The sequence below is a fragment of the Cupressus sempervirens genome, chromosome 1 (genome assembly GCF_028749045.1).
Source record: "Cupressus sempervirens isolate cs-2001-9-10 chromosome 1, ASM2874904v1, whole genome shotgun sequence".
NCBI lineage: Eukaryota > Viridiplantae > Streptophyta > Pinopsida > Cupressales > Cupressaceae > Cupressus > Cupressus sempervirens.
In genome coordinates this window covers 498,141,749-498,285,927 of record NC_143118.1, presented here as the reverse complement: position 1 = coordinate 498,285,927, position 144,179 = coordinate 498,141,749, and the positions used below count along the sequence as shown (strand labels likewise).

At 35.3% G+C, this 144,179-nt stretch overlaps 2 protein-coding genes across 2 annotated transcripts; one reads left to right on the top strand and one right to left on the bottom strand.

The window, feature by feature from the left end:
- The first annotated feature begins 23,028 nt into the window (after positions 1 to 23,028).
- On the top strand, positions 23,029 to 143,107 carry LOC149578418 (Calcium-binding EF hand family protein). The gene is made up of 13 exons (XM_089829019.1): positions 23,029 to 23,404; positions 24,475 to 25,588; positions 26,032 to 26,253; positions 26,526 to 26,752; positions 49,045 to 49,119; positions 64,081 to 64,152; positions 70,407 to 70,505; positions 70,686 to 70,757; positions 70,846 to 70,960; positions 80,549 to 80,617; positions 102,330 to 102,669; positions 142,049 to 142,184; positions 142,311 to 143,107. Exons 1-13 carry the CDS (start codon positions 23,273 to 23,275, stop codon positions 142,818 to 142,820), a joined length of 3,183 nt encoding a protein of 1,060 aa, XP_089685145.1. The 5' UTR covers positions 23,029 to 23,272; the 3' UTR covers positions 142,821 to 143,107.
- Positions 110,996 to 112,523, bottom strand: LOC149578419 (uncharacterized). The gene is made up of 3 exons (XM_089829029.1): positions 112,154 to 112,523; positions 111,633 to 112,031; positions 110,996 to 111,506 (listed from the first exon to the last, which is right to left on the bottom strand). Exons 1-3 carry the CDS (start codon positions 112,373 to 112,375, stop codon positions 111,120 to 111,122), a joined length of 1,008 nt encoding a protein of 335 aa, XP_089685155.1. The 5' UTR covers positions 112,376 to 112,523; the 3' UTR covers positions 110,996 to 111,119.
- Positions 143,108 to 144,179: the final 1,072 nt, after the last annotated feature.

The window sequence follows — 144,179 nt, the reverse complement described above, 5'->3', positions numbered from 1 at the left end:
CATAATGATCATCCTTTTTCATATTGAAATTACATTAATTCATTATTGTGAGAAACCATATAGATTCATTCTGACAACTTTGTATACAATTTTTGCAGTTGCGAATCCACAAGATTTACCTCACATTACCAAAATTCAAGTACAATAATCACTATTTAAAACAAACATTATAAGTACAAGCTTCCAAATTGGTGAATATGTGTTGGAAAAATAGATGGACTAACTGAGAGGGGGGAATGGGTGAATCAATTAACACAAAAACAAATCCACAGATCCCTTAGATGTCTTATAAACTAGTTACTGTTGTCACTCGGTAGATATACAAAAAAATGTTGTAACTCGATAGATGTACTATATGTTAACTTATTACTGATCTTTAAGCATTCATAGAGATTTAACATGCATGCATAAAAGAAATAACATGAACACAAGAGACACCAAATTTAATGTGGAAACCCAATATGGGAAAAAATCACTAAGTAACTAGTTACTGATTTTCACTCTTCTGAAGTGAGCCCTATTAGGAGCCAACCTTGTTAAAGGTTACAAAACACAGTGTTAGGTGTGACCTTGTTAAAGGATTTAATCACCCTGTTAGGAGTGCCCTTGCTAGAGGACTTCAGAACAATTTAATAGAACTGTCACCTTGTTAGAGGATTTACAAAATGGTTGTTAGACCAACTCTGTTAGGAGATTTAGAAATCACTATTACAATGGTGAGAAAGTAACAATGAAGTGACTTGAATGAGATGCAATTGAATTGCTAATGCAGACCTCTGTTCTGCTTCACTAGATCCTTCTTGATCAAATACAATTTTGTTGCTCCTGAAAGATATCTAATCCTTCTTCAAAATTCGCTCACACTTTCCTCTTCACACAATCAATCCACTTGCATGCTCACTCATTGCACTTTAGAATTCACAACTTCACTTTTTATTTATACCTTACAAATTCTCAAGTTGGCTCATTTACAAGTTAAAATTACCAATAATCATTACCTCAATTGGCTACAATCATTAGATAAAACAATTAAGCTTTATTTCCCAAAACAATGAAATCCTTCATTGGCCGACCCTACTTGGTAGACACTACTCCAGAAATGATTTCCAGTGTTAACTAACTGAAGCTCGGTGAACACTGCAAACTTTGTAAAATCCTTTTGAGAGTGATTGAACTTGGTAAACATTAACTTTCCTTCATTAACCTTGTGAGCTCAATTACCACTAACTTCTGCCACAAAATCCTTCAACGCCCGAGTGAGCTCGGTAAAAACTATTTCTACAGAGTAATTTCTAGGAATGCTTAGTAGACTCTAGAATTTACTTTGCTGACCAACTAAGCTTGGTAGACTATGTCTATTGACTGATATGACATTTGTTTAACATCAAAGACAACACATAATTGAACAATTGTATCCAACAATCTCCCTCTTTGGCATTGATGGCAACACAACATGTCATAGCACAATGAAATTTGAGAACAAGTCTTTTTCTAACAGAACATTTCTCCCTCTTAGATTTTATGTCACAAACTTCTCTAATGCAGTATTCTCCCTCTGTGAAGGAATTACATAGCTTCTTTTCAAACAACAAACTCTTCCTTAGACAAATTCAAATTTTAGAAGGATATGATAGTAAACTCTCCCTCTTTGAAAACACATCCCAAAGACAACACATACCAAATGAGTAACAATGTACCGTAAGTACTGATTCATATGCAATGTTTCCATGACTATGCTACATCAACTGATAGATCTTCAACTTGGTTCCTGTTGATGCATCACTAAAACTTTATTTTAGTGAGCTTCAAATAGGGGAATGACCCCTAACTTACCTCTTAGATACAAGAATGCATCTTTAGGTAATGGTTTGGTGAATATGTCAGCAATTTGCTCTTTTGTATGGACATATTCCAATCTAATCTTCTTATCCTACACCAATTCTTTGGCAAAGTGATACTTTATTGCAATGTGCTTGGTTTTGGAATGCATCACTGGATTTTTAGATATGTTGATTACACTTGTATTGTCACAAAACATAACAACTGGTTCTTTGATTTCAACTTTCATGCCTTCCAATAATTGTTTGAACCAAACAATATTAGAATAGTTTACTACTGCTGCAACATACTCTGCTTCTACTGTAGATTGGGATGTACAATTTTGCTTTTTACGTGTCCAAGAAACCAACCTCTTTCCAAGAAAGAATGCTCCACCAATTGTACTCTTTCTATCATCAATATTTCCTACCCAATCAGCATCAGTAAGCACTTTCAAGTCCAGATTTTCTCCAAATTTGTACCACAATCCATAATCTTTAGTGCCTTTCAAGTATCTCAAGATTCTCTTGATTGCTATCATGTGATTTTCTATGGGTTTTGCTAAAAATCTTGCTACTATATCAACTGCAAGAGCAATATTAGGCCTTGTATGAACTACATACTACAATTTTCCAATCATTGATCTATATAAGGTCTGATCTACCCCTTTTGATTCATCATCCTTGGTAAGCTTTAGTCTAGTACACATGGGAGCTCCAACTAGTTTTGAATCTTCCATACTGAACTTCTTGAGTATCTCCTTGATGTATTTAGACTGAGTAATGTAGATACCATTCTTACTCTGATAAATTTGAAGACCAACAAAGAATTTAATCTCACCAAACATTGACATCTCAAATTCCTTGTTCATTTGCTCTGAAAATTCTTTGCATAGGTCATCATTCCCTGTAAACAAAGTATCATCCATAAACATTTTTGTCAAAACAATCTTGTTATCTGGTCCTTCCTTGATATACAAGATATCATTATCATTAGTTCTCTAAAAACCAATCTGAATAAGATAGTTATGCAATCTTTCATACCATGCTCTGGGGGCTTGTTTCAGACCATATAATGCTTTGTGTAATTTCCAGACCATGCCCTTCTTGTCTAGATCAACAAAACCTTTAGATTGCTCAATGTAGACTTCTTCATCTAGAATACCATTGAGAAATGCAGATTTTACATCCATCTAATAAATCTTAAATCCTTTGTGTGCAACATATGCAAGTAAGGTCCTGACAGCTTCCAATCTTGCAACAGGAGCAAAGGTCTCTCCATAATTAATTCCTTCTTCTTGAGAGTAGCCTTTATATACCAATCTAGCTTTGTTTCTTGATACCTTACCATCTTCATTCAACTTATTTCTGAATACCCACTTAGTTCCAATCACATTTTTATCTTTAGGCCTAGGTACAAGAGTCCATGTTTTATTCTTTTCTATTTTCTCTATCTCTTCGTTCATATCCTTAATCCGGCTTTCATTTTCCAATGCATTTTTAACATTTCTAAGTTCAAAATCAGCAAGTAAACAAGTGCCTTTTAGCTTACTTCTTGTCATAGTACCTTCAGATTTGTCTCCAATAATCTAATACGGTGTATGATGTCTCCTAACATACTTGGCCAATACAAGTTCCTTGCCTTTTGACTGAGTTCCACTATCTTCATTTTGAATTTCAATTTCTAGCTCTGGTTGATCTATCTGTTGCTCGGGTCCTGTAAACTCGGTAGACATTGGCTCAGTAGCTTCAGACTATGACTCGGGTCCTTGTGACTTAGTTGGAACTTCTTGCAACTCGGTGACTGAGGAAGACTCGGGAGTAGAAGTCACTTGATTGACAAATGTATCTAGCACTATATTAGGTTCAATGAAAACAAATCTCCTGTAGTCTTCTAGTTCTTTTTTACTTTCTTCTTTAGTCTTTTCTACAAACTTGTCAACTTTTACATGTGCACTTTCTATGACTTTGTGAGTAGACAAATTCAAACATCTATATGCCTTACTCTTGCAAGAATATCCTAAAAATATGCCTTCATCACCCTTCACATCAAATTTTCCTTTTCTAGATTCTTTCAAAATGTAACATTTGTTTCCAAATACTTTTAGGTATCTTACATTGGGTTTATAGCCATACCATAACTCATAGGGGGTTTTGAATGAGTCCTTCAACTGTACTCAGTTCAAGGTATGAACTACAATGTTGATAGCTTCCTTCTAGTATTTGATAGCCATGTTCTTTTCAATCATTAGAGTTCTTGCACAATCCATGACAGATCTATTCCTCCTTTCGGCTATTCCATTCTACTCGAGAGTTCCAAGAGCTGATACCTATATTTTGATTTCTCTTTCAATGCAAAAGTTATTGAATTCATGGGAGATGAATTTACCACCTCTGTCTGACCTCAAGCATTTTAGTCTTTTCCCTGTTTCTTTTTCTACTCTGGCCAAATACCATTTGAACTTCTCAAATGCTTTTGATTTCTCTCTCAGATACATGACAGTCATCATTCTAGAGTAGTCATCAACAAAAAGAATGTAGAACTTTTCTCCAATATAACTCTTAATTCCAATAGGTCTACACAAATCAGTATGCACAATTTCCAGAACTTCTTCAAATTGATAGTTTTTACTTTTAAAGCTAGTCTTTCCCATCTTACCAATTTGACAATTCTTGCATAGACCAACCTCTGGTTTCTTTATACTAGGAATGCCTCTTACTTTCCTAAATTTTCTTATTTTCACCAGGTTATCAAATTCACATGACATAACCTTCTGTGCCATAACCAACTTTCTTCAATTTGAGCAATAAAACATGAACATTCACCAAGTTTAAGATAGAACAAGTTACCTTTTGTCTATATGCTTGATCCAATCAGCTTTGCTTTGTCATCCAACAATCTTTCTTTTCCATGCATGAATTCCACCTTGAATCCAATATTTATTAGTTGTGCCACACTCAATGAATTGTGTTTTAGTCCTTCAACCCAATGGGCATTATCACATACAAGCTCTTTGGTTAGTGAGATTCTTCCTCTTCCTTTTATGCAACAAGGTTCATTATTACCAAACCTCACACTTCCACCATCATAATCTTCAAATTGTTCAAACTTTGTTTTGTCACTAGTCATATGATGTAAAAAACCATTATCTATGATCCATGTATCATTTTTTCTCACATGAGAGATAAGTGCCATCTTATCTTCCTATCATTATCAGATTCATCTTTCACAGCAATGTAAACAATTTCATCTTCACTATTGTCAAAATCTTTAGAATCTTTAGCCATGAAACATGTTTTCTTACCTTTTTCCTTGAATGATTTGAAGTCTTTCTTGACATTGCACTTGTGACCTTTCTTCTCATCCTTGTTTTGCTTGTTTGGGCACTAGCAGCAATATGACCAATTTCCTCACATGAAAAATAGATTAGAGGAATCTTAACTTTGTATTTTCCTTTGCCTCTAGAATATTTCCTTGCAAGTAGAGCTTTAACCACCTCAAGATCACTACCAGAACTCTCTTCTGATTCTTCTTCACTTTCTGACTAAGAATCCTTTATCTTCTTGCTCTTTTCTTTGAGAAAAAACTTGTCTTCAAATGCTGATTCAATGCTTTTGGAAGCTAGAACATAGTTGTCATAGTTATCTAGCTCAAATGTAGTCAATCTTCCTACTATGGCCTCTAAATTTATCTTATGATTTGCTTCACATCTTCTTTCTTGAATTGCAGGAATTCTAATTGCATAAATGGGAAGCAATGTTCTAAGAATTTTACTTACAACTGTTTCCTCTTTGATATCTCCTCCAGAAGCCCTGATTGCACTGACGCTTGCTTTGACTCTTTCAACATATTTGACAATGTTTTCATCCTCTCTCATCCTCATCTGATCAATTTGTCCTCTTAGACTTTCTTCTTTGGCTCTTCTCACATTATCATCACCTCCATAGATATCTTTCAGCTTGTTCCACATAGCAAAGGCAGTTTTGTAGTCCTTGATATCATCAGATTCTTCATAGCTTAAGACAAACTTCTTAGCAATGTCATTAACAGATAATGTACTAGCAGGTGTTGTATATTCTTCGTCAAGATATTTCAATCCTGTATCTCCAATGGAAGCCAAATGGAGTCTCATGAGACCTTGCCATGCTGAAAAGTTATCCCTGTTAAGCCTTGGAATTTCCCTCTTGTAAGACATCCTGATCCTTAGCTTAGATCTTTGAAATCCTTCATACAAGAACCAAAAGCTCTGATACCACAAAACCAAATCCACAGATCCCTTAGATGTCTTATAAACTAGTTATTGCTGTCACTCGGTAGCTATATAGAAAAATGTTGTAACTCAATAGATGTATTGTATGTTAACTTATTACTAATCTTTAAGCATTCATAAAGATTTAACGTGCATGCATAAAAGAAATAACATGAACATAAGAGACACCAAATTTAACGTGGAAACCCAATATGGGAAAAACCCACCAAGTAACTAGTTACTAATTTTCACTCTTCTAAAGTGAGCCCTATTAGGAGCCAACCCTGTTAAAGGTTACAAAACACACTGTTAGGTGTGACCTTGCTAAAGGATTTAATCACCCTATTAGGAGTGGCCTTGCTAGAGGACTTTAGAACAATTCAATAGAACTGTCACCTTGTTAGAGGATTTACAAAATGGTTGTTAGACCAACTCTGTTAGGAGATTTAGAAATCACTGCTATAATGGTGAGAAAGTAACAATGAAGTGACCTGAATGAGATGCAACTAAATTGCTAATACAGATCTTTGTTCTGCTTCACTAGATCCTTCCTGGTCAAATACAATTTTGCTACTCCTCAAAGATAACTGACCCTTCTTCAAAATTCGCTCACACTTTCCTCTTCACACAATCAACACACTTGCATGCTCGCTCATTACACTTTAGAATTCACAACTTGACCTTTTATTTATACCTTACAAATTGTCAAGTTGACTCATTCACAAGTTACAATTACCAATAATCATTACCTCAGTCGGCTACAATCATTACATAAAACAATTAAGCTTTATTTCCCAAAATAACGAAATCCTTCATTGGTCGACCCTGCTTGGTAGACATAGCTCTAGAAATGATTTCCAGTGTTAACCAACTGAAGTTCGATGAACACTGCAAACTTTGTAAAATCCTTTGGAGACCGCATAAACTATATCATGATGAAAACCCTCTCCTACCATTTTTAACCCTTAAATTTATAAAAACCATTTTTAGTGGCCCCTACAAACATTGACATAGCAAGGTTGGAAAACATATTTTACTCCATATATTTTGGATATGAGACTATTTTTAAAATTTGATTAAATGGAAAATAATGAAAGGATGAAGAAATACTCTTTCATACTAGGTAATATTTGAATTAAGAAGCGCAATGTATATTTGTGGAATAAAATAGAATTATTAATGAATAATACAATCATAGTTAATATATCTTGTTAATATTTGTTGGCATCAAAAGGACTAAGAGATTAGAGAGGATAGAGAACAAATGAGAATATAGTCAAACAAAACACCGAAGAACAATTACATAGTGATAATAATGGACAAAAGTGAAATAATCTAAAAAAAAGTTATTTGAAAATATTTTCCAAACTAATATAATCAAATTATATTTGAAAAATTAAATGTAAATTTTTTGAATATTATTTAATACGATAAAGAAATGACAAAAAAAAAATAATGAAAAGTTTGAATTATTTTAAAAAAATCTATATTCTTACCATTTCTTCATAGTCAAGACCCTACCACTTCTTTCTGTTTGTCTCATTTGATTGCACAAAAAAGATTCCAAGTGAGCAAATGTCTTAACAAAACTTAGGAATCTTTTTAAAAAATCAACCCTTGAATGGGACTTAAAGAGTCAGTGAACATAAAACATGATAAAATATTTCCATTCACAAACACTCTCCCTCCCACATGGCAATTATTTTTGGTAAATTAGCTGTATTCTATAATTTAGTTTACAAGGAGAAGCTGTGGCATTTTGTCAAAAATGCATGTGTGAGGAGTCTGCTTTGACATCTTGCACTCTCCTCTTAACATAGCATGTAACATTTCATACAAGTGTTGAAGGTGATATTATTCATAACCTTTGGATTCAAAGTAGGTCCATGGAAAGTGATAGCATTTGGTTTCTACCTACTACAAGTCATGGCGTACAAGAAGTATTTTCAGTTTGTAATGCAAGCTATAATTGCTTCCTTTTTCTCTTCCTCAAATGATATGGCACTTCTACCTTACTCATGATCTTGTGTTGCATTAGCCTGCTATGATGTGAGTCTATCTCATGATGCCAGTCTTTGTATGCTTGCATAAAATTAGTTTTTCAAGGAAGCTCTTAGAAAAGTTAATTATTTATGCAATGTAAAACATGGCTTAACCTTGTCTACTTTAACCATTGAGGAGTAGTGGGATCTTCTGTGTAAGACATGTTTATTGAAATTAGCTTCTTTCCTTGGTTGGTTCCATCCTTTGGGCAAGTTCTGTAGGAAACTCAACATTTCCCATCAATTGATGGACATGTTTTTGTCCATTGCTTCCATTTTTAGTCTATCTTTTCATTTTATCATTTATGCTCTTAAACATATAAGTCACCCCATCATGAATAGAATAAAATACTTCTATATATCCTACATTGTACAATATTCTTGTTCAATGCTTTCATTATCATCAAGTTCCCTATGTTCCCAATTGCCTCTGCCATTGGCTTGTGATCATACATAAAACTTCATTGTGCATGTAGGGAACTTTTAGTCAATCCACACAAAGATTTTTTATTTATTTTTAGTTTCTAAAATTCCCCACCACTAAGTGTATTGTCATATCCAGTGATAGTTAGGCCTGTATATTAGAGGTTTTATGCATCAATAAGGATGTTCCTATTGACATTTCAGTCATGTTTGTTATTAGTGACACACACTTATTCAAATTGTAAGTATCCACCGAGTGTATTGTACAGTTAACAGAGTTAACCAAACATTTTAGTCTCTACCAAGCTCTATAGTTGCTACCGAGTTCAATGAACAGTATTCAATTTGCACTGAGCAGTTTCTACCATGATGGTGATCAACAGTGTAAACTGAGATTCATAAGGTTTCCTGAGTTCCTCAATGCAAACTAAGTTGTTCAGTGCTTACCGAGTTCCTTAGTACAAATTGAGTTGTACAGTGCTTACCATGTTTGCAGTTACATAATGTGAATCAAGTGTTAACCAAGCCACTCAGTGATAACCAAATGATTTAGTTTATATCGAGCTTGTAGTGATAGAATTTAATGAGCTATGCAATATGAATCAAGTGATTCAATTTATATACCGAGTTTTGAAATATTCATCGAGTCACCAGTGCAAATCGAGTTCATACTTGGAAGTGATCAGTATAGACCGAGCTTCTACATCTATTGAATGCATGACAATGTCGAGCATTAACTGTGGATGTCGAGTATCAGAACCTCACCAAGCTAGTCTTCAAAACCTGAGTTCCTGTAGTTTGGGTCGACTTTGTGTATTTTTTGTAAACTTTAATTATAGCTGACTTTTTTAATTTGTAAATTGGATTGGTATATATGTAATGTATTGTATCACATCTAATAAGAAGTAAGAATGTAATATAGCTAGTAGAGAAGAACAAAAAAGCAAATTACAAAGGCTACAATAGTATAAGAAGCATCAAAGATTTATCTATCACAGCAAGGTGATCATTAAACTCAAAGGAATCTCACTCAGCAAACCAAGTTGCAAATCAGAGATCAATTGTTGTTTCATCCTGATAAGTGGATTAGTTAAATCCTTTCACAAGGTAGACTCAACAATCTTTTGTAAATCTCTTTGCCGAGTGCATACTTCATTATATGTTTGTAAATCCTTTTGCAAGGTGGACCTAGCAGTCCTTATTGCTCCTAATAGAGCAAAACATTAGAAGTGATCATTGTAAGCCTTAATAGGCCAACTTTATATTGCAATACTAAATATGTCATTTCATACTTTACAAACATATAATCAACTTTAGAAGTTGATTATATATTAAGTTACCTAGTTATTTCATGTATGCATGATTGTTCGATGATGATATATATGTTCATGTAGTGACTTTCAATTTTTTGATGATGTTAGTTAGATGAATGATTTTTATGTGGTTTCTATAGATACTTACCCCATACATAATGTGTATGGTGTGTGTGTATGTTTTCTTTATATTTGACATTTTTTATGTGGTTGAGGAAGGGAGTCGTAGTCACCTGCTAGTCGGGATCTACATGATGAACCACTTCCTATCATTGTTTGTTTAGTTTAAAATATTATGTTTGTACATGCATGGATTTTATGCAAATTGCAGGTACCAAGTATCAACTTCCTTGAATTGCCAGGATAAGCTTACCCTATCGTAGTATTTGAATGGTGTAAGTGGGGAGATAACTCTCGAGTCCAAATCCTAAACCCTAAGCCTATCTTAGAAAGTAGGACAAGTATCTGAGTTAGTTTACTCGTCTAAATTCATCAAGTGACGTGAATTCATGATTTTAACCCTGGAATTTGATCTTGTCCTGTGTCTTCAGTTGAGTTATCGTATTTGGTTTTGTGGGTCTATTGTGACTTTCTATTATAATTGAATCAAATTAAAAGATAATTTAATGATTTAATTTAATGAAAATTTTATAAAGAACTTTTATATTTAATTATATTTAATTAATTGAAAAATTAATTAAACAAAATAATAAAATATAAAGATAAAATTATAGTTCTAATTTTGGCATATTTATAATTATTTAATTTAATAATAATTTATTTAGGAGTTTTATTAATAAAATCTATAATAATATTATTAATTAAATTAATAAATATGATATTAAAAACGTCTCATGATTAGTTAAAGTGAGAAAGAAAATTAATTTAATAAAGATATTTTAATTTAAATTCCATAAAGTTGTTGCATGAAAATTATAAATAAAAAATACAATATTCAATTATATTTAATTAATTGAAAAATTAATAAAATAAAATAATTAAATTTAAAAGATTAAATTAAAGTTCTAATTTTAGCATATTTATATTTATTTAATTTAATAATTATTATTTAAGAGTTTTATTTTAATAATAAAATATAAATAATATTATTAGTTGAGTAATAAATATTATTTGATTAAAAAGAAAATATTAAAATATGTGAATATTTTATTAATTAAAAACTAATTAAATTTATGCTTTAAATAAAAAGTTTAAATTTAGAAGTCTAATTAGAGGTCTCAATTTTAAAAATTGGTTAAAGAAAGATTAGAATATGGTGTTATTTAATTAATTAGAAATTAATTAAATATGTAATTCGTTTAAAATATTTATTCTAAAAGTCTAATTTAAGAAGTTGGATAAAAATAGAATTAAAAAATTAAAAAATAAAGATTTAATATTTTTTATTATGATTATTTAATTAATAATCATTAAATTAGAGTTGCATTTAAATAATGATCTTTAATTATTCTTATTAATTTAAATAATAAACTATGCTTTAAATAGTGGTTACTCTAATTAATAAATGGAAGAAAAGAGAATATAAAAGAATATTTTAATTAAAAAGTTCTTTAAATGTGCATGAAAGAATTAAATTTAAAAGATTTGATTAAAGTTCTAATTTAGGTGTATTTATATTTATTTAATTTAATAATAATTGATTTAGGAGTTTTATTTTTAATAAGCTCTAAGTAATATTATTAGTTAAATTAATAAATATTTATTAAAAATGTCACATGATTTAATAAGGGAGAGAAAGCTTTAATTTAATAAAGTTTATTTTAATTAAATTGCATAAAGTGTGTGTATGAAAATTGAAATATAGTAATTAAAGACAAAGGGTTTTCACATGATTGCATGATCAAAGCCTTGACTTGGGGGAAAAACTCTTTATTAAAGAAATTAGAGCTCATTTCTATATACACAGGTTTGGAGGAGCCAATTTTTGAAAAGAGGGTTTTCAAAGGAAAAGCAAGATTCTTGTGTGTTTGTGCATTCATTATTTTAGCATTAGATCCAGGCAGGATCTTGTGGGTTTGTGGAGTAGTTGATTGTTCTTTGAATTCCTATCTTCTTCGTGTTTGTTGTGTTTTAGTTTTCAAAAGTTCTCTGGGTTGAAACACCTATTTGAGAAAATTTATATCCATTATAGAATTGTCTATGATTTAATCTAAAAACTTTAGTAAATATTGAACTTTAGGGTTTTCAAAACCTAATGAATTATGAAATTCACTTTTGTATGCACTTTATGTGACGTGTGACTTATTGGTGTTGGGATTTTTGAGTTTGTCTTAGCTTTGGCCAGTCAGCATGTTTACTAGAGGTTCGAGAGTTATGTTTTGTGATGTCATGATGATGTTTTGATCTTGATCTTTTATACTCAACCATGATAATGTGTCTAGTATGCTCTATGAGATGTTTTGATGCATTGATTGTTATTACTTTCTAGTGTTCTTGTGTGAAACTGAGGTGAATGGTGTGACCTATCTGATATAATCTTTGAGTCTTCGATCAGTTGTATTTGGATTGATTTTTAGTCACTTGTATAGGATTAAGGTGTTTGTATGATTTATTTTTGGTGATGTCATGTTGTGACATGGAATTGGTTTATGTTCACTTGATTTTGGGATCAGTCCTGTTAGGATGATCGTATTGGTGGAATCCATGATTATGATCAGTGTTTTTCAATACTTGGCAGTTGCTTGTTTCAGAATTGATGTATGGGATGTGGTCTTTCATGATCTTTTGATTTTGCTGAGCTTAGGGTAGGTTATCTATATCTTAAGTTGGGAAGTGGCTTGCAATGGAGGTTGGGGCCCAAAGTGGCTACCAGGGTAACCCATTGTAGGTTATTTAACAAGTGATAACATTTCATTGAATGGGTTTAAAATGAATGAATAAAATATTGGTACCATAGAAAGTCACTAAGGGGCCAGAGGATTAAAAGATTAGTCAGGTAACCTTAGAGTTGACTCGTTAGTATGCCTTGTCAGTACAAAAGGATACTAGTGCCACATAGAGTCACTAGGGGGCCAGAGGATTAAAAGACTAGCTGGATAACCCTAGAGTTGGTTCGTACGATGACACTTTCCACTTGCATAGTAGATTTCTTACGTGTCATTGTTGTCTGTGGGTTTAGTTGATACTTGTGTCTTGGCACCCTTTGAGATAGTTTGCTTTTAGGTGATTCCTTGAGCCTAGATGTTGGTTTGACTTTTGAGTTTGATATCTTGTTTGGAACTTGAGTTTATCTCATCAACACGGTGGGAGTGGACCTTTTTGGGTTCCACAAAGTCGGGTGGCAATGCTTTTTTTATATCGTTGAGATCCGACCGTTGGATGCTGTTGCTAGATGTGTTTGTGCAAATGTTCCTTTCTAATTGATCTTGTATTTCTATGATGGATGGTTATACTTAGTGTATTGTAGTTGATTTCATAGATCTTAAGAGATGATGTATTTTATTTCATGATGTATATTATTTCAGCGTTTCATACCATGTGACCTATATAGTGGATGATTGTGCATTCTGATTATTACCAAGTGGCATTCGAGATAATTGTATATTGTTAAAATGAAATTTGTACTTATAGTTATTCTTTAAAATAGATGTATTATATATTGGTGTTAGTATTAATTAAACTTAAATGTGATTCAACGTCATGGGACCCTTAAGAGTTGTAACTTGTTTATGTGTTGTTGATATATGAGTGTATGTTAATTGCTTCCGCTATATTATTCTATTGTTGTTAAGTTATTGTCTTTAACACACACACACACACATTTTACAAACTTAGTAAAACTTTAGGTTAACTTCTTTTGGGTCACATGGCGGGGCATTACACTGAGAAGAGAGCAAGAAATTCAGTCAATAAGATTATGCGAAGTCATGGAAAAGAAAAACAAGATAAAAGAAGAGATAGAAGGAAATAACAATGAAGTTCAACATCTATCCCTTTAGCAAGTAGACTTCATTGATCAACTCACCAATGCAAATGAAGAAATCATGAATATAATATCAGAGAATGAAATATTGTTGAATGATCTAAACACTAAAAAGAAAACCAATGAAAGGATGATGAAATCTCAAGTAGACATGATTCAATTAAGTGAGCAAAGTCATTACAGACAAAAGGGAAAGGTAGGAATTGGATATACAGAAGAAGGTGAATCATCTAAGCAAGGAGCTCAAAGGAATCAAAGACCTACTTGCAATCACTATGGTAAGATAGGTCATACTTCAAACAAATGTTGGAGCAATGGGAAAGCTAAATTCAATGAAAATGCTACAATTGTAATTAGCATGGTCATAAAGTTAACGAATACAAAAAGAAACCAAAGTTTAAAGGCAAATGTCACAAATGTAAGAAGCATGGGCAAAAATCCTCAGAATGCAAAACTAAGAAATTAAACCCAACAGAACAAATTGTAAAAGCTATATTTGGTTGGGACTATAACACTTGATGCAGATGTCATTATTGAGGAAAATCTAGACACATTGGAAGGAATTGTGTAAAACATCACATAAGGAAAAAAGACACCACTAGAAGATGTTATATCTATACCAAACTTGGTCATCTTGCCAAGAACTGTATGAATATTGGAAGAATTGAAGATGAAAAAAAGGCAAAAGCTGATAACATCAGAAAGCAGATGAGACAACAATGGATTCCAAAATCTTTTGAGAATGCAAGTCTAATCAATAATGAACATGTCACTCAAGAATTGGGTGACTCCAACATTTCCACTTGATTTCTCAAAGGAAAACTAGAACTAGGATTTTAGAGAAGACATCTCACATCAGTTCCAATCAATAGAATGAAAGATCCATATCAACATTCAAGATACAAAGGGATCATTGAGTATTCAAGATGGCAGTCATCACTGAATGAGGTTAGGTTGCAGACCTTACCGAGTAAGGTCGGGTTGTAAGACCTTGTCAAGCAAGGTTAGGAGCTACTATATTTGTTGTGTGGTTACCGAGTCATGGATGACTCTGCAGAGCATTCAATACAAGCAAAGTGGATGATAGTCTGTCATTTAAGTGAATAATTGTACTAAGCATTTATGGTGATTGAAAGGCGAAATTCGATAACAAGGGCGAAATCAAAGTCATTTCTCACCATGAATTTTTGAGAGCTATCTATGCAAAGCAATTTCTAAGCATCCGAACAATCTAAGAAAATCACTATTGGAGATTTTTGTGTCTTTATAAACCCTACCGAGCAAAATAGCATCCACTAGTAGCATATCAAAGAAAGGATCAGATATGTTAGTTTGAGGCGCAAAATGGAATGCACCAGACTTTAAGCTAAGTCTAGCCATCACAGAAACCTTAGATCTAAGCAGAACTCAATCAAAAATTCCATAAAAGGTATTGTTAATCAATGATATTTGTTCACATTTTTAGTGTGTTATTCAAGATATTGGAACTTTGGAAATGGATGAAACCTTGGAGAAGCTATGTGTGAATGGCATGTTAAAACTAGAGCATCAATACCTTGAAGTGAAGGGTTTGACTCGCATTCCACATATGCCACGAGATTTTCAGATCAAATGGATAAGATTTATCCTCAGCCATGTGTTAATGGTCAGTTGTGGTTGGAACAACCTATTTTGATAACCAAGAAGATGATCCATAGGATCACTAGTCTTCCTATGTTGGCAAAAGCAAAAATGTCGGAAGCCTTAAGTCGGGTCGAGCTTGAAAAGAAAACCCTTGCTGAGTGGGGTGGAAGGGGAATGAAGATTAGTTGTGTCATAGATATGGAACTAAAGTTTGGGATACATGTCATCACACACAAGATATATAGCTCAAGCAGACTCAACAATGTGTCATGCAAAGTAGTGGATCTCGCATACAAAGTGGTAAAAAATAACATATTACTTGACCTTGCTGAGTTGATGTTGAACCAGTTCAACAAGAATATGGAGAGTATACGAATTTCAAAGAACAATCCTTCTAAGTTTAGTTCACTCTTAACTTGTATATTTTTCTATGTACAAAAGTTCTTCCCATCCAAAGGTACAGTCGTATGGAGGAAGGATGTACCTGTTCTTTATCATATTAATGAATATATAACTGAAATGGGAGAAAACTATGTGAATATTATGGATAATTACTTTGATGCATTTAAGGACAAGATGAATAACAAATTCAGGATACCTAAGAAACTCATTGATGATTACAAATATGATGTTTGTTTCATGGTTGATAGTGATAAAGTATATATTCAGACAGTTAGACTAAGAATTGTATGGGTCTCTAGGTTATGAGGTTAACATTAATGAAACCAAGGACATTATTGAAGCGTTGATTCATGAGCTTGTTGACCTTAAAGCTACATACTTTGGCACATATGATGAAGTAAAGGCTAGAATAGAACTTGAAATAAAACTCCCTCAAGCAGTCAACAAAGGGAAGAGAATTGCAAAATTAAAAACCAGCTCCACTCTTCTATTGACTGAAGGCAAAGGAGATGACAGTGAGGATGATGAAGTAGAAGGTGAAAAGAAATCAAAGGAAGAAGAACTAGTAAAGAAGAAAGGTAAGGTTATAATAACCAAGCCTACCAAATCATTTATTGTTGTGTTCACAAGGAGGTCATCTAGGAAGAAACTTGACAAAGAAGGAGGAAATCTAATCTTTAAAAGGCCTCCACCCACCTTTGAAGAAAGGTTGAAGGAAATAGATTCAGGAGCCAATGTAACAAACTTTAGATCACTAAAGCATAAGACTATGACTGTAGAGGAGCAAAAGCAAATAGAAGACATGATAATGTCTAAAATGGGTAAGTGGAAATATTCCCTAGACCAGCTCAACAGATTCAGAGTGATCTAATGGAGAAGATCAAGCCAAGATAGGAGAATGCCATGAAAACTGCTAAAGACATATATGAGTAGACCTTGAGGCAACTCATGTTGAGCTTGAGTGATAAGGAAGTAAAAGAATTCTTGAAGAAGAATGAAGAAAAACTTACCTGAAGATTCAACACTTGTCTTATATTGATGGATGACATTGAACATGTGGTAAGGAATGCCACCAACACATGGAAGAACATTTGTGTTCTTTGCAAGCAAAGTGATTTTGTTGTTAATGTCAGTGACAAGGATGAAGATGATGATGAACATGAAAAAGATGAGGAAATTGATAATGAAAAAGTTACAGATTATGATAACATAGATGATGAGGAAGAGGAACAGGGACAGGAAGCTACCGAGGAAGATTTACTTGATGTATAGAACACAGAGGAGACCAACCCAGAGAAAATTGTTGCAGCAGTCATAGCCTCACTTCCTTATTCTCTGAGCAAAACATTGAAAACATCAAGCCCATAGAAAGCTACTATAGAATTGATTGTGACAAACATAGTAAGTACAAGAATTCAATCAATTTTTGCACCTATATAGCTCAATACTACATTAATAGAAGTGACAAGCACTTCATCTACCGAGCATACAACACTTCCTCCTACATCAATTTTGGTTACACTAGGTATTCTATCAATAAGTGCAATATCTACTTTTTCAGCTAGTCCTACTATTTCTACCATTGTTTCCACTCCTAGCATGAAAATAATAAGTGCAAGGACAGTTGAGACCAAGCCTCAACCAAATACAAAGTTTTCGAGTAAAGGCAAAGAGAAAGAAGAAGAAATTGGTCTTGATAAAGAGGTTGTGATTCCAAAATGGGACATCTCCAATCTAAATACTAATCAAATGCATTTATTTAGAGAACTTCTTTAGAAGAAAGCTAAGCAACAAAGGCTTAGAGAAGAAAGAGATAAAGAATTTCAAGTAATTAAAGATGCAAAGAATATCCTAGCAGAGGCGCTAAACATAGAGGTTGACACTTCCCAACCAATTTTGATTTAGTTAGCAGAGGTAGTCCAAAAATTCAACAAAGATTTGAATGGACACAACAAAATATTGTAGAGAGCTAAGAAGTAATTTGAGAATAAAGTTTTGGAACTAGTAGCTCAGCAGATTATTATTCATCAAGTAAATCTATCTACTATTCTAGGCTCATTGGAGACCTCTTGCAATAATGTGTCTACATTATTCAGTAAACTCTATGATATTTCAATTTTCACCAAAGAAATTAAAGAAAAACTTTCTAAAATTGATGAAGATCTCAAGGCAAGTGCACAATACTTGCAACTTGATCCGAGTTATAGCTCTGCCCACTACACAAAGATCAGATTCTTAATGAATATGTAGGCATAATTGCTAAGAGAAGAAGCCAGAATAAGAGCCACATTGATAAATATATAGGACATGATTCTCCTACACATGGATGCATTGCAGAAACATATTACACATGCTAAAATGCTCATACATGACAACAACTTCTCAATTGCAGATCATATGATAGAACTTTCAACAGAAGTTCAAGTTGCATTGCACACATGCAAGGTGTTGCAAGAAAATTGGGACAAGACAATGGCACTAACCTAAAGGTACATTCAGATTTCTTGTCACATTTTGGCATTACTACATAAATATATAGCATACATCTTTGGCATTTGTTGGACTAACCACCAACCTTCCTCTTCGGGATTCATGACATGGCTTGATTGCCTTTTGTGTTCTATAAGTCTAGTGGTTGTATTAGGCATTAAAAGGTCGATCTTTTGGTGTAATGGAAACTCTAGCTTGTAACAAGTGGTATCAGAGCTTGGTCACAAGTTCGAATCCCCTCAGGTAATGTTGAGGGGGGAATTGTTGGACTAACTACCAGCCTTCCCCTTCAGGATTCGTGACATGGTTTAACCACCTCCTATGTTCTATAAGTCTAGTGGTTGTATCAGGCATTAAGAGGTCAATCTTTTGGTGCAATGACAACTCTAGCTTGTAACAACAATAATGTCAAAAAGGGGAAGAAGATGTATATTGTAAAGGGAAAATATACATAAGGGGGGAGAAAATGTGTATATCAAATGTGAAAGGATGTAAAGTGTGTTGTATATATATATATATATATATATATATATATATATATATATATATATATATATATATGTATATGTATATGTATATGTATATGTATATGTATATGTATATGTATATGTATATGTACATATATATGTACATATGCATATGTATATGCATATGCATATGTATATGCATATGCATATGCATATGCATATGTATATGCATATGCATATGCATATGCATATGTATATGCATATGTACATATATGTACATATATATGTACATATGCATATACATATGCATATGCATATACATATGTATATGTATATATGTATGTATATATATGTATATATATACATATATATATATACATACATATATACATATATATGTGTGTGTGTGTGTGTGTGTGTGTGTGTACATATATATATGTATATACATATACATATACATATGTATATACATATGTATATGTATATACATATACATATGTATATGTATATACATACATATGTATATGTATATACATATACATATGTATATACATATGTATATGTATATGTATATACATATGTATATGTATATACATATATATATGTACACACACACACACACACACACACACACATATATGCATATACATATATATACACATATAGATGTATACACACACACACACACACACACACACACACACACGGGGGAGCATTACCATACTATATATATACAGATACTTAGAGAAACATCTTTTACAAAAGCAATTTTGAAAAATCTCAAAAACAAAATACTCTACTGAGTTGGAGACACTAGATGATGGATAAATGATGTTCTTGAACTCTTTTAATTCAGTTTTGACTGATAAGTGTTTTGTTTTTATCACTAATGCCAAAGGGGGAGATTGTTGATATTTCAGTCATGTTTGTTATTAGTGACACACACTTATTCAAATTGTACGTATCCACTAAGCGTATTGTATAGTTAATAGAGTTAACCAAGCATTTCAGTCTCTACTGAGCTCTATAGTTGCTACTAAGTTCAATGAATAGTATTCAGTTTGCACCGAGCAATTTCTACCATGAAGGTGATCAGCAATGTAAACTAAGCTTCATAAGGTTTAATGAGTTCCTCAGTGCAAATTGAGTTGTGTAGTGCTTATTGAGTTCCTTAGTACAAATCGAGTTGTGCAGTACTTAACAAGTTCATAGTTACAATGATGTGAATCAAGTGTTAAGCAAGCCACTTAGTGATAACCAAGTGATTCAATTTATACCAAGCTCGTAGTGATAACATTTATCGAGCTATGTAGTATGAATCAAGTGATTCAATTTATATGTTGAGTTTCGCAATATTCACCGAGTCACCAGTGTAGACTGAGTTCAAAATACTTGGAAGTGATCAGTATGGACTGAGCTTCTACATCTACTGAATGCATGACGATGCCGAGCATTGACTATGGATACTGAGTATGAGAACCTCATCGAGCTAGTCTTCAAAACCTGAGTTCTTGCAGTTTGGGCTGACTTTGTGTAAACTTGTATTGTAGTCGACTTTATTAATTTATAAATTGGATTGGTATATATGTAATGTATAGTATCACATCCAATAAGAAGTAAGAATGTAATATAGCTAGCAGAGAAGAACAAAAGAGTGAATTACAAAGGTTACAGTAGTATAAGGTGCGACAAAGATTTATCTATCACATCAAGGTGATCATTACACTCAAAGGAATCTCACTCAGCAAACCAAGTTGCAGATCAGAGATCAGTTACTGTTTCATCCTGACAGGTGGATTAGTTAAATCCTTTCACAAGGTAGACTTAACAATCTTTTGTAAATCTCTTTACCGAGTGCATACTTCATTGTATGTTTGCAAATCCTTTTGCAAGGTGGACCTAGTAGTCCTTATTGCTCCTAACAGGGGAGATCATCAAAAGTGATCATTGTAAGCCTTAACAAGCCAACTTTATACTGTAGTACTAAAGCTTGTGGGTATTATCCCCACCCTAGTTTTACTTTCTATTTGGAAGGTTTTTGGGTCATCATATTGGGTGTCAAAAGTGTTATGAATGCTTTAATGATTTCAATTTTTCATGCATACAATTAGATTAGAATACACATGAAGGATTAATTGCTTATAAAGGATTAATAGTTTTATTGTTTACTGATTCACCCTTCCCCTCTTAGTAACTTAGCCCATCACTTATATTTCCAACAATTCCAACTATTGAAGTATGGTTTAATCATATTATATTTTCCTCTATTTTATGAATAACAACTGCATTTTTGTAATCTACGATATCTATTTAACCTTGTACTCTAGCATTCATAGGCTAGTGCAATTAAGCTTTTACGTTTTTACCTTCAAAAGAGGAGATATTCATTAGTCCATATAGCTTCAAAGTTTATTTAAATTTATAACACTATGTCTTTTGTACTATCAAGATGAAATCCTCTTATAGTTATATGTGGGACTACTACTAAGTTTCTCTATAATGTGCTCAAGAAATTGTCATTTTCTCATTACTATTTGATGCAATCATTCTAAAGAAAATATATCTTTTTAGCATGTAATGTCTAGGCTGTTATTTTATATAAATATGAAATAATTGAGTTTATGAAACTGATTTTTTAAAAATTAATTTTGGATTGGCATCATTTTACTAGCAAGAGATCTATGTGATGTAGCAAGATTCTTGAGCAACCTTTCTTATAATTAATTTTTGTTTCAGATGCTTAAATTAGTACTATGACATAAAATACAAGGTCTAACAACATTATTTGGCATACTCGTAAAATAATATTCATATTAGAGTGTCAGCAGACTAAATTGTGCTTGTGATTGTTCAACAAATTTTCAGGGCTATATAGGAAATAAGAGCTTAAGTTTTATAAAACAAAACAAAGCCAAATGGTTGTAGTGTAAAATAATTGCTCTTATTTTAGGTACTCAAGCACACTTGTGAAGTAATAACATATTGCCAAATTTATGGGAATCCCATTTAAAATACTATAAACTATGAAACAAACAATCAAGTTCTATCAAATCCACAAACCCAAATTTGTCCACATAGCCTGCACTCTATAAGTTATCAAAGTCCCCAAACCTTAATTTAAAACAATCCATGCTTTTAAGGACCTAAGATAAGAAGGGCTAAATTAGGATAACGTGCAAATCAACCCTAGCATTTCATTTTCTTTTCTACAGTCTTTTGTGACAGATAAGGATATAATTTGGTGGGTGTGAGCATTAGAATTATGTAGGGTGGGGTTCTTCTGATCCTTATTCATCTTGTTTGGATTAAGAGTTTAGTGTGGGCTTCCATATATGGACAATCTACATTGCCCCATTATAATGTCCAATGCACAATTTCCCCTATCTTAACAGTTAGGATCTGGTTTGCAAATGTCCTATTTGGAGGCTCAGAAAGTAGCTAGGGCAGTGGAGGTCGTCAACAATGGAAGAAAAAACCTCTTGAAAAGCCACTAGCAGTAACAAGTAGGTTAGGGAAATTTGGGCTTTACTAGTAAATGAGAATTTATTCTATATCAAGTCGGATGCCTTTTCATAGACTGAAATTTAGATATGGTGAATGCTTACAAATAGACACAAGCCATTACTTTATATGATAACGTGGAAGGTCTCGAACAACTTATGCTCTTCTAGCGCAATGCAAGCAGAGGACCCCACTGGTTATGAAACATTATCTTTACAAATTTGTGCTTGTCTACAAAGAGAATTTTCTAGAAAGACAAGAGAATAGTTTTTCTTATTTTTATTAAGGATAAATTATTTTTTTGCTTGCTCTAACAAATGAAAATTGAGAAAAATCATAATTTAAAATTGTTGAAAATAATTATTAATACTCAACTATTATCTTTTAATCTATTGAAATTTAATCTTTTGTTTTCATTGGTTGTTTGACTTGGTCAAATAACTAAATTGACAGTCAAGATGCCATGCCATAAGTATCCAAAGAAAGAACTAATAAACCAATTCTCATCAATTGAATTTCTATATTTATTAGAAGTACCCATTCCACACTAAGTTCCACTTAGTAATAAAAATAGTTTTGGAGGTTGTTTTTCCTCATAATCAAATAAATACATTAAAAATATTTTCAGGGGCATACTTCGAAGAGGAACTACATAACCACGCCACCCACTCTCAGTAGTGACGTCACAACGCAGGAACATGGCTGTAATTCTGCCCTTCCTAATTAAACCCACGATTAAGTATAGTATTTTAATTTTACATGAGAGCTGTGTTGAGAGAGAGAGTCTTTAAGCATAGGCAAGGTAGTTTTTAACAGTGTCTTTCCATGCATTTTCTACATTCGGTATTTAACAAACATCAGCATTGTACTCGGGCAAAGAATCGATTTCATTGGACGATCAAGATCGGCTTGTTTGCGAGGAATTTAGAATTTGGAGATGGACCTTTGGGAAGCCTAGATCGACTTGTAGAAATCGGAGATTGTTAAATCGGGGGATCTAGATGAGTGCAGGCATGGATTTGTTCGATGCGTATTTTCGGACGGCAGATTTGGACCACGATGGCAGGATCAGCGGAGCCGAAGCGGTGGCTTTCTTTCAAGGGGCCAAATTACCCAAGCAAGTGCTTGCACAGGTAACTATTTTCTTTTCTTTTTATTGCCACGAGTTGTTTCTTAATTGGCCTGCATCCACGAGTTGGGAATTATTTATTTAGGGCTCTTTAATCCAGAAACCCTGGACACAAATATTATTGATCATGTTTATTACTTTGGGAGAAACTTGTGTAGCGATTTCGGATCGCACTCAATGATCCTCCGTCACTACAACCTAGGTAAATAGTGAAAGGTTGCAAAAGGTGCATCACATGCTCAAAATTACAAGTGCAAACAAGGTTGGGCTATCCAGGGAAATTATCCGCGTAGTGGAGTTTTGAGTGAACTAGTATCTATCTAGTTGCAGCCTATGTGTCCCATGGTGTCTGCTCCGTGATCTCGTATTGAGCGGCTCTGCTGAGACTTTTAGATGCAATACTAAATGCTAAGCTTAGAATAATTGTTGAAAGCCTGCACTAATTCAATCTGTATGCAATTTATTTATGACAGGCAGAAGAATCTTTCCACCTACTGTCAATTATATTTGCCTTAAACGCCATTAGAATTGGATGATTGATATTATGATACATTACTTTCTCTGGTCGCTGGGATGGGATTCCAGCAAATTACTGCTATAAAAAACATAAGTTAATCAGCTTGTCGTCTCGACAAAAGAACATTTGCCTAAATCTTGTGGAGTTTTTCGATACCGTACTTCTTAAGGCATGATTTTATAACATACGCAGTTTAATTTATCTTTGGACGTTCTCAACTTTTGAGGTTTCACAAATGAGCAAATCGTGCTTTTCCAGTTCTATTCTTTACTTCATATAAAAGTGATCCGCATTGGTTAAATTTTATATTTTTCATCGTATAAGTATTTACACTTTTGGACATTGATATCAGCACACTACAAAATATCATATTGCTAATTGTTAGAATTTTTATTTGCTTTGAGCATAAAATATGGCGAAACCACACCAGCACATGACATGATCCAACACCAGACATTGCGCAACAGTAAGATTTTGAGAAAAATAAAATGATTGGGAAATATATAGAATTGAATTTCTTTTTTTTTCTGATAATAAGTTTTCTTTTTCTTTTTCAGATTTGGATGCATGCTGATCATAATCACACAGGCTTTTTAGGAAGAGCAGAATTTTATAATGCTTTAAAGCTAGTCACTGTGGCACAAAGTGGTCGTGATTTAACACCAGATATTGTGAGGGCAGCTTTGTTTGGTCCTGCAGCATCTAAAATTCCTGCGCCTCAAATTACATCCGTGCCAACTGCACAAGCTGCACCTCCTCCAGTGGTTCCATCTGCAAGTTTTAGAGGGCCACAGATACATTCAAGTCTGGGAGCTACACAACAGAATGCCCATCGAGCAAGTAGTCAGTTTGTACGGCCTGTGTCCACGCAAGCTGTTCCAACACCAACCCCCATATCAACAACTTCTGGGAGTCTTCCTGGAGTTGGTGTAATTGTTCAGCAACCACAAATTTCTGGTAGTTCAACCGAGTGGCCTGGTGCAAGGATTGCTGGATCAACATCTGTTGGAGCTATCAGCAATGCTAATCCAACACCAAATGTTCAGATCAGAGGCACTGCACCCACAACATTTAAACAAGACAATTTTGGAAAAGTTGCTTCAACTCTTCAAGGAGGGCCAACTTTGTCTGTACCAACTCAACCTTCCCAAGACAATGTGAGGCCTGGCTTCCCATCAGGGCTAAGTGAGAGCAAAACCACATCGGTTGGCGGCAATGGTTTTTCAACAGATATGATGTTTGGTGGTGATGTTTTTTCTGCTGCCTCTTCTCAGCATAAGCAAAATGTAGCTTCTCAGCCTTCATATTCTTTCAACAATTTTTCATCTTCAATGGCTCTTGTCTCAACATCTAGTGCACCTTCCCAGGCTTTGTATCCAGTGAACAATTTTTCATCCTCTATGGCGCTTGTCTCAACCTCCACTGCACCCAGTCCAGCTCCTGCTAAGCAGAGCCAGCCAGATAAGCTGCAGAGCACATCCATCGTTCCTTTAACTACAGGAGTTGGTACTTCAGATTTGGGAGGAAACAATCAATTGCAGTGGCCAAGAATGACAGAATCTGATGTTAAAAAGTATACAAAGGTTTTTAGTGAGGTGGATACTGATAGGGATGGAAAAATCACTGGAGAACAAGCTCGTGATCTTTTCCTCAGCTGGCGACTTCCAAGAGGTATTTTTAAAGAGAATATATGAAAGTACACAGTTGAGGGCTTTCTCATTGTGCTTTTAACTCTCAAGTATATTTAGGCAATCATTTCACTTTTCAAGGATGACTAGTTGAAAGTTGTTTTTGATTTAAAATTTCAGACGTGTTAATTGTGTATTACTTATAAACATTCATTACAAGTTTCTCTAAGACCCATTCTTTAAAAACAAAGGGCTAGGCTTTTTTGAATGCCTCAGTGGGCAACTTATTCCTCTTCTTTATAGGAACATGCTCTAACCATAGCTGGCTGTAAGATCTATATGAGGTAGTTTTTAAAGATAACTCCTATTTTCTGTACAATCCTTACTTTGAAATCTGTCTTCTTTAATAACTTGAACATAAATATTACTTTCTGGCATGTAATCTGGGTTCTAAATCACGCTACTCTTTTGGGTCTGCTGTGGCAGAGGTTTTGAAACAAGTTTGGGACTTGTCCGACCAGGATGGGGATAGTATGCTGTCTTTAAGGGAGTTTTGTATTGCACTCTATCTGATGGAACGATATAGAGAAGGACGACCTCTTCCCCCTGTGCTCCCTAGTGGTATTCAGGTTGATGATGCAATGCAGTCTGTACCTGAAATACAACGATCTCTTGGATTCAATGGGATGCCTTGGCAACAAAATCCTGGTACTATTGAATATTATTTTAATTTATACACATGCTTATTGGTGTAGGATACTTTCAGATTTTACATAATGGCCAACGCTTAATAGCATAATCCATCTTTCCTTTACTTCAATGAAAAGTGGACAAATTAATTTCTTGCCCATCTGTCAGCTGCCAGTGTATATATTGTGTAGCTCTGATTGGGAAAAATCTAAAGTGTTTCATGACCATGCTTTGGCCTGATTTTTTTTCACTAAAGTGAACTTGCATGTGCCTGTTTTAATGGTACACAGGCTTGCAACAGCGTGCGGTCATGGCATCGTCATCGGCTTTCCATGGTACAGTTCCTGTGAACATGCCAAAGCAGGCGCCAGTTCCACAAGGTGATGGTGTTGCTACAGGGCTTCAGCAGAGATCCAGAGTGCCAGTTTTGGAAATGCATAGGGTGAATCAGTTAAGCCGGGAAGAACAAAATACTCTGAAGTCCAAGCAGAAGGATGCAGAAGAAGCAGAGAAAAAGGTGCATTCCGAAATAGTTTTGTTTTCTACGTTTTTTCTTCTAGTGTATATTTTTTTGGTTTTAGCAGGTGATGGTTGTAAGTTGATTTCTTTTTGAACCGTTTATCATCTTCCCATGTTGTAGTTCATAGTAGCTGGGTACAGAAACAAAGGGAAGTAATAAAATCATTATATTTTAAATGATACCAAGAAAAATCATGAAAAATAAAATGAAATAATATTATTGTGATCTTTACTAAATTTGTTAGGCTAAATTAACAGGTAAAATCTATACGGAAGAGATTGCAGGTTTTTGCAAATAGAATTTCATGTGAATATTTGTGTAGTCTAATTTGTATAGTTGTCACTAGCTCAATGTGCCAAGTGAACTATATTCTGTTTTGAGGCGTAAGTTAAAAGGGAAAGTGACATGTCTGGGTTATTCTTCACAGCCAAAATTAGGAGGTATAACAGGATACTGCTCTATAAGCAAGTAATTAATGACGTCTGAAATACAGAAGAGCAGAGCCATAGTTGGAAAGGAAATAGGTTTTTGCTTTATATACATGTTTCTGATATTATTGACATCCAAGTGTGTTAGACACCCTGCAGCTTTTATTCTATAGAAATTTGAATATAAGATCAACTAGTAAATTTTTATCCTATAGCTAGAAATAGTTGAGTTAATATTCTTGCCATCAGCTGACAGCATCTGCAACAATCATGAGCAGGATGTGTCTTTGCCCTGATTCTTCCTCATGTTTTGTAATATTTGAGTTCTTCAGCTGCACATGTTCTTATCTAGCAGTTTCAGGTTTAGGCATTGCCCAGCTTACTCTAGCTCATATAGCAACTCTGATAGATCCTCTCATCTTTCTCCTGTCTTTAATTCCGTTTTATGAATTTTCACAACGTGCAGAGACTGTATCAATTTTCATTTCTGCAGCATCATCTGTCCTAACATGCCCTTCATTAGGTGTAAAATCTTACTTCAGCATCATCATAGTGCCTTATCTACAATGTTTTTATTAGCCAACAGAAGTGTTCATGACATTTATATGCTCAATTAGTGGCTCTAGATCCTCCATGGCCCTTGTCAAATTACCAATGGGGTTGCTCACTCTGATCTGAAAGGTACTTCTCTCTAAACAGTTTGGTGGCTGCCCATTTCAACAGCTTTAGAATTTTTACTGGTGCCATCTTCTGAGCTATAAAATCCAAATCTGCAATACCTGTATTTTTCCCTCACCAACGAAATTTTATCATCAGCTTTTGTAGTTTAATGTCATCTGCAAGCCCAAAAAAAACCTGAAGTATATTGTCCATACCCACATATTCCTACCTCCATCTTCTGTGGTGTTGTCCTTTATAGGTGTCACTTTTTCTTATATCTGAGGGTATATCCTTTTCAAAGTGATTTAGTGATAATGTACGTTGTCCCACATAATTATTGATTATGTATTGTTTCTTACACACTTATATTCACCTCCAAGGACATTTATATTCATCTCCAAGGACCAAAATGACTCAATGAACTAATCCTGAGAATTTTGTATGCCCTTATTACTTAGATTCTTCAAATTTGAGCATATGCCTGGCAGTTGGCACAAAGATTGGAGTATTACAAAAACTTTTCATAAACACACGTTTTTTGCTAACTCAATTGGCAAAAGGTGCAATGATTCAAAGAAATCGATCTCTCAAAAAGAAAATCAATTCATTTCTTACAAAGAAAATCAGGATAAATTCAAAAAGATGGATTTGTATGTACACCAATCTAATCCTCCAATCTCAAAGGTAGTAAGAGATAATGCAAGAGTTGTTAGAATGGGAGGTTGATGCTATTCAAATGTTGTTCTCATTAGTGATTGTCATTGATGTCAACATACTCTTCTCTCAACCTCTGGTTCTATTGGTTGATGTGTAACTGGCTTGTTGGTGTATTGGTTGTCATGTACTGATAATCTGTGTATCGGTTGGTGCATTCACCGACTGGCTTTGGCGTGTAATCTACATCGTGGTAGATTACATGTTTTGGTTCGATCCTATCTGGAGGTGTCTATGGTTTTAGTTTCAGCTATGCAATTGTAGCGTGCTAAATACATCCGTTGAAACTGGGTGCTTTGGAGGAAGTGTTGTGTGTTGGCCCAAAGCGTGGTGTGTAGTATTGGTCGAGGTGTTGCTCATTTCATTCCTTACCACCGTGGGAATGTTTTGGTGTGATTTATTTCAAATGTTTTGGCCGACTTGGTGGATCTCATCATGCAGTAGAAGTAGGGTAAGCAGTTCAGCTGTTCGTATTCGTCTATGTGTGAAAAAGAAAAGTGTATTGCACATGTGGCTTGTGTGAAATATATGCGAAGTGACTGCGAATCTATGTGAGGGAGATCTGTGTTCTTGCAAAGCTGTCTGTTGGTCTTAGAGGTGGATACTATCTCTTTTCATATCTTTCAGCAGCAAGCCCTTGTGTATTGGAAGTGAACCTTATTGTACCAACGGTGAGTTGTCTGGCAGTGAGCATTCTTGCAGTGATCCTCTTTGTACAAATCACCTTTTTGGTGTCACCTTAACAAGTGTTTTAACTTTTAACATTTCATGAGAATTAGCTTGTCCGTGTTTTTTTCCAGTTTGGATTTTTCATGAAAAAATTTAACATATGGTGTTCTCTGTTTTGGTGTATTTCATGCTTATCTTTACTGTGGATGTTTGATATGCTAAACCAATGATTATTAAGTTATCATTGCAATTGTTGAGTTTTAACTGACAGAGGAAAGTTTTGTAAAGTTGTGTGGGAATAACTTATTCACCCCCTCTCAGTTATTTGGCCCGTTCAACAAGAATCCCATTAATAATGCCTTTAATCTTTTGGAAAGGAGTAAAAACTTAGAAGACTGAAATTCCAAGCTTAAAATTCAGGCAGAAAGGCAAAGGAGGAGAATATTATTGCCTTGAGCTTTTTCTCATTTGAATAATGCTTGAAGTCATGTGCATGTCGCAAGAGGAGATGAAAACAATGTCTGGTGATTGGAGTATTTCACAGCACATTATATCATCAATTCTCTTTGTTTGCTGAGGTGTTATCCTTTGCTTTTGCTTGACTTTGCCACGTTGAACTTAATTGTCCTAAATCTTATAAGCAACTTGACGATGGTAAGGAATATTCTTTACATTTTTTAATTGGTTTGCTATAAGCTAATCTTGCTCACCAATTCAAAAAATATAGAGTACTCCATTTTTGAAATGGTTTGAATCTTAGATACCATTTGAGTTGGGTTTGTTTATACAAAAAATGTTGAAAAAATGAACAAAATTGAACATAATAGTAAAGTTATAGGCATAACATAAACAAAAAAGGAAACACTTCTGATAGTTCATATTTCAGAGTAGTAAATGAGTCCCAATATAATTATTCAACAACTGCTTGATCAAATTGTCATTTGGATTTTTATCAAGAGCATCCAAAATTAGTTATTGGTTCATTACAAGTTGGTTTTATTTAGTGGGACTTGCAGCAGTTTTTTTTTTTAAAATGCAATGCAAGTTCTAAATCTTTCTTTTTGTTGTTTGATCATGATTAGTACACATAGATCTGCAGTTTTCTATAATTATGTTTTATTATGGCAGTTGAGTACCAACAATTATAGAATAACCTGAGATGTATCCAAGAGGCACTCGGATCAGAATCGGTACTGGAGTTATACTGTTATGGATGGGGACCTCTAGGGAAATAGCTTGTAATTTGGTAGATAATTGGTTGGCTTATTAGCACTGAACCTGATATGCCCAATTTTAATCTTGGTGATCCCTTTGAGAACTATCATGTGTAGTATTATTCCATTTGTTGGCGATTCTAGCTGCAGGATATATTTTCCTCACCCGCGTTAGTTGCATCAGCATTGTGGTTGTGATATTTGCTGTCTGTTTTCTGCTGCCATCAAATTTAATCTTTCCTTATTATTGGGTATTCTAAGGCTTTGAAGAGTTTTCAATAATGAATGGTTATCTATATGAAGATTCATGCCTCTTGGTGTCGTTCACCAAAGGCTGCAGATTTTTCAAAGTCATCAGAGGAAAGATCACTTCTAACTGCTGACAGCTCATGTGCCACAGCAGTCAGGAGACAAAAAAACTCTCTCCTTGTTCTGTAAAGGTGGGGTTTTGTATTGTATTTTGGCTTGACACAATGCTTATCATGAAGTGTGTTATCATACGTTTGGGATCTTGCATTATCATTGCAAGGTGATATTTGTGGACGATCCTTGTATGAGTTGTTGTATTATTATCAGGCGTATATGGTTCAGATTATTGTTGTTGTACTGGAGGAGGATATTATTATTGTTTGTAGTGCCCATTGTTTTACAGGTGTATTTGGCGTCCTTTGCATATAGAGGTGCATCGAGTGTAAAGGTCCTCTGCTGTTTATCAGCAATAATTTTGGAGAGAGAACATTGTGTATCGTTCCTCAAGTGTGCATAGTCTTAGAAGTCAGAGAGTATTGTGTTCAAATAATCATCATTATATAATAAAAACATTGTTTTTGGTGTGGCTGGGTTTTTCCCTGAAGTTGGAGGGTTTTCCCAGAGTAATCTTGGTGTCTTTGTTTTTATATATATGCTTTAACATGGTATCATAGCCAGGTTGGATAGCAACAAATAAGGATTATTTAAGCATGTTCAGATGCTATTTTGATTTAATAAATCTGTCTGGTGTGTTTGCATTAGCCAATTATTTGAGGGATCAAGGTCAACCATTTAATGACAATCTGAGCAGATCTTATAATGGGCAAGCAATAGCCAGGAATGTCGTATCATCCAAAATTTCAGTTATGAAAATGAAAGATGTGTCATATATATCAACTGCCAGGTTATTATTGGAAATTGTGGACATGGGTTTAGTTGTGGCAGTGATTAGGAATATGTAATTCTATGACAAAATACTCCATGAATATACAATCTCATTTGGAAATGCAAGTGCATACAGAAGAGTTTGTTTAAATTGAATAAGCTGCTTGAGGAAGCAAGCTAAAGAAGAAAGATAATTTGGGAATGGCCTCCACTAATGAACAAAAGGTAGAATACAAAAAGCATATTGATGCTATAGCTGATTCGGCAATGTTCATCAAAGAAAAGCATAAAGAGCTATCCTGGATCGGTGCACCTTAATGTGGTGTTTTAATCACCATTGAGCTTTCTTTGCCAAAGCTGAAGAGATAAAAAGGGGAAAAGAATTCTGGGCTTTGTGGAGCAAGATCGTGAATATTGTGGATCACTATAAAATGGTAGCAGTTACCAACGCTTTACAGGTCACAAGCATCAACAGGTCACTCAGCAGGCACCAGCGTCAAGAGGAGAAGCTCGAAAGACTCCATAAAATACTTTTTCGTTTAAAAATACTTGTTTATTTCTGATATAGATTATTCTAAAATTTAAAAGAATCAGTTACCATGTAACAGTAGAAACAATTTTTTTAGGGATAAAATAATCTTTAATAGGAAAAGGGTAAACATAAGCAGGGATCAGCAATTTATGAAATCCCCCTTGTGCTTTGACATATGAGTGTGAATTGATTTTGATATTGCGAATCTTGTGTGAAATGAATGAAGATGCCAATTGCTGATTTCTGAAGATATCTTTGTGGATCTGGTTTATACCTTAATTGTTTTCGAACTTTGATTTCAATTGAACATAGTAGTACTCTTTATGGGGCAAATGTTTATATGGATGTCTACTGTCCTTAGTGATTGGAATTGCTGTTACCATTTGAGCCATATCTGAGACAGGTATTTTATCTTGGAGCAAAAACTTCTGACAGAAGAAATTGGTTGTGAGTTGCAACTGATCTTTGAACTGGTGCATGAATTTTAATAAAAGGTTGGCTCTCCACAGTTATTTTATGGTGCTGAGTAAGTGTTGGCCCTTTATTGCTTTCTAGCTATGTTGCATGGTTACTCAGTGGAGAGTACCATAGCTAAGGGGACCTTAGGATTTCTTATTTTGTTTTGGTTTTTTGTTTGTGTATCAGTTTGTTGTTTACCGAGCATAATTCAATATGTAATCAGTTTGAAAGTTTGATATAATACTGATTAACAGTAAACTTTCACTGTTTAAGTTAGAAGTTTATCATTTGCATTATTTCATTGTCATATGATTTATGATCTTGTTCATGGTTAAAGACTGCCTTCTTGGTTATGCATTGAACCATTTAGCATATATTATTATTACAAACATATTGCAAATCTGAAACTGAAAACAATACATTACATCTGCAAACTTTATCAGATTTTCAGACTTTCTATAAATTTTAAATTATATTAATTTTTTTTTGACGTACCTGTGTACTCCTGTATCCTATTTTGGAAAATATCCCTACCCGTACCCTAAGTACCGAAGTAGCCCCGCTCCTGTGCAACCTTGCTTTCTAGTAAAAGCATTCCCTTATATTCATATAATTTAAAAATTCAAAATTTATCTAAAGGAGGGAGCTGTACCTTAACAACCAAATTCAGATAGTAATCAATATAGATTCACTCAACTGATGATTGATATATTCAGTTTTGTGTGGGCAATAGAGTCCTATTTCATTAAAGTTTAGGAAGGCCAATCTGTTAGCCAACACAAGGCAACGCCTCTTAAAACCTAAGTTCCTTCACATAGCTCTCAACACAGTGGCCTAGATTCTTTTGTTTTTTTTCACTTCCTATAGGAATTATATCATTTTTGTTTGACAATTCCAAATTTCTGATTTTTTGACCTCTTAAATGAATTAAGCTTTTGAAAGACTTTTGAGTTACAAAATTCACTAATATGTGGAAGGATGCTGGCAGGAATGGGTCAAAACACAGAGACAACTTGCTCTTTATTTTATTTGTTTCACAGCCTGTTGGGTGGTCTCCACCTTATGAGCTAACTTGCCCTTCATTGTTGAGTTTGTTTTGTGTAGACTTGCATCCCTTAGCTGCAAAACTCATTTCCCTTTTGTGACATCTGATTTACAGTCTAAGCTGACTTTTTCAAACTCTAGTTATTTTTCATAGGCCACTTTGAAGTTTGTACACATGAAAAATCTTTGTCGTCTTTAGGATTTTGGCAATTAATTCTTCTTCTAGCCTTCTGTTGTTCCATACATATTTTACAGCTTTGGGCTCTACATCCCCTGGCTTGTGTGTTGATATACAATTATTAAACTTTGCTAAGTACCTTGTAGCTTAATGTGTCCTTAAACTTTTTGGAGGCCCATATAACATATCTTTGCCAAGATTCTAGAAGGCTTAACAGTTTATTGAGTTTCCCTTAAGTTATTCCAATGTAGATTCTGTGAAGAATTACAGTTGAAAGTTGAAACAATGAATTTCACTTTGCTACTTAAACTCCTGAAACTCCTGCTTAGCAGGGCTATATGACCAAAACCTATGGGTGATATTACCCTTAATTTGGTGTTCAAACAAAGCGGCAGATGTTTTCAAATGCTGTTGGAATTAACTGCAGCTCTGTCATTGCTTTGCAAGCTATATTCATGGCTTGTAAATGGGATTATTCTGATATATTTTCTCCCTGTATTAGGACTATAAAAGGAATATTAGCTATTAACCACATTGGCAACTTTTAATTAGGGGCCTTTTGTTACTTAATATTCCAAGGGAAATTAAGAGCAAGATAGGGTGGCCGGTTTGCACCCACCCAGCATCTCAGATATCTGTTCCAGATATTATTTTCCGATTCTGTTATCACCTTTTCATTTTTAGAATATTTCTTGCGTTTCTTCCTACCCTTTCTTTCTTCATTGATTTTCTCTACATTTTTGAGGCACAGCATTTGAATATTATTATATTAATGATCTTTTATTTTATATAATGAGTTGAATTTCCTACTGGTAAAATCTATTCAAGTCTGCTCACCATTATTAGAATTTGAACTATCCAGGGCTTGTACAACCTGTACGATGACATCTTCTGCAGTTTTTAGTAGTGTACTTGGGATGTTTATAGTGTTATGGCAATCCATTCCCAAGAAGGCCTCAGCGATCCAAAAGAACAGCAAATATGTTCGGTTGTTATCCCTGACAATGCCACATTTATTGAGTTTTGGGAGCTTTACGTGATCAATATAATTTTGAATGCTTCAAAATTTCCCAGATCAAAATTAGTAACTCAATTCTTCAATAGATGAGCACAGACAACATTGTTTATGCCAAAGAGGATTCCAAGATGATCTCAAGACTTACTCAGAGCAAAGATCACTTATGGTTTGGAGCTTAAAATTGTCTGAGATGGACAAACCAATGATTTATGCTATTGTAATCTGGGTTGCGATTGACTCACCAAAACTATAAATGATATTCAATTACCTGGGATATAATTGAGAAAAACTTGACAAACTGAAAAAAGATGTAAGTTTCATAAAAATATGGAAATCTGCTTTTGTATTTGTTACAGCACAAAACAATTGTTTTTTTTCGCATTTTTAAACTAGGGTTGGGTGTTTAGTGCAGCAGCTTCCAGTGTCAAGGGGCAGAGCCCTCATAGGGTCCTTGTTAGAGTTTTTACCTAGTTGCTTAGTCTGTGTTCTTCTTGGTAGAGGCTGCCCACTTAGGCAGATCCAGAGCATCAGTACATCAGAGTTTATCCTGTGCACAGAAGACCGGTGAGGGAATGGAGTGGGCAGCACCAGTGGGAAGAGGTGCAGGAACAGTGGGCATATAGACTGGAGTACATTCTGAATGCTTGCCTATGTGAGAATACTGTCAACCAATGTCGGAAAGGCACATGCATGCATTATTCTCATCAATTCTTAGAATGAGAATGTCTAGAAGTATTTACATGCATACCTTTCTCATGCACGTTTTAGGTTTAGAAATGTAAGTTTAGAATATGCTTTATTTGTTTTTCTAATCTTGTTTTCCATGCACTGGTATTGGTCTGTTCCAGATTTAGAATTATGAGACTGTTTTTTCTGTTTTTCTAACCTTATATTTCAGATTTAAAAGCCTAAGCATAGGCTGGGGCCCCATTGGGAGGCTTTCTAAGAAATAGAGCTAGAGCTTCTTGCTACTTTTTTGAATATTTTAAAGCTAGTGGTCCCATGCATTTAGTAGTCTAGTTCAGTTCTGAAATTTAAGGAAGCTGGTAGTCCTATGAATACAATAACTTTGTCTTACATGAATCTGTACTTTGTGCAGAAAATAAAACAAGTAAAAAAATCATTTTCCCTCCAAAATCAGTTTTTTAGAAAAATCCGAAGTTGAATGTTTGACAAGTGGCAAAAAAACATTCCTAAGCTGGTGGGGCTACTATTTTGAAGAAGATTCCAAATAATCCCGTAGACAAACAAAATTTGAGGACCTTTTCTGATATTTTTGTATCCTTTAAAAGAAAGGTAAAGGGTATGATTGACCAATTTACTCTCTTCTGAGTGAGATGTCATCGTAGATTATTGTATTCAGAATCAGCAGTTTTGATAAGATTTGTCAAGTTTAACTATTTGAGTGTTTATGGTTTAATTTTCTGCATGCAGTCTGCTTACAATTGTATAAATATTTATTTTTGGGTGCAGTGCGTGACATGTTTCCTGATGCAAAACAGAAGCCCAAATTAAGGTGTTTGACACAACAAGGATCTTCATAGTGCATTCCCTTTTTCATAATTCACTTGCTTTTAACCAAGCTATAAACCTTTAAAAACTGTGGATGTTGAGGCCATAGAGCAGTAAAAAGCCCTAATTCTACACGAATGAAATGGATATTAGTTGAACAAGAAGTACTCTTTCGTGTGTGCTTAATCTATCCATGGTTGCTTCTGGAAAATCCAAAACTACTAAAAAAGGCGTGGTTTAAACTGGAAAAAAGAATTATTGTACACCCAAACTGAAAAAACTGGTTTTTGTGCTCTTTGGTGCTGGCAAGTCAATGAGGCAATCCTGTTGGCAAATATTACAAAATTTGGCAGGTGTAGCTTTAGTACACTTTAACAAAATACTGCACTTGGTTGCTTTCAGCAGCTATGTAACTGTTTAACAGTTGCAGTTGTGTGTATATAGCTTTTTTAAAGGCACTTTTTTTGAATCAACAATTTATTAAGTTGTTTCTGCTCTCTTACTTTAATATTTAGTATCAGAGCTGGGGGGGAGGTCCTTTGAGTGCATCCAATATCATTGCAATTGTTGTTGCTCTGTGTAGATGTGACGGGAGAAATATGTCATTGAAGTAGGGAAGGAAAAATATTCACAGTTCAGAAGAGCAACGTGAGGGTTTCAATCTTGTGAGGAGCCAATGAATAGGTACTGGTTTGGGTAGTGTGAGGACTACAATCTGTGCTGCAATGGAGGCATAGTGTTTTGGTATCTGTTGAGGTCGTGCATCCTATAGTTTCCAGGGCGGTTTCATGCTTGGCCTTCCATAATTTGCAGTTTGCTTTGATTTATTTGCTGGCCAGATCACACTGTTATCAATTATTTTTTGAGTTTCACCATGGGTCTTTATCTTTGCCAAAGCTGTGAGTGATGAGAATCCTATTAGTGCAAATTGTATTTGAAAAGCATTGCTGGAAAGGACAAACAAGGGTTGATATTGAGATTTCAGGGTGTGTAAATGCTGCGAGGTTCCACAACTATAGTGTATTTGTATCTGTTGAGGTCGTGCATCCTATAGTTTCCAGGGCGGTTTCATGCTTGGCCTTCCATAATTTGCAGTTTGTTTTGGATTTATTTGCTGGCCAGATCACACTGTTATCAATTTTTTTTGAGTTTCACAATGGGTCTTTATCTTTGCCAAAGCCATGAGTGATGAGAATCCTATTAATGCAAACTTTATTTGAAAAGTATTGCTGGAAAGGACAAACAAGGGTTGATATTGAGATTTCAGGGTGTGCAAATGCTGCGAGGTTCCACAACCATATCATTTTATGCAACTATGGCATGTGGCACATCGTGCCAGATTTCAATATGGGGCTTTGTTGGATTATGTGGATATTATTGAATGACAGATGGGAGGTATGTGTCAATTTACTTTTTTTATAAGAAGGTTTCAAAAATTATGATACAATCCTTTCAAGTAGTTTAGATCTTTTGGGGCAATAAGGATATTAGAATGGAAATATTAGTAACTGCCAAGTTTGAAGGGTATGAATTTCACACATAGCAAATTAAAATACAATTGCTTTTAATTGAGATTGATTTGTGGGACTTTGTGAGTGAAATTGTAAAAGAACCACTTGATGCAGATGAAACAACAAAATGGACGGCTAAAGATCACAAGATCATGACAATGATTGGTCTTGGTTTATGAGATGCATATTCACATCACATTGATTTAATGAAAGCCTTGAAGGAGATATGGGATTGGATTTACACTTTATTTGGTTCACAGGCTTCAAGTGCTAAAATGTCCATAAAGCAAGAAGTTTTAGGGTTGAAGATGAAAGGGGGAGATAATATTGTTCAATATATCAGTACATTTTGTTCTCTAAATCAACTTGCAAGTGTAAACTTCAAATTTGATGATAAAGATGTCAAGGAAATCTTACTAAATAGTATGCTTTCCGAGTTCTGTTTGTATTCTTTTTACATTGAACAAAATGAAGTCCAATTTGGATTTACATTTCTGAAAACAATACATTACATTTGCAAACTTTATCACTGTTCTTGTTTTGAAAGACCATTGTCATGATTCATAATTTTAGGTTTGCTATAAATATGAAATTATAATATTTTTTTTCTTGACATACCCACGTACCCCCATCCACTATATGAAAAATAGCTGTACCGGTACTAGTACCTTAAGTACCCAAGTACACCCGTTCCCATGCAACCTTGCTTATATAGGAAAGGCATCCCATGTGTAGCACTAGAGTAGGCATTCAACACACTCAAGGAAATGTGTCTCATTGTGCATGGGGGTGGGAACGCTCTTATGTTTTCTCATGTTGTGTAGATGGTTTTAGGATCTACAATTAGGAGACCCACTGATGCAAATAGTTTGGTGTTTTCTGGAGAGGATTGGTGAATGTGCTGTTGAGTAACATGGATCATTTCTACAAATGTATAATCATGGCCATTGTTATTGATGATTTCCAAATGCAGATTTGGATCTCATATAAATATGAGAAGAGACATGTCTCTGTCCCTATAATTAATCATCTTTAGTTAACTATAACTCACTTTTAAGCATATATGTAATATTAATATATTAACCATATATGTAATAAATTATTATACTATTATATAATAATATATAATGTATAATATATATAATATATATTGTATTACATATATAATATATATTATATATATTATTCTTATCAATAAAATATAAGACATAAAACAATGTTCATTTAAATCATGAATACAAATACTCAATGTAATGAGTATATCACTTCGACTGATGCTATACTTCAACACTCCCTCTTAGCAAGGGAGAAGTGAGAAAACATTTTATGAGATATCAGTATCAAGGGTATTTATACACAACATATTATCTGACTTTAACACTTTGAAATAGTGACTTGTCAAATAACTACAATCACAATATTATGAACACTATCATAACATATACTATGATCTCTAATTGTTCGATACAATATCTAGAGTAATCATAATGCATATCTAGAATAATCATAATGCTTTCGCTATTAATTACTTCCGGCGTATCTGGAACAAAACTGTCATAATACATGCCTATCATTTGCAAGATCGTCACCTTACAAAGATTACCTTCTGTCTGTTCGTTATCATGGTGTCCAGCAAAATCCGGGCCAAAGAACCATGATAACAGGTCTACCATTTATAAAATCGTCATCTTATAATGGTTACTTTTTGTTTATAAATGTCAATGAAAGATTGCCACCTTTCATTACATATCATATGTGAAATAGTAACTGCCATGAATCCAGTCAAAGGGTGGTACAAAGGGTTTTCACCTCATACTTCTCTCTCATAGAGAAGAGCGCATTATAAAGAATTTCTCTTAGAACTTCTCCTCAAAGAGAAGATATCATCCACAAAGGATTTTATCTCAAAATTTCTCCCTTTCACGTTGATCCTAGGAAGTTAGGTCCTCAAGTTACTTCCTCAGAAACTCTCTTCTACACATGGCGGCAATGAAAAGGTGATTAGTGAGTCAAATTCAAGGCACGAGAATCCTGCCTAAATGCCAATTCAACTTCTTCTGAATTTGGCATTTACAAGTGGACGGTGAATTGCTATGTGCGATTATAATTTGCAAGTGAATAAATAATGTGCAGCCTTTAGTTATGATTAATTAATGTGAACAAGTAATTCACTTGTCTTCCGAAAACAACTATAGAAGTATTAGAATCGAAATTTGACAACACTAGAGTGATCCTGATGAAGAGAGATGATAAATGAACCTGACGGGGTGACTTATTATAAATGGATGCTCCCTCAAAGATTCTTGGTGTCCAAACTAGAGTCCCAAAATAAAAACTGAGAGCATCACTCAACTCCTTTAACTCAACTTGAGCTCATCGGAACCAATAGAGTATTGGCTATTTAGAGCTCGGCATTGGTGGCTAAATTGCAATTTACGAAATACATCACACTTAGGGAGTTAGAACTGCAGTTATTAATTATTAAACATTTGCAAATAAGCTTAAGAGATTGTGTGTTTCAGAAATTCAGTACTTTGATGTTTATTTGGCATAGTAAATAATTTGCAAATTTTCCTTGCAATTTGATTTAGCTTGGTCATCATCAATGTTATTCAAAAAATTGCCATACCTTTTTAATTATATGTGTGGTAATTTGTAATTGAGGAAATTGTGAATCAACAAACATTTGGAGTTCATTTTAGTGGCATTAGTGTTGCATGCCAAATGTTTGACGAAATGTCAAATGTCAGAATAATTGGTGTCTGTTAGAGCTATAAGTGGCAGGGGTTATTACTATTAAGTTTGTAGCTTTAGTTGGATTGATTTGATCATGAGATACATTTTTGATGGTTAATCATCATTTAGACAAATATTTCTATACATATAATATATTACACATATATAATTTATATTATATATATGGTTATTTATATTATTGTTAATATATTATTATTATCTAATGATGATTAACCATAGAGACATGTCTCCTATCATATTTACAAGTCTTCAAATCTGCATTTGGAACTCACCAATTATAATGGAAGTGTTATTTTATTTGCAGAAAACAATCTAGATAATTCTACATGGTATCAAAGCCTAGTTTGTGAATGTGAGAGAATAGAAATGATATGGAGTAAAATTCATACAAAGGAAGAAAAGAAATTGGACATTCCATAATTTTATTTGATATTGATGGTCAATCATCCAACCCGAGCAACAATACTTTTACTGGTAAAAGTGCAATTTGTATTAAAACATACAATGAACATCATAAATACATAAATGATAAAGTGAAACAGAGGACAAAGTTGATTTCAGAAAGAATTTATATCAATGGTACATAAAAATCAAGCAACACAAGAAGCCACCAAGTTTATACAGTAAACATATAGTAACAATGTTGAAAAATAAATAAATTCTAATATTTAGAAAAGCTTGATAGGGAAAGTTGGGACAATGCACGACAACATTAAACATATACAGTCATGCATTATAGTCATAAAAAATCTTCAAGGATCATGGTCTTTCATGGACGTACGCCTATTAGCAAGCATAGATCATGTCATGAGAATGAGATTTTAGATTTCAGACAAGGAATCATGAAACAAGACCTTTTCAAATGTAATGATGAATTAGATGGAGAGTCAATTTTGGGATCTTAAAAAAAAATTTATCAAATGATTGAATGGACTGTGGATGAATATATTTACGTATAAAAGTGGTGAAGTCATCCAATATTCTCAAGTTTCTATTTAGAGTCTAAAGTCTCTATGTTCGATACCCAACCCAAGTCATTCAAAGTTAGACCTCATACTATTTAAAATAAATTATGAATAGTCACTTACGTGGACAGGTGAAAAGGGGTAGCCTGTGAGAAGATAAGACCCTATCGGGTGAGCTTTCTCAGTCAAATATGTAGAACGCAGAACATAAACAACAGAAGAATCAAAGGGCACACTTATTCTTTCCCTTACACTATAATGGTGACCAACAACACTAAGGTCAGTAAGTTATTTGGAAAAGAAATGATTGCATTAAAAGTGGTTTGATAGCAACATGTGAGGGGACCATGTCATCGATAAGTATGTAAGTTCCTAATTAGTCATCAGAGCTTGAGCGTCTAGTGGAGACAAAAAGTACTAGAATTTGTAAAGAATTTCAAACTTCAAAGTCAATCTTGGAACATGGCGTGTTAATTCCAACACCATCGACTCCATAAAGATATCGTATATGAAAACATCAAAGAAAATAAAGTACAGACATCCAAGTCTCTATCGATGATTGGCTAGAGTGAAAGATAAAACAAATAACAAACAAGGGAATTCAAAATTTGCTGCGGTCTTTGACTGAGTAGAAGGGAACCACGTTGTCTTTGCACATGGAAAGGTACCTGCACAAAAGTCCAAGGCATCGATGAAGAACATAGAGAGCAAATCAAATATTTTGAAAAGAAGAGGTGAAGATGAAGAATAACAACTAGAATAACATTGCACATATCATGGGAAGAAAACAATGATTCCTATGAATTAGCAGCAAATAGCGAGTACCATTAGAGAGTGAAGATGATAGTCACACACCTATCATGCTTATTACCATAGAAATTCGATGATCATTGTTAATAAATATAATAATTATTAATAAAGGTATGACAATATCTCTATTGACATTTCTGATAGAGAGTGCGATAATAATCAAGGAAGACTAAAAGTCTAATACCCATTCGGCAGATCCATTGTCATAAACAATCATATGTCTATTGAATGGGAGAGAGATAAGAACCTTTAGATTTGTATGGACAACAATCAAAGAAAGACAGTGAATTCGACTAATGATGAAAGAGACGTGATATATATTTTTAATACTGAAATAACAACTAATTAAATACAAAACTGTTGTGAAGATGCTATCAATAATTAATTAGTAATAAGCAATATGAGACAGCGATAACAAAAGCAATGATTCTTAAAGGAAATATATGAATCTCAAGAAATGGAAAAGCGTGTTTAGAATAAACTTGAAACTAGTAATTCATTAAATGATGAAAATTAGTAATTGTAGGAACCACTTGAAGAACATAAATATTTATTAAGTAGTATGATTGGTGGTTAAGGAAGGTAATTGTTCTTATGACTCAAAGCGAAGACACGTTTCTTAAAAGAAGTACCCTTCAAAGAGTATGACCTTTAGAGGCTTAAAGATATATAACCAGCTTGTTTGTGAGACAAGGAGGAAGAGGGGGAATCATTAAGAAACATACAAGTAGAAACAATAAAACACTCAATAGAGCAAAGAACTATGAATATTTTATAATATCTGTAGAGAACGTCCACAACGAAATGGATACACAAGTATCAATTATTAGTTGACCATCATGTATGGTGTTGTGAATTCCATTGGATTACCCATACCAAAGCAGATGATGTTATGAGGAATAATAGCTTTGATGGATCATTCACGGAAACATAACTTCAATACATTCTTCAAGATACAAATTGCATAGAATGAACTTATCACTCATATCACTAAATGGATACTATCACCCAACAATGTTGTTGGAACAAGTGAGGATTTTACATTGTGGGAGTAATGATAATCAATGTTTCATTCCTATTGTTTGACAAATGTTTATACGGAGACATCATCTTATTTGAGGCACATGGACCCTCGTTGGAGCAACTTGTATCAAGAACGTTAATGTGTAGATAATATCTATTATCTTTGAGTATTATATTTACTTACTTATTGTGTTCACTCTCTTATTTGTAATTCTACACATACTATAAGATCTATTTGCCTTGATCTTTTCCTTTGTGTCTGGGGATGTTCTTGTAGGAAAATAAGGCTAGATAAAGCGAGACTCTTGGAGAAAATATCCGCGATGATTGAAATTATGAGTATCCTTCTATATTAAGAGGGAGTTTGACACTTCGGCAAAGACACTGTAGGAACTCAGAAGATTGATATTCAGAGGCAGTTTAGAAAGACATGAGTGTGACTGCATGATTTTGATGGGCCTACTCTTGTGTACATCACGAGGAAGTAATGAATTATCACTAGAAAGTTGGAAGATTGATATCAAATTCAAAGGGAGTTCGATAGGCATCTTTGGTGAAGAGAGCCTCCAAGGGAGTAACTACAGGACTTGAATTCCCAGGATCATTGTTCAAAGGGAGAATTTTGAGGTGCAATCCCTTGTGAATGATATCTTCTCCACGAGGAAGAAGTTCTAAGTGAAATTCCTTGTAATGCATTCTTCTTTGTGAGAGAGAAGTTGAGGGGAAAGCCCTTGTTCCACCCTCTGACTTGGTTCATGGTGGTTACTTTATTGCATATTTGGATTATGTCATGAAAGGTGAAAATCTTTCATTGATATATATATATTTGGAGGGTTGCTTTTGTAAGGTGATGATCTTATCAATAACTTGACCTGTTATCATGACAAACTACATTAAGTTGCTGTCCTGGAGTGTTGGTAGTCATGATAACGAACTATTGTGATCAAACTACATTAACTTGCTGTCCTAGAGTGCTGAAGATCATGATACTTGTCATGATAGAGTTCATGACATGTTGATTACTAGTTATTTGATCGACTTCATTTAGTTGTTGTATAGGAGTGCTAGAAATTAGATAACTCATATCCTATAAGAATATTACATATTCTTTGGGTAGGCATCAAAGATTTGTTGCCAGTGCACATATCAAAAGAATATAAGTATGATGAATATCATATGCTTGATATTTCTTGTTGAAACATACTTCAAATTATATTGAAAGATAACATGCGAGTTGATGGATATATGTTGATATCCTTAATTATGCCATTCGAGGAATATCATACTGAGATGACATCTCTTCATATACTTGAGAGCATTATGTGTTCTATAACAATCCTCCCTAGCTAAGAGGGAGTGTTATATTTGTAACTTTAGTTGGATTGATTCGATCATGAGATATATTGTTGATGGTAAATCATCATTTAGACAAACATATATATATATATATATATATATATATATATTATTGTTGATATATTATTATTATCTAATGATGATTAACCATAGAGACATGTCTCCTCTCATATTTATAAGTCTTCAAATCTTCATTTGGAATACACCAATTATGATGGCATTGGTATTATATTTGCAAAAAATGATCCTAGATAATTCAACAATTACAAAACTCATTAACATTTTAATAAAGTTTCTGGAACCATCATTGCTTGCTTAGCCACCTCAGCTGTACACCCTTTTTACTTCTTCAACTCTCTTTTTCTTCATCTTGACCAAATCCTGACAATTTTTTTCTTGGTAATATTGAATTGGTGAACTATCTAAATTCTATACCATCATGAAGCTCTAGCTTATAGGCATTATCTGCAAACTTTTTGAAGATCTTGGATGGAATCTTTTTCCATTTTTGCTTGTTGCAAGTTCTTTGGGGAAATCACTCTTTCCTTGAATGCATTGATAAACACCAATTCAAAATTCCTGCTTATGTCTTCTTCAATGAGCATGCTCCTTAACACTATTGTATTTGTCTCTAAGTTCTTCTTGTTCTGGATATAACCAGCAAAGTCTTCTGCTGCTGCACTTTTTATGTCTAAATCAACAGTATCTTCAAGGAGTCTAAGCAAATTGGGCTGTACCCGTATGCAATTTTAAAAAGGGTTTGTTAGGCGCTTCTAGGATTTGCCAATGGAATTTTGATAATTGAAAGTTTAGGCAAGAGGCAAATCCCTTCAAGTGGCCTTCTTTCCTACCAAACATCTCAAGTGGTCTCCCACATCGTTGTTTACAACCTCTGTATCTGTCCATCCATTTGAGGATGGCAGGCTTTAGTGAATCCGAGCTTGGTGTCCAATTTCCACCATAGTGTTTTCCAAAAGTGACCCACAAATTTTGTGACCTTGTTAGAGACTAAGTGGCTCGAGTTCGGTTCCAAGTTCAAAGTTCGAGAACCAGTTCACAAAGGGGTTTGGGTTCGTTAGTACAAAAACATGTAAAATTTTACACACACATACACACTCATATATACATATTTATGAAGCATGAGTTAAAACTAGAATGTAGTATAGTAGCATTAACATATTTAAACATCAAAAACACCATAAAGTTGTAATCATAGTGATCATACCATCATATAGTTCAAGTAACAAGTTTAACATCAAAGATTCAAAACATTAAAAATAAATCATAGCATCAATTTCAAATATCATTGTTTCACGTTCATTGTTCAACTAATGGAATAAAATTCTATTAATATTCTAAGTTCTTCAATCTTCATAATCTTCATTAAATTTTGCAAACAAAACACTTTATTGCCGTCTGCAATGATGTGGCTCGAACTCGGTTCGATGTTTAACGACATGGTCTGTCCTGGTTTGAATTTGTTTCAAATCAGTTCGAACCAGCAGGGAAAATATCAAACCCTGCCTGGACCAAACATTGAACCGGACCTGAACTTTGAACCAGTTCAAACTTTTGCTGGTTCAGGGGGTGTAGGAGCACACTTAGGTTTGAGACTATAGATTTTTGCTAAACCACTCTTACCACTTCCTTGCAGAAAAAAATTGCAACATTAGAACCATCACATAATTCCTATAAGGGATAAGATTTGCTATCACAGAGAAATGGTCAGAAACAATATTAAATGAATCATTACCTCTCTGCATTCTTGGCTGCCCAAGTATGAAATCCATATTCACTTCCTCTCTTCTTTTCAGGAATAGGCAATGGCTAGTATAATTTGGTATTTTGGCTGCTGCTTTGGGCTTATTGTCAAATTCTGCAGTGTTGAACCATATTCTTTATGTCCCTACCCATTTTAGGCCAATAGAAATTCTCTCAATTGTGCTAATTACTTATTCACTCCAAAGTGTCCAGCAAACCTCCATTGTGTTTTCTTTATTGAATTTCCCCCCATGGATCCTTAATGAAATAATCCAACCACAGTGTTTAGTTTTGGTCCTCCTTAAAATTTGCCGCCACAATTCTCTTATTGCTTCACATCCCTGCACATCCTGCACCTATGGTAATTCTCTCTCAGTTATGCTAATGGTTTATCTGCTTGACCTTCATTGGGTTTTATTTCTAATCAAAGTTTAGCTCATGGGTTCTTAAGATATGCATAACATTTCCTTCTAAATAATAGTCTCTCCTAAATGAAGTAATCCAACCATGGTGTTTCGTTTTGGTCCAATGGGCTTTCACAAGCAGCTTATTCTTCCTAAATCTTCACAAGCATTGTAAACCAAAAAAATCTTACAACCATCCAGAAATTCAGATTTTATGACTACAATATTACTCTCCTATAGATCCAAGTCCCAATGAAGGGCTATGGTGACAGAAAAGAATTCAAATTCTCAGACACAAATTTTAATTGTAGTCAATACCTTTAAGAATTAGTATTCTTTTTCAGGCGTTAGGTCAGCTACATAAGGAATTTGTGAGTTCTCCATTTACATTCAGACCCCATCACCTGCCATAATACTTTCCCTGCACCATCAAAATCAACACCAGAACAAAAAGAGATGAGAGCCACCACCAAAATGAGCTCAGATCTTACAGCAGTCACCTAGAACAGAAATAGAACAAACTAAAAAACAGGCAGTCAATACCAGTGCCAGCCACTGACCATCCAGAATAACAGTTAAATGACTTGAAACTTCTGCTAAATAAGGCAAATGATATTGCCAACAGCTGCCTGCAACCAAGAAGATAAAACTTGCGAGAAGATAGCAAAGTTATAAATAACAGGCAGTAATTCACAACTAGCTCCAACAAAAGGAATAGCCAAGATTAATCTGGAATCGCTCCTGCATCTTAAGAGTGCAGATTTACAAAGATCAAGGCTCCAAACTCAAAGTGGGAGAGGTCTACCTTAATATTTATTCACAAATCCATAAAAGTAGCAAATCACATTACAAGACAAATCTGTAAAAGAGGAAGAAAAAGCTCACTAATTATGAGGTGTAAAATAGGTGTCAATTTTATCTTCCTTGAGGTGGAAGTTGATATGAACAAGTTGTCACCAATTAAAGACATAATAATTTTCCCAGCTCATTACAGTGAAATAGGATGCTTCTGTAAAATCTGTGTAAAGTTTTTGTCTCAATGTTTTTGATCACTCTATATGGCTTATTATCAGGAAGAGGAAAATAATATTCATCTTAGAGTGTGATCCAAATTGTTAATACAAAAATGTTCACAAAATTACTTCTCTCCTTGATGGTGGATCACAGAGCACGGGTCAGAATGTTGGTATAAACACTTATACCAAGTCACTACCAACCACATCTTTAATAAACTGCAGCATGATTAAATTGTGGTATTTTTGGTCAGATGGCATGCAAAATTTTCAAATGAGAAACAATTTAATATACATTGTGCACTTTGTTTACATAACAATACATAGGGTGTGGCTTTATTAACTACTTTAATACACAGAGTTGGATGCTTAAGATGACAGCTTCTGACGTTTGTCATGACCCTTTCACAATGAATGTCTTAATTACATAGACGTAAATAAGATTTGATAAGGACGATTCTTATAACTTTACATGGCATATTTTATATGTTTGAATATAAATAAGGGTGACTGCACACGATGAATGAAGTCAAGCTTACCTGCCACTAATGCTGGATATATAAATACATGTGACTGCATTCATAGGAGCAAGTTGAGCTTAGCTACCACTAACACACAACAATTATGTCCAACCACATGTTTACTCTATACCTGTTCTTGTCTGAATATGCATTCGATCAAAAATTTATCAGAAAGTAGTAAATGGATTTTACTATTGAGGCACGCTATAGGTGCCCTTCTTATTCTGAGGAGAGAATCAGTGTGTATCCAGAATTTCGCTTAGTTCTTAACTTGTTTGAGTAGTTATTCTGTTATATATATGTATATGTAAAACCAAAGCATACATGACTTTCAAACTGTTAGATATCACCTCTCAGGTAGTAGAAAAGAAACCTGAAGGAATTGGCAAATGGACAATGCTTTTCATTGTTTGAATTGAATGATTAAGTTGACAAAAATTCTTATTACTGTCGTAAAAAATATAGTTCCTACCATTTCAAAATTTGCGAGTGATGAATTTCCTCTTTAAATTATTGCTGAAGATTATTAGCCTGGAAAGGTGCCCTCTTAAATAACTGGTTATTGACGTTTAATTGCTTCTTTTGATTCTCATTTCTTTCTTGCAGGTAGAGGAGTTGGAAAAGGATATTATGGATTCAAAAGAAAAGATTGACTATTATCGATCCAAGCTGCAGGAACTTGTAAGGAACACATTAAACATACCTTCTTTTCCAGAATTGAAATGTGGATTATTGTTTTCAACATACACATTTGACTTTAAGGCATTCATAGTGACTCTTCTGTATCATCTCTTGCACTTGTTCGCTGCATATTCAATACACGTTTGGCATTGTTCAAATCATACCCAAGGAAGTGGAAAATTTGGAGTCATTCTTTTCCCGAAAATCTAAAGTAGTAAATTTTTTTTAATGATATGAAAGTCACAAGCCTTATTTTAGCGGCATAGCATGATGGTATAGTCATATCGTAAAGATGGAGAGTGTTTTAATTTCCTCTTATCAGATTGCAAAAATTAATTTTCCTTCTTTACCAATCAGGTTGTCAAAGTGTCGCGCACAAGCTTCCCTTTTAATTTGCTTTATTAGATCTTTTCGATGTAAAGAAATTACAATAATTCCTTAATGTCACCATTCAGCGTATGGATAAGGATCTATAGTAGCCTTAGGGATGACATTAGGAAGTGAGTCTACTATGTGAACGTTATGGGGATTTAATGGTGTGCATGTAGAAAGTTGCAAGTTGGTTGCATAAAGAGGATACATGATTATTTTTAGGAACTGAAGACATTTAATTGGGAGCGTATGATAGCAATGAAGCATAGATGGGTTCACTATTGTTTTACAGGATTAGTATCAACTATTGGCTGGGTTGCTCAAGGCTGGTAATGCAGTTTGTTCAACAAAATGTTTTATATCATACTATGACATCCTCCACCATTGAACTGAACTCCCGGCTGATGAAGTAGAGATGGAAGGACTTCTATTTCTTTATCTCAGAGAACTACTGGTAGGGACAAAGGATGCAACCCTGTATACTGGGAAGAAGCTCGAGTATGGTTCCTTTGGAGATCAAGGGCCTCCTAATTTATCGTCAGTAATTAAGCATGCATTTATGAGGTCCTGCAATTCTAAGGCCCAGTTGGGTGGGATGTTATGGATTGGGTTGGGCTCCTACTGTTCTCTGGCAGAGGAGATAATTGCTCCGCAACCTTCATCCTTTGAGAAAGAGAGTTTGGGTTTCGTTCAGTACGAGGAGTCATGCATCCCTCCATTTGTTGAGCCTGTGTGGAATTCATTAATACTGTCTATATGCTTATGCAAGGGAAATTGCCCCAGGCATTGATCCTTCAAAAATCAGAGTTACATGATAAAGGGATTGAAGATTTGAATATATGGATATCTAAGCCTACCAACCAACTTTTGATTCTAATATTGAAACCTGAGATGAGCTCATTGGATTCACTGTTAATACTAGAAAATTGTTGGAAGCATCCCTTGGGTCAATAAGTTATCCAAGTTATACATTTTGCAGATTATCACTCTAGTGTTCGCGCCTGCGCGACCATGGTGTTCTCCACCCACACAACTATGGTGTTTTCAGCCGCATGAACTGGTTGATTGTGGTTTTCTTGTGTGTGTTTAGTGCTGTGTTTCATGGCTGTTTGTTTGCTACTATCGCCATCATGTATTGGCACTTCTGTTCGTTCGTTTGCTCTTCCTTGCGTTTCTCTCTTTGTTTCTTTCCTTACAAGCATGGCTTTCTCTGCTTTTTGCATCGTCTTTGCAGCTTGTGATGGATGCTATTTGCGTGTTGCTTTTTGCCATTTGCCTCTCTTTCTCTGGCTACTTTTCATGCTTTCTCTGTGGTTCATCACTGCAACCACCTTTGTTATCATTTGCTTTTGCTTTTGCCTTGGGCTCTCTACTCAGGCATTGCTTTTCCTTTGCTACTGTGTTTCTGTGCACTACTTAACAATGAGACTCGCAATGTAGTTGTGCCTAGGCTGCTTTCACTATGTCTCATCTGACCCTTGGGCGTTTCATCCATCACAACACAACACTTTCAACATTAATATTGATAGTATTAACGAGTTCTTATAGTGTTGAAAACATATTGTGCAGAGAAGATTAAGAACATAGGTTTTCGGTCCGTTTCTTTCCACCATTTCTTTCTGGCTGTGCACTCATTCTCCTCGGGGATATCTTCTCGAGCCACTTCCCCTGTTCAATGCCCTTACATACCTACCAACACAAGTCACAAGATTAGGTTAGAGAGAAGCACTTGCTTGATTGCAGGCTGTGGCTAGATAAGTGAACGGACTGTTTTTCAACTCATTTAAAATTATGCTCTTGTACTTTTTACTTTTTGATTTCCTCGTGTTGCTTTTTTTAGGTGATCGTGACAAATCTGAGTGATCTTGGATTAATTCAAAAGATTTATTGACTGGATTGAAAATGTATATTACTTTCAATTTCATTTTTCGTTTTTTTTCAGTTTCGTTCTTGTTGTTTTCTAGCACTACCAGGTGCATAATTTTTGAGATATACATTATTTCTTCTTTATGTAAGAGCTGATTTTTACAATCTCAAAAGTTTTTGGCTCTGCCCCTCTTTCTAGTGTTTCAATTTTTTGAATTTACAGATAGAGATGACATCCATAAGCAACCATAGCTTTGGCATGACCAGGGACACTGATTGGATGAATGACAGCCAGGTATAAGGGTACGAACTGTGGTGGCAGTTATTGTGGCTTATTGATGAGATGAGACATCATTGCCTCAAATATTTCCTTGTCCCAATTCATCGATGAGATGTGTAGTTGTGTAATTTAGGGAACTTGAGATTACACTAGAGGGAAGGTTGTCCTTGTTTTGTCCAGGGAGAATATGCTAGAAAAGAAGAGGACTGTTGAGGCAATTGCAGTTGTGAATTTTCCTCTAGACTTGGAAACGAGGTAGTAGATTTTGTTTTTGTCCATTTCTAATGGGGCCCATCCACTGCAGATTGTTCTAGTTGGTTGCAGTCAGATTCATTGGGTTGTTTTTTATTACTTTTAATACTCTTGGCATTTGATTTTTGCATTATGTTACCACATGGAACTAGGTGAACCATCTCGAGGTTAGGATGACAAATGCTTGTTTTTAGAATTAGAATAGTTATCGTTCAAGGTAATGTGAAGCTTGAGTTGAGAGTCATTGTTTAATACATTGACTTTATTTCTGAAAGCTATCAAAGTACCTAGTCCGGATGAATTAATTGAGGCTGTTGTTGGATAAAGTAGTGAAAAACACTTGGATCAAGATAGAAGATCGAAAAGGATTTGGTTGCAAAACTGCAGCATTATTTGTGTAATGAATGAATTATTGCAAAAACTTAATGTTGATCAACTTGTCAGTAACTTTAGTGTACAATTGGTATTTTTGAAGCCAATTGATGCCTTTTGCAAAGTGGAAAAATTTGAGACCATGCAATATATGGATGAGGCTGTCATGAAAGTAGGCTTGGTGAATTTTGTTCAAGTTGTGACTGAAAATGCAACACCATATGTAGAATCAAAGAGACTTCTTGAGGATCGACACTCTTAAATTTTTTATTCCTTGTGCCACTCATGTTGATATTCTACTTGAAAACATAGGCAACAATTAGATGTGTGCGAACCCATGGTGGAAGAGGCTAGGAACATCATGAATCAAATACATCTGGCCCTTAATTAAATACATCATGGATTAAATACATGCAAAAACCTTTGGATGAATAACCTATTGAAATAATATGACAAGACAAAGGACCTTGTGTGGTTAGGAGCTACATAAATTGCCACTTATTTTATGATACTGTGCTTTTTATAGTCACTGATGTCCCTTAAGCAGGTTCTCATGAACAAGAGGTAAGAGGACTTTCCTTATTCAAACAACGCTGAAGGGTGGGGAGTCGGGAAGACCATTTTTGATATGTTTGTCAATAGCACATATAAGGCACTCAAGAGAAATTCTAAGTTGCCAATTCTGGTTCATGTGTGAAAACGGCACAAGATTGGCTATGTGGGTTCGACAATTTTTTTTTCCTTGGGATCGGGTTTGGGTTCATCAGTACACGCACGTATTTTCATATAGACACATTTTTATACACACATTGTGTAATGTCCCCTTTTTTTGGGACATTATAATTCTGTGATGTCGGCTCACTTCGCCTAGGTTTTGGTGGCGAGAAAGTTCTTTACGGGGTTCAGTTCGAGACTTTGCCTAGACATTTTTAGTTTCAAGCCCCATCAGAGCAGTTTTGGTAGGTTGTCTTGATGCTTACTATTTTTAGTAAGTAAACAGAGCTCATAATTCTTGGTGTCTCAGTGTTGGTTTGGAAGCGTCTACCCGAGAGCTTTCCAACGAGCTATTGCATGTGTTTATTTGAGTTCATTTGGTCAGTTATTTTGATGCCTGATGATTATATGGTTTACTGCCTAAGTGACTTTAAAAGTTTATTTAACTTGTCATTTTATTTTAAGAAGGTATTATGTTGACTTAAGTGACTAAAGGACAAAATTGGTGTTTTATCCCACATTGCCTAAAAGGGCGTGCATCACACTGGGTAAAGTGATAAAGGTACAACAGACTCCGCATAGGGAGTTATGAAGAGGATAATATTTATAAACAAATATTAATCTAGGAGCTAGAAATAGTGACTGGTTATCTCTCTTTAAGGACGCAAACCCTTGAAGAAGCTTTTGGAGGTTGGACACAAACCTAGCCTTCTTACAGGTTTAATCTGCATTTGCCAATTTGACTGTTATTTTTGTTTATAAGATTGGATTATTTGGATAGTTGCATGTTATTGTATTGTTGTTATATAATGCAGTAATGTATTTGGCGGTTATTTATGTTAACTCTTGGTTTATATATGTACTTCTGAATATTAGAGGAAATAAACAAACTTTTTTGAGTTTTATTGTATACAAATCTGTTGGTTACAAATCAATTGAAGTTTTGGAATTTATATCAAATATTGGTGTTCTGTTTGGTTTTAATTTGCACGTTTATATCAAGGGTTTTTTAGTAAAATATCTGGAAAGGGATACTACAATGGTATCAGAGCTAGTTTTCCTGCTAGCTTGTGAAACTATAACAGAGCCTAGTTATTCTACCAGTTTGAAGGGCTACATTGAAACAATAATGGGATACTAGACGTCCTAGTATTCAAGTACAAACTATTCTGGAGTAACAGTGAGCAAGTTCATTTTAAGTAGATAGCAGTTATTTGGTGATTGTAGTAAACTCTGTAGGTTTTCTTTGAGCAACAACCCAACTACACACATTGGTTGTTGGGCCTGAGTAAACGCCACAGACTTATACTCACGCAAGGAGTTTGAGAGCAATAGCCGAGGACATCAACTGACTGAAATGGAGTTGGACAGTAGGAAGAAGTGAAGAAGTCATCTACAGCAGCAAGGTAATGACCCTATGAGCATCGTTTCCTTTAGCTCAGTCAGATTTAATCATAGGGAGCATCACCAGAGGATCATAGTAGAGACAACGTTTTGGGAGATAATAAGAATATTGCAGTCGGAGTTGAGATGTTATCACCATCCGCCAGTAATAGTTCAGTATTCCAGCCGTAGGGGTAACATGGAAATGTATGGAATAAGCATAACAATTGGGTCCAGCATGTGGCAGGTTGTAGATGACATTTGAGGGCAAAACGTGAATGTTGGTAGCATTTGTTGAGACAAGGACAGAACTCTAGTTGCTATGTAATCTAGTGGCATTGCTATACGTTAATCAACTGCCTCTCCCAGTCACGTTCCAGTGCAGAATTTAGTGGTTTTAGTATAGTATTCGAACCAGTACAGTTCTTGCCTGAGCAGAATACACACAAGAATTGGTGTTGGGTTGAAAGATTAAGTCATGCATAAACCTCGCCCCAGTTTGTTCACCACATCATGGGAGTTGGATTTTCTTCAAATGCACGAGTTGCAATTGGAGTTGAATGTTGAGGTTATATCTAGGGTCCCCACGACATATACAATTGGTCACGACATTGATCATTTCCCCCTTCATGGGTTGAGAAGGCTTCGTTCAGCCGAAACAACTGTTGAAGGATGTAGCAAGGCAGTAGTTGGTCGGAGTATACGGATTGATGGTAGTTTGAAGGTTATATCAATGGTAAACCTTGCCCAACTTACCCACAACAACACAAGTCTGTTACCTTATGTTCCTTCTGCACTATTTAAACGTTTCCAATACTGTCAGGTTGTCATTTTGTATTCTGAGTATAGTCTTGAGTAATATCATCTCACTGTTATAGATTTTGTGATATGAATATTGAGTTTAAGTTTGTTTGATCCTATTTGGTGGAAGACTGCGTTGTATTGTTGTTCGAGATGGGCATGGCATACATGCAAGCATTTTGCTTAGTTTCTTTGCATCTCCATAACACGAACCAGTACAGGTACCTTTGAAAATATAAAGGGATTAATTGCGCTATCACGAAGCATGGGTGGGTCATAAATGGAATCTACATATGATTTTGATAACTGACAAATAGGACGTGGAGTGAAGTCCCAGTGTTATAGAACTCGAGCTGGCAGTACTGAAGTTTCATTTAAGTGGCATGAAGTGGAGAGTAGTTGTCCAAGATACTCACAAAGACGTGGTTTTCCCTAGCCCAAAGTTTGCACAAATTCTTCCATCAAATCTTTTGCTATATCCAAGTGCTTGTAACAACCTGAATATGCATAATGTTGTTCTTCCAACAACTGCTTCAAAGATTTATGTGGATGGATATGAACAATAAACCCTATGGTCTTCCCAAATGTGGAATACTTCAAACTATCGCCATCTCAGGAATCAGTGGTACTGAGCTTGCTAAGTGAACTAAGCAACAAATCTTGGAGAGAACTACAACTAGACTCTTTTTCATGGGTGTTATCCTAATATTTTTAGATGCATTACCTTTCAAAGCAGCAGTTGTATCAAAAGGGCTTTTCTGTGGCAACAAAAACCAAAACAATGGGGGCGCTAAATCAAATGGACTTCTTGCAGAGAGAAGAGACTGTAGATTTCAGTCATAGTGCATCTAAAATCTGGAATTAATATCGTCGTAGAGGCCATGGCTGTTGTAAATGTGGAGAAGAGGGACATATTGCAAAAGATTGTCCAAAGAATGCTGTCGAAGCACCCAAAGATGCAGTTCCAGAAAAACCAAAATATGTCTTGAAAGACACAAACAGGCAGCACTAGCTAGCCCGAGACTTCCAACTTGATATTAAAACTGAAGTAAGGAGATTGTACGATGATTATAACAAATTTTCGTCAAAACTTCAAAAAGAATTTCTTTTCATTGATTATGTGAACTTTCAGCTAGAGCTGCAAAACAGACGGATATGATAAGAAACAAATGGTATGATTTGGCTCGAAATCTCCTTGCAAAGGACAATTATAGAAATTTGCATGAGGAAGACATTAATCAACTTGATAATAGTACAAAAAAAGAAGAGCAACCTTCGTATGATAATGTGCAAAATACTAATAATGGCACAAGTATACTAATAGGTAGTTTGGGGGCAGGAGTATCTTATGAAGCTGTTTACACTAGTCCTTCTAATGAGTATGTTGATGGCCCATGTAGAAGAATTGACCAAACAACCAACATTGGCAATTCCCCATCTTATTTAGACATGGAAAACACCAACATCTTATTTGGTGACATGGAAATTAACTTGGATGAATTTTATGATGATACTAGGTTGGAAATTATGTCAAGTTTTGAGGAGGAGCAAATGGACCACAATGTTGGCAGGGTAGATGATCTAGCACACGTTGAGTTAGAGGACATATCTGAAACTATTGTCTCCCTAGGTGATGAAAAATTAGAAGATTCTATGGAGAACAACCCGCTTGTGTTCGAAGGAGGTAGTCAAAAACCATTATCACTTCTTGACTTATTGGATATGCTTTTGGTCAAAGTGGACAAGGTTGTCCGAGTGTTGATGAGGATGGATGATTCTTCCAAATTGATTGAGGATCTCATGTGGAAGATTGCGATAGAAGAGATACATCAAAATGTATGTGGTGTCATAAGTCCTCTTTTACATACTATTTTTGAAACCTTGAAAATGATAAAATATGATTACTTGCAACTATTAATGGATAGAGATCTAGCAATAAAATTTGGAAAGGACAAGGATAGTGAGGTAGATGAGGTATACCTTCAATTGAGCTTAACACATTACTCCATCCACAAAGCTGAAAATCAGACGAGTGGGGCAGCCACTCATGAAGAAGATAATTGTGGTTTAAGGGCACAAGAAATCATGCAAATCATTGAAGGAATTCATAAAGTGGGTAAATGTGAAGGCAAACAATGTGATTCAATCACTTGTTCCCTGTCTGAGACTTTCTATGATGAGAAAAATTGTATGGATCAGCAAGTTGACAAGTCTAGAATTTCTGATTTTTATGACAGCAACTTTACATTTTCACATGAGCACATGGTTAGTGATACAAGTGAGGATAAATCAGAGATTTCAATTAATGGTGAACCTTCCTTTTATGAAGACTTTGACATAAGCAAGGATACTTATGCCGGAGTCAGAAGTTCAGATTTATCCTTAGCATGCTCTGAGGGATTTTTCAGCTTACCCAAAGTTTTATCACTCAACTCTTATGAGATGGCCACGGCCTACTTGTTGATTGGTGGTTTTACTTGTTGGCATATTCTAGCTATCAGTGATTTGCCTGTGTATGTTAATATTATATTTGCTGATTCTAATTGGCCTTCAGGGGTCAATGAGTTATTTGTAGATGAGCGGAGAGAACATACATTACGTTCCTCATGAGGTGTCTACATTTTTTATTTAGTAGTATAGTGAAGATAGTATTAACATTCATGATGTTGGTGATTCATCAACCACTCCTTCCTTTACCTAGGATCATGTTGATTGGGTGATTGAGGATTCAAGTGTTGATAGTATCTTACATCTGGTGGATTATGCTATGTTGTTACACAGTCATAGGATTATGATTTGTGTGTTTCAGCCTTCTGACACATCAGAGTTCTAGAGATTAAGATTACTCCTTTTTCACCCGGGTGATATGGTGGTGGAGTCGGATTGGCCGGATCTGTCATTGACATCGGTACAGATATTATAGGAGTGGTATAGTGGTACAAGTATTATAGGAGTTGGTTGGTGGTATCTCAGACAGCATACGAGTTCTAATTTGGGATCCAGGTGGAGCATCCCTATGTATTGCTTTTTATCGAGGAGCTAATTGGAGAATTTGGTTGCTATCATCTTGGGGTGGATATTGTTATATTGTTGAGCTCCCATCTTCACTTGACAATAGAGATTCACAAGGTCACTCATGGAGTGAGGCATTCACTTTGACAAAGGGTATTGGCACATAGGGCAGTAGCACATGGCAGTTGGTGTCCCTTTATGGTGAGACTTGGAACCCTGACATTCAATTATTTGGCACATTGATCCTTATTGTATTGTTTCACCATTCTGAGTTTGGGAAGATGCATGCTGGGGTACATCTGCTAAGGAGTAGAACGTCTTTCTCGAAACGAGTATGGGATCCTGGCATTTGGTTTTTACAGGTATGAGCGGATTGCTTGAGGGCAAGCAATCTTTGAGAAGGGAGGCTTTGTAATGTACCTTTTTTTGGGACATTATAATTCTGTGTTGTCGGCTCATTTCGCCTAGGTTTCAGTGGCGAAAAAGTTCTTTACGGGGTTCAGTTTGAGATTTGGCCTAGACTTTTCTATATTCAAGCCCCATTAGAGCAGTTTTGGCAGGTTGTTCGGATGCTTACCATTTTTAGTAAGTAAACAAAGCTCAGAATTCTTGATATCTCAATCTTGGTTTGGAAGCGTCTTGCCGAGAGTTTTCCAAGGAGCTATTGCATGTGCTTATCCGAGTTCATTTGGTTAGTTATTTTGATGCCTGATGATTATATGGTTTACTGACTAAGTGACTTTATGAGTTCATTTAACTTGTCACTTTATTTTAAGAAGGTATTATGTTCACTTAAGTGACTAAAGAACAAAAAAGGTGTTTTATCCCACATTGCCTAAAAGGGCATGCATCACATTGGGAAAAGTGATAAAGGTACAACAAGCTCTGCATGGGGAGTTATGAAGAGAATACTATTTATAAACAAATATTAATCTAGGCGCTGAAAATAATGTCTGGTTCTTCAAGGACACAAACTCTTGAAGAAGCTTTTGGAGGTTGGACGCAAACCTAGCCTTCTTACAGGTTTAATCTGCATTTGCCAATCTGACTGTTATTTCTGTTTATAAGATTGGATTATTTGGATTGTTGCATGTTATTGTGTTGCTGTTATATAATATAGTAACGTATTTAGCGGTTATTTATGTTAACTCTTGGTTTATATATGTACTTCTGAATATTAGAGGAAATAAACAAACTTTTCTGAGTTTTATTCTATGTTACCCGGGGACGCGTTTCCACCCCTAAACCTGAAGTTTCGTAAATGGGGACGGTTTCGGGGACGGGGGGATGGCAGGGGATGTTTCCCAGGCATCCCCACTTGGAGAAGAAAACAGGAAACGCGTCCCCGAAACTTCGGAAATGGTCAACGAGTTTCCGAACCACGTTGATTGTTTCGGGGATTGTTTTTCCGTTTCCTAACGTCTCGGGGACTGCATAAAAGGTTTCCTATTAAACTTTATTAAACTCAAAGAAACCATTAAAAAAATGATTTTCCAGTCATCTGCAGGCTCGGACATGTAGAAGTCAATTTTTTTATAAAATATATTATAAAATGAATGATTAGGGGCAACTATCATACCATCTTTGTTTTCATTTTGAAGCTCAGGATGATAGTGACAGTGACTTTGATATGGATGATTAGGGGCAGCTGCCTTAGTATCTTTTGTTTTCATTTTGACTTTGATGTTTCAGACTTGGAGTGTTCTGTCTTGACATTATAATATTATATGATCATTGATACACTATAGTTGATACTTCAAAAGTTTAAAACTTTAAAGTTTGAGTCTTTATCTATTCAATGTTTCCATTTTATTGAGAGTTGATGTTTTTCATTCTCTTATTTGACTCATTTCATTATGTGCTAATGGTATCTTAAGTACTTAAATGATGATTGAAAATGATGCTATTTAGAATTTTCTACGATGATTCGATTAGATGCTGATTGCTATGCTCTATGATCATTGATGGATTTATTTGATGAATGAAATTGATAATTTTAAACTATGTTGCTATGATGAATGTAGAATTGATGAATATATTTGAAAATTCAGATAAAATTCATATATATATATAGCCGTCCCCTGTCGTCCCCTGTTTCCGCAAAAAAAAACCGTCCCGGAAACCCATTTCCTCATCACCCCGTCCCCTCGTCTCGGAAACTTGGGGTAACATAGGTTTTATTGTATACAAATCTGTTGGTTACAAATCGATTAATGTTCTGGAATTTATATCAAATATTGGTTTTTTGTTCGGTTTTATTCTGCACGTTTATATCAAGGGTTTTTTAGTAAAATATCTAGAAAGGGATACTACACATTGATATCTTATATATTTATATTTAAATGTTCAAACTTTATAGTTATAAATAAGATTTTAGAATCATGATACTCATAAGTTTATGATTGCCAAAAAAGTTATAAATAAAATTCCCTATTTACTTTATTGATGATTTGCAAAATGATAAAATTCAAGTCTCCAAATGGGCAAAGAAGAGTTTAATAGGTGGAATTATGCTTGTTTGAGATTTTATTGGGGACAACATATTTTTAAGGCATGCAAGGCCCATTTTTGGTACGTACAGCCACGGGAGTGCCTAAGTTCAGTTGAGTTTGCTCTGGCTTGGGCTTGGGTGCCTGGGCCGCACCTGGAAGTGAATAAGACCGGAAGATTTTGATCAAATCCAGCTTGGGCTGCACTTGGTGTGCACCCATAGGAGAATTAGTTTTGCACTGGGACCAAACTCAGTCTGGGACCAAAACCCGGCCTCAAATAGGGGAATCCGATAACTTGGGGTAAATTTAAACATGATGTATAGGACTTACAAAGTAGGTAACTCCATTATTAGTTTCTGATTTACTTTTAAATTATCATCTCCTAGTTTCTTATTGTAGAAATTTATACAGTTGGTTAGGTGACAATAATCTTTAGTTGGGGTTCTATGCTTGGTAGATGGAGAATATTACAAACACAATTTTCAAAGTTATTAGAGGAGATTTTCATTACTTAAAAACTTAAAAGCAATACAGATACATAATTATTTATAAGTGGATTTTACTGATATACAATAAGTAGAAGGTAGCAGAGTTGCATTGGAAGATAATTTAAAACAATTGGTTGTTGAAACAGAAGGAAAGCATTTCATTTGTCTTGTTGCATGGTTGAATTTTTTTGAAATTGTGTTGAGGAAGATTTACATTAGTTTAAAAAAAAATAATATCACATAGGACATCCATCTGCACAGTATGGCACCTGTATCTCGAATATGCCCACTTGGAGAGGGGTAGAGGCATATTTGGCTACTCTGGTATAACTAATTGATATGCATGATTGAAGAAAAATGTAACAAGAATCTTCATTAAAATGTTCATACAGTGGCTTACCATTTGACTCCTAATTTTCTGTTTAAATAATAGATGAGCAGGTTATTCTTGGCATTAATTCATATTCAGAATGAGTGGTTCAAGTTGAGGAGCTCATGTTTCTTTGAGGAAGAGTATTTATTTTGAGAGGGAAATATTGGAATGGGAAGTGGGTCTAGAAAAACAGATGGGATTTTTGGTAGAGCTTCATTGAATGATCATAATATTCTTTAGGGTTATTGTAATATGCCTTTTAGGAAATTAATTTAGAACTAACACAATACAAGATAGCATAATATGCTGCACAATTGATCCTTCGATTTTATAACATAACATTAGAAAACAATGCACACTTCAAGTTCTAGATGGTTCATCAATCATTATAGTATTTTACACACATTGAAACAATCCAAACTATCCAGATCTGGTGTGTTAGCTACAAGGTTATCTCAATTCTAGGAAGATAACTTACAGTTAACATGATCAACATATAACCTATTTCCAGTTACCGATTTTGTTTGCTCAGCTGCAAGATCAGCAACTCCATGGTCTGCATAGTACTCTTTCATCTAGGTGATTCTCACATAGGTGAAGCTCCCAGATTTCCCAAGAGGTCATCCATCTTAGTAGTACTTCAGCTCAAATGCGCTCAACCATGAAGTTCCCTTCAAGGTTAAGCCCACTTTTCTTGCAACCCCATTCGCAAAACCTTCAGCAAGTGTTGTGCCTTATGAACCATTCATTGGAAAGCCTCTTAATCTCACCAATTGATAAGTAGGAGACATTTTCAACAACAATTGACATTGTGATATTGCTATTAGGATTCAGCTGTGTAATTTTTGAGTCAAACACATTGACCCATGTTTCTTGGGTAGTGGTTCAACAAGAGCCCATCTCTCATGAGAATGAATGGAACACTTAAGCATTGGGACTTAAGGTCACCCATCCCTATACCAAGCACGCTCAACCACGCTCAACCACAGAGTTTCCTCCAAGATTAAGCCCACTTTTTTTGCAATACTATTTGCAAAACCTTCTGTGAGTGTTATGCCTTAGGAACCATTCATTAGAAACCTACTTAAGCTCATCAATTGATAAGTAGGAGATATTTTCCATAGCAAGTAAAATTTGAGAGATGGGTTCTTGTTGAACCACTACTCATGAAACACGGGCCGATATGCTTGACTTGAAAACTACACAGTTGAATCCTGATAGCAATATCACAGCTTAAAGAATGTTTAAAGTCTTTAAGAAGTTTTTTAATGCAAAAAACAATATTTTGAAAGACAAAATAGCTTGTCTTCACAATATTTTCATATTTTTGGCATGTCAATCTGTCAAACATGCCAAATTTTCTTTGAGTTTACCCCAAAAAATATGGTTTGTTTTAAAAATACTTTGGAGAAAGACCGCAAGTTAATGTGGTGAAAACTTGTGGGCACTGAGAATTTCCTATAATGTATGGGCCCATAGAACTCACTATGTTGTATATTGCACCCTGTTTTTTGTCCAAAATTAATGAAAGCTACATATGGTTGTCTAGATTCAGTATTTTGCTTGTTTTTGAATTTTACTTTATAAATATATGTAATATTTTTAAAGTGCCAAGATTTTTTCTAGTTTTGAGCATTTGAACTGTGGCTTGGCCTTGAACCATTTGCAATGTGAATGATTTGAAGTTTCAACCACAGTAATTAGAACAGTTTCAAATTTGGCTGCATCACAACTTTGCCAAGCCTAGTGGAGTTATGGGCTGTTTAGTATTGTGTCAAGGGGGATTTTAAATTCGGTCATGATTTTTGTCCAAAATTAATGGAAGCTACATATAGTTGTCTGGATTCAGAATTTTGCTTGTTTTTGAATTTTACTTTATAAATATATGCACTATTTTTAATATGCTAAGATTTTTTCTAGTTTTGAGCTTTTGAACTGTGGCTTGGCCTTGAACCATTTGCAATGTGAATGATTTGAAGTTTGAACCACAGTAATTAGAACAGTTTCATATTTGGCTGCATCACAACTTTGCCAAGCCTAGTGGAGTTATGGGCTGTTTTGTATTGTGTCAAAGAGGATTTTAAATTTGGTCATGTTCCTAATGATTTCTGCCATTACTATCACATCTCAGATGCTTTGAAAGGGTTTTGTAATGTACTTTCTGAAATCGATTTTCTTGGTCAATATAAAGGATTTTATGAAACAAGTGTCTTGAAAGGAGAAATGCACAAATTGCTGTTTTTATATATAGAAATTGCTTCAATGCAAATGTGCATAAATGCTATGAGCATCCTGTTTATTGTTGTAAGGGATAACAAACAATGCAAGTTAACTAGGAGTGGCAAAATTTTTAGCATAAAATTTCTTGTTCTCCCTCTCTCTTGCAAGTTTTCTTATTGACAAAAAATGTCTGGGAGGCCCTTGGAACTCTGCAAGTTATTTCATAATTGCTTTGGCATTTGCATTGTCCTTTAATAATTTCTTTCTTTGGTATTCAATCATTGAAGCAAGGATGCATGGGTGTCAGATTTTTAAGTTTGAAATTTTGCTTTTCAGGTTCTGTACAAGAGTAGGTGCGACAATCGGCTCAATGAAATCACAGAGAGAGCAGCTGCAGATAAACGAGAAGTAATTTATATTTTATACCAATTAATTCCTCTCAATTCAATTGCTGTTCTTAATGCTGAAGTTTTTGATGGTCTGTCTTTTCCCCTTACTTATGGGGCTGTTTATAACCAACATTTGTTGCTATATAGCTCACTACCCATGACATTTTATTTATTAATGTATACACCACACCACATTGAGATAGATCTGCAATTCATCTGTATCTTCTCTCCTAAGTCCTTTGCATCTATTTCAACAATTGGGGAAGAAATACCTAAAGAAAATGAAAAATGCAAGAAATATCTTAGAATTGCAAATGGTTTTTTTGTAATCTAAATTTTCTGATTTGCATTGATGACTTGGTAAGGAATTGATTTTGATGGTGCACAACTATTTAAATGCTTCGCTAAATAATATAAAAAAGGCTTTATAAAGTAACATGGGAAAATAGGAATATATATCTGCTCACAGAAATTAATTTTCTCAATGTACTCAAGCTCTTTGACATCTCTCAACATATACTGCAAAGAGTAATTAACATAATAATTTTAGTTTTGAATTCTGTTGATACGTTCTTGGTTGAGTTGATAGGTTCTTGGTCGAATGTTGTCACTTCTTCTAGAGTCTTAGTGGTGTCCTCTATCTAGTGCTGCACCTTCAATATAGTTATATCCATTTTATGAAGGGGTCCATTATATTATGCAGTCTGATTTGACATTATTTGCAAATAACACTTCTAAGGAAGCAACATATGTATTATAAACTGAATCTTGCATCATCAGTAAACCTACTCAATTTATGCACATAAACATATAAAAATCATCGACAAAAAAATAAGCATTCAGCATGAGATGTTCATCATCATACCATTGGGTCACGGGGCAAGATCCATGAGGGACGTGGATCTAGACTTAACATGTGGTGCAGGGACAATAAATGTAAGCTTTATAAGGGCTTGGCATAAGAATACATACGTGGCCTCAATGATTGGAATGTTGAACAGTGTCACTGATGTCAAAAGTGTAAGAAGATTGGTGAGGATTAAATTTATCTGTACACGATTTGAAAGTGTCCAAGAACCAAGAAGATCAGGATTCTGATGATGAATCAGGACAAAGAGTTTATTTTTATAATGCATATTGATTATTATTCTAAAATGACTTGTATTACTTTTCTTAAATAACAATCAGAACTTTTTTGTCAAAAGTTTAAAGCATTCAAAGCAATGGTAGATAATGAGACCTGTAGAACAATCAAGTGTTTAGGATCAGATAGAAGCAGAGAATTTATCACTGACAGATATGGAGGACTTTGTGAGATGTATGGAATCCAGATACAATATTCTACAACTAGAATTCCTTAGAAATATCGAGTAGCAGAAAGAAATAATAGGACTATATAGGAGATGGCAAGAACAATTTCAAGTCAGGTTGAGACACCAAATATGTGTTGGAGAGAAGCTGTCCAGTGAGTGTTATACATTATTGAATGGAGTAGAAATGAAGACAAGGACCATGAGGACTCCACGTGAGCTATGGAAGGGAAGTTCACCATCAATTTGGCATCCCAGAATATTTGGAAATAATTGCTATATCAAAAGGGATGATGAAATTTGGGTAAGTTTGATGCTAGATTCGATGAAAGTACATTTCTTGGTCATTCCATGATAATCAAGACATACAAATGTTATAATAGAAGGCTGAGAAGAATAGTGGAAAGTGCTAATGTGACAATACAATCCAACTGAAGTAACAGACAAGGATGACAATGATGGAAAATTCCATAGTGGAGATGAAGGTACAATATATGTATAGAAGAATCATTCTAAAGACTAAATAATCATAATTATAGACAGTGTTGTTCGGAGCCAAAAAAGGATGGAGAAATTAAATGAATTACACTTTGCCCTGTTCTAAAAAAATGAACAACATTGTAAAAGTTAGAAAAGATAGAGGTTGGTTAGATGCAACAGCGGAAGCACTAACATAGCTGGTTCCAAAGCCTAAGGACAAGAATGCCATGGGAACCAAATGAGTGTTTAGAAACAAGTTAAATGAAGATGAGAAAGTAATCCAGAATGACATTTGTTCTACTAGCAAGATTGGAGGCAATCAAAAAGTTTCTAGATTATCAACATTGAAGAATTTGAAAGAATATCAAATGAATGTGAAATCAGCATTTTTAAATACAGAGAGTTGCAGCTTTTAGAAAGACCAAATTTCGTGTGCACATTAAAAGTGCCCTCTATGGACTCACACAAGCCTCTTAGGGCATGGTATTCAAGATTGGATAAATACCAGCAATAGTAAGGACTTAAAGGAGGCATTGCGAACATCAATTTGTTTATGAAAACAAAAAGTAATAATTTGTTGATTGTTGTTTTTGTGGATGACATCATCTTTAGAATTTGTAGTGATGAAATGTGCAGTGACTTCCTAGATGCTATATGAAATGAATTTGAAGTGTCAATGCTTGGTGACTTGGCTTTCTTTTTCGCTTTACAAATTTCGAAGTAAAAAGGGTATATTCATATCTGAAACCAAGTATATAAAATGAATGTTGAGGAAATTCAATATGGAAGAGTGAAAACCAGTAAGTACACCATTGATTACTGGCTTTAATCTCAACAAAAAAAGACGAGTTTGCTTTGAAACATCACACCTTGTATAGGTTGGTCGTCTGTTGTATGTAACTCCTACTCTATATGTAATGCAAGCAATAGGTAATGATAGCTAGGTTTCAAATGCATAAAGCAACGTCTGTCAAGGCAGTAAAATGAAAATTCAGATATTTGAAGGATACATTGGATTTTGGTTTGTTAGGCTAATTTGACAAGTTCACATTGGTTGCATACATAGATGCAGATTAGGCTGAAAATGTAGATGACCATAAGAGTACAAGGGATGAAGCTTTTTTTTTGGTGACAAATTTGTACCTTGGTTGAGAAAAAAACAAGATTCGATATCCTTATCTACAACAGAAGTGGAGTATATTGTAACAGTTGCATGTTGCGCTCAAGCTTTATGCATGAATAAAAACTTGAAGGAAATTAAACTAGAGTTTGATGGGCCCATTATTATTTTTTATAACAATATAAGTATCATAAATATTTCCAAGCATCTAGTGATGCATTCAAGGAAAAAACATCTTTCACTATGTATAGAAATCAAGTTACAATATGTTGACAAAGGAGCAGTTGCAAATGTCATCACTAATTCTGTTCTAAAGGCGACATTTGAGTATCTCCAATAAAAGTTGGGAGTGATTGTGCCCTCTTGATCTGGGAGGAAGCATATGTTGAAGATTGTTGCCTCCCTACCACACGCAAACTAGGTGGCCTTCCAAAGTGTTTATAAAGCAAGAGAAGTTGTTGATTAATGTTGTCCTTTGCCATTGGTCTCAAAGGGGGAGAAAGAGACCCAAAATGCTACATCTCTTAAGAACAGTAATGGGGTATAGTGTAAACCTCATAAGGGGAGACGCTTACTATCTTGGATTGGGTTGGTGTGCGAGCAACATTTTGTTGTTTTCCAGTAATGACAAAGGAGGGAGATTTTTGAACAATGTGTTGTCGTTGATGTCAAAGGAGTCAACAAGTCAGTTACAATCTAGAATAATTATATGTGACTTTACGTGTCTGGTTTCTACAACAATTATAATTGTGTTTGGCATGACACTCTTGAGCATTTGAGTTTTGGTAGAATCGCTATGATTGATGGCTCTTTTAATGTTATCATTATGCTTTGGTATAGTAATGCTTGATTGATCTACCACGTGTTGGTCAGAAATAGTAGATGCACTTAGTTGCATCGTCATGGTGATTAGTTCCCCATTCTATTATTGATGAGAGTTATGGCACATAGTTTAGAAGTTAAATAAGAACACTAATGAAGGATCATATGCTAGAGTTTCAAACGTAAATTTTCAACAGACAATTAATTAGAAGCGAGAAAGTGTTCACTATTCTAGTGGGATGACTGCTGATTTATTGATTTGATGGCCTAGAGGATTGTAACTTATGGCAGCTGAAGGTAGTGCATTGATGTTTAGTGGGTAACACATAATGTGTCCCTTGAGTACTATGTGGGCTTGTGGACAAAGACAATTACACTTTGGTTTAAGATTTATTCTTGTCCCCAACTTGCAAATGCAGTAATCTTGTTCTTGGGTGACATATGAATGTAATCATCATTATGATGCACCTTTGTAGTTGATCTAGTTTCTTTCCTAGTGTGCCTATCGAGGTGTTTATTGAAAGGGTGTGGTTGATGTGTGAGTATGTGGGTGATGTTGTGTGAGTAGCATCTTAATCATTGTGTGCATTATGTACATTATGCTATGTATTGAAGGTCAACATATTATTGAAAATTGGTGCTTTTGGTAGGTTAGTTCCTCCATATTGCAAATCCCGTGTTATATTCATGTAAGGTTAGATTTGGGCAATAGATTCAAGTAGCTATTCTTGCCATGGATTTTCCTAGTTTGGGTTTCCGCATAAATCTGGCATCTCCTTGTTTGGACATGTGCTTATGTTCATTGTTTTTGTAAGTAGCTTGATACTTGAGGAAATATTACTAATTCTTGCTAATAAAGTTTTTGGTTTTGACATGTGTTGCATGGAGAAGTTATTGACGATAATTAATATTGAATGAGCTTGGAATTGGCATATGTTGATTGGACAACCATTTCCATAACATGAGGCACTTTCTTTCCATTTACTACCTTCCCATATATTTTGTTCCCGAATGGTTTCTGGATAGATTATTTTTAGGCTGCAGTTTTTTGTTCAAAGCGCATGTGTTGAATGATTATCTCTTATTTCATATGCCTAATTTCATGAGAATAACTATTGTGGCATGGGGTGTGGGAACGCGATTTCAAGACAATGTCCCAAAGGGCTTGATGCAAGAACTCATACATGGATTTGGTGGGAAGAGGGAGAAGTAGAACCTAGACACAAGAAGGGAGAGACAAATAGCATGGCCATCGGTATGGTTATAATGGAAAGTGTATTGTTGTCTATCTAATATTGGGCATTGGAGTGTGAAAGGAGGGGGAGAAGGGTTAGCACTATTATGTAGGGTGGATATTAGGACAACATAGTTAGCAAGGTGGAGCGTAGGGGAAATAAGGAAGCCATAGATCTGGGGGATGAGGAGTTTGTTGGTGAGAATATAATCTACAATGCTTGCACTATTGCCACAAGGAAAACAAGTGAATCTACCACAGTTGGGAAAGTGTGGTAGCTTATAAAGAGTGCGAGGTTTTGAGATTCAGCCAACTGAAGAAGGTGTTTTCAATAATTGTAGAATTCTTTGTAAGCAAAATTTCTCAAGATCCAGCTCATGAAGATGTAGCTCATCTCCTGCAAGGTCATGGATGGTATTTCAAGGTTCCCAATAAAAATTAACATGATTTTTTTTAATCAATTAATAACCACCATTAGAGTATCCGGATTGACCTCTATCGATTCTAGAAGATCACAAGAGAAAACATTAAATGCTGATTTTTTTCCCTAAAACACAGCACAGTTTTCTATATAGAGGAAGCAAAGCATTGGATGTACTTGTGAATGCAAGAAGTGGATCTAGATTTTATTTGGCTCTCTAAGAACATAGATGGTGGCCATGGAAAATGGATAGCAGATACTTCAATTGAGAGGAGCTAATGCTAATCATTGATAAATAGTAGTATCTTTCAATAAATTAAGATGGGAATGTAAATTTTTGAGATCTCATACCAGCATGTTAAGAAAATAGGAAATATGGAGGTAGCTCTAGTGGCTGTTTGGAGGTTGAAAAAATTGGGCAAGTTATTTTATCTCATCCTTTCCACCATGGTTTTAAAGCTGGTATTAGAAGACCAAATTGAAATATAAAAACTGTTTTGTTATAAAGATAGTAAATTTTGAGATCAGGATGGTGAAAATTATTTGTGGAAAAATATTTACTTTATGTACGAGCTTTCAATTTTCATATTTTAATTGAGGTTAGGATAGTGGAAAAAGAAAACAGATTGTGATGGATAAATGCTGAAATCGCACATCTTTTTTTGTGATTTAATGTGAACAATCAATTAGATTATTTGAGACTGTATCCATGATCTAGTTGTTCAAGACATCTTTAAGACATTTAAGATGCCTCATTTGCGCATTGATATTTCTAACCAAACAACATTACTTGCTATCTTGATTTGTTTTGGCTCAAACGGAGACTAGTTACAAAATCATCTAGAGTTTTCTCACTGTTGTATGTGTCGATGAAATGAAATTGAAGGTTGAATCTATGTCAAAGAAGTATGAAGAAAAGTACAAGCAAGCAGGGGAATCAGGCTCTCGATTGGCATCAGAGGAAGCTGCTTTCAGAGATCTCCAGGTGTGATTATAGTATTATTCTATCAAAATAAATTGGGTAACTTGTATCCGACAAATTTTGAAACAGCTAGCACCTTTTGTCAGAGTTCTGCATTGTAATTTTAATGTAGGTACGGCATACACAATTCTAAAATATTACAACAATTTTCATATTTCAAATTATCTCTTTATCATTGAACAGGAAAGGAAAATGGAGTTGTATAATGCAATTGTTAGAATGGAACAAGGAGGCAATGCAGATAGCCTTCTTCAGGTAATATTTTTATGGCATACTGATACTTTGCAGTTACATATTATATGCTTATTTTGATTTATCTTGTTGATATTTCTATATATTACAGGTTCGATCAGACCGAATACAGGCAGAACTAGAAGAGCTACGGAAGGCGCTGAATGAGCGTTGCAAGCAGTTTGGCCTCCGCACAAGGCCCACTTCATTGGTTGAGCTACCATATGGTAATCCTGAACACATGAAAACACAGTTTTTTCCTTTGAATTTCCTGATTTTTCCTTTTGACATTTGCATCTGTAGACTTACAGAAAGGGTCATGACACTCTCAGTAGATGTGTACATAAGCACCAAAACTTTAATCTTTGAAACACACTTTTTCCCTTCAAATTTCCGGATCTTTCCTTCTGATGTTTGCATGTCTGTAGACTAACAGATCGGGCCATGGTACTTTCAGTAAATTTGTAAATGAGAACCAAAATTTTAAACTTTGATTGTATCACCTATTTCTTTTAATACAATAATGGGAAAATGTTCACTCTGCCCATACTAACTATCTCTTGCTTCAGTGGCTGTTGTCTTTATAGCTATGTTACATGGGGATGTGAATCCTGTTTTTGGCCCTCTAGGAAACATCCCAGAAGTGCATCCCCTGCTGTCTCCCTTGCCTGTCCCCAAAATGCTGTGAAACATTTTAAAACCAACACTAGTCAATTATTTTCTTAAGACAGCAAAGTTGAAACAAATTCAAGTGGGCTTTGACAGTAACTAAAGGTTCTGAGTAGGCACTAATTTGAATCTATATTTTATGCATGCATCAAAGTGTGGAGTTGCAGGTTTATTTTGTGTCTCAGACAAGGCTTTTTCTGATTTCACCATAAGTGTTGTCATTAAAAGTGTTATAGAATATAAGGAAAAGGATAATATATTAATATATTTTGAAAACTTCATATATATGGATATGTGTATGTGTGTGTCTGTCTTTATATATATATATATATATATGTTTGTGTTGTCATTCCCTGCAGTGCCTATTTTAGGACCTTTAGGAAACATTCCTGAAATGCGTCCCCTGTTAATTCCCCATCTTCATCCCCGAAACACTGTGGAACATACCTTTATAGAATTGAAGATCAAAATTTAGCATTTGATTATATTAATTAAGCCGAGAGGCTTTCTACAGTGGCAGCAATCTTCAATGTAAACATTTTCCATTTTGAAAAAAAATTTGACGTTCATTTACATGTCAGAAAAACAAAATATAAATATGCATTTTTTTATTGCTATGATTTTCATGGAATATGATTTTTTAAAAATTTGTACATGGTCAAATAAATCATTGTCTAAATTTGATATGCTGAATTTTCCAGTCTCATAAAAGTTCTATGAATTAATATCAAGGCATAGTATATATAAAAACAAAGACAATAGTTTATTCATGTAAATTTTGTGTTCATTTGAATACAATATTTACTAAATTTATATTTAATTCTTTTGAAAATTAGATACCTCTCGGCTTAATTAAAAAAAAATTGAATCAAATTTTTAGATATGCTAGTATATCTAGTGGGGTCAGTTGCCAAAGATTCATGACAACTTTTAAGTTGCTTCTTAGCCATTTGCAAAAGCTTGTTTGTTCTTTATGTGCGAATGTCTACATGCAGTCCTTTTATAATCCCTTTTCAATCCAGGTCAACTCTGATGATCTTCTGAGAATTAGGCTAGCCGCTATCCTGCATGAAGTTCCAAAGTCTTGTTGTAGTATTGAAGGAAGCCAATACGACTTGATTTGATATCTTTTTATTATTTTAGTGGTTTCTTGTCATTAGCTTGTTCCATGGTACCATTGACATGGCATGCTGAAAGCCTAAATGGACTTAAATGAGTTTTCCACAAGGACACCTCACTCCACAAAAATGTGTTAGGGGCATTTAAGGGATGGGGGTTTCCCTGGGGGTGTGCCCCTACACTGAATATTTGTCTCCATGTTACGACAACAATATTTGATTTGTATATATGCTTCTGGATTCGATTGTGTTAAGATTTTTACCATCAACGTTTCGAATCACGCTACGTGATCCATCATCAGGATGATGACTTTGTTTTGCTTCTCTTGCTCTTCATCCTGATGATGGATCATGTAGTGTGATTCAAAACGTCAATGGTAAAAATCTTAACACAATCAAATCCAGAAGCATATATACAAAATAATGGATTGTGGAAATTTGTTCTCTTTAATATTTGACTTTTTGTCAAAACCTTGAGCAGATGGACAACATAATACTACAGAGAAATGGTCAACCTTGGAAGAAAGATGGAATATTACATGGTTTTTGAGGCAAAATAGACAATTAAAACAATTTTTGTTTAGTTGGATGTATTCTCAGTTGTCTTAGTCAGTCAAATATCTCTTGGTTTGTACATCACTAAACACCTTGGGTTAGTAGAGATCGGAGGAAATGGCTCATGAGGTTGGGTTGGTGGTGGATGTTATCAATATTTTTACAAATGTTTGTGAGTTTTTACAAGCCAAGAAGAAAATAAATAAAGAATAAAAGACTGATGATATTATTTTCTGATTTATATTTAGCCATTAGTTAGTTATGAAATAAGATTTCTCGTCTCTGATTCCTAACTCCTGTGTAAAAAATGAGAACAAAACACAGGAGCAGAAAAATAACCTGAAACCTTTCAAAAAAGATATTTTATTCTAGATCCCTAGGGCTACCTCTCCATTAAATTCTGGCTCAAGCAAAACAAATAAATGTTAAGGTTAGGGCTAGTATAAGACAGTTTAAGAAGTCAAAATGCCCAAACATTATCCCTAAAATAGAAGAAATAGTTGATTTTAAAGTTTGGTGTGCATTTATTGTTTGGTGTCAATATTTCTTGATTGATTTTTGAATTCCTCAGTACACCCACGCTCTGAAAAATTATGATTGTGGAGTGTAAAAAGGAAAGTAAATTGAAGAAACAAACCATTTACATGCCAAAGGAGAGATATTGGTGAGCAAGTGAAAACTTTCAGTTTCTTCAGTAAAAAGTGTGGTTTTAGTAACAACATGGGTCAGTGAGTTAATGTGGCACACTTTCTTATCTGGTTGGTGATTACTCTCAATAATTCACAATTTGATGCTGATTTTTGCATTAATATGATCTATTTTCTCGTCCATTATTGGTCTGAATAATTATATAGAGTTACGTTGATGGAGCTTTTCAAAATCTTTTACATAGTAGAAAATAGAGGGCACCTTTGTTTCAAAATAATTATCATTTGTCCAGTTTTCCAGGACACGGTGAAGGTTTTATAGGTGACAGTTTTAAATTGTGTTCCAGAAAATTTGTGCATGGATATATAAATCACTTGAACCAACCAAATGCTGATGGAATTTTAAAACATAAATTCTATGTGCTACATTTCTGAGGACAATTGACTCTCTTTTCAGTTTTTAGCACTTTTTACTTTGACATTAACAAGAACTTTTTAATTCTATTATGAAGCAGGTTGTCCAGTGCTGAAAGAAGGGGATGCCCTCTCCAAATACCCTGTCCTTGGGATGTCCACAATATTTATAAGGGCAATCCTTCTTAATTTTTAGGATTTTTCTTTTTTAAAAAGTTACTCCTAACGAAAAATATAATGCATCAAATGAAGCAGGTAATCCAGTCCTGACAAATGAGATGTCGCCTCCACAAGTCCCAAGTCCTTTGGATATCAGATATGGTGGGATGTCACTTGTACCTAGGAATGTGTCCACATGTAACATTAAAATAATAAATTATATTCTTTTTGACTAATAGATTTTGATGTCAAAATTATTGATGGGATGTCACTTGGATCTGGGGGATGTGTCTACATGTAACATTGAAATAATACTCTTCTTGATGTAATAGGCATTAGTGCCAAATTCATTTTCCATAAGATCCTGCCACTGTTTCTAACTTACTTGGTTCTGATTGGGTGATTAGGCGCTTCAAAATATTGTGATCTGCTCCTAGTCAATATTTTATCTCAAGGAGGTTATACCTTCAATTTTATAGTTCGTTGATGTAGTCAGCCAAGTCTAGTAGCTAATGATCCTGATGGTTGACCTTATTGCCTTATTGGTCCATGTGACTTCACCACATTCCAAACTGAACACATATCTAGAAGTTGACTTTTTATCGTCAACAAAGCCTGCCCAATTTGAATCTGTGAACCCACCGAGTTTAGGACTAGAACTTCGAGAGTACAAAAGTCCATAATCTGAAGTGCCCTTCACATAACGAAGCACACACTTTGCTGCCATCCAACGATCAGCCTTAGGAGTTGTCATAAAGTGTGAGATATAGCTGACTACGAAGTTGATATCGGGCCTAGTAGCACAGAGGTAAATGATGCTGCCTACTAGTTGCCTGTATGTAGTATCATCAACGGAAGGAGAATCAGACTTTGCGGATAACTTGAGACCTTTCTCCATAGGTGTAGATGTGGGCTTGCAATCCTGCATATGGAATTTGTCTAACAAGGCCTTGGCATATTTGGATTGAGAGATGAATATACCAGAAGATTGTTGCCAATCTTCAACACTTAGGCAATAATGCATGAGCCCAAGGTCAGTCATATCAAAAGACTGGCATAAATTCTGTTTGATTCCCTGAATCAAAGATGCCGAACTGCCAGTGATGATCAAATCATCCACATAAATAACTAGAAGGATGATGTCATTGTCAGTAGTCTTGATGTACAGATTTGAGTTCTTCAGATTTGAGTCTGAAGAACTTCTCTTGAAGCCTTGATCACTGAGGTATTTATCAATTTTGGTATACCATGCCTGAGGGGCCTGCTTCAAGCCATACAGAGCTTTTACTAATTTGAGAACTTGATGGTCTTTAACAACAACCTTGAAACCAGGAGGTTGCATCATGTAGACCTCTTCTTGCAGATCACCATTCAGGAAAGCACTCTTGACATTCATTTGATGGACCTTCCAGCCAAACTATGCTGCCATGGCTAGGACTAATCTGATGGTGCTCATCTTGGTAGTAGGAGCAAAGGTCTCCTCATAATCAATGCCTTGACGCTAAGAAAAACTGTTTGCCACTAAATGAGCCCTACACTTATCCAAAGTACCATCGATTTGTATTTGATTTTGTAAACCAATTTGCAACCAATGGGTTTCTTCCTTGATGGAAGATCAGAAAGGACCTAAGTGTTGTTCTTGAACAGGCTTTGGTGTTCAGATTTCATGGCTTGTTCCCACTCTAGAATTCCTTTAGCCTCAGAATATGTTTGAGGTTCAAACACACTATGAATGTTGGCCATGAAAGAAAAGCTAACAGAGTCTGCAGTTTTGCTCTTTTTTTGAGCAGTTCTCCCATGAATGAGCTCATCATCACAAAGATCAATAAGTGTCTTTGACCACCACTTAGGCCGAATAGGAGAATGACCAACATTAGTATCAGGAGACACATGATCATTAGGTTCCTTATTAGAAGGATTTGGATCAAACTCAAGTGAAGCATCTACAAAGCAAGGTGATCTTGCAACAGAAGCTAGAGATGTCTGTACAGGTATCACTGGTATAATTGGAGCTGCAAGAGCTACTGGAGCCCTCCCATCAGGTGGACCTGATGGAAGCCGAACTCCCAAATCATGAGCCTTCATAGGCTAGTCTGTTGGATCAGGAACAAGAGAAACATGCATGAATGGTCCTCGCTGCTCATCAAAGACTACATCACGACTGTAGAGGAGACGAGATGTCTCAACATTGATAAGGCAGTAGGCTTTGTGAAGACTACTTTATCCATCAAGCTTGAGTTTCTGACTCTTGGCATCCAACTTGGTTCCTGACGCATCAGGGATCTAGACAAAAGCAAAGGAGACAAAAACCTTCAGGTCACTGTGGGCGATCAATTCAATAGATAAACTGCAGTTTTAAATGCTTCTACCCAAAACTTCTTCGGAACATTTCTGTGTTAGATCATGGATCGAGCCATCTTGGTGATTGTCCGATTTCGAGGTTCAACTACATTGTTTTGTTGTGGTGTGGTGTGTGGGGGGTGGCTAACTGGCGTTTGATGCCATGTGTATCCAAGAAGCTAGAGAAAACATTATAACAAAATTCCTCTCCCATTGTCTGATAGTAATAATGGATTTCCCAGGCTTTTTTTCAACTAAAGGTTTAAACTTCTAAAATACAGGAAATGCATCTGATTTCTTTTTAAGGAAATACACCCACATTTTTCTATTGAAATCATCAACAAACAATGGAAAATACCTGGACCCAAGAACTGGAGGAGTGGCCATAGGGCCACAGATATCGGCATGAACAAGCTGAAGTACTTAAGAAGCTTGCCATGAATCGCCGTTGGTGAAAGGTGTGCGATGTTGCTTCCCAGCTTGGCATGCATCACAAACTTCAAGCTGTTGAGTCTGAATCTTTGGCAATCCAAGGACACGCTCATCTCGAGCAAGTTGTGAGAGATAATGCGCATTTAAGTGCCCATATCATTGATGCCAAAGTGTGTTGATAGATGACCTCTGAGCAGCGCTAGGTAAGTCTCGAGAATCACCAGAATCAATAAGTCTGAAAAGACATCCTCAAGACCCACTGCAACAGTAGACTAAGTCGCTCGATTAGTGATGGTGCACTGATGTGAACTAAAGGTGACATCCAAGAGTGGAGAATGTCTCAGCAACTAACTGATTGAGAGTAGATTTAGTTCCATCCTTGGAATGTAGTACACATTAAGGAATATGAGATTCCTCACTACAGACTGAATCTGAATGTTGCCTTTGCAGACAATTGTGTACTCTTCTCCACCACCAAAATAACAGAGTCTGAATAAGGATGGTAGTCAGTAAACCAGTCTTTGCAGTGAGTGAAATGATGAGAGGCACTAGAATCAATGTACCAGGTAGACGAATTCACATGATCTGTAGGGCTTTTAGGCATGAAGACGTAAAAGGTAGACTCCATCTACTCAGTGTGCTCTGCATTGTTCGCTTTGGGCTGCGAACTTGATTGCTTAGATTGTGCAACTAAATGTTTTCAACATTCAACTTTCATGTGTCCAAACTTGTGGCAGTAGTTGCATTGAATGTTCTTTCGGGAACCATCTGATGTTGGAGCAAAAGACTTCTGCTGAGATGGTTGCTAAAACTTGCCTTTATCCTTCTAAAAGGATTTCGCAACAAAGGCTTGCTCTATGGAGGTGGAATTGGAGCTGCTACCAAGTTGTTGTTTCCACTGATCTTGTTGAAGCAGCAGTGTTCAAAGATCAGTGCACTTTGAATCAACACTAGAAGATGTGATGTTGAGAGTCTCGATAAAATGCTCATAGGACTTTAGTAAACTTTGAAGAGTGAGAACCACAATATCCTCTTCCTCCATCTTTTGACCAATGGCAAGTAACTCATCATGGATTTCTTGAATCCGATTCAGGTGTGCCTAGAGCGAGGTGTGCTTATTCATGACAATAGAAAATAGAGTGTTTTTTGAAAAGAAAGCTATGCTTTTGTCAGAAGTCTCATGAAGACTTTTGAGATGTGTCTAGATCTCAGTAGCTGTCTTGTTGGATGTAATCTGAGAAAGTTGATCATCAGGTACAGATAATTTGAGAAGCAGGAGCAATCAGACGCTTTGTAACACCCAATACAAGTTGATCGGTGTTCCAATATTCACAAATGGAGATGCTGCTTCCAAGTGCCATAATTTTGACCATTGAATTTGGAGTTGTGCTCGAGCAAAATGTTAGTTGGAGATGCCATGGCACATTTTTCAATGAAAAAATGTGAAAATCTTTGAAGACATGTTTTTTGAGGCAAAAAATGGAAGACACAGAAAAATTGGAGAGTAACCCAGAAGAGAGCTTGAACAACTCAGATATATTTGTTGGCTCAAAAATCGAGGCACCCAAAAAATTTGACAACAATCCAGTTGATCTCTCGAAAAACCCACCAATAATTTGAAATTAAAATAATGTTTTGAGCCTAAAAATCTAGGGTTTCGAGCAAAAAACTATGTTAGCGGCCATGGAGATCAAAACAACATATAAAATGGTGGTTTGAAGGCATGATTCAGGCGTATTAGGCAGAGAGAGATGACAAAGGCTAGAATATGAAAAAATCACATGAGTATGGGAGAAAGCAGAGTTGTTTTAGGGCACGTTTGCTGGTGGAAATCAAAAAACGTGGGCATCCAAGAAAAAATGACAAAAAAAACTGTTTTCGTAGAGATAGGAGGTTGTTGTAGGGACTGGAGGTCGCATTTTTGTTGCAAGACGAACACCACGACCAAGATCCCAGATGCGGGCTGGATATTGAAAGCAAACATGAGTATTTGGAACACGATTTTCAGAGAAAAAACACGTTTTCCAGGCACGGAAAAACCAGACGGAAAAATTGCAGGCTGCCAGAAAACCAAGTCTTAGAAACCCTAGCTAGAACTAGGTATTAGGAAGCATGTAAAAAACTAAGAAAGAATTTTGAAATTTTGGGAGCAGATAATTTCGAAAGAAATTATAAAAATTTAAAAAATTCAAAGTCTAGGCTCTGATACCATATTACAAAGTAATTGGTAAATATTTGCTTGTTATTAACAGAGACCGAAAGGTCATTATATACAAAAGACTAAAACGATGTTTCCTTAGGAAATGATCGTAAATAATAGAAACATTCTATTCTAACAAAGAAAGCTAAAAAAGCTAAAGCAAACTAAAGCTAACTAGATATTTACAATAGATTACCATTAACTAATAATAGACAATTATCTATTATCGTAATACATACTTCATTGACAGTTGGAGCTATTCAATATTTTGCTTTATTTTGAGTATCCACATACAATTGAGCAAGCATAAGCAGCTGGTTAGAAAGTAGCTAACAGGCATAATATGTTTTGCAGGAAAACAAAGTAGCAGTGTAGGAATAATCTGTTTCACAGAAATACAGTTGCTAAAAATAGACCTGTGGAAATAGGTACATCAACATGCATCCCGGAGAAAATAAGACCTCCTATAAGTCTATAAGTTTTATGAAGCTCCGTGACCATCTTTCGGACATTCAGACCTCCTGATGGCCCATTCACCGCCTTGGACATTCACTGCCCAAATGTCCGATATCGGGTTAACCTGGGGACATGTATTTGTGTTAGGGTGGTTGCTGTTTCGATTAGGTCAGTTGGGGCTCATAAAATCCATAACCAGTTTGTTTTTGTCAGGTTACATGAACATGAGGTTAGTTCTGAAATGAGGCTTTTCATTATATTTGTGTCCATTTGAATGATTTCATTCTATTATAGAAGTCTGTGATAGGATCTTCAATTTTTGAAAATTGGTTCACAAGCAATTGGGTTTATCACACATTATTCTTATGAAAGCCTTTTGGCAACATATATATTTTTCCTCCAGCAAGTATATCTTGAATCTTCTTCAAATTCTCCACTACTATAGATTCATTTTTGCCAAAATTCCCTCACAAATGTGCTGTTTCTTACATCATCTACAGATTTTCGACTGTTGATATTATTTTCTTTGAGTGGTTGATGTGCCATATACAAGCATTTTCTACACCTCATTTCTAATTACCTCATTTGTAATGACATCAAGAAAGCTACTAGAGAACATGTGCAATGGTGGACAACGTTTGTTGTGATGTACAAGAGACATGCTATAAAGTTTTTCTGTTTTATTTCTGACAGGTTCAGCATTTTTTCAGTATGGCAACAGATTGTCTCATTGTAGTAAAGATTGTTGATTTGTGTATGTTTTAATATGTTTCTCATATGTCTGATTTTAAATCTTTGCATTTTGGGCTTGATTGACATTTTCAGGCTGGCAACCTGGTATTCAGGAGACTGCAGCTCAGTGGGACGATGACTGGGATAAGTTTGAAGATGAGGGTATGGAATATTTCATTAGTTTTACTTGGCATATGACATTTAGTTAAGGATTGTGAGATTTGATCTGTGTTTGATTAAGGCATCTCAAGATAAATAAATATTGTTGTCGGATTTGAACTGTGTTTGATGAAGACATCTGAAGATGACTTTAATTAAGAGTCAATATGCTAATGACATTTGTTCACATTCTGTTGGTGATAATTACAAGCAAGGGAACCCACTTTAACACACAAGCAACTATTACGAGTCTGAATCCAAGTATCAGTTGAGTCATAGAAGTCATGCTGTTTCCATTTATTATAAAGATGTTGCTCATTAAGCGGAAGAATTCACCTGGAATCCTTCAATTACTTGTATCAGGGCTATTAAAATTATTTATTGGGTGAATCCTCCCAAGTGTGGTTCAGTATTTGTGTAGCATATCATGAAATAGTTAAATAAGAGTTGTTGTGATTGTATTGGATCTACAAGTGTCTGAAGAACTCTTGTGCATATTATAGTTTCTATGCAATATTGGTGTGTGTGGCTTTGCTTGGAGGTATTAACCATTAAGACATTTGCTTGACCACAGTACAAAATATGAAACATAAGACAATTGAATCTAGGTGATTTCCAACTTCTAGTGAAATTGAGAGTAATGTGGAATGTGGATTAAAAATTTAAATTTACCCGATTATTCATGCATAGACTTGTATCTGAGAACTAAGTAGACAAATGAAAGAATTAAATGTCCTTGCTATTAAAGCCAAATGGAAATCATCTTAATTACTAATATCTGAGCAAGACTAAATTGTTACATGGCTTTAAGTTTGCATTGTGCTATAATATGATACATTTAAATTATGTAGTTGAAACAACTTTAAGCGGTCTAAAAGTTTGGCTTAAAGATAACTTATAAAAAACCTGGCTAAAATAGTTTGTGAACCTGTTTGGCTTCTTCAAGAATGAATTATCCCTTCCAGAGTTTACTTTTACCAAAATCTGCCATGTATAATTAAGTAATTTTTAACAAATAGTTTGCATGAAAACTATTGCTCAGATGTCCAACATCATGTGTAGACAGATTATAAAGATTTCCAATAGCATATTTATATACAAACTAGAAATGAAAATCAGCAGTAATTTTCTGATTTACAATCTTCTATTTGTCAATAGATGCAAACAAAGAAAATGTCATTTGTTGTTTACAGAAAGAATACATGTAATACACCTTAACAGCAGTGTTTAGAATGCCGAGTCTATGAAATGAATATCAGCAAGAATCATGTACTCCACAGTCGAGCAGGAAATACTTTGTATCACATCCAACATCATACAATATAGGAAATAAAAGCACCAGGCATACAAGCCAAATGAAGAGAGGCCAAGTTTAAACATGTTGTGTGCCTATGAAAAATGTTTTCCCCAAGAAGGTCTTCACCATTGTAATGTATTATGGCAAGCTATCTTCAGACCAAATATATTTCCTGCAGCAACCATCATAAGACAATAGACTACCTGTTCAATATTAATGGAACTGCACCAAGGACAATATGAAACCACAGCCTTCACAAGTCATGCTGAACCCACATATATTGTGGTCAAAACTTACCAGACACCACACCACAATATAATACTGTTTTACACCAAGAAGAAAAATAATCACACTCAAGGAATAATTATTTCCTGATTAGAGAATTCACTCATATAAAGGCCCATGCTATAATTTTGTTCAAAAGCATAGAGTATACGCCATATGAGGGGAACTTGAGCAAGGCTATAGGAAGCTGTATCAAATTTGTCTTTTATTAACATGGAATGCAGCAACCATCCATAACGTTACCTTTATAAGGTATGTTGAGACCCTTTGGCCTGGGTAGTTTTTCAGTTGCAGGTCAATCTGAGGTGTCTGGAGGCAGTTTTGGCATACTTACTATTTATACAAGTCATTTAGGCAGGGCTAGGATCTTCAATGATAGTGTCATGCTGATGGTTAATGGTTAATATCAACAGAAGATTTTAATATCATTGATATGATTCATTAATATGGGACTATAGTTAAGTGGGAAATATTTAATTAATAAAGGTCCCCCTTATTTAATAACATATTGGGGACATAAAAAAGTAAATGTTGAGTAATGTTTATTTCTCCCACCATGAATGAACTCCAATGGGAGTAGTATAAAAGACTTCCAAGGGCTCGCTTTCAGGCGTGCTTAATTAAATTATAAATTTAAGAGATCAATTGGAGTGTGAGGATGAAATTCGTCATGAATGAGATTCTCTTTGCTGTTGAAAGACACAATTAGGAGGATTATTGAGCGATTAATTTGGGAATTCATTTGGATTTTGCTTTTTAGGTAACAAACAATATATCTCAAGTCATATTTCTTAGGTATAAGGTTCAAACCACTTAACAAGTTTGCGCATTGAAGCGCTAGGTATTTGTGAAGATATCTATTGTTGTAACTTGTTACAAACATACCTAAATTATAAAAATCAGAATGAGTAATTGTTTTAACATTGCACCAATAAATAGATTTTTATAGATGCTAAAAATGGTGTGAACTAAAAAGCTGTTAGAGTAAATAATTAATTAATTGTTAATTATTTATTCTATTTACTTCAGCTTACTTAGGTTAATGCATTTATTTAATACTTAGTATTTAATGCATGTTGAGGTTAGTTGTTGACAACACGGGAGTTTGTTCTCTTTAGCATACTTATCTTTTCCACCTTTTGTGGATGTGTGCTGAGTTGTCAGCCTTATCTTCTACCTCCTTCTAGCTTGTTCTACAAGCTTCCATGAGGCCTTTATAAGTGGTCTCTCACTCATTGTAAATTTATTCCATTTTCACATAGCAATTCTAATTTCCTATTGTGAAATATTCTTGTGCGGTATTTGCTTCAAGCTCTTTGCTCCCTAGGTTTCTTTTCAGCAAGTTATTTGCACTGCAGGTGATCTTGGCACATTATTGGAGTCGGATTCTCAACTCCTACAAAAGCAAGTTGTCTAAATAAAGATGTCTAAAAGTAGACCAAATTAAGACCACTAAAAAAGAAAGCCTAAATGAGCATTAACTAAGGTTCTACAATAATGAGCTAAATATAGAAATGACCTAGGGTACTAAAAATAATCTAATTCCCTCCCTAAATATTGTATGTCTTTTGGTCATAAATCCTTTAGTACGTTCTGCTGCCATTGAGACCCTCCTTGGATCTGTAAAATGTCAATGACCAAGAGCATCCGAAATTCATTTTGAAATGATCAGAGATGGGTGCCCCCTGCTTTAGAATCTGCAAAATTTTGACCAGAAATCATTACAAAACATCAACCCGATGTTGGATAATTGAGCTGGCCTTCTCTATAGACAGAGACACATACTGAACTGCTAAATTTTGTGAACTAGAATTTCATGTAAACAAAGAGCAGATAAATGAACACACATACACACCTGAGATAGCTTGGGAAAATCCTCCTCAAGGGAAAAACTCAGCCACACCAAAAATTATTTTTTATTGAATAATAAAGGGATCTGATTACAATTCTCACAAGATTCACCAGTTATAAATCCTTCTCTGAGAGTGTTAACACTTAAAAACGCATTCACAAAATGCCCTCTTTCTTTTTACAATTATGAATTATCTATAAACAACAATACATTGTAACAGTACAGAATACTTTTTGCGGATGACAGTTCTACTTGTGTTTTTGTTCTTCTACTGTGAGTGATCTTCAGGGTCTGCAACTTTTAGTCGTGGGATGTATGACAAGCTAGGTTGAGGCCAGGAATTGCAATGCATGGACGAATGAACCCACCGTCTGGTTTAGACTCAACAAAGTAGGGGTTACTCCTTTCCTTGAACGGTTGCATGGACATGATGCTACTACTGTGACTAGGATTTTTGTTCAATGCTGGTACAATGGAAATCTCACCCTCTTTGGTATGTCGATTCAGTCGGATGAAGCACTCATTGCGGAGGTCTCTGATTTCTCTATGGAAGGGATTAAGTTCTATTGGGGTAAGAAGATTATTAAGGAGGTGGTGAAGAAATTGCCTAACTCTGAGTATGAGAGGAAGAAGCTGATCAAGGTGAAGAACATGTATTTTGCCCCAGACCAGATTAAGGACATTTGGAGGCAGGTTCTGAAGCCGGTTATAGGATATCTCACTCTTGATGGTAGATTTCTCCTGTGTTCATGTTTATCAGTTGGTACTGTTGAACCATTTTAGGTACAAAAATGTGCATTTCTTTTCTGTTTTATCCGTTGTCTTCTTTAATTGCAAGAATTATTGATCACAAGGTGAACTCTAGAAAGTACCCTGTGCTTCACCAAGGCCTCATCCTTCTCATTTATGAGCACCTTAGAAATAAGATTCCTCCATATCCACTCAGGGTTCAGTCAGGTTTGCGTATTGCGAATATTGGCATTGATAGTGAGGATGAGGATGGGTGGGGGACAGATGCTGATGCTGAAGATGCCCCTCCTCTTTCCCGTGGAAAAAAGCCTAAATTTCAGGCCAAAACTCTATCTGATCCTAAGAGAAAGGGGTTGGGTGTTGAGTTTTCTGTTCTTAAAAGTACCCTGACAAAAAGGAAGAAGGAATCATCATTGAATGAGGTTTAAAGTCCCCCATAGGTGAATGCTGATCCTCATTTACTTAAGGTCACTGGTAATTCTGGTGCTTGTGGATTATGGTTTTCTAGAAGAGTAAAAGCCCCGCCTCTCCCTTGCGAGTTTGAGTTGTCTCACCCTTTGACAACCTTGAGATCCCATCTTCTGAGGATTTGAGCAATAGATGGTTTTGATGCAAAGGAGGAGGATGCTTTTGATGGCCTTGAGACAGCTAAGGTGAGCTCCCTTTACTCTTTCAGAGTTGTGAGGTGGATGTTTTATGAAGTTATAAAATTGCATTTAATCCACAAAACTGTAATATCCTACCCGGATATCTTTTTCCAAATTTTCCTCAAATAATATCAGAATCTGTAACAAGAATTTACACAATGATAACCAGCAAATAACCAGCAAATAACCAACAACTTTAACCAATTAATACTCCATAAATTGTTATTGGATTTTAAACCAACATACAATAAATATCCAATCATAAAGCAATGATAACAGTCTGATTGGATAACCAGAAAGACCTGAAAACCAACTGTGAACTCTGTCATGACTTCACCACAGCAGATGAATCGGGGCTACGTCCAATCCACCCAAGAAGAACCCAAGGATTTGAGTCCTCGGATTCTTAAAATGAAGTTGAAGCTTCCTAATTTCTCCAAGATAAATTTGAAACCAAATCAATAGCCCAAAAATATTCTCCAAATGAGACCATGTCTCCTTTTATTGTCCAATGCGATGACTCTTCAGCTTTCCCTATCTTGTCTCCATGTCTTCTTGCCATTTCGTTTCTTATTAATGCCCCACTAATATTATATAGACCCTTCAATTAATTTCCTCTTTAGGGCCCCTCTGTGAAATGATATCATATAATGGAGATGCTTGCGTTTGGTTGGAACTTCTAATTTTGCAATATTTGTTCATACCTTCGTATAAACTCTGCCAATGATTGTTCACAAAAACACAAGTGTATTACAAACTCCGCCAGAAGAAGATATTTGTTTAAGTCACTCGGCACCAGCGAATGAATGGTATGGTAGTATAACTTCAATATATATGCTTCCCAAATATTTTCTTCCAGACTTAGAATAGATGGTCCTTTCCTTAATTATTCGACATCTATCAATAGTAGCGCTCCAATTTACTCACAAAAAAGCTTTAGAGAGGTCCCAATAATTTGTTTGAAATATATATATATATATATATATATATATTAGGTCCAAAATATTTAATTTGATGTCTCTTTTATCTAGTGTTTCCACATTAATATAATTGCTCAAATATCCCTTCCGATAGTTATAGGAAACCTAGAAAAAAAAGCACAACTTTAGAACCGGCAATATATCTCTTGGAATAATTTACTACGGCTATAGCCTTACAATAAAATCATTTATTTGTCTTTGCTCGAGTAAAATAATTTTGTTTCCTCAAGTCAGCTAAAAAAATTTGAGAACTTTAGATACATTGATTGATTATTTGAGTAAAATGATTTTGTTTCCTGTGAGTGGCTTGCACACTCAAGATTAATTTCGTTAGCTTATCTGAATGGAAAGATAGACCAACAAGGCGCTAGTAAGGCCTAGCGCGAAGAAGGAAAAATTACAGTCCTCCCTTCTAGGGATTGCTTGCCCTCAAGCAATCTCAGTGCTAGATGTTGGGGGATTGATTCGCCCTCTCAAGTGGCATCTTCATATGGCAAGTCTTTCTGGCGAACTAAATACTCCTTGATGGATTTGTTACGCAACCTCCTCTCCCTGATCTCAATCACCTCAGCTGGAACCAAAACCAGTTTCCCTTCCTCATCAAGTGGGGGCAATCCAACGGAAGGCACTATATGCTGAGCCTTCTTGAGGCAAGACACATGAAAAACATTAAGGATTCTAGTGTCATCTGACAAGTCCAGCTCATAAGAAACCTCTCCAACCCTCCTAGTAATGCGATAGGGACCATAAAATATATGTTGAAGCTTCTCGGATCCACTATTCTTCACGGAGCTCTGCATGTAAGGTTGGAGACGAAGGTAAACCATGTTGCCTCACTCAAAACTCCGCTTTGTTTGGTGGCAATCAGTGTACATATTTTGTTGATTCTAAGCCTGTAGGATATTCTCCCGAAGAGATCTAAGAATTTCCTGCTGATCTTGTATCCAATTTCCAGCTCGCGATGCTTTACTGTCCTGTAAGGCCAAATCTATGAACGATAGAGGTTTTCTGCCATAGAGAGCTCGGAATGGTGTCATTCGGATGGACATGTGATAGGAGGAGTTGTAGCAATACTCCCCTAAATATAACCATTTAACCTAGGCTCTTTGTTGCCCCACTACATAGTTCCAAAGATAACCCTCCGCCCATTTATTTACTATCTTAGTTTGGTCGTTCGTTTGTGGTTTGTGGGTGGTAACTCATGCTGGGTGTCAATTTTGTACCTGCCAATTTGAATAAATCCTTCCAAAAAGTGTTGAGAAATTTGCTATCCTTGTCGGTCACAATAGTCCGAGGTAAACCATGTAGACAAAAAACCTCTTCTAAAAACAACTCGGCTACTTGAGAGGCCGACCAATCTGCCGCTATAGCATAGAAATGAACAAACTTAGTCAATTTGTCCACAACCACAAAAAATGGAATCTCTGCCTTGCACTCTCCGCAATCCTGTAATGAAGTCCATGGAGATACTCTCCCATTTCTGTGTTGGAATAGGAAGAGGCTGTAATAATCCGGCTGGGAACCTGTGCTCCGACTTGTTTTGTTGACAAGTTTGGCATTCTCTGACATGCTAAAGGATATTGTCCTTGAGGCCCTCCTTTGAAAACCTTTCTCTAACCTGCCTATAGGTTTTGAAGAAACCTAGGTGTCCTGGTAATGGTGCATCATGAAGAGTATCTATAATCTTTACCTTGAGCTCAGACTTTAGCACGAGGTAGATCCTATTCTTATCATCGATTACCTTGTACCTGCTATCCTGGAGCTGCCCATCCATGATCTGACAAGCTTGAGTATCCTTAGAATACTCAACTAGTAATTGGGACTTGCAATTTGCTGATATCTCTGAAATGACACAACACTCTACTATTGAAGGTCTCCTGGAAAGCGCATCAACAACTATATTGTTCTTACCCTTGACATACTTGATGTCAAAATCATAGGCCTGAATCTTACTAACCCACTTTTGCTGTCTTTCATTGAGATCCTTCTGTTCTATGAAGTATCGCAAGTTGTCGTGGTCCGTCTTATCCGTGAATTTGCCATCCACCAAGTACTGTCTAAACTTGGTTAAGGTGTGCATAATGGCTAGCATCTCCTTGTCATAGGTGAAATACAATCTCTCATTGTCCTTGAGCTTCCGGCTCTCATATGCTATCAAGTGCCTGTCTTGTATCAGAACTGCACCAATTCCGTTCCCCAAAGCATCACACTCTAAGATAAAAAGGCGAGAGAAGTCGAGAAATGCTAGAACATGGCATGTGCTCATCACTGTCTTGAGCCTATCAAAGACTACCTTTGCATCATCCATCCATTTGAATGCCCCTTTCTGTATGAGATTGATGAGGGGAGCTACTGTCTGAGAGAATCTCTAGCGACCCTCCTATAATAAGAGCAAAGATCTAGGAAACCTCTCGATTTGATACATTCCTCGGAGGCGGCCAATCTAGGATTGTTTGTATCTTTTCCCAATCACGTGTCCAAGGTAAAGAATCTTAGTCGATTCGAACTCACATTTCGATTCCTTTGCAAACAATGAATGCTCCTCCATAATGCTAAGTACCTCATCTAGGTGCTGCAAATGCTTCTCCTAAGTCCTGCTAAAATCTAGGATATCATCAAAGAACACCAACACGCTCTTGTGCAACTGCTTTTTAAAAATGTGGTTAATACAAGATTGAAACGTGATTGGTGCATTGGTGAGCCCATATGGCCTAACCAAAAGTGTCCGTAGTGGCATCAAAAAGCTGCCTTATGCACGTCCTCCTCAGGGACATGTATTTGATGGTATCCAGATCAAAGATCTATTTTTGAGAAATAGTCTGCCACATGTAATTCATCTAATAGCTCGTCAATGCATGGAATAAGGTACCTATTTTTAATGGTCCTCTTGTTGAGAGCATGGTAATCAATACACGTGCAAAGAGTACCATCCTTCACCAAAACTGCCGAAGAAGGAAAATGACTGGAGCTAGGCATGTCTAAAAGTTCCTTGATCGTCATTTCTATTTCCTATTTATAGTACTTGGGGCGATGATAAGAAGTGGTAATGATGGGTTTGGCGCCCTCCTCTCAATCATATGCTTAAACCCTCTATCTGGGGGAATACCCGAGGGCATGTCTTCAAAAACCCTCTTGTGCGGCTGAATGTCACAGTGAAACTGTTGTTGTGAACGTAATGTATCCTTAAAGGAAATGAAACAAGGTGTTGCCCACTCAATGTAATCATGCCTCATATAGCCTGCATTGTGTGAGCTGAAATCACCCTAGGTTCACCTCTAGCATGGTCTTGAGAATCACCTGTTGGCCATCTTGTAAGAATTCTAGCTGCACCTTACCAGGATCAAACTGTGTACCTATCGACAGTCTGTAACTACTGCCTATCTAACATGGCGTCTAACCCATCCAAGTCAACAACATAAAAATTTGCCTCTAGAAGATAGTCATCAAAGTGAATTGAAAGCCCTAACACTTTTCCTGAGCACCTTAATCTATCACCTCCTACTACCATAACTTCGAACTTAGGTATATCATCAACCTATAACCTTCTCTTTGATACCCAACGCGTGCTTATGAAATTATGTGATGCACCTGTATCTAAAAGGCACACAATATGCTTCCCTCTAACTATGCTCTTCAAATGAAAGGGGTTACCCATGGGATCACTAAAAAGGGAAGCTATGATAGGGGATTGTCCTGGAGTGGATTCCTTCTTCCTCTCGTGAGGAGGTTGCTCCTCACTTTCTTCCTCATTGCTACCATCAACATCGCTACCTCCCTGCTACTCATTCTCCTCTTCCGAAAGAACCTCAACATAATGTATTTTACCCTTGCCAAGGCATTTGTGATCCGATGTCCATGGCTGCCTACAAGTGAAGCATAGCTTCTTCCTCCTTAGTTCATTCTGTATCTCAAAGTCCAATTTGGGGGGGGTGGGGAGTCTTATGCTGATTTCTGTTCTTCTGGATCAAAGTAGACTCCTTATCAAGTTTCTTAAGAGGCTGTAGTATTGAAGGTGAGTCCAAATCATGTGCAATCTTAATAGCATCATCCAAAGTGTCTGGTTTAAGGACTTTGACCAACCCTCTAAATCTGTTCTGTAAGCCCTCTGTGAACAACATTACCTTACGCTGTTCCGTCATATCCAAAACCATAACCGAGATCTGCTGAAACTCATCAATGAAGTCATTTAAAGATCCACCCTGTTGCAACTGAGCCAAATCCCTGTAGTAGACCTCAATGTCCTTCCTGTCAAAACAAGTTTTCAGTTTAAAGCTGAAAGTCTTGTAAGATGTGATGAGACCATGATCTTGGGTGACTAGTCCATGATGCCACCAATCATATGCTGCTCCCTCTAAATGCATCGTGGAAAATCTAATAGCTTCTATTTCTGACATTGGTTTGAGTGTCAGGAATGTGTCTAACTTGTGAATCGAGGCCCTAGCAAACATCTTACTGCTGCCATCAAAATTGGGGAGAGATAACTTGTTCATGGAGTGCTTCAAGTCTCTATTCTGTGCCCTAGGACTCCTATCCTATTGTGTCCTCACCGACTCCCTTTTTTGATTCATGTGTTTGAGTAAAGGTTAGATTTTGCTTAACCAGATCAGGGAATAGATCACATTCATCGTATATAGCCATAACATTATCCGGAAGTAAGCCTGCTGTTGCAGGTTGGGCTACCCCTTCCTCGATATTATTCTCAACAAAAATGGGCATCACTGGTCTGTCATTGTTTCGTACAGGGACCGTAGCAGCCCTGGTTGATCCTTGCACGCTACCACCTCCACTGTGATGACTCAGTGCTCTCCTCTGTGTTGGAGCTAGCTGCTGCAGAGCACCTGTAAGCTACTGAAGTGCAGTGGCGATATTATTCTATCCATCTCTAATAGCGCGCAAAGGTTTCCCTCCCTTCCTGTTTCTGTTCATTCGCATTGTGAACCATTTGAGTGACCTGTACCTTTTTAGCCTGTTCAACCTGTTCAACTTGTATGCTTGTCTCAAAGGTTCTCCTCATCAACTGTGTAACTGTCCTCAATATCAATTTGTTTTGAAGATCCTGCTTGTTCAGGTCAGATGTGACTAAAATTATATGGCTTCCTATTCATGCCTATCTGACATTTTTCCTGTTTTAACCAGCCTAAAACTCCAATAGTTTACCCACAAGCTGGCAAGTCTTGTGGCTTTGATACCACTGTTCTAATCCGACTCCAATAATGCAGCAATATGATTAAGAAAATCCAATATAATGTGAAAGCTTGAAAGAAAACAATTTAGAAATCATATCTTTCTCCAAAATGCATCAGACCTAGTACATCGATTTGTCTACTATTGAATGTGCAGGAATAACTACTGGACGAGATCACACACTCATACTCATGGTCTGAACATTAAAAATATTGATACACAAACACAATACAAAATGAAATAACAATCGAACCTGGCTGTAACTGTGGGTGAACTGGCTGTCTATATGGTTCTCATTGGGTTTGCTCTTCAATGGACATGAGTTTTGAAAATCCTAGCATTGATGCCACTCCTGTACTCATATCTGCTGCTGGAGCCTACCATTTGAGTGGTGATCTGCGTCTGTAGCCTCCTTACTCCTTTACGGCATGCTCAACTTACACCTGATATGTGCAGGTCTTGCGGCCAACAATTATGCCACACAATGCCCTGCTAGCTGTCTATTAGCACAGCTTTCGGACCTTAGCGTTGGTGTTGCAGACGACGAAGTTTGTAATTGCCCCCCAACTGGTATTGAACTCACCCATGCTCCACACATCAGTTACACTCTCCACGAGTATCTGCCGCAACAATACTATTGCCATCCTCCAACAGTGATCCGACCACCTCTATTCTGCAGTATGTATGTGTGTACATGGATTTAAATTGGCCACATCTGCTATCACACACTTCTCCCCTCTGCATATATCGTGGATCTTGCTCTTGTGACATCCACTCTATAAAATAAAGTGACTTAACTATAGAAAAGCTTCTCCTCTTAAATATTTCCCAACGAAACCAAATAAATTCCTGTGACTGGCTGACATCCTCAAGATTAATGCCGTTAGCATATCTGGATGGAAAGATAGACCAACAAGGCGCTAGTAAGGCCTAGCATGGAGAAGAGGACATTACACTAACTTTGATGATGTGTGTGTTCAAGCAACTCATATTGAAGAAGGTGGAGGAAACACAAGTTCCAGATCAGAGAATGAATTGTTCCTCCTGTTGGAGCCCAAGTTTTTGGCAAAAATCAAGGCCTTCATTTATGAAATAATGTTGGAGACTTGATTAAATATTTTCATTGATTTCAATGAGACAACGATATCAATGTGAAGATTAAGATATGATAAATAGGAGCAAGTAATGACAATAACAAACAGCTTTATTTGTTAGTCATGAGGAATATAGAACAAGTATAGTAACATTGCATTTGACAATGTCATGGTGAATATAGAAAAGTTCAGCTTCAGCATATAACAAAGATTATCTGAAGTCCTGTTACTACATTAAGCAAACAGCAACACACAGGCAAATTTTGGGAGTGGCAATTAAAAACAATAACACAATATGTATAACAGAAACACATATTTTGAAAAAATCTCTCAAGTATCTTCAGATACACGAGTATGCATAATGGTGCTGACAGTGATTAGAGGAGTAAACATTTGCAGTCAAAACTGAAACAATTATCTTCAGAAATGTCGTATGCAGTGATACTGCAATGGCCTAAGCAATGTTATTAATTGCATTTGACAATGTCATGGTGAATATAGAAAAGTTCAGCTTCAGCATATAACAAAGATTATCTGAAGTCCTGTTACTACATTAAGCAAACAGCAATACACAGGCAAATTTTGGGAGTGGCAATTAAAAACAGTAACACAATATGTATAACAGAAACACATATTTTGAAAAAATCTCTCAAGTATCTTCAAATACACGAGTATGCATAATGGTGCTGACAGTGATTAGAAGAGTAAACATTTGCAGTCAAAACTGAAACAATTATCTTCAGAAATGTCGTATGCAGTGATACTGCAATGGCCTAAGCAATGTTATTAAAAGCAATACAGGTTATCAGCAGCAGCAAGACAAAGTATTTCATAGATTTTCAATGGAGCAAATCAGATAGATGCAGAAGTTTTCCTTGAGCATCACTAGCAGGTATAAAGATTACACATACAGAAGACTGGAGTCCTCCCTCTTAACTTAAAAATCTATGTTGGCACCTATGAAAAGTTTGTGAAGGTGTCATCTTGAAGAAAATACAGAATTATATGAGAAATAAGTGTTCCAGGAAAATTACGTTCAGATGTATGCATATATATTTCTTTAAAGTATAAAGTTCTCACAAGCAGATTCGAGTGTTGTTCAACACAATTTAAAGCAAAAGGATTTAGATTCAGCATTCAAAATTCATGATGGTACGAATACAGAAATACATATAGCAGTGATATAATTAATATATATGCAGCATCAGCAATTCAAAGCATGGAGTTTGGATAGATTGATTTACAAGCCAGTAATAATATGGGATGCCCGATAAAGTGAAAAGAGGGAATAAATGATATGGCAGAATGATGTGGACGTCTCTGTGCTGGGAAAAGGAGCCATCTGCAAAGCAATTATGTGGAAGTGAACTCTTCTTTGAATGTGACTTCCTCTTTTTAGAAGAAATAGATCACAAGACAATCTGAATAGATTCTTCTTCTTTGAGGGATGTCCCCTGTTAAGTTTACTCATGCAATAGACACCTACAACTGGGTTCTCAACTTTGAACTTGATAGGCTCTACAAATGCAGCACAATACTCTTTATCTGCTTAAGTCAATCTCCCAGAATACTAAGATGCCTCATCAAAGATATGAATCAACCGTTGAAGCTTAATTGTCGCAAAGTGCTATAAGATTATCCTCTGTGCTACCACTGTAGTGTCTTTGCCTGTAAATCTGTTCAGCAAGAGATGTCCTTTATTTTGCAGCTGGGAATAGTGCCTGAGTACCATGTTTCTCTTCGTGAAAAACAACAACTTCAATAGAATTTGTACTACACTTGAAGAGAGCAAATCTATTTTGGAACTCAGAGTTGCAGAAAAAAACCCATTCCTCATATTAGACAATTAAGTCTTGGATATATGTCTATCCCTATCATAGTTTCTAAATTACTAAATGACAACCCAGTAGTGGTTGTAAGATGCTTCCAGCAATAACAATGCAGAGAGCAATGTATTTCACACAAGAGATATGGCCTGATTAATAAGAAAAGAAGCTGTTCGAAGTCATTATTTTCCTATCTCAGTTTTCTGTTTGCAATTACATTTTCATAGCAGTACAAAGTTCAAACTACATGAAATGATGATCAAAAGAGACTTCAGCCAGCCCGAACTGAAAATATATGATAAAACAAAACACCAATGTCATTTACAAAATAATATAAATACAACAACTTTAATGTCTGTAACAAAATAATAGGAGGAGGACTACATTAAACATTTGTAGAATACTGAATATATCATAAACTGATGGTAATCTTTAATTATTCAGTATTAAAGAGTAAATCTTTTATAAAATGCAATAGCTTGAATATCATGCTTGTAAAATACTTATCTCAATGATTGTTTAATCGTAAGACCTTACAATCCAGCAATTGTTCTTTCGTGATGTGTGTACCTAAAACAAAAATCCTCTGAATCGTCACAAGATTCTTTACAAGGTAAAGCACCATCAACATTTAACAGCTTGATGATTTGATCTTGTTAGACAATCTCTCGCAAAGCTCCATACTTGTCGCATCTGAAATATTGAATTCTAGAGAGATCTTCTGTTCAGGAGTTGAATCTGAATTTCTATCTCTACTCTTGAAATTTTCTTCTCTCTTCTCTTCCTTCACATTTAGATGTATGAGCAGCATGAACATGGTTTTCTTCATGATGAGATTTCTGTCCATTTCCTGTTGCTTCTAATCTGAATTCTGTTTGAATACAATCAGCTCTTAGAGGACCAAACTTGGGCGATTCATCTCTTCCACCATTGCCTTTAATAAAATATTCCCAAGAATGAGGAATACTATTCATGACCATAATATGGACTAAGCAGATTCCAATGGCACTAAGCAGATCTATCAACTTTGTAATCTTAATGAAGAAGGAGATAACTGATTCTTCTTTAGCCATTTTTATATGGTGGAGCTAGCATATCAAAGCCAGAGCTCTGCTAGTATTATTGAATTCAGACAAGCTTTGAAGTCTCCCAAACATTTCTTTAGCTGAATTCATTTTGGATATAATAGGCAGAAGATAATACTTTACAGAATCAATCAATATCTCCCTTGCCATAATGTTATTCTTCTTCCATTGAGTTTTCTGAACATTATTGATAGGCTCAGGCACATTCTCAACATAGTTTAAAAGATCTTTCTCTTCTAGTGCAATAAGGACTCTGAATTTCTATGATGTGAAATTTGCTGTACCATCCAACATATCTTAAAACTTGAGCCGTTCTCCATTTTGAAACTTGAAAGGCTCAAACTAAAAGAGAAGAAAAGAACACTTCGATGCTAGAATAATTCTGGTTATGGATCTTTCCTTAATCTTGGATTTGATACCAAGTTAAGTTTTGTGAACCATAATTGCATGTAAATAAATAGTAGATAAATCAAAGCACAATAACACCTGAGATAGCCTGGGAAAAGCCTCCTCAATGAAAAACCCAGCCACACCAACAATTATTCTTAATAAAGGAGGGAATACAAATTGCACAAGATGCAACAGTTGTAAATCCTTCTCTTAGATTGTTAACACTTAACAATCCATTCACATAATGTCTTTTTTTTACAATCATCTATAAACAACAAGACATATGATAGTACTGAATACTTTGTGCATCAATCATTGATGTTATACACATCAAAATGGGTACATACAATAATCACACATAAAACATCGACCATTGATGTTTATCAAAATCTTGGACAATCTTTGCAAATCTGTGAACAAGAATAATAATAAATGGTGATCCACTTAGTACAAAATCTCCCCCAACCATTGTATCGTCCAAGACATTGGAAAACACCAAGAAAACAAGAAGTTCAAAGTTTTCTCTTCGACCAATGTATGTCATGGATGGATGAGAGTGACGTTACATATTCCAAAGTTTATTATGCTCATAATAACACTTTGACGAAGATTAACATTAGCTTATACACTTCACAGGTATACACCAAAACGATGTTACGGGATGTCAAAATCATACCTAGAGGCGACGATTCACACCCTTATACTACTCAATAGACACAAACACCATGCTCTGACAAAAAAGAATAACCATGTCATCAATTGTTGTCCCGATAACTTCATCCTAAGCAATGAACGATACATGTTCACATTGATGTAGCAAATGAATTGACAACAATTACTAGTGAAGTGTCGTCTCAATTTCGTCATGTCTTCAATGCATAATACAAAGGGTTGAGAGCCACAAATTTATATTGATGCAAATTGGTGATACTGTATATTAAAAATTGACTTAACAATCACGACATCTGTGACCCGTCAAATGCTAACAGTCAGACGTGCAAGTGGTAAATACTAACAATTACACACACAAGAGGTCTAGGGACTCCCGTGACTCTTCATGTGGAATGATGTCGAATATTGAAGACTCTTCACTGCCTCAGAATGCCTGATCATGAGAATGAAATAGGCATTGCTAAGTATACGTATCAGAAGCATACAACCTGTTAATCTGTTGAACTGATCATCGTAGGTAAGAAAAATGTCTCCTGCAGCTACAAACTCTAACAAGAACGAGTGATGATTTTGAGGAGAAATTGGCAAACCCTCTAAACTATTGCGGATCAGCAAGATTTCCCAAACCAAATTGCAAGATACTATGATTTGAAGTGAACGAAAAAGGTAAAAACCCAAAAACTGCAACACCTGACATAGAATCTCATGTGGACGTCATGAATTGAGAAAACAAATGATTTTTGAGGAGATAAATCAACCAAAACCAACTTGATTTTCGAGGTGAAAACTCAATCAAAACCAAACAGAATTTTTGTAGTGAGAAATTGATCTGAAGCAAAAATATAATCAGTGAAACAGATTAGAGAATATGAAACAAATAATTTTTTAGGAATTTTTTGTTTTAAAGCCAATAATTTTTTTTTCAAGGAAAAATCATTAAAACCCTTTCATAAAATGATCTGATCAGAATGCATAGGAGGTATACTCTTCATCTAAATGCGGAGCAGCTGGGACATTTTGTTGAGATCCTTCCTGAAAAGATTTTTCAACAGCCAACGGTTTCTTGCTATCTTTTTCATGTTACAGAACTTGTGACAATAATTGCATTTAACACTACACGTCTTTGAAGATGTCAGAGGGTCACCTGAGCCTTTTTATTGGAAGAATGGAGGTGTGCATGTGTTCTTGTCTGAGGCTTGCACAAAATATTTTGTATCACATCCAAGAGCATACAATATGGGCACCAATCTGCGGCCAAGTTGAAAGATATTGTGTGCCTATGAGAAATGTTCATGTCAAGGGGGAGGTCTCCATCAGCAACGTTAGTATTATGACCTGCTATATTCAGAATTCCAGACCAAATATATCTCCCACAACAACCATCACTTGCCAATAGAATGCCTATCTAATAAGAATAAGATCATGACAAGGACATATGAAATCACATTGTTCACATGTCATATTGAATCTAGGCATACAGTGGTCAAAGCTTACAATACACCACACCCCAGTATAATATTTTCTTGCACAAAGACCATATAGAACCTTGTACTAGGAAGTTATAAAGTTCTGCTCAAGGAAGAATGATTTATTTAATATCAATTTCACTCATATAAAGGCCCACACTTGAATCTTGTGCAAAACCATAGAAAATACACCTTCTAAAGGGAACTTGAGCAAGAATAGGGGAAGCCATATCAACTTTGTATTTTATTAACATGAAACGAAGTGATCATCTGTCGTCTAGGAAATGAGAGTATTGGAAATATGCATGAAAATGCTAACCACAAAGCTATAAAATCGTGAAAACATATTCCTAATCAAACCAATAAAGCTATCAAAATAAAGGATAAAAGAAACTAAACCAAATGCTCCGTTGATGAAGCTTCATTGCTTTTCCTCTCTTCTCTAATGTTGCAATGTCACTCTTATATGACCAATTCAACAAAATATTGAAAGCAAATGGATGGAGTGATGGCAAGAGTATGAGAAACGTGGTTCCAAGAATGAGAATTTTGAGTCCAATATATAGATTTTTTGGGCTTGAATTGATGTTCATGATCAAGGACAAATCAGTGATCATGATTGCATTTGAAGACTCAAAATTGGAAAGTCACACATTGAATGGCAAATTTGAGTTGCATTAAGGAAAATGACAACTTATGACATTTTTATGATAAATTGCATTAAGAAATGGAAGGAAAAATCAAATGCATTAATTGAGGGGAATGTGTAAGGCTGAATTATGGGAAAATGGAAAAAGACGAGGTGTAACAAGTGAAAGAAGGAATGGAGGATAAATTAGTGATGAAAGCCAAAATCAAGGGATCATAGCCCAATTAATGGAAATGAGAAAATGAGGGAATTTCAATAGTCCAATATTACTAATTCCCACATTTATGGCAAATTAGCCAATTAATTAATTAAAAAATTAATTAATTATGGGATAATGGAAAAAGGTGGATAAATAAATGTTATCATCCGATAAAACGTAGGTAAAAGGGACAAATTATTGGCTATCTGCCCTTAAATAATGATAATTAATCAATCAACAAGATTAAATGATCAAGGATGAAATTGACAAAATCATAATTGGACATTATCAAAAGGTCTAATCGATAAGACATGATGGGAATTAGGGGATGGATGTTAATAATTAATTAAATAGTTTTTGTTATTTAATTAACGAAGAACAGGACAATGTTGAAAGATAATCAAATTCAAATGTGTGACATAAAAGAGCAGTTAGGACAGTGGTACAATACTTTTTTCAAAGTAGCACCGAGATGTTCAAAAGTGGCAACACACGTGTTGGCCATTTATTACTGTCTACATTTTACCCCTCTTTGAGACAATGTGATTATGGGCTTTGTCTGAAAGAAAAATACAAATTTCATGCCAAGAGTTTAGTTTAATCAATTCGAATTTGACCAACATAATCTGCAATATAACTTGACAGACAATCTTGTCTTTGAAAAGACTTCACAAAATTGATTATTGTAACTATAGAACATTGTGAGTTATTGGAGTGATATCTGTAATAAGCTGGCTAGTGCAGATAGTTGCACTGCTGAAACCAGCCAATCCTTAGAATTTACATCCTAGATCTCAACCTCCAAGAAGATTTCAAATTAAAATGAGAAATAGACCATGTATCAGATGAAGCCCAAGCTGCTCTTTTATAAGGCTTGAAAACATCTTTTGGTTTTTCCTATCTTTCTAATATAAATTTGAACTTGAAGGAAATAATAATAAAGTGACATTCTCACTATCTTAAGAGATAAAGTCACTCTATTAAATCATGGTTTACTTTCAAGGGATAATATTGAATAATTAAATTAATAAATTTCCTTAATCCCAACTAGAGCTTATGGAAATTAAATAGGCTACCGAGTCCTCTAGGAGCAAGTATGTGGAAGGAGCCACTGTCATTTTTTAATTAAATATATTTTTGCTCATTGATGTGGTCACTGATTTCCAAGTATTGCACGTGTGGATGGATTTATTGCCTATCCTCTTCTTAGCAGTGAAGTGTTTACATTCACCCACCGGATCTTGGTTCATTCATGTAACTTTTGAAGCCAAAAGTAACTTTATTATTCATTTGTTCACAACCAGGAACATGCTAGATGTTAATATTTGGTCATGGTGGATTCATACTATACCTTCTATATTCTGATGGCCTGTACTTGTGCATTCTTTACTGCAATCAGTCTTAGCCTATCTGTCCTGAGTCCATGACTTGATGCAGGGTCACATCTTTCATGACATTTACTTTGATTGTTCCACATACATCATCAGTCTAAATGGGCAACAACTTCTAAGTGCTCTATTTTGTATTTGCAATTATTTGTTTCTATGATACAATAGATTAGACTTCTTTTCTGGTCAGCTTTAATCTGCCAAGTGTAGCTTGCATACTGCATATTGCACACTTACCCAAACCTTGCCAATAATGTACTATGCTTAATCTTCATCATCATTTCCTGATCTCTCCATTAAGGTCCTGCAATTTAAGTGCTGGCTGCTGAATGTCACCTGATACATGGCCAACAATTATGGTGTTTTCCAACAAAACAAAAATGTATTTTACAAACAGCTACTAGATTCTTTGTTCTTTAGACAAGCACAGATTGCAAATTTTTTTTTTAATTCTCAGAGGGTGTCCCCATGATCCAAGCCCAGCAGGTTCCCTTTACAGTGCGAGCTTGGAGTGAGACTAATCCCTTCGGCCACGGGATAACCAGCACCTCCCCCAAATGTCTGTGGCAGGGTAATGATGGGCAGGGGAGTTGAACCCAAGACCATGGGGATCGCCCACATGCTCAGACCAACTCATCTAACCATATTTATAATGAATATCTTACTTAATTTCCCTCAATGAGTAGTTATTCCAGTTTCCATTTCATCTTCACTTTGGTTGTACGTTGTTTAAAAAAAATTCTGTTCATCATTGCCAACTTCTTGTTAATTTGAGTGTGCATTCTTTTGTTATTCATTATGAACAGTACTAGTAAAATGAGCTATTCCTTAAGCATTGATTAAAATAAGATCAAATGCAATATGAACTTTGAGAAATTATATCATGTGTATTCATCCTTTGGGTTTCTGAGTTTAGAAAGCTAGCATCAATGCAAGAATACTTTGGCTATCCAGAGCCCTTATAAAAATGCGGAGGTATAAACAAAACAACTTTGTCACCCCATCAACTCTCTCAAATTGGTTCTTAATTGCTTTCTTGAATTCAAAGCCTTTTTTCTATGATTTTTCTGTTACTTCTAGATAGTATTCAACTATGGATAGACTCATTAATGTCTGACACCTTGCTTCTTTAATCCTTTTGGACACAAGTCAATCTGTTGAGATCATATGTCAACCACAATTTCCTAATGTTGATAGAATTGCTTGCTTGCTCAGCATTCAATACAAATAGTGCTTATGATGTTTTTGCAGGACAAATCCAAGAGGTTCCGTAGTTTATGCATACATTCTTGAATATGCTAGAATATTGTTTTTGAATACAATCTTAGATTTGTGCAGCCACTTCTTGAAAACAAAAATTGGAAGTCGTTGTCTATAGAGGTGGCTTTCCTTCAGTTGGCTGTCTTCTTCAAGACTGGTTTTGCTAGATTTTTGTTCTTGCTCAATGCCCAGCTTCCTTCTTGTGTTAGTCATGTGGCTTTCCTCTACTTGTTACAAAGACAAATAATTGGATATAAATCTTACATTTTACACATCATTGAGACCTCCTCTATATCTCTAACTGGAACATTTTGATGTTTTCTGTATAAATCTTCTATATTTAATCAGATTAACGCTTGCAATGTGTAACTTTATCATCTAAGAGTCCTGAAGGCACTAGTTAAATCATGACAGCCAATAATTTTTGTGACTAAAAGTAGAGCATATCACTAATGTACGAGCAAATGAAATAATTGGTTATCATCTTGCATTTCACATGTCGTTGAGGAACCCTTTATATCTGTAATTTGGAGTTTTTGACGCCTTATAACACAAACTTCTGCCTTAGTCTTGCATACTAAATCAGATCTATGCTTCATTATGTGAATTTTCCATCTAAGAGTCCTCGCCTTTACTCTTTCTTTTATAGAGCACTAGTTTTCAATAATATTATGGATTTTGTTTATTTCAGGTTTCAGTGCAGTTCAAGATCTACTGCATGAAGGAGCCGCACCCAATTTCTCTGCAAAGACTAGCTCAGCCTTGGCATGGGATGATAGCAAGCCTTTTGATAATGGATTTGATTATTCGTCATCTGCAAACTTAGATGTGAAAGCAGAGAATCTCTATTCTACTCGGCATCGAGTTACTAGAAGCGAATCTTCTTATGCACATAGCGAGGATGGCTCTGTTAAAAGTGGGAATGGAAGTCCTCGAAGCAGAAATGGAGCTGAAAGTCCACTCCGAGAAGTTTCAGCTGTTGGCAAGAATAATCATGGTGATGGTTCTTCTGGTGCAAAAGACAGTCAAAGGTGTGTAATGTTTATATAAATATTATGTTTGTTTCTGCGTTAAATTTACAAAATGATATTAATAGGTTTTCATGTGTAAATTTTTTAATCATTGATGACAGAGCAAAATAAACAAAGGGGGACTGACAATAATAGTTTGCTAGGAAACTATTTCAATGATATCTTTTATTGCCCTTTTGTAAAAATTGTACATTAATTCATTATATTTGGATTATTGTAATGTTATCTGTGCTAACATCCCTCCTATTGTTAGTTTTGAAATAGAATCTGGTTTAAAAGAATCGATACCATTCATAATATTGAATACAAGTTTGTAAAATATTCTGACAAGAAGCAAAAAATAATAAAATTCATAGATCAAAATTTCCTATTGAACACATTATATATGTGCACAGGCTAGATCAATAAGCCTTGAAATAGAACATAGTTGATCTGTCCATCCTCTTGGTACATGGGCATGATTTTTGAAACCTTTGCTATCTTGTGTCTTTGTTTATATCAAACTTACGAAACTTGGATTCACTGTGGACTTGGCAAGGTTGACTTGATGGGGGTGACTAAACCTGTTACTTGGCAAAAAACTTGTTTTGCCTAGACTCGACAAAGTGGAAAACCCAAGGATAATCTAGAGATATTTAAGGACGTAAAGCGTGTTTCATGCACCCCTTATTAAATAAATCTTAAAGACATGGTGGCATTGTCAAACAGAAGTTACTGTGATTTCATACACAAGTATGCATTGATCACATAAGTACAAATACAAATTGTAACTGAAGGAAACAGCACACATATATATTAAATAAACCTTAAAGATACAATAGCATCATCAAGCATAAACTACTGTGATTTCATGCATAAGTATGCATTGATCACATAAGTATAGACACAATTTTTAACTAAAGGAAATAGTGTGCACACACACACACACACACGCATATATATTTTGTCAAATGCATACAAGTCTCATGGAATATGAAATCAATGACATCAAATGTTCCAACAATTATTATATCAACAATTTCAAGTTTATGGCTCTAAGTAACCCACAATCCTGCTACAAAGGCATCTAAGATATGTCATAGATGATGCAACAAGCATAATCTTTGCTTGCAAATCCAAGGGACTGTTACCAACATTAGCTATGCTTGTGTTTGCTAATGCTATATCCTCCTCTGCCTTGGCTACAACCTAATCGTCTATGTCTTTCTTCTCAACTTAACCAAGATCCATGTCAGTAAAGTCAAATTTGTAGCCTTAGTGACCCCCTCAATTTCTAGATCAAACTCCTCTAGTGTGATTGGGCACAATCATGGTAAAAAATCTGTCCGTGTTTAAGATGAAGGTTGCAATGAACATATCTTAATAATGAATCTCTCTATGGACATTATATTGGTCATCTTGCAGTGTATGTGCTCAACCATGCACTAATTTCGCTCACAATCTTAAGCATTGCATGGTTGGCTCAATATGTGAATGATAATCCTTTGAAGGTTTGGAGCATTCCATCTCTCTTAGATGAAAAAGGAAAAAAGTTAATCTCGTTTTCAATTTTAAGCTCCAGGTGTTAACATTCAATAATAATATGCTAGATGAAAATTTAATTACATTATCAAACTTAAATTTTGCACTTAAATATAATTTTGCTTGGCTGTGACTATTTTTGCGTATTTTACGAGAAAAGAGCTCTCCTTGTGCATTAGCAAAGGTCTATTGCATGGATTCTATGGCTGTTATCAGTAGGTGACATCAGCTTTAACACTGAGTAGAGCACATTAAAAGTGTCTTTGTTCGCCTTGAAATCACAGTGGTAGAGGAATGCTTGAATAAATAAGTAGCTGCCTGGAGGAGCCTATGAATTAGGAGGTGCTCTATCCATTCCCTTATATATGTAGCTTAATGTGGGCCTCTCCCCATCAATAAATCATAGGAGAACTACTAAGGGCTTAGCGAATTGCAAATATTGTGAAACATTAGTGTGTGCGAATGAAAATAAGCAAATAAAAGAAAAATATGAATAAAATCTGAAATAGAATATAGAATTAAAGTTTACGCTGACAATATTTGCAGAAGATGCCCAAACGTTTGGTTTAGTAATAAATGCAATGCACTGCATCTATTCCTGCAGTAGTTATTGCATAGGATGAGGAAGTCCACTCAACGCCAACAAATAGAGGCCTTAGAGCTGCCTTTGATTGGATCATGGTTTTGTAATGTGATGCAATTAGTCGAAATTCTAGTTATTCCAAGGTGAGCTAACTCTTGTATCCCTGTATATTGCCTCATAAGGCTAGGGACCTATGTGCTATTGTATGCTAATTTGCAAATATTCTTGGCCGTATCTATGCATGTTTTAATCTATGGAAGCTTTCCAAGATCCTCCAATATGATTCCTAGCAATAATTGGCACATGGAATCCAAAATAATGTTGGGCAACTCGCCACAAATGATTAGAAAATAGAATATTAAACAGTAAATCAATTTCAATGCATTGATGGAAGTATAATCACCTTTTAAAAGAAACAAGAAAATTGAGTAGTGTCCTATTTCTTCTATTGGTCTAACCATTTGTTATGATGGTGCAACCTTTCTTGCTCCATATCAAACACTTCTCTATTGTGGCCTTTACATCAACCACCTTTTGACTCAAAATTGGCCCCATAAGGTACTTCTTCTAGGGGCTTTCAAACCTTGCTCAACCAATGGTAATGACCTCAGTCATGTCTTGTCAAAAGGGAGACTTAACACGTCACAAATAAATTAAATTAGATAAGTATTGTAAAATTGAGAGTTCATAACTAATAAATTTTTTTTAAAAAAATTGAGAGTTAATTATATCTAAACATAAAGATTCATGAGACAAAGAATCAAATTATTAATTTTAAAACAATCAAACATAAGAATTACCTTGTTCCACTGATTGGAATGGTATAATAGTACTGAAAGTCTCCAATTGTACATCTAGCTGCATCATGTGCCTTTTTGTGCCAACTGATGCCCTCAAACTCCAATTGGGAACTGGGATAAATTGAATGCATTCTTAATTTACAAATTCTGGTACCAAGGCTAACACTCTCATTAGCACCAGCACTGATGCCAACACCAAAACCAACATCAACACCAACACAAACACAAGCATGGGAGAACCATCTTGGATACCATTAATGCCTGTCAACTCCTCCTTGTGCCTCGTTTTCAATTCTTTTTGTAGCTCAAATGCTCCTTACCTATACCTCACGGGTAACCTAGAAGGCACCCTATCACATCTCAAAGTACCATGTGCATGTATGTGTGCAATATTGTATTTCAATCTATTAATGCCTCCATAATATTTGTTTTGTGATATGTGCATTTCATCTCTCCTCTTTTGTGCCCAAGTTCAATATATGCATGTTTCCAACATGGGTGCTTTCTAAATAGGTTTCTAGAAGCAAACATTGTTAAAAAAGTGATATTGAAAAGTTCATTGGTGCTGCAATAACATATAATTACAAAAAAATGAATATATGTAAATTTACTTTATAATTATCAAACTAATTAATACAAAACATGTAGGACTTGCTGCAAAACAAAAATGTACAATTTGTTCTAAAACAAAATGTAGGGTTGGTCCCAAAACTTTCTTTAGGGTTTGTTCAAATGAATTAGGAAAAATAATTGAAATGTAAAAAGAAAATTCAAAATTTGGTCAAAAACACAAAAACTAGAGGTAATCAAGTGTACCTCTTGAATCAAACTTGAAATGAAATGAAAACTCCTTGCATTCTAACATGGACACGTCTTGATGCACCAAATGTAAGTATGAAGCTTCCCAAATGCAATTTGATGATGGATAGTTGTTCATCCTCCTTGCTGGTTACCCTATAATGCAGTCTTGTTTTTACTCCTATGTATTGTTGCCTTCCTAAGCTTGTTTGGTGTGGAAAGACCATTGGCTTATTCATGAGACTCCCATAGGTGAATGAGTCGGTTAGGGAATCTTGGAGGTTTTGATAGAAGGCATTTTTGGGTTATAAGGAGCATAACACCCTTTTTTTGGATTTTATATAGAACACTTTCTCCTATTTTACTATTTTTTTAAAATTGGTGATGAGCACTGATAGAGTTAGGCGCATGGAGTCAGGTGTGATGTTTACGATGAGATTCAATGTAGCCTAGAGCTATTAAATAACCATAAGTTATGAACTAATAAAATTAAATTAAAGATTTAACTTCATCACTTTTTAATTTATTGAATGAAGGGACTATAGAGGCTATATATTAAATCAAAAGTGATTTTTTCTGATGGATGGGTCTTTATTATTTATTGCTGATTGGAGCATTGAAAAGGGGAGTGATTCTTATAAGTGAAAACTTTCCTGAAAAAAAGCAAAACAGCATTCCCGATAAAATAAGAAAAAAACATTCACCAAAGAATAGCTAAAAAACAAAAAAAACATTCCCAAAAAAATTGTGAAAAAAATATTTATGAATAAATCTTTGGAAAAAGCTTTCTAGGAAGAATAGCAGAAACTCAGAAAGTGCGCTTTTCTGAAAAAAAAAAAACAACTTAAAAGGTGATAAGGGAGGATTGGGCTCTCATTTGGGAATGTTGATACTATAGGTTTTGTTTTGATAAAGTTTGGATTTAAATTAAAAATTACTTGTTTAACATTGTATTTACATAATTTTAGAATGAATCTTGTCATGGCAGTTGTTTTCTGTGTATCTGTAATATCCATTCCCACACCAATCTCTATGTAGCTTTTCTTAGTATGCATATTCCAAGTATAATTAGAAAATACATACCATAGTTTGCAAAAATTTTCAATGCGAGTACTGTCTATTTTTTTGCTCATCAAGTTCTCATAAATTTAACTTTCATGTTTCGACAGACAAAAAAACATTGGTAAATGGTGATGCAGTTAAAAAACTAGTTAAAATGTTTTTTGACATGCTGTTTTTGCTATAAAAACTTGCATTCTCTCTTTCAAGATTTTAATTTTCAATGTAATAAGTTTTGTAATTGAATTTTACAAAGAAAAAATAGTTTCTTTAAGAGATCTAAATATTTAGTACTTCCTTAGTAGCTGAGTGTTTCCCAAGCTGAGAATTTTGGGCTTGTCAAGGTCTTTCCAAGCCTGAGTTTGCAAACTATGATACCTACCATTCGAATAAATATTTTCTGATCTCCCAGAATAAGCAATTCAAATCAGTGATGGCCTTAGCCTTTGGCATCAGATCTTTGCACTTTGTTTTTTTTGCTCTAACAAAGCTTATAGTTTCATTCAAACTTTTTTTATTGTCTCTAAATTTTCCGGTTGTTTTGTATGTTTTAATGGTCTATAGATAACATATTATAATCATGCAGTACACTTGGTAAATAGTAGTTTGGATATGTTTGTGTTTTAATTTGTTTGAGACGATACAAAACAAAATAGTGTAAGATAAAAACCTTGAAATTACAGTTCATAATGAAATTTCTACAACGATGGATCAATTTTATTGCCTATCACAATACATGTAATATTTTACTTGGGGGTTTAAAAATGCAATGCAGGCAACTAAAATTACCCTATCATTTTGTTCTTGGGTATGTGTACAATATTAAGTCTTAGGAACCAGAAGATCATTTAACAAATAATAGGTAAGTCATAATATGAGAACACGAGGGATATCCTAAGGAAAACTCTCCTCAAAGGAAAAGTATGTTAATGTTTTCCCCAGAAATAATGATAAACACAATTAGCAAAAGTAGAATAGTATAGGTACATGCAGACACATCAACTTATCCTGGGAAAACCCTTCAACTTGAAGGGTTAAACCTAGCCACACCAGAAAAATATCTTTTTTTATTAATATAATAAATATTTATGTATGTTGCTTTCAGCTTGACACCATATGTTAACACACAAAGCAATCACACACACACAGAGAATTGAGGGACTGTTTATATCACAATTGATAGTCTTTTCGATTTCCAAAAACAAGTCTCTTCATATTTCTAAATGCATGACTCTTCATATAATAAAATGTCATATTTATTGTGCGGCACCTAGCACACATTGAATGCCACATTGTGCTCACTTAATATGACAAAAATATCTTCTTTAGCTGTTGATGGATTACAGAGGTATTGTTCATATAGAAAAACCAGAGATAAAGATCTCTTTCACAGCTACAATCTTCAACAAAACCCAACCACACCAAAAAGGTACTCTTTAATGTAATAATAATGAGAGTTTCTGTACTTTGCTCAAAACTTTTGAGTCTTCACACACAAAGAAAATTACACAAAATTCTCTTTCCGATAATGCTGTATCAGATCTCAGAAAACTCACACAGATCAATAAATGTGTTCACTCAACACTGCATACACAGAATGATAACAATGGACTAACACAGAATAATCATTATAGACTGCTTAAATGATCTCCTACATAAAATATTCACAATGTTTTGAACAATGTATACAACAGACACTAACTATTACTTGCTGTGAAAGCAGAAACTCTAAATCAATACAATGTACTTCCTTTGCACATAAGACCAGACATCAATACGCATCCTTCACACTTACTCCAACAAATACATGCTAAATGATGCAATACACTCCTATAAGCACCATAACTCTAAATAGAAGTCTTCCAAAATTAATACTGCTATCACCTCAAAGATACTATGTTTGGGAAGAATGAGCATTTGCCACCTATGAAAGATGAGTAGACTTTTCTTAAAAAAAAAAAAAAACATTTATGGCATGTTGATCTTGACCAATCACATAAGTAGAGGAGCAAGAATGATTAACGACCAATCACCAACTCTCGAGTGCATAGAGGAAGACAACAGATGTCACTAAAAGCCGTTAGCTATTCTTTAGACTCCAGTTGCAAAAGAATTGATATTGCAATTATGGCAAAGATCAATACAATCGAGTGACTCCTTAGGAACAAGGCGGTGACACTACAATTTATTTTAATGACTCAACTGCCACACACTCATGTGGCTCGATGTTGAATGACTATAACACAAAGTGACCCTTTGAATTCCACATGCTATGTAACAACAAAAAAAAACCTCTTCAAATTCTAATTGTTGATAATAATGAATGAAGGCCACTTAGATATCTGACTGCTGTGGCATACAATTGGATGGCAGTTACAATCAGAATCTTGTTTCATGAGCTGGAGCCTTAGAAATGTCTCATCAAATAGATAAACTATCAAATACTCTTCATCGTGTAAGACACCTGACCATAAGGGAGAATAAGATGTCACAAAGGATAGGCAACACATTCATACAACCTGTTCGCTGATGAAGTCATTTTAGGTATGAAAAGACGTCTTCTGCAGTTACAAACTCTAACACTCCCTCTTAGAAAAGGAGACATCTTTCCCAGATTCTCATGTCATGGAATCTCTCAAGATGACAGTTACAGTATCTACCCTTATTGTGAATAAAACAAAATTTGTCACAGAGTCTCTCAACGTGATAGCATCATGGAGTCACTCAAGATGATGTTCACTACTCCCTTGTGTGAATTACATAAGTCTCATAATGGAGTCACTCTGTGATGTTGTCATGGAGTCTCTCAATATGGCATCCCTATGACTACCCCCATGAGTGGAAAGAACAACAAGGGCGTTCACCTCAAATTTCAATCTCTTAAAGAAAAATGATTAACATGGGCTGTGACCTCAAAATTTCTCCCTCTTATAGAAAAATTCATTAAGCTCTTAGTAAAAAAAACTAAATGCTGAGGCTCCTCAGCAGAGATACTCTCACAGCAAGGGTTGTTATTCTCATAGTTTTGATTATCACAATAAATTGCAATTGGCTCCACTGTTGATCAAACATTGAGCTTTTGAAGCCACACTACTTCTAGAGCTTGCTGATCCTTCTAAATAAAATAGAGGATGACAAATGGCCATAAAGAAAATAATAATTTTTTTGTATGTAGGGAAATTTTAACTAAGTTGCCGATTCGGGTTCGGGGACGGGTTCGGGTTCGGGGTTCGGTTCGTGGGTTCGGGCAATTTTTTTTTCCCCATTTGGGTTCGTGGGTGGGTTCGTTAGTATATATATATATATATATATATATATATATATATATATATATATATATATATATATATGCAAAAAAAATATAAACTCATATAGTTGTAAAAGTAAAACTAAGTCATTCCATAGTATGAATATATCAATGTTACTTGATTATTGATCAATGCCAAATGTCAAAGATAAACATTAAATACTCACTCATTAATCTATGCTAATGTTGTAAATAAAATCATACATTGAATTACTAAAATGCAAAATGGAATTTCAAAACATAGACTACTTCATCAGATTGATAGATAATAAATTATGACTTAATAAAGTTTGAAACTGTGAAACATAGTGATAAATCATAAATGACTCAATGAGTCAATGACAAATGTTTAAACATAGTTTATCAAAGATGCAAATGCCCTTCAAGGGTCAAATGGGTCATCAAAATATGAGGGATCAATGGCTTCATCCTCATCTATATCATTGACATTTTCCACATCATTGGAACCCAAACCGGTTCCACTAGCCCTAGATGCAGCCACATCCTCCTCCTCGTCCTCCTCAACATCTAGCAAGGCAATTCTAGATATATCTTGGACAGTCATATCCAAGTTAGAAGTCTCAGGTAGTACATCCCACAACTTCTCTGGTCCCTTCTTATATCCTGGATCCTTGCGTGATAAGAGGCGCCAGTTGTTGTGAATAAATACCAAGTCCTCTGCTTTCTTTGAACCCAACCGGTTACGCTTCACTGAGTGGATAAAGGAGTATGTACTCCAATTCCGCTCAGCAGCAGAAGAGCTTGCAACCTAGAGAGACAACCAACAAATTTAAAAAAATTAGCTAAGTAATTTTACAATACAATAGGAATTTAAGAGTGCTAATTCGACAAGCTAAGTAGCCATAAGAAAAGGAAAAAAAACTTAAATACATACTTGTGACAAGATCTTAATGGCAAGAGGTTGGAGGTACATGTAACTTTCCCCATGTAAGTACCACCATCCAATGGCATCCAATTTACTTTGGTCATTGATTGCATCAGGCTCTGCATTTTTGCTTGAGACAAAATCAACAAACTCTCTCCTAACATTTGATGCCACATCAGGATCACTAAAGAGCCTGTTAAGTGCCCTCTTATACTCAGCAGCAACTTCAGGATCTCTATATGGTGCCACTCTACCAGGAATCGCAAGTATCTCACTGCTATAATATCTAGGAGAAAGTGCATATGCCAAGAGGTGCAAAGGTGTAGTCATCTTGTTCCAACGATGTAGAACAATTTTCTCCACCTTAGTGTACAAGGTATCAGGATCCTGCTCTCTCCTCTGAATGACCTGGGATGTCAAATGATGTACATGTAAGTTATCTTGATGTAGTGTTAATAACTTAATTAAAATCAAAAATCAAAATCTCTCAATAAACAAGGATAAAGTATTGTATAAAAATTTAAACTTACTGATTTCATTCTTTCTAGCATAGAGTCCATGGCATCATATATGTTTCCCAAACAAGGCTCATCCGTGTCGGCATACCGAAGCATAGACATGATGGGCTCGGTGAGTTCTAATGCATATTCCACCCTATTCCAAAAATTATCACTCAAGATCAAATCCTTTACAGTTTTGGCCTTTTCTGTATCAGCTTGCTTCCATCCACCCCATTTGTTGCTAATAACCATTTGACCCAATGCCTCTTTCACCCTCACAAGTCGTCTAAGGACGATTGTGTGTGAAGCAAACCTTGTTTCAGCAACCTATTACCATGTTAATTCAAATTGTAAGTTAATATGATAACACAAAAATTTAAGAATATGTATTAAATTTTGTAAAGTATGACACAAAAATTAATATGATAAATGAAGCTAAATAAAGTTGAAAATTTACCTTCAATAATTCCAAGCGGGAGAAAGTTCTGAAAATTGCTTGTGACATATGGTGTTTTGTCACAAACATTTGGATCTGCTCACCCTCCTCATACACATTTTTCATCCATTCAATTTGGCTGCCCATTGTTTTCATCACCAAGTTCAAGGTGTGGACAGTGCATGGTGTCCAAAAGATATGCTCATATCGTGCTTCTACCAAAGCACCTGCAGCCTTACAAACTTTAGCATTGTCCGTTATTACTTGGACAACATTGTCAACTCCCACGGACTCTATGGATTCAATGAGAAGTTGGGCAATAAAATTTGCATCCTTTACTTGCCCTTCACAATCAACCGCCTTCAAAAACATTGCCCCCTTGGGGCAAACAGCAATCACATTTATTAATGGACGGTTTTTGCAATCTTTCCATCCATCAGAGACAATGCTCACCCCCGTTTGGATCCAAGAATCTCTTATTGGTTTGAGGCAAGGTTGCACGGGTATGTGGGTACGGGAATGGGAACAGGTACGAGAACGGGTACGGGTACGCATATTTTTCAAAATAGGGGACGGGGGTACGTGTGTAGGCCTAATTTTTTTCTATATAATTAATATTTTATAGAAAATATAAATATCAAAATATATGTCATGAGTCATGACATTGGGCATTCAAAACAAGAAATTTGAAAATATGAGCCATAAGTCAAATTATAATATATATATATATACACACACACACACACACATATGCTATTGCTGAATGTTTAATGTTTAAAGTATTTTTCATAATAGGGGACAGAGGTACTTAGGTATGTCAAACTTATTTTAAAAATATACTTTTTTATTTATAAAAAATCTGAAATTATGAGTCATGGCAATGGTTTTTCAAAACAAGAACAGTGATAAAGTTTGCAAATGTAATGTATTGTTTTCAGTTTCAGATTTGCTATATGTTTGAAATAATAATACATGATAAATGCTTAGATGCATAACAAAGAAGACAGACTTTAAACATGAACAAAAAGATCCTAAATCATATGACAATGACATATTGCAAATGATAAACTTATGACTTGAACAATGATAAAGTTTATTGTTAATGAGTATCAAAGTTTCAAACTGATTTGGTATTGAATTAAGGTTGATAAACAACAAGCTAATACAAAAATTAAAAAACCAAAAAAAAAATCAGAATCTTAATCAAGGTCCTTAGCTATGATGCTCTCCACCGAGTACCCGGTACGTGGGATACGTGTACCCGGTACTTGGGTACGTGGGTACGAGTACCAGGGGTGTGGGTACGAGTACCCATGCAACCTTGGTTTGAGGAGGTTTTCTACATTCTTTCTCTCCTTATGCAATATGGTGGTTCTCAACTTTTCATATCCAGGGGATTGGTAACCATGAGGTGCATCATTTATTGCTTTCACCATCTCTCTCCAATAAGGGGATCTCACTAGATTGAATGAAACACTATTTGTAATGAGGCAACGCCCAACCTTTATGTCAGCAATTTCTCTCTTGTCATTTTCAAATGCCGTATCTAATGGGCCTCTCTTGCGGGATGCGGGTGTTTCTATTTCATCTTCATCCATAGATGGGGTAGATAGGAAGGGATGTGGTTTACTAATTGTTTGAGAGGGTGGTGTTGGTGGTATTTGCTTTGACTTATCTTTTTTTACCTTTGACACTAACCTATCAGCCTCTTCTTGTTCTTTTAACATGCCTGCTATTTGAGGAGCTGACAACCCTTTTTTACCTCCCTCTAGGGGCCCCTCACACATGGAAATCCCTTGACCTGGTGGACCAATCAAATGATGTTTAACCCGAAAATAGGAGCTTCTATATTGGTTTTGGCAAAAATTGCATTTCCATATATACCCTCCCCCACCAGCACATTGCTCAATTCTTGTTGTATACTTCCACAAAGGAGAGCCTTTATCAATTTTAAATCTTTGGGATCCCACCCCACCCATTGAACCCTGACTACTCATTCTTGGATTCTTGCAATCTATAAAAACAAATTAAAAAAAATATTTCAAAACTTATACAAAACTTGATAAAAATTTAGAACAATAAATATAAAAAATTTAAAAAACTAAAAACAAACTATGAAAGAAGCAAAAGGAAGGATCAAATGCATACTTGGAACACTCAACACTGATTATTTGAAGGATTTGAAACTCCACAAATAATCTCTAAAACCTTCTCTTCAAACTTGCAAAATGGCCACACCAAAATGAGAGAGCAAAATGACAAAGCAAATGAGAGATTAGATGAATGAAATGCATCTAATAGGCCTTACTTTAGGGTTTGGCAAAAAAAATAATGAAAAAAACATTATTTTATTGCTTTTTTGGGCCACTTTTTGGCCCCACCTGCCGCGGGTCCGCCCGGATTCGCCCGGGTCCGCGACCGGTCCGGGCAGGGTCCGCATTTTGGCCTGCGGGTCCTCCCGGGTCCGTGCAAGCACGGACCCGGGAGGACCCGCAGGCCAAAATGCGGACCCTGCCCGGACCGGTCGCGGACCCGGGCTCGGATCCAGACCCGAATGAATCTGGACCCGGACCCGAGCTCCAGGGTGCGAATCCGGTAACTTAGAATTTTAAATGTTCATATGAAAATTTTTATAAGGCATTCATTGTATGCATTATAAATCCTTAAAACATAATATTTAGAGATGAATAGATAGTTCAAATGAGAGTTGAACATATTAAAAAATGGAAAAACTCAAAAATTAATTGCTTTCATAATTTAGTGTCAATGTGCATATGATATAAAATAAAAAAGTACAACAAAATGCCCAAAGGCTAAGATTGGACTAGAAATTGACAAAAATATAGAGTATAATGCTGCCCTTAATCAGCATTTTGAGAACGCTACATGAAATTTGGATCTTGACTTTGAGCCTTTGCCACTATGAGGGATTGGTTCATCCAATGGAACTCCAAGCAATTCCTATTGTGCATTTTTATCAAATTGGGTGCTATAATCATGATGAATATAGCGTTGTATAGCTGATGAAGTCTTGCTGATAGTTTTAAGTTTGATGATCTTGAAGTCACTAAACTCTATGATGACCACTAATTTTTCTGGGATGGTGTAAAACATTTGGAGTTTATAGCAAATTCTGCCTATGAAAGAAGGTGTTCATAGTGTTCCATTGCTGCATCATGAGGGGCTTAATATGGTGCTCCTACAATCTTGTATTAGGATCCTTGCTACAAATTGTTTGCTTCCTCTGTTCAAACATATTTGTCTCATCAATCTCTCCAAGACTAGGAGAGTCCATATGAACATATCTAATGACATCTACAACAAATGATATGGAGGAGTAAACATTATTTGCAAACAAAGTATCAAGAAGACTTGTTAAAAAATTAGAACAATAAAGACAAATTTTCGAACAAAAGCAACACTGAGTTTATTAAAAACTAGTAATTTCTTACCTTAGATTGGAGTACAAGTCATCATCGAGGATCGTGTGTTTGATAATTTTTCCTTCATCAATGTTTATAGTAAGTCATGTAGTCCATTTTAATTCACCGTTATCAATTGTAGAGCCTTGGTAGGTCAAGCATCCTCTTAAACAAAATTAAATAATTGGCATACTTGATCTACATAGGTTTGAGGATTTTTTTTTCTTTTGAAAAGGTCTTGAAGAAATTCAAGTGAGGTCTATTGATTCAAATGAACATCTCAATATCTTTTTTGTTTGCCACCACTTTTAGAAAGCAATCTATGTGTTGCTCATCAAATGAATACATGTGCAAAAAATGTATTTATAAGCACCCTCCATCGACATACTAGCTGATCTGCTGAGACATGCTAAATCAATGAACATGCATTTAATATTTTAGGCTCAACCTCCCTTACAACCTAACAAAATATGGAATATGAAGTTCGAATCCTTACACTTCTTGTAATATCCCCATTGGTTGCCAGCATCAAAATTTCGCGGATTAGCCTAATATTGGGTTCTCATAGGCTAATGAGGATGGTTAGAGGGTCTTTTGATGATTGATTCATCTCCAACATTCAACGATTTTTGGATTTGGCCTTCGTTTGATGTCATTTGGACTCCATTTGCCATACTATGTATAGTAAGTTAGGGGTAATAGAGATAGACACTTTCTAGTTTTAGAAAGTGTATTTGGACACATGGGGAATTATGAGGAGAGATTCCTATTTTAGACTGCATGGCAATCAGACAAGTATTTCAAGAGATATTAAAGTTCAAGTGTCTTCAGTAATTTAAATATTTTAATGTCATAAAGTTATAAAGTAACGTAAGTGACTAAAAGACGGAATTGGCTTTTAATCCCACATTGCCTAGTTTTTTGTGTCTTCCCTCATATCGAGGTTATAAAAGTGTGGAGCTACATTGGGATTAACACAACGAATATATGATATTTTCATAAATCCTAAGGTTGTTCAAATTTGACTAGATATTTCTTAAGGACGAAATCCCTTGAGGAAAATATTGAGGCGAGATGCAAACCTAGTACTCATAAATGTACTTATAGTCCTAAGTTCGAATTGAAGCAAAGATTTACAAGTCTTGGGAGCTCATGACAGGTAGAATTTTAGTGTGTGAAAATCAGTACAAAATAGTGGTATGTATGCTACATTATCTGGTTGTTGATGCTTGGATGGTAAAAAGAATTGGATAGTTATTACTTATTTTGAGATGATGTCGGAGAACTCCGCATGAGCTAAGTTACATATTAGTCAAGGCCTTTCTCTGTCTAGGTCCACCCAACAGTAACACGGTAGTAAGCAATACATGTGGTAGTGAGTAGTAGCACACCAACACCCCAAGCCATTTCGTGGGAACACTTCACACGGGTTACCTTTAGTGCAGCGACAATAGATAGAAGTCGACAATCAGAACAGCAGGCAGATTGGAAGGTAAACAACAGAAGGATAATAAGTCTATACTGCCGAGTTGCAATGATATCTCAGCATTTGGGTGCCAGTCGTCTTGGGTGATTAACAAACCACAACATGATCAACTCGTCCTCAAATCCGGTGGTAAGTTGGAAGTAAGTGTGGAATGCAAATAGGGGAAGGAAGAAAAGACCACTTTGGGCCATTCAAATAGTAGAGGCAGCATAAGACTTTGCTGCAGTTTCTGGGACAGTCAAAGAAAGCAAAAAGACCCAAAAGATTTTCTAGTCACAAAACAAACATGAATAATTTGTCTAAATCAGAACCAACCGATATTTCAGAGGCTATTAAACATACAACTTGGAAAGAAGCTATGACAGAAGAATATCAATCTATCTTGAAGAATGATGTTTGGGAAATTGTTCCAAGACCTGAAGGAAAATTTGTTGTTTCTTCCAAGTGGATATTTAAAATAAAGCATGCTGCTGACGGTAGCATTGGAAAATGTAAAGCCAGATTTGTTGCCAGGGGATTCTCTCAGAAAGAAAGAATTGATTATGAAAAAACCTTTGCTCCTGTTGCTAGATACACCTCTGTAAGAGCAATCCTAGCTATCACAACATCTAAGGGATGGAAAGTACATCAGATGGATGTAAAAACAACATTCCTGAATGGAATGATTACAGAAGAAGTATATTTGGAGCAACTTGAAGGATTTGAAACTCATGATCTTTACGTTTTTGTTTGTAGGCTCAAGAAAGCTCTCTATGGGCTTAAACAAGCTCCAAGGGCTTGGTATGAAAGAATTGATAAGTATCTCACCGGTTTAGGATTCTCCAAAAATGAAGCCAATGCAAATCTATATTATAAAAGGGATAAAGATGATATGGTAATTTTGATATTGTATGTTGATGATTTACTAATAACAGGAAATGATCATCTCATAGATCAATGCAAGAAAGATCTAATTAGAGAATTCGAGATGAAAGACTTGGGACTTGTTCATTACTTCCTAGGACCAGAAACACGACAAAATTTTGACAGTATTATACTTAATCAAGGGAAGTATACATTTGATATTTTGAAGAGATTTGGAATGTGGAATTGGAAGTCTATGTCTTCTCCAATGGAGACTAATCTACATAAACTTAAAGAAGTAGCAACAAAATCACCTTCCATAGATTCTACTCCCTACAGACAAATGATATGGTCCCTGAGGTACTTGGTAAATACAAGACCTGATATTTGTTATGCTGTTAATGCCTTAATTCAGTTTATGTGTGAGCCAAAGGAGATTCACGTAGTTGCAGTCAAACACATTATGAGATACTTACAAGGAACTCTTAATCTTGGGCTTAAATATGAGAAAGTTGACTTAGATTTATATGGATTCATTAACTCGGATTGGGGTAGAAGTGTTAAAGATAGAAAAAATACTTCAGGATGCTGTTTCATTTTAGGATCAGCATTGATATCTTGCATGTGTAGAAAACAGTCTTCAATAGCATAGAGTTCCACAGAAGCTGAATACATTGCAGTAGTGATGGCCTCTCGGTAAACAATTTGGTTTAGAAAGTTACTTGTGAGATTATTTGGGCAAGCCATGAATCCTACGATTATTCATTATGATAATTAGAGTTCCATCAAGCTTTCGGTGAATCTAGTTTTTCATGATAGGTCCAAGCATATCAAAATTCCTTACCATTATGTAAGAGATATGGTTGACAAGAATAGTGTAAAATTAGAATACATTTGCACTGCAGATCAGACAACAAATATTCTCACCAAACCTCTCTCTAGAGTGAAGATAGATCACTTCAGGAAAAGACTTGGTATGGTTGAATTGTAATTCATTTGTATTCTTTAAATTATTAATAAAATAATTTTATTGTCAGGCTATTGATTGTTATGGGCTCCACCATTTGTATTCATTATTCAAGAGGTGACGATCTCTGAAGTAATGAATACTTGTATAAAAGACATTATGAGAGATGACAATTTCTCAGATAATGTGCTGAACAATATAGAACTAATGTTAGATCTAGGTGAGTTCAAGATCATTGGTGACGTAAGCATTTCCATGCCAATGAATGACAACTTGGATAAAGGAAGAATTTATTCTTCAGACTTTATCTTGTGTTCTAGTAGATCTTAACTCAAGATCAAGTTGTGATATAGGATTGCCAGTTCCTATGAGTCACAACCTGGATAAATGAAGAATTTAATCGTTCTTCAGATTTTATCCTGTGTGTATTGCATTACATGCAATACTAATATCACTAGTATAAGTGATAAGTCATATCACAAGATGGTTATATGACTAAATATCATGTGTTCTATGATGCCATTTGCTCAGAAGATTCAAATAGATATAGAGTATCAATCTATGCTTATTCATTGTAATTGATGATGATAGCTATGTTATCTAGTCAGTATGATTATCAAGTTAAGAGGGAGTGTTAAATATTAACAGTGATATTCATACTGGTTTGAGAAGTGTAGACTGCATCGTAATCTTCTTCCCTTATACCATATATTAGGCATTATATATACTACACTTGACAAATAGATGGGCAGCGATCCTTGGCAGTAAACATGTTATGCACTAACTATAACTAATTGTTATGTTAGTTAATAGTTTTGTTATCTCCTTCATAGGCGCCGATTTCTACAAGCAATATATGTGTCAACCTAGAGAGGGTCATGTCTTGTTAAGGGACGTGCCCTCTGGTCTTGGTATAAGGGGTGGGTGTTATTGTAGTTTAAGGACACACAAAAACATTGAAGTCTGCTCCTTAGAACATACTGCCCTATACGAATTGCTGCAGAGATAAATAAGTTTCAGAATAGCATTTAATATTCTGAAAATTACATTCCACATTCAGAAAGAAGATCGGAACATCGACGAATAAAATATATTATCTCAGATCTGAACCTAGAAAATTTGCAGAAACTTTAGAGATGAATCCCATCCAAGGTCGTGATTCTCACATTTGTTTTCTTTCATCTCATGTTCGCTGTTACCGCTGTACCTGCTCATGTTGTTTAGTGAAACTATAATGTAATGCAAACTGGAAATAGAGTAATTGAAAAGATAAAATCATACACATCTATCTTTAAATAATTGAATATTTTTTGTAATAATAATTTTCCACGTCTCTTGTTATCTTACTCCTCACTGCACTGTACTGTGAATCTAGCTAGCCGCACTTTCTAATGTTATTGAAAATGTTTTGTTTTTGTTCAACTTGGCTGCAACTATTTTGGCATGTGAAATTGATTTAGCATCAGTGTTACGGGATATATGAACCACCAAGTCCCTTGGTATCAGCATACATGGTACATTACAGCATGAACCAATTATGGCCTGAAAATCATGCCCGCTCGGGTAAATTTTACAGCTGCACCAAATACATCTGGATTTGGTGTTCTGAAAAAATGTGTTGTTCATAGGTGACAGCTAGCTTGATTTGTTTATGAACGCCTTTGCCATGTTTCAGAATAACGTAGTTTCAAAACTACCAGTCGAAATAGTTTTGTACCTACAGTTCATGAAGCTGAAGAAAGAAGACAGATTAGAGAAGTTGGCGGGTGAATGAAATGGAAACCAGATTTAGCTAGTTTTGTGAAGTTATGAGACTGTGCTAAGGTATTAATACTCAATTGTTTAAGCTGATATTAATATTAAAATTTATTGAAATTTCAATATTTTAAAAGTGGTTAAATACTTTTGTATTTAAATTCAAATTCAAATTTAAAATAAAATAAAATAGATATAACTCCACTTATCAATAATAATAACAACTAAATATTCAAACATTTAATGTTGAATAAAAATAAATTAAACTAAATTTAAATAAAAAATATATTTATTTAAATATTAATACTAAATAATGACTTTGACACGATTCAGCAGAATATTACACATTGTAACATTTGTGCATCCTACTAGTTTGCCTTTGCAACTTGCTTATGAAATATCCATCTAGCATCTTTGCTCCAAAAATTTCAATTTTTCCAGAGGAGTTTATATAAATATTTTGCAAGAAAACTGATTTCTTTTCACCCAGCAGATTATTTTGAAACCATATAATATCTGACTGAAATAAAGGTCTGAAACTAAGTATGAATGTGGTCTTTAGATAGATGACCCATTACAATCTTATTTTACCAAACATATGTAAATATTTCTATTGCTGCAAGTTCATCTTGAGATGAAATCTTTACAAATTTGCCTAGTTGTGAATTCCGTCATGAATCCACCTCCAAAGGTGAATTGGGTTTCCATCCAATCCATTGATAAATCCGGAATGTTTCCGTCCTTAAGTTTTCAAACTAAAAGCCAAAGCTTCTGAAATTCTCCAAAAGAAGACAATAACCAAGGATAATCTAAGCATGCTCTGAATAATCCTCTCCTTGTAAATTTATAACCTTCTTAAGAAAACTCTTGATATTCTACTAGCTTGTCTCTTGGCATTCCATATCTTTGTCTTGAAATAAAGGGACTTTTTTTTAAAAAATTCTGGTTGACATATAAAGTCACTTTAATTGCTCTATTAAATAATCAAATTAAGTAAAATTAAATAATTATGTTTCAACAACTTAATTCTTAAATTATGTAAAAATAAATTTCTAATGTCCAAAAAAATTGAACATAATCCTCAATCCTTAGAGATTGCTTGTCCTCAAACAATAATGAATCCACATACCAATACTAGGATCCCAAATAAATCTGCAAACAGGTTCATTGCACATTCTGGAACAACAAACCTCATAATCAAAACTTGCCACACTGCAAAACAATCTGTTTAGATGCAACTCATTCGTCAATAAGATCCCTGGACCTCAAGGCCAATTTGAAGAACTATCACTCCCATCACCTGAAGGCTTCAGCTCATTCTTAGTTTTACATCTCTGTAACCCATCATAACAACTATCTGGAAATTGCAAACTGAAAATCCTGCCCGTGAATCCTCTTTCTGAAGAAGAGTACATTTCATACCATGATATAGCATAACCCTCTTCTATGCAACCAAGGTGATAAGCACCACCTTTTTGCAACAAATGGTGCTTACATCTATTGGATATATTTTTATCATGCTTTCACAGCTGTACTCTGTCAAAACTGCAGTCTGGAAGCCTGTTATCACGAAAAAACTTGTTTGCGAACCTGCTGCAACAAATGGTATTGACACAAATATGATTTTAACATCTTCAGGAATGCATTTCCTGTCATCCACTCGTAACAACTCAAACTTACACGCCACATCTGAATCCCACAGCTCACTTATGTTATATAAATGAGGTGTTCTATCATCAAACTTGAAGAGTGGATTATCATATATTACATCAATGTCTACTTTAAATAACAGATTATCAATAAATTGGAAAATTGCCTCCTGCTAATTTATATCCTTATTTTCTGTTTTCTCAGTCAAATGGCAGTAATGTAATTTACTCTGACATAAAAATGCACTTGTGAAAGTAGTTTCCATTTTGTGTGTTGATACTAATCTAGACTTGCCATCTGATAAAGCCTTCAACATTGCCTCCTTCCCATCCCCTAAGAACTCCAAATGCATCTTGTGATGATCCAATCACAATGTGTAGCTACCAACATATTGAAGTCACTGCATGCCTAGAACCACATCAAGTTATTCTGACTTGATCACATAAAAGCTGTTAGTTAATGTGTAGACCCCCATCTGAATATTAAGTTGAGGAACTCTTGTAGTGCAACTCTAGGCTCCACCACTAGCATTTATCGCCCTAAAACTTGAGAATTTCTCCTTGTAATCCACACTCTGCAACTAACTGCTCACCAATGAAGTTGTATGTAGCACCAGTGTCTACCAAACAAACAAATGACTGCCCTTTAAGTGCTTCCTTTAATCTCAAGTGATGATACGAAGGTACTTTTGACAATGTAACAATGCTAACCTTAGGCTGATCAATCCTATTTCCATTTCTTTCAACTAAGGGCTGCTCATTACTCTCCTTATTATGGCTGTCCTCGTATTTACTGCCCTTAATCCACTCTTCCTCATCATTTGAAACTACCTTGATGTAATGTATTTTCCCATTTCCAAGGCACATATGTTCAGTAGTCCATGGTTCTTTTCATGCAAAACATAGTTTCTTCCTCCTCAGCTCATTTTTTGTCTCATAATCTACCATAGGAGGTTTTTTCTTAGCTGATCAACAATTTTTTGATTTGGTTTAGAGCTTTAGGAAATTACTTTGGGCTGCTGATAGAAATTGGATGAAGTGTCTGTTATAGATATGCCCAGGAATACTGATAACAGCAATAAAACAAATGCAGAAAAATAAGTAGAAGAGACACAATGAGTATATCCTGGGAAAGCCCTCTAACTAGAGGGAAAAACCCAGCCACACTAGAAATGATCGCTTTTATCAAGATAAAAAAATGTTCGTGTACAATGCTTTCCACTTCATACAATACACAAGACAATCATGAATGTACAGACACACACACATGCACATGCACATGCACGCACACGCACACGCACACGCACACGCGCACACACGCGCACACACAGAGAATTGAAAGATACTTCATTTCACAACTGAAGGTCTACTATAATTTCCAAAAAATAAGTCTCGTCATATTTCAAAACGCATGCCTCTTCACATGACACAAGTCTCTTTATATAATATCATGTCAAATATTATCATAAATATATTCCCCAGCTATTGACATAATATTATCCCTATTTCTATAAATGGCAAAGTCAGAGACAAAAATCTCAGTCATAACTACAATCTTCAACAGTTCCTTGTAGCAAGAGAGATTTTTAGTATGACAGACACACAAAGTTGCAATCAAATATTTCAATGATAAATTCTCATCACATAGATTCTCATAAAAACATGTTATCTTTAGCATGACGTAATTCACCATAGTTGCTTCATAAGCACATAAAATTAAAGTCATGAAGTCACACACATGACTTCCACCATATCTACTCATAGATTGTGGTCCACCTTATCTACTTCACAAAGGGTGGAACAAGGGCTCTTACGTCAGACTTTTCCTAGAGAAGAACGCAATTCCACCATGTCTAGTCGCAGATGGTTGAATGAGGGCTTTCACCTCATACTTCTCCCAAAGAAGAACTCATTTCCACCAAGCCTACTCACAGAGGGTGGATCCACAATACCTACTCGCAGAGCGTGGAACATGGTATTTCACCTCGAATATCTCTTGTAGAGAACTCTTTAACAAAGGATTCCACCTTGGACTTCTCCTTCACAGAGAAGATCTCATTAACAACAAGTATAAGAGTGACTGAAATTCTCTCTCAACAGAGACTCCCTCTCATTAGGGATAACTTTGATCACTATAATAAGATAGCTGATTCCAACTGCCACATTAGACATCTCCCTCTAAAGCTGACAATTCTCCCTCTGAATATTTCCTGTATATGATCCCCCTCTTCTAAATATTATGTGTCAACAACAATTGAGTCTCATGTTTGCAAGCAATGTCCCCATGTTCGTTTCTACAGTTTGGATATAAATAATCTCGCATCATCCCATTTCTTCTTGTCCTGCAATCAAGAGGGATTAATAATAACTCATAAAATAATCAACCTAAGAAGCCAACTCTATTTCCAGTGTTATAAAAGAAAATATTCAAGATTTAGAATAATCAACGACAACCAACATTGATAGCATTTGTTTAACTGAATGCAAAACATAAAGATGCAGATATACACAATATAATATAGAAAGGATCTCAAAGCATAATAAAACTTACTGGTAATAGAGATATAGATGTGAAAGAGATTAAATTCCAAATCTTAACTGTCAACCTTTCTGGGATTTGTTGCCATAAGCAGAGGTTTTACGCATTTAATAAATCTTGCAAATACTTCTTGTATACCTGGTGAATGCATTTGTAAGGCTGTTGCTGTTTGTCCAAGTTTTATATCGTCAGATCTCGTAGCCTTGGAGGAACCCAAACAAAGAATATCATACACATATTCTTGTCAATCTGCTATCGAGAGGAAAACAAATTATACACTAGCCAGGTCAAATGGTCAAGAGATCACATGCTCAGTAGACTTCATAATATTTTATCCTTGCTCAGAGAGACATTGCACAAGGACACTGATTAAGTAGACTTGATAAAATTTATGCTTTCTCATATGACAATCATAGAACAAGCGAAGTGTTCTAGTATCTCACAGATACTTGACAAAAAACAATACATCTTTGACAAAATCCATAAGATATCTACACAGTTATGCCCGATAAAGCTGAATCCGTTCTTCATGCTTTACTCTTCCACAGGTGGAATATATATATTGACCAAAACCACTGATGTAATACACATCTATATTCACAGAGTCATCACAGAGAAAAAAGATAATTGACTGAAGAACAAACTTCTAATAATGAATCACAGTCCTGAAAACTGAAATCTCCAGTATATATAACTGCGTTATTGAACTGAATCATAGTAATCTCCAGAGTCTGTTAAAGCACAGGAATATCAAAAGACCACGAAAAACTGAAGTCTTTTACCTCTTCAATGGTTAAAAACATGAACTGACTACAGTAAAGAAAAAAATGCTGTTACATGATGTTTTGAAGCCAGTCTTTAATCACTATCAATAATGACAGAGGCCACCACAATGATGATTGGTCCCATATAAAAATTGTAACAGCCAAATTAGATAAAAGCAAAGAAGGATACGATAAGAAGGTAGATGTAAGAAAGAAGAAAACAAACTGCCAAAACGTAGACGTCAGTTACAATAAACTCATGGCAATATTTAATATATGATCCTGTTGGTTCCCAAAACCATGAATTAGAATCCTACAAGCCTTGCCTGCTCGATGCTGGGATATCTAATTGGTTGTGGCCAACTTGATAGGATCAATCAACTCAATCTCGATCCTTTATGCTTCTAGTTCTACAAAACCAAGGCCAGTGCACCTGATCCTGGATAACAAACTTGGACCCAAAACATTTATAGTAGAAAGATTTTAATGCAAAGATAGTTTCCCAAAATGGCAAGAGGTTAAGGAAACTTCTGGATTACTAATAGTGAGTATTAATCTTCAAAAATACGATTACTTTAATAAACTTGTGAATGCTGAAATAAGATAAAAAGTGAATTATTAAAACAAATAGATATCAAACCCTTAAAAGAAAGAGATTAGAATATTGCCAGCATATAGATGGAGAATTATGAGCGAGTTAATGATTTGTGCTGAAATTTAAAAGGGCGATAGAGTCAAAACTATATGTTTTCACATATAACTCTATATATTATGTATATTAAATCTATAAACAATTCAATTATTAGGATGCGTCAAATTAGTCTATGATGTTTTAACCCTTATAGAGAAAAAATATATACAAATAAGGAAACAATCACAATATTTGTATTTATCGAGTTTAAATAACAACGAACAATTTGATCCACTTATCCTAATAACAAATTATTAATAGAAAATCAAGATGGTCATAAAGGACGAACTATACAGTATTTTAACTCTAAAGCAAATAAAAATAAAATCTTGATGATTGTATTGTAGAAAAATCGTATATCGAAATTTATGCCCAATAATTCACTATCCAAGAGCTTGGTTCAAACTTCAATCTTTTCCAAGGAAGGAATTTAAATAACATATATGCTTTAGAATTTGCAGAGAGTTTTTGGTTGATATGAACTGTGTTTGTTTGATTTTATATTACATATTTATAGAGCACCTAAGGGCATTGGTTGGCTTTTCCAAATGTTGCATCTCTTCTATACTAATAAATAACTGATTTCTAAAGATTTTAATTCCTAAATAAATATAACTGGCAGTTAAATGACTAAACGCCCTTATGTTAGGGTCTACAAAATTCCATTTGAATAAGCCAAGATAAATATTTGAATCTTCAATCGTACGTCTTCTTTTGTGTATTTATCTGTTATTTGATGCCTTTATCACTGGACAAACAACACGCTGATATGACGAGAAGAAAGCACTTTGCGAGAACCACTTTGACCATTAATGTCAACCATGCAACGTTCAGTGTTTCAGATTATCGAATCAATGCCTCTGGGATATGAAGACACGACTATCCTCATTTTGCATGTGGTGCTCTTCATATTTATTTCTCCGTGGTTGTTCCTTGGCAACTTTCACATATCTTTTATTAGGCCTGAGAGACTTGGTCTCCATAAAGAGCGATATCTTCATTGCCGATGTCTTTGGGTTTATTGATCATACTTATTATATTTTTTATCTGTGTTGTTGGGTATAACAAATCAATTGTCCAGAACCTTCCATCGTGCGTGAAGAAACCATGAGTCATAACGATTTGTGAAATGATGCAACTGTGGTTCGTTTGATATAAACAAGAACTCTAGGCTCTACTCCCATATAAGCTCCTTTGATACCTGCATTGAACACAAAATTTTAAGATAATTACATAATAATGAAGGAGTGAAATCATTGCTCATAAGCCATTAAGGAAGATGATGACAGAGATTTCCACCACTCCACATGAAAGAATTCATGGAGTCACTTTACAGGTACGTAACTTGATTACATATTCTGATTTTGATACCACTGTTGAAATTATCCTGGGCATATTGAACATTGCTCTCACGAATGATCCATTCACTGCTAGTACTTTGTGTGGGAACTTGAATTGGTGCCGTTACATTGAATCAAAGTTGCATGTCCTCCTATCTTCAACATTCATGTATTAGTCGTGTCCCAAGCAATGTTCCCATCAATCATGTTTTAATAACTTCCTAAGCAACTGTTCCATGATTCCATATTTGACTGTACATGGAAGATGATCCTTTGATGCCTATTGGTTGTAGTATATAAATCCCTGAATTTGATTGTCCTGAAGCCGTTGACTAGGAGTCAGAAGTCAATGATGTTCATTACTGTAAAGGCGGACTATAGTTTCCGAAAATATTTTCTGATCTGTATTCTTCTACCGTTCCCCTCCAATTCCCATCCAACTTACTTGGGCTCGTAATCATTTTTATCAGCAAGAAAAATTCCTTCCATTGATGACTAGGCCCAGGCTTAAACATTACTGTCAGATATGTTGTTGTTTTTGTGAATTCCCAACGGGACTCATTACTGATGTACGGGTACCCAACTACTTTCCTCCTTTTGAGCCTAGCCCTCACTGTTGCCATTACACTTTCTGATTGCCAAATGGAAGCTCTGAAATTATATATAAGATTAATAACAATAATTTTTGTAAAAAATAGGATTTTGAATTGGTACGAATCAGTAAATTATGGTAAATCATAATCCTCGAGCCATGATATATGAGAGATGGGTAGTGGAAAATGGAAGCTCTAATTTTTAAAAAATTAAGGCTCCATCAGAACCAACATCTTGAAGTATTAGAATGATAACAAACAACAAAATAATATACAGATAATGCCAAGCCAACACACGTGTTACCCGATTACAATGGTGGATAATATATGTTTCTCCTTAGAGCTCTTCATGCAGTGGAAGGCATAAGTAAGGCTTCACAAATCTCGAGATTTGCGTTACAAACAAAAGCTTTACAAAATTCATAAAAAAAATGAATGTCAAAAATAGTAAAATACAGAGGTCTACTGTAGGCTCTTGGAGATTTAGATTTGAAACTTTTGTTGACAAAAAAGAAATACAGAGATCTACTGTATTTGGTTGGCAAAAAATCTTCTCTACAAGATGAATAACTTCTAAAGAAGATATAAATAATACTTTATGATCTTGAACTGATGAAAACAAAATCATATCGATGCAAAAAACATCACAAGAAGTATATAAGGCACGTTTGGTTGCAGGAATTGGGTGGGAATAGGAAAATCTGAATACTCGCATTCACCAATTTGACGTTTGTTTGCAATATATAAAATTGGAATTAGAATTCGCCTATCCCAATTTGACCCCAAAATAAGCATAGCGGAATTTCTAAAAAGGGGTGGAATAAGAATAGCTTATTCTTATTCCAGTTTTTAATAAACCCAATTTGATAGGTTGTCGGGTCTGTGACTTTGTCGTTTGATTGTATTTTGCCACTCGAATGAATTTTGGGACTATTTTCTCCATTCATCATAAGATATAAACTAGGTCAACATTATTTAACGTTTAATGTGTGTTTTTTTAAAAGACAAAAAAAACTAATATCAGATTTGATATCTTTTCTACATTTCATAAAATTATCTTTACAAATAAATCTTGTGTTTAGTCTTATAATTAAAACTATTTTGAAAGATCATTAAAATATCATATTAATGATTTTGACTTATTTGCATTTTTTATTTTCTTTAATATATTTAAAAATAAAATGATTTTAGTTTTGATCTTATACATATTACAATAATTTAAATTGATTTAGAATTAAATTTATAATATACAATATAATGTCTTTTGAATTTTGATGAATTTCATAGGTTGTGTATATCTTTCACTTATAATGTCAATTAAAAAATAAAATAAAGGCTAATTAAAATAATCTGAAATTTAAAAAAAAAAAAAAAAAAAACTAGTTTTAATAGATAAAAAATCGTGTTTATTTAAAATATTACCAAACTAAAAAACAATTTAATTATTAAAATTCATGTTTCAATTGTTGCAACCAAACATAGAATATGCATCTTTTGACTCCTTTTCTAGGTCAACCAAACAGGTCCAAATGATATTCCAAAACTTATTTTAAGAATGCATGAATAGTAGAAGAGAGATTATTCCAGCATAGATGAATGGTGCATTCAACACTTGCAGCCAAACGGGCCGTAATGATGAAGGAAAAAATTCTCTCTTATTTCTATATCCAACTTGGCTCTCATACGATGTTAAAGATAAGCCCAAAAATAATGATAACAACAATAAAATGTAAGCTAAAAAATACAAACAAGAGACACAATGACTTAATCTTGGAAAAACCCTCTAACTAGAAGGAAAAACCTAGGGACACTAGAAAAAATCTCTTTTATTAAGATAACAAAATGTTCACGTACAATGCTTCCCACTTCATACAATACACAAAGCAATGATATATATATATATATAATAACCCTACATTTTGTGATTGAAGTTATCTTCAATTTCCAAAAAAACAAGTCTCTTCATATTTTCAAACACATGCATCTTCGTATGACACATGTCTCTTCATATAATATTATCTCAAATTATATCATCATAAATATATTCTCCAGCTATTGATACAATATTATCTCTATTTGTACATATGGAAAAATTAGAGATTAAGGTCTCTATCATAGGTCCAGGTCCATTGCCATTTTAATTGCATCTTGTAGAGAGCTAGGTTTGAGGACCTTCACAAATCTTTTGATCTAATCTTTCAAACTTTCAATAAATAACATGACCTTTTTGACATATTGGGAACCATCACTAAGATTCTCTAAAACTCATCAATAAAAGAATTCAATAAATACCATCTTGTTTCAGCTGAGCCAATTCCCAGTAGTATACTTTATATCCATTCTATCAAAACAGGCGATCAACTTATTGCTGAATTCATTATATGAACTAAAAAATCCTCGAACTTGAGTCACAAGGGCATGATGCCACCAGTCAGAGGCTGCTCTGTCTAAGTTAGTAGGAATTTAATTGCCTCCATTTCCTTCATAGGCTTAAAGGTCAATAGTGTATCGAGCTGGTGAATCCAGTCCCACTAGAAAACACACCAGGCAGTTCTGATTCCAAAACACAATCAACGGAGCGCAGCAACCGGGCGGGCAAGGACAAGGAGTAAACCCGCCTAAGAAACAGAGAGGGGGCACCCTCCTTTTGCCTGTTCTCGGGTAGGCCTAAGAAACAGAGACGGGGAATAGGGCTGACCGGAATAAACCCCACTATAGTTCTGCAGGAGTGAAACACAAACACGGGACTCACACTTGTCTTCCTGTTGCCGTCACATGTAGGAAGTGTCAACTTATTAGTAGCTTGTTTATGTTCCTTGTTTTCTGGGCTGTAGAAGGAGGTTCCATTCATTGTGCATCATCATCACATTATCTTGAAATGCTACCCCTACTTCCACAATTTTTTCCTCTTCCTCATCATTTTCTGCTAAAATATTAGACATTAAAGGTCTATCAAAAAGATCATGTATGAGCTCTTTTAGCTTGGGGGGAGCCAATACTATTATCACCATCCACGTGTCTACGTTGTGTTCTCCTTGTTGTAGAGCTCATATGTTGAATGACTGTATTAAGTTGTTGTAAAACATTAGCCATCTGTTCCTGCCCTATTATATACCTCGCATGATATCTCAAGCCTCTCTTTCCTTATCTCATGGTGGATTATTAGCACACCTATCTTCCATACTTGCAACCTTTTTTGTACTGCTAGAACGAATTGATGAACAACAATCAATCTAGACTGTAATTTTGCCATTTTTGCAAGTCTCTCTACTTGTCTGAGTCAGTTTATCACAGTGACCCTTGTGAGTTGACAGTGAGATTTGGGGGTCTCAGTTGTCGAATAACTGGGCAGTTGCCATATTTGACAGTGCAGTTGGTGGCATTAGTAAGCTGGTCATCACGTCCATTGGAATGGGCTATTTATTGTACAGGTTCATATTTATTAATTAATTATTAAGGTTTCATTATTATAATGACATTTTTATTATTGTATGTTATAAAAGGATGTTGTGTTTGTGAAGCTTCTTAAGTGAAAGGTGCGATGAAGAAGCTAAATGCCATTGGGTGTTACAAATATGAGCTTATTGTGAAGGAAAAAGCATTCAATTGTCTAATTTGCTTTTTTGAGTTTTGAGTGAGGGTTCTCAGAGTTTTCTGTTTTTCAATTCCCTTGCTGAGGTATAAGGGTTTGAAGTTAAGCTGTGCATTTAATTCTTTGCTGATGTATTGTGGATTAAATTCTGAGAATTAGTCAAGATTGAATTGTTGAGTCTTCCTACTGTATTATCTGTTGCTGGGAGACTATGTTGTTTGGGAATTCAATTGCTAAATTTGGAATCTGCACATTGGCATTGAGACATCTAAAATTTGCATTCCATTTGTGGGAGATATTGTGTATTCCCAATTATGTGCCCCTGCAACTACAAATTGGGGTTCAAACTGCTTGCTGGTGCCTGCCGTTTCATTTTTAGGCAGCAGTTTGTCATTTCCTTGGGCTGTGATTGTTCCTAGAAGGCCTGCGTTCACTATAGAAAGGCCTGTGTTTACCTTGGAAGGGCCTGCATTTAGCTGTTGGGGCCTGCGTCTCGATTCCAGTGCCTGGTGGTCTGCTTTAGGGGGCCACGTTGTTTGTCTGGAGCTCATGTGGCTGCAAATAGGGGCTGTGAGCAGAATTGAGGGCAGTCTATATACCTTCTTTGACCATCATGGCTGCTAGAGTTGTTACTATTAAGATAATATCTTATACTTTCTATAATAGTCAACTACTTGTCTGTAGTCCGTCTTTCAGTCTAGATAGGAATGTTTCCTATCCCGTCTCTTTTTCCTTCAGTCCAGATAGGAATGTTTCCTATCCTGTCTCTAGTTTTTTTTCTAATTCAGTCTTCAGTCTACGTTGTTTCTTTTAGAAAAGAAACAACGTCCTTGTAATTCTTTATAAGGAACACATTTATTCCTCTGTTAAAAAATGAATCATCCGGAAATCCGTTAATCTGCCAACTCTTCTTGAATCTTGTAACATGGTATCAGAGCTATTACTTAAATTTTTTCGAAAAAATTTATAATTTCTTCTTGAAATTATTTGTTTAAATTTTTTCAAAATTTTTTCTGTTGAATTTCTCTAAAACCCGCTTAGGGTTTTCGGCCTAGAGAAATTCCCAAACTCGGGTCTGCCTGTGTTTGTTTAGCACACTCTAGCCCCATTCGTCCATGCACATCGATCCTTGAAGAAAAATCTGCCATTTTTTATCAAGAAATCTGAAGTTTTTTCAAGCTTTTTTCAGCTAGGGCCTTTTTTTTCGAAACCCTAATTTTTGGGGTAGAAAAAATATTTTGTTTGCAGATTCTTGGTGGGTTTTTCGAGAGCTCAATTGGGTTGTCGTCCATTTTTTTTGGGTGACTCGATTTTTGTGCCTCAATTTTCGAGCCAGCGGATTCAGAAAACGACAGCAGATTCCTTCTGGGTTTTTCGAGCTCTCTTTTGGGTCATTCTCTGATTCTTCTGGGTCTTCCGTATTTTTTCCTCGAAGAACGTGCCTTTACAGATTTTCACAGTTTTCATTGGAAAACGTGCCATGGCATCTCTGACAAATATTCTGCTCGAACATAATTCCAAATTCAATAGTCGCAATTATGGAACCTGGAAGCAGCGCATCATTGCAATCTTCGAATATCGAAACACCGATCAACTTGTTCTGGGTGTTAAGCAATGTCCGACTTCTCCGGGTCCTGATCAAGGCGAAGCTGCATTTTTTGCCTTCTGAATTTGTTTTTGTTTTTCTTGGGTTTGTTGATTTTCTCCTCAAAAATTATTTCAAGTTGTTTGTAATACGCAAGGTTGCGTGAGATTCTGGGTTTGTTGATTTTCTCCTCAAAAATCATATCAAGTTGTCTGTAATAAGCAAGGTTGCGTGAGATTCTGGGTTTGTTGATTTTCTCCTCAAAAATCATTTCAAGTTGTCTGTAATACGCAAGGTTGCGTGAGATTCTGGGTTTGTTGATTTTCTCCTCAAAAATCATTTCAAGTTGTCTGTAATACGCAAGGTTGTGTGAGATTCTGGGTTTTACCGTTTTTTCCACAAAAACGAAGTTTTGTAAATGCAACCTATTTTGAGTCATAGCACTCTTCTGGCAAAGCTTCTTGGTTTCAACATTCTGTAGATCCAGGGAGGGTCTCAATTATCACAGAATGTTCCGACATCCGTACGTTGACCATTAAGGGAGGGTATTAAGATAATATCTTATACTTTCTATAATAGTCAACTACTTGTCTGTAGTCCGTCTTTCAGTCTAGATAGGAATGTTTCCTATCCCGTCTCTTTTTCCTTCAGTCCAGATAGGAATGTTTCCTATCCTGTCTCTAGTTTTGTTTCTAATTCTGTCTTCAGTCTACGTTGTTTCTTTTAGAAACAATGTCCTTGTAATTCTTTATAAGGAACACATTTGTTCCTCTGTTAAAAAATGAATCATCCGGAAATCTGTTAATCTGCCAACTCTTCTTGAATCTTGTAACAGTTACCAGTGGTGGCTATAAGGAATGTGGGGTGTAGAGAAGTTGCGTGGGTGTAGAGAAGTTGCTGGGCGGTTGTTGCATTACTGGACTAAAGGACTTTTGCGAAGTTTCATCCAGGTTCCACTATAGTTCCTTCCAGTTTATGCAATTCATTTTCCAGTTGTCAGCTGTTATGATAGCAATCAGAATTGGAGTAAATAAAGCTGGTTACTAGTCTATAGAATTTGTGTAATTGAGTTGATATCTTGAAGAGTGACAATAACAGTTAGTCTCAGCTCGGAAATTCATTGAAATTTGTTGCCTGCTAAGTTATTCCAATAATGATTTCAGTATTCAAATTGTTGGAAAATTTAACATATATGTCTCTAATGCAAAAGCCATAAAATCAAAATATAACAAATTTATCATTACGACAATATTGAGTTTGCTTGTCAAGTGTTTGACGGAATGTCAAATACATTCAATATTTGATTATTCAACATTATGGCTCAGAGATTCATTCTGGGTATGCACTATCCCAAAGATTGAAAGCCTTATATTTAGTTTTGTTCTATTGGGGGCATGGGTGCTAATAGTCTGGGTGGTTCTGCTGGACAACATCATGTTGGTGAGGTGTTGTAACAGCTTTATGACATGCTGCAAAATATTATTTTACCTAGAAATTAGGGCAGGGAGCAAGGTGCTCATGATGTTTCTGTTAGTTGACACCGATCTCGAGTTGATGACAACTTCAGAGATGGTGATAGGATTAGAACAAAGAATTCAGGCAGGATAGCTTATAGAGTTGACAGGACTAGACAGACTGGCACATATGATAGGCCGCAGAGGCCCATGATTCTGAGACACTAGGCGGATGCAGTCAATGGTTTGAGGTCGTATCTTAGTCAGATGATGTGGTGGCACACTTTGTGGAATGGGATGCTCTGCTGCAGGTAAACAAGCAGAACCTTAATTTTGATAGATTTCTAAGTGAGACCATACTAGTGGTAGGCTTGCACTGGGTAGACAAAGACCTAAGTAGTCAGATTGGCGATCAGTAGCTAGTAAGATGGCGCACTTTGATACCTTGGTGGCTACAGATGTGCCAGACATTACTTTTGAGACATCACATGACAATGCTCAGGTGTTGGACGCATTGGATGTGGATTATGATTGGGATTCGTGTTAGGTTGAGTCGTATGATGCAGTTATTGGCATGATAAGTTCCCAAGATTGGGTATTCGATGGTAATGCAGTGATAGTGAGAGCATGCGATGAATCAACAACTACTTTCATGCAGTTGAGCTATCTGTTGAGGTGTTTAGCAGTTTGCATGTAGTTGATGTGTGCACCAATGATAGCACATATGTTGATTATGAGGAGAGCAATGTCGAGATAGTGTCATGTCACACTCAGGAGGTTCACTTCGTGGATTATCCTATGTTTGACATAGATGCAACATTGATTTATAGGTTAAGGTTGATCACTCATCTTAGTGGAATTGGGCACAGTTTACACCATTTGCAAGCACAATTAAGTTTCCCATAGCAGCAATTGGTGATGATCAAGATTCTTGTTCATTATATATTGTGGGGAGTGTATACAACTTCATATTCGATCCACATTTATAGGATATATGTTGGGTGCAAAGGCTGTTTGTGCCTAAGCTGGATTGTTGGCAATATAGTTGAGTGGATACAGTGAAGGAAATTATTCTATTATTCCTACAATTCGGTTGGCCCTTACTATTCGCCAGGGGGCATAGGCGATCTATTATATTATTCTAGATTTTCTACAGATAGTTCAGATTAATGAAACGGGTGGGAGGAGGCTATGGGGATTTATGAATGAACGGCGGAGCCCTTAATTGACTGATGTCATTAACAACTATATCTTCCCACCCAACCCTTTCTCGCTCGGGTGAATATTAGCTAACCCCAACGCCCTACAATAATATGAAGGGGGTGCTTGCACGGGGAACAAGTAGTTGGTAGATGCCGTTGGTAGTCGAGTGGATGCATTGGGATCTCCTATGGAGTTGTTTTTTGGTGAAGCCTAGACTCCTAAATCTTCAGCACAGGTATTGGGTGTTATGGTGTAGGTTATGGCTTTGATGATGTTATTAGCACACAATTGGTTCTGTGATGACAGGGATGTCATGTGCTTCTTATGGGATCTTTGGTGGAGGTTTTAGTGTGTTGCTGGATTGCTGAGGACAAAAATCTTGGGGAGGGAAGACTATAGTGTCCCCATTTTTGGCGAGTCTTCGCAGTTATTTGAGTCAGTTCATCATAGCGATCCTCTTGAGGTGCCAATGAGATTTGGGGGTTTTAGTTGTGGATTTACTATTTTTAGTATGTCTAATTATGGCAGTTGCCATTTTTCGTAGTGCAGTTGGCTCTGTTGTAGTTGGTCATTACCTGCATTGGATGGGGTTATTTATTGCATGGGTTCATATTTATTAATTAATTATTAAGATTTCATTATTATAATGACAGTTTATTATTATATGTTGAAAAATGATGTTTTGTTAGTGAAGCTTCTTAAATAAAAGCTGTGATGAAGAAAATAAGTGCCATTTGGTGTCATAAATATGAGCCCATTGTGAAGGAGAAAACATCCAATTGTCTTATTTGCTTTTGTTAGTTGTGTGAGGGTTTTTGAGTTTTCTGATTTTCAATTCCCTTGCTTTGAAGCTGATCTGTGCTTTTAATCCATAGCTGATGTATTGTGGATTAAATTCTGAGAATTAGTCAAGATTGAATTGTTGAGTCTTCCTACTGTATTATCTGTTGCTGGGAGACCACATCGTTTGGGAATTCAATTGCTGAAGTTCGAATCTGCCCATTGGATTTGAGACATCTGAAATTTGTATTCTATTTGTGTGAGACATTGTATATTCCCATTGTGTGCCCCTGCAATTACAAATTGGGGTTCGTACTGCTTGCTGGTGCTTACTGTTTTCATTTTTAGGCATTGGTTGTCATCTCCCTGGGCTGCGATTGTTTCTGGAAGGTCTGTGTTCACCATTAAAAAGGCCTGCGTTTATCTGGGAAGGGCCTGCATCTCAATTTCAGTGGCCTGCGATCTGCTTTAAGGGGTCACATTGTTTGTCTGGAGTTCGTAGGGCTGCGAACAGAATTGAGGGCAATCTATATATCATCCCTGACCATTGTGGCTGTTAGAGTTGTTACCAGTGGAGGCTGTAAGGAACATGGGGTGTAGAGAAGTTGCTGGGTGGTTGTTGCATTGCTGGACTCACAGACTTCTGCAAATTTTTTTATCCAGGTTCCACTATAGTTACTTCTAGTTTATGCAATTAATTTTCCAGTTGTCAACTGTTATGATAGCAATCAGAAATGCAGTAAATAAAGGTGTTTACTAGTACATGGAATTTGTCTAATTGACTTTGATATCTTGAATAGTGATGATGGCAGTTAAGTCTCAGCATTGGAAATTCTTTGAAATTTGTTGCTTGCTAATTTATTATTCCAATAATGATATCAATATTCGAACTGTTTGATAATTCAACATATATGTTTCTAATGCAAAAGCCATAAAATCAATATACATCAAATTTATCATTACAGTGATATTGAGTTTGCTTGTCGAAGTGTTTGACGGAATGTCAAACAGCTGATTATTGGAGGAATTTTAGAGTTTGTCTAAGCTATAACCAGTTGGGGTTATTACATAGACAATGTTTCTCCTTCTGGTACTTCTGGGGGTTGCCAAATTCTCTTCAATTCCTTTATATAATACCTTAACTCTTTGTCACTCAGTTGCATCAAACAGTAATAGATGCAAAGGCTGGGAGAACCTTGGCTCTGATATATTTTGACAAACAAGTTGCTTATATACAACTTAAAGGAGTCTACTTGTATGTATTTCTTTTCAACGTGTTCCAGGTAATCATAACAACGTCTTCAACAACAAATCATATCCAGTCTTCTCTAGGAACACAACAGTTTGCAATATGTCACACTTCCAAATTTATGTTTCATGCATAGTGACAAACAGTTTGTAGAAACGAAATACATTAATTTGTATTAAGATCATTGACATGTACGGGCAATTTCTGAGTGTGCAGTATCCTTGCTTTCAAAAAATAACAATGAGTTTGGGACTTATTTCTCAGGATTTAGGAAAATTATCTGCATTGGGCATTGGTGTCTGAGACCTGGGGATGCATTTCTGCTGGAATCATTTCCTTATTATTGTTTGTATATATATCTGGGCACTTAAAAAGTTATTCTCGCTTTCTCGCTTCAGTCAAGAATTTCATTTCACTGCTTAACTGATCACAGTTTCATTCTGGAAAAATGTTTCCATACACTGCTCAATCCTATACTCTTCTTCCTCCCTAACTATTTCCTGGGGCTGAACCACACAGGAATAGTGCAATGCTTCAATATCTTCAGCAAGTCAAGATATACATTTGCTTAGATATCTTCAAAGGACAAGGTTAGGTTCCACACTTGAAAACAGAAGACGTTAGCAAGATTCACCATTCAATACTCCAAACACAGAAATAGAAGAAGAGGCTGTTAAAATAGCAACAGACAACCCCAGATGGTTTTCCAGGATTTCCCTACCCTCCATTCGAATTCATCAGTTAAATTTAATGACAATAATATTTTACTCAGTACGTTGCTTAGGATTTTATATTCCCAACGCCAATGACCCACCAAGACTTGTTACTCAAGGCATAGAGAAATTAAACGACCATCAGAGTTACCATACTAATATGTAGCAATCGTAAATGAGTTATTTCCCTGAAAACGCCTCCTGTGAACATCATCGCAGTTTCCACCAAATCTGCTAGCCAAAAATCATTATATTTGGGGCCAATACTATAGTTGTCCAAATGTTTCTGCACTCAACAGCAATAATTAAAGAAAATGCTATGTTCACATTTCCCTCGTCCCAACGTCAAATATAAAGAGCCTCAACCTCGAGTTGTTTCCCTAGATAAAAGAATATGCTCTGCCCAAAAGTTTGAATGTAATTACTTTTAACTATAGACTTTACCAGATAATGGAATATGAATTCTTCGCTTTTGCTGTTGTAGCACAAGGATATCAAATAAAGATTGGGACCACAAATTAATTTGCCCAATCTTTTGAAAATTCAAGAGTATATGTGCCGTCGTCCACTAATAATTTTACTATTTTTTTTCTCATCCGGTCTTTAATGCCAGCTTATAATATATAGATGAGGGCCCAGCCAAAACACGCCTGCAGTGCAGATGCAATTCATAGCATTCTTCATCGCAGCAAATTAAACAGATTTCATAGAAATTATGGGATAGCATAATGTCGAACAATAGCTCCTTTTACACCTTATTCCATTTGATCATCCTAAACCTTGAAACATTTGCCGGCAATATTATTATTCTCTCACAGAAAATATAATATTGTTTTCTTTCAGGGTGCTTTTTTATTATTCTACACATCACAATAATAAATGAAATCTTTTCCACACTGAAAATCACCGAATCCGATGCATATTTCAATTCAACTCCACAGGCTGGCAGGTTTGGAGGCTCTGATACCACTGAAATATCCCATAGGATATTTGCTCCAAATTTTCCAATTGTTCCACAGGAGTTTATATACATATTTTGCAAGAAAACTGATTTCTATTCATCTAGCAGATTATATAGACCACCATATAATATCAGACTGAAATAGAGGCATGAAATTAAATATAAATATTGCGTCAGATGAATTATTACAATATTAGAGATCAGATTTCCACAATCCATTAAAATTATTGATAATTATTACAATCTTATTTACGAAACAGATATGAAATAGGTCTATTGCTGCAAGTTTGTCTTCAGATGAAATCTTCACAAATTTGTCCAGTTGCGAACTCTGTCACAAATCTACCAAGATTAATTGGGATTATGTAGAATTTACCGAGATATCTTGAAAGTTTCCGTCATCAAGGTTTTCAATCTGGAAGACAAAGCTTCGTTAAACTCTCCAAGAGAAATCAATAACCAAGAATAATCCAAGGATGCTCTGAATAATCCTCTTGTACTTTTATAGGCTTCTTCACAAAACTCTTGGCATTCAGTCAACTTGTCTTTTGGATTTTCATCTTGTCTTGATATAAAGTGATGTTTATTTTATAATTTTGGTTCACATAAACTTTCACTTTGCTCTATTAAATAATTAAATTAAGATGTCATTATATTTCAACAATTTAATTTATTTAATTATTTAATTAATTTTTAATGTTCCCAAAAGGGGACATTACAGTTTACTAAGTTAGAAGTCACTTTTTGTGACAAATGGTGTTAAATTTTTGTTTGACATTGTGAGGAAGGAAATCATCCTTTTGTACTTGCCATGCCATTTCCGATGCTTTAACATTTTAATTGGGTTGTTGACCAAAATTGTGCTTTTACATTTTTGTTCCCACCATTTCCTTTTTCATCATTTGGTGTAAAATTGCACTTTTCCTAACCATCGGCTACTTTTCTCTATTCAAACTCAACATTTGGCTTTCGTGCCTCTTGAACCATTTTGGCAAATTTCTTTTGGCTACGAGCTAGTTTGTGATTTCTGAACACACTAGCTGCTTTCAAAACTTAGCATGAAAAAGTTTACTCTGCCTCTTTTCTTTGTTTAGCTGTAACCTTGTCATTTGAACTGCAATTTTTTGCATGTTTTGAAGTGTTGGAAAGCTTGTTTGGATGATATTGGTTTGAGTTCAACATACATGAAGAAAAGTGAGGCCTACCTGTATTTCACATAGATGGCCTATACAGGGAAAAAGTCTAATTTAGTCTTCTACATATGTAAATAGTCAAAATACGAGTGACTGATTTTTTAGTATGGGTGCAGTTGTAGTATTAACGTAAGTTGGATGTAGATGATAGATCATGATGGATTATGTTATTGTAATAAATTTCACTGTCTATAAGGAAAGTAACATGAATATTTTCTTTCAAATGTAGGCAATCTCTTATGAAAGCATTTAGTATAATTCATAGTATTTGGTGTTTTTTTAATAAAACAGTAAGTTTTGATTCGATGTTTTGAATTACTCAGTGGTGTAATCTTCCCAATGATGAATCATTGTGAGTTTATTCAAAACATCAAATAAAATTCGGTATCGTGATTTTTTTCAAATCTATATTCATGGACTGTGGAAGACTCATACCAACCATCGATACTGTAGTATAACTTCTGATGTTTTCAATTATATGCTGGACTGTTGTTACAAACTATTCTGTTTTGGTGAAGTATATGTCAGAGGGCAAGCATTATTGTGCAATAGTTAAGCCATTTTGTAGTGAGATATATTAGCAGGTTTTGCAAGATTTGGTCTAAATATTCATTTCTTTCTCATAATTGAGCTGATCAACTCTTATTTAATTTGATATTTTGACAATGGTCATGTAAGTGATTAGTTATTTAATGCCACTTTTGACACAGTGAGGATCGTCGTGCAACATCATCCAACTCTGGTGATGCATTTGGAGATGGAGGTGAATGGCCATCCGCATTTACAGCAGGGAATGATGACAATGACTTGTTTTGGGGATATGACAAAAGTGCCACTGATGCTAAGGTGGAAATCTTGAATCACCATTGTATTGCTGTGATGTCTTATTTCCATTAAACTATGCTAGTCTGTATCCTTTTACTTAAATACTATCTATATTTAATATTCATTTTTTTCCATTATATGGTGCAGAGTCCTTCAGGTAGCCCTGCTGTTACTTTTGGTGGTGGCAATGAAAAGCAACAAGACAAGCCTACATTTGACTCTGGAGATCCTTTCGTGCCAACTCTAAGAATTCCCAGTCCTCACAGTGCAGATAATGAGGATGCTGGCAATGAGAACTATGACACATTTGGCCCATTGTTCACAAAGGAGAAACCAATGTTTTCATTTGATTCTGTTCCGAGCACTCCTTTGTTCAATACTAGTTCACCTGGAAGGCTTTCTAATGCGGGATCAGTGGATGATCATAGTTTACACTTTGATAGTTTTTCAAAATTTGATTCTTTCAGTGCACGTGACAGTGGCCTCTTTGGTTCTCGTGATAGTTTTGCCAGATTTGATTCTACGAGTACCACCAGTGATGCAGGTCATAATAGAGGCTTTACTTTTGATGATAATGATCCATTTGCCAGTGCCGGGCCTTTCAGCTTGGGAGGACAAACACCCAGACACACATCTGATAGTTGGAGTGCATTTTAGTGTTGTTATGGGGATTCATTCATTGAGTACTGTGTTATTAATTTTGCAGGTAGAGTTATGTTCCCACCTTAGGCTGCTCTCATTCCATAAAATTCATTTAGATCATAGGTGGTGTTTGAAAAAACTTAATCTTGTGTACGTTATGCTGGATATTGTTTTTGTTTGTACGAGGGACTCTTAACACCATTTGGGAGATTAAATATGGTGTATATTGCAGGTTGTTGTAAGATTATTTGATTGCTACATTTATTGGATATTCATGGAAGGAGTTATTTTGGTTTGAAGAATTTTAATGTCCCTACTAATCCCATTCTTCACATTGTCCCTAGCATGTTATTTGCTATGTTTTCAGGTAAAACCGTCTTTATTTTATTGTCTTTGCATAGAGATGGTCAATAGAATTAAAGGCAAGGCAAGTTCAACTGCAGATATATACCCAAACATAAATTGGTGGCACCTCGAGGACTTTATTACTAGGATTGTCTTGCCCCCTAGCCATTAGGTTTCATATGTATTATTCAGAATCTATTAATTTATTGCTGATTGTGATTTTGTAAGGACGGAGATGAATTGGACTACATTATTTTTTAGACTTCATTGCTAAATGGTATTGAAACCAAATATCTAAGATATCTTATAATTTCAAGCTAACTGGGGCTGATTTATAAATTTTGCATGTCTCAAATTCCACTTTTGCTGCTGGTTGTACTCGTGTATATCCATGCTGCATCAGATGTAGATTTAAGCTCAAGTTGTTTGAGTTTATAGCAGAACAATCAACACGAAATATATTGTACCTAAAAGACCAGAGATGGAATGGTTAAAAATAGGATGTGATGTACATTTTCTGTTGCTTGTACTTATGGATATGAAAATATTTGTGGACTAAGTGTTTTTCTATGTAATTGTTTTCCAATTTAACGTTACCTAGGATTTGATTATACTATTTTAACATTGTGAACGTAAAACACTCATGATCAAGCACACTAGAAACACAAGAACATGAGCTGGCAGAGGACCCAATGATCAAGTGGGTCGAATACTCGCAGGAGTTTTAGAAAGGTGAGGATTTTGTTTTTGGAAAATAGTATTGTATTAGTGCAAGTTACTTCAAACAATATCGTTGATGAGTTTATTGGTCTTTGTTTTCTTTGTTTTCGAAGGTCGTAAATTTTATCTTGCTATGAATTGCTTCATTTATTAAAATGCCTGAAATGAAGGTGTACTATTGGCACAATCAATAAATAATGCTAGAAAAATTTAGTTATTTGTTCATTAGGAACACAATCAACTTTCTAATATTAGGTTCTCACCAAACTAGGCTGTTTGGGTGTATAGTCATCTTGAATCACGTATTTT

Bases quoted from the DNA above. Each gene is read 5' to 3' on its own strand.
- LOC149578418 (XM_089829019.1), top strand. From the start codon at position 23,273: ATGAGTGCAGGCATGGATTTGTTCGATGCGTATTTTCGGACGGCAGAT. The intron at 26,254-26,525 runs GTACTATTGAAT...AATGGTACACAG, and splicing joins GCCTTGGCAACAAAATCCTG to GCTTGCAACAGCGTGCGGTC. The intron at 49,120-64,080 runs GTAAGGAACACA...TTTGCTTTTCAG, and splicing joins GATCCAAGCTGCAGGAACTT to GTTCTGTACAAGAGTAGGTG.
- LOC149578419 (XM_089829029.1), bottom strand. From the start codon at position 112,375: ATGGTTATTAGCAACAAATGGGGTGGATGGAAGCAAGCTGATACAGAA. The intron at 112,032-112,153 runs GTAAGTTTAAAT...TTGACATCCCAG, and splicing joins TGCTAGAAAGAATGAAATCA to GTCATTCAGAGGAGAGAGCA. The intron at 111,507-111,632 runs GTATGTATTTAA...TTGTCTCTCTAG, and splicing joins CCATTAAGATCTTGTCACAA to GTTGCAAGCTCTTCTGCTGC.